The 119,253-nt window shown below is 38.7% G+C and overlaps 5 protein-coding genes across 11 annotated transcripts in view; 2 read left to right on the top strand and 3 right to left on the bottom strand.

The window, feature by feature from the left end:
- Positions 1-10,606: 10,606 nt before the first annotated feature.
- On the bottom strand, positions 10,607-19,791 carry ppp2cb (protein phosphatase 2, catalytic subunit, beta isozyme). Its single transcript, XM_026273095.1, has 7 exons — positions 19,391-19,791; positions 14,838-15,047; positions 14,584-14,757; positions 14,337-14,426; positions 12,842-13,003; positions 12,636-12,754; positions 10,607-11,357 (listed from the first exon to the last, which is right to left on the bottom strand). Exons 1-7 carry the CDS (start codon positions 19,490-19,492, stop codon positions 11,285-11,287), a joined length of 930 nt encoding a protein of 309 aa, XP_026128880.1. The 5' UTR covers positions 19,493-19,791; the 3' UTR covers positions 10,607-11,284.
- A 220-nt stretch (positions 19,792-20,011) lies between these two features.
- tex15 (testis expressed 15, meiosis and synapsis associated) lies at positions 20,012-41,419 on the bottom strand. 2 transcript variants are annotated; one of them, XM_026273090.1, is made up of 9 exons: positions 41,312-41,419; positions 30,544-30,688; positions 30,232-30,397; positions 29,705-29,939; positions 29,455-29,598; positions 29,199-29,361; positions 24,007-29,042; positions 21,235-21,281; positions 20,012-21,112 (listed from the first exon to the last, which is right to left on the bottom strand). In XM_026273090.1, exons 2-9 carry the CDS (start codon positions 30,662-30,664, stop codon positions 20,494-20,496), a joined length of 6,531 nt encoding a protein of 2,176 aa, XP_026128875.1. In that variant the 5' UTR covers positions 30,665-30,688; positions 41,312-41,419; the 3' UTR covers positions 20,012-20,493. The 2 variants fall into 2 exon arrangements, with proteins under 2 accessions (XP_026128875.1, XP_026128874.1); XM_026273089.1 differs by lacking the exon at positions 41,312-41,419 and adding an exon at positions 31,814-31,970.
- purg (purine-rich element binding protein G) lies at positions 33,758-39,025 on the bottom strand. The gene has a single exon (XM_026273093.1). The coding sequence runs from the start codon at positions 38,480-38,482 to the stop codon at positions 37,529-37,531; it is 954 nt and encodes a 317-aa protein (XP_026128878.1). The 5' UTR covers positions 38,483-39,025; the 3' UTR covers positions 33,758-37,528.
- Positions 40,798-90,193, top strand: wrn (WRN RecQ like helicase). Of its 2 annotated transcripts, XM_026273091.1 has the most exons (36): positions 40,798-41,024; positions 41,183-41,254; positions 42,298-42,416; positions 45,367-45,512; positions 45,593-45,741; positions 50,038-50,187; positions 51,812-51,854; positions 52,019-52,127; positions 52,722-52,995; positions 53,067-53,141; positions 53,415-53,538; positions 62,805-62,880; positions 63,010-63,077; positions 63,262-63,370; positions 64,729-64,797; positions 66,809-66,891; positions 66,982-67,088; positions 67,209-67,396; positions 68,097-68,271; positions 68,354-68,535; positions 68,630-68,731; positions 69,770-69,862; positions 69,942-70,071; positions 70,488-70,658; positions 74,124-74,218; positions 74,806-74,866; positions 74,994-75,058; positions 75,227-75,308; positions 75,414-75,526; positions 78,926-79,040; positions 82,346-82,477; positions 82,992-83,154; positions 84,493-84,629; positions 85,388-85,507; positions 86,424-86,543; positions 89,129-90,193. In XM_026273091.1, exons 2-36 carry the CDS (start codon positions 41,204-41,206, stop codon positions 89,240-89,242), a joined length of 4,110 nt encoding a protein of 1,369 aa, XP_026128876.1. In that variant the 5' UTR covers positions 40,798-41,024; positions 41,183-41,203; the 3' UTR covers positions 89,243-90,193. The 2 variants fall into 2 exon arrangements, with proteins under 2 accessions (XP_026128876.1, XP_026128877.1); XM_026273092.1 differs by lacking the exon at positions 40,798-41,024 and having other exon boundaries at positions 41,039-41,254.
- Positions 90,194-92,730: 2,537 nt separating this feature from the next.
- nrg1 (neuregulin 1) overlaps positions 92,731-119,253 on the top strand; it is a 101,553-nt gene continuing 75,030 nt past the window's right edge. For 3 of the 5 annotated variants that reach the window (XM_026273083.1, XM_026273079.1, XM_026273081.1), the window contains exon 1: positions 92,731-93,283. In XM_026273083.1, the coding sequence (XP_026128868.1) occupies positions 92,818-93,283 (466 nt within the window). In that variant the 5' untranslated portion in view covers positions 92,731-92,817. The remainder of the gene's footprint in view (positions 93,284-119,253) is intronic. The other 2 variants (XM_026273080.1, XM_026273082.1) reach the window with 1 other exon arrangement.

Here is a 119,253-nt window from a genome sequence, read left to right as displayed (position 1 = left end):
CTGAGAATTAACTGACCTCTGTGACGGGAGGCAGCCAGCAGACGGTCGGTTTAGCCAGTCTGTCTGCTTCCTGACCTGGGCCCCAGTTAGTCAAGTATAAACACTAAGACTATTTGCCATATTTCTAGACAGAAGAGTGGCGCCACCCCAGGAGGGATGAAGACCATATGGTCATACTTCCTGGTTCTGGTAAGAACTCTTGCTGCTGCATTTTGGACTAGCTGTAGTTTGTATACTAAGTGTGCAGAACAACCACCCAATAAAGCATTACAACAATCTAACCTTGAAGTCATAAATGCATGGATTAACATTTCTGCATTTGACGTTTGAGAGCATAGGCTGAAATGTAGTTATATTTTTGAGATGGAAAAATGCAGTTTTAGAAATGCTAGAAATGCGGCTTTCTAAAGAAAGATTGCTATCAAATAACACACTTATAGCTTCCTAACTGATGATGAAGAATTGACAGAGCAGCCATCAAGTCTTAGACCGTGTTCTAGGTTATTACAAGCAGAGATTTTAGGTCATATAATTCACACCTCAGTTTTTTCAGAATTTAGCAGTAAGAAATTACTCGTCATCCAGTTTTTTATATTGACTATGTATTCCATTCGTTTTTCAAATTGGTGTGTTTCAACGGGCTGCGAAGAAATATAGAGCTGAGTATCATCAGCATAAAAGTGAAAGCTAACACCAAGTTTCCTGATAATATCTCCCAAGGGTTACATGTAAAGCGTGAAGAGTAGCAGCCCTAGTACTGAGCCTTGAGGTACTCCATACTGCACTTGTGATCGATATGATACATCTTCATTCACTGCTACGAATTGATGGCGGTCATATAAGTACGATTTAAACCATGCTAATGCACTTCCATTAATGCCATGAAAGTATTCTAGTCTATGCAAAAGAATGTTGTGGTCAATTGCAGGCGCAGCACATAAGATCCAATAAAACTAATAGAGAGATACAACCACGATCAGATGATAAGAGCGGGTAATTTGTAACTCTAAGTAGAGCAGTCTCAGTACTATGATACAGTCTAAATCCTGACTGGAAATCCTCACAGATACCATTTTTCTCTAAGAAGGAATATAATTAGGAGGATACTACCTTTTCTAGTATCTTGAACAGAAAAGGGAGATTCGAGATTGGTCTATAATTAACTAGTTCTTTGGGGTCAAGTTGTGGTTTATTGATGAGAGGCTTAATAACAGCCAGTTTGAAGGTTTTGGGGACATATCCTAATGACAATGAGGAATTAATAATAGTCAGAAGATGATCTATGACTTCTGGAAGCACCTCTTTTAGGAGCTTTGATGGAATAGTGTCTAACATACATGTTGTTGGTTTAGATGATTTAACAAGTTTATACAATTCTTCCTCTCCTATAGTAGAGAATGAGTGTAACTGTTCCTCAGGGGATCTATAGTGCACTGTCTGATGCGATACTGTAGCTGATGGCTGAATGGTCACAATTTTATCTCCTATAGTATTGATTTAAGAAGTAAAGTAGTTCATAAAGTCATTACTGCTGTGATGTTGGGAAATGTCAACACTTTTTGAGGCTTTATTTTTCGTTAATTTAGCCACTGTATTGAATAAATACCTGGGGTTATGTTTGTTTTCTTCTAAAAGAGAAGAAAAGTAATCGGATCTAGCAGTTTTTAATGCTTTTCTGTATGATAGTTCACTTTCCTGCCAAGCAATATGAAATACCTCTAGTTTTTTTTTTCCTCCAGCTGCACTATATTTTCTGGGCTGCTGTCTTTAGGGTGCGAGTATGCTCATTATACTATGGTGTCAGACTGTTTTCCTTAACCCTCCTTAAGCGTAAAGGAGCAACTGTATTTAAAATGCTAGAAAAGAGAGAGTCCATAGTTTTTTTTTACATCATCAATTTGTTCTGATTTTTTGAATATGCTAAGGAATTTGGACACATCAGGAAAATTTGGTGGAAGTGATGGTTCTTCCATACCTGTAACAAGAAGGAGAGTTTACAATTTTGGCTATATGAAGTTTGCACAAAACTAAATAATGATCTGAGATATCATCATTTGGCTGCATAATTTCAACACCATCAATATCAATTCCATGTCACGGTATTAAATCTAGAGTATGATTTTGACAATGAATATGTCCTGAGATGTGTTGTCTAACACCAATAGAGTTCAGAATGTCTATAAATGCTGATCCCAATGCATCTTTTTCATTATCAACATGAATATTAAAATCACCAACTATTAAAACTTTATCTGCAGCCAGAACTAACTCGGATGTAAAATCAGCAAACTCTTTAATAAAGTCTGTATGGTGCCCTGGTGGCCTGTATACAGTAGCCAGTACAAACATCACAAGGGAATTATCATTAACATTTGTTTCTCTGGATAACGTTATATGAAGCACCATTACTTCAAATGAGTTACTCTTGAAGCCTGACCTCTGAGAAATCCTGAAAACATTGTTATAAATTGAAGCAACGCCTCCCCCTTTGGCTTTTGGACGAGGCTCATGTTTATAAAAGTAATCTTGGGGGGTGGACTCATTAAATTAATGTAATCATCAGGTTTTAGCCAGGTTTCTGTCAAACAGAGCACATCTAGATTATGATCAGTGATCATAATATTTACGAAAAAAGTGCTCTCATAGAAAGGGATCTGATATTCATTTGTTTAACTGTATTGCATCTGTTTTTATTTGTTGAACCTCAAATAAATTGTTACTCTTACATTGGTTTGGACGTTTTTTGTATTTTCTAGTTCAGGGAACAGACACAGTCTCTATAGTGTGATATCTAGGTGAAAGAGTCTCTATGTGCTGAGAATTAACTGACCTCTGTGACGTGAGGCAACAACAGAAAGTGATAGTAAGATAAAGACTAGAAGGTACATTTCCTGAAGAAAATGTGAGTGGTGCTTGCAGTGGCAAAACTCGCCCCTCTGTTGCTAAGGTGTGGTTGCTAGGGTACCCTGGGTGGTTGCTAAGGCGGTTGCTAGGGTCCCCTTGATGGTTGCTAAGGCCGTTGCTAGGGTACCCAGGGTGGTTGCTAGGGTGTTGCTATGTGGTTACTAGGGTACCCGGGGTGGTTTCTAAGTCGGTTGCTATGGTCCCCATGATGGTTGCTAGGGCCGTTGCTAGGGTACTCAGGGTTGTTGCTAGGGTAATTGGGGTGGTTGCTAGGGTGTTGCTATGTGGTTGCTAGGGTACCCGGGGTGGTTGCTAGGGCGGTTGCTAGGGTCCCCATGATGGTTGCTAGGGCCGTTGCTAAGGTACCCAGCGTGGTTGCTAGGGTAATTGGGGCGGTTGCTAGGGTGTTGCTATGTGGTTGCTAGGGTACCCGGGGTGGTTGCTAGGGCAGTTGCTATGGTAACCTGGGTGGTTGCTAGGCAGTTGCTACGGTACTTGGGGTGGTTGCTAAGGTGTTGCTAGGCGGTTGCTAAGGTGTTTTGGCTGGTTGCTAGGCAGTTGCTATGGTCTCCTGGGTGGTTGCTAGGATGTTACTAGCTGGTTGGTAGTTGTCACAGATGGTCACTATGTAGTTATTATAGAGTTCTTAGCCCATTTGAGCACCTAGCTAATCACTATTAGCATGTAGCTAATCACTGCTAGCATGACTAGCATGTTGGAAGTCCAGTGTGCTAGCATGAGTCAAAAAATCCAACCGCCATGTCTGTACGATGTTCTGATGCAGAGATATAGGTCGTGCAAAACGGTTGCTAGGGTACTCCATTTGGTTGCTATGGAGTGGCTTGGCAGCTGCCAATGGTGATACTCCAAAGGCTGCTCGCCAATATAAACCAACCCCCGAGCCTCTACGATGTTCTGATGCAGAGATATAGATCTTGCAAAACGGTTGCTAGGGTACTGTGTTTGGTTGCTAGGGAGTGGCCTGGCAGCTGCCAATGATGATACTCCAATGGTCACTTGCTAATATAAACCAACCCCCATGCTTCTATGTCTTTTAGATGTTAAGATATCTCTCTATACTTTGGGTTGCTAGGTAGCTCTTAATGGTTGCTAGGGCGTGGCTAGGTTGTCTTGAAGGAGATACATGATTGGCCGTTTGCTGCCCGAGTCAAACGAGCCCACCCTCATGTTTCTATGACACTTCTATCCAAAGTTATTCATTTGATCTTTTTCAATGGAAGTCTATGGGGCTTGTTGCTATGGTGCTCTATATGGTTGCTAGGGCGTGGCTTGATAGCTTTATAATGATCATGAGAGTCTGATTGGTTGCCTGATTCAAATGAGCCCACCCCCTTGTCTCTATGACACTCTAATCCAGAGTTATGTTCAATGCAAAATCCCTATGTAATTTCCCATAGTAGCCCTCCCTATACTTTGTATTAGGGGCAAATTTGGGGGGCTCTTGCGCCCCAGGGGTACAACTTATACCCCAATGCGGGATATGTTCTTGCACAGCCTGTTAGCCTCTCCAAATGTGGTGATTCACATGTTTCTGCGAAATTCTCTCTCAGAGCTACGATCCGTCAAAGTTGCCCGCAATGCATTGTCTATGGGATTTTTCGCCCGATTTCTCGCCCGGTGTACGAACATCGTACGCCCGATCGCTTATAAAAGTCATAGCACACCATTCCCGTATAGGCCGCACGATTTGACGCCTGTTTCGTTGGTCTGTGACGAAAACTGCGGGACTAGTTACGCGCCGAAATTTGTACGGAAGAAGTAAGAATAATAACTAGAAGGTACATTTCCTGAAGAAAATGTGAGTGGTGCTTGCAGTGGCAAAACTCGCCCCTCTGTTGCTAAGGTGTGGTTGCTAGAGTACCCGGGGTGGTTGCTAGGGTCCCTATGATGGTTGCTAGGGCCGTTGCTAGGGTACCCAGGGTGGTTGCTAGGGTAATCGGGGTGGTTGCTAGGGTGTTGCTATGTGGTTGCTAGGGTACCCGGGGTGGTTGTTAGGGCGGTTGCTAGCGTCCCCATGATGGTTGCTAGGGCCGATGCTAGGGTACTCAGGGTGGTTGCTAGGGTAATCGGGGTGGTTGCTAGGGTGTTGCTATGTGGTTGCTAGGGTACCCGGGGTGGTTGCTAGGGCGGTTGCTAGGGTCCCCATGATGGTTGCTAGGGCCGTTGCTAAGGTACCCAGGGTGGTTGCTAGGGTAATTGGGGCGGTTGCTAGGGTGTTGCTATGTGGTTGCTAGGGTACCCGGGGTGGTTGCTAGGGCGGTTGCTATGGTAACCTGGGTGGTTGCTAGGCAGTTGCTACGGTACTTGGGGTGGTTGCTAAGGTGTTGCTAGGCGGTTGCTAGGGTGTTTTGGCTGGTTGCTAGGCAGTTGCTATGGACTCCTGGGTGGTTGCTATGATGTTACTAGGTGGTTGGTAGTTGTCACAGATGGTCACTATGTAGTTATTATAGAGTTCTTAGCCCATTTGAGCACTTAGCTAATCACTATTAGCATGTAGCTAATCACTGCTAGCATTACTAGCATGTTGGAAGTCCAGTGTGCTAGCATGAGTCAAAAAATCCAACCGCCATGTCTGTACGATGTTCTGATTCAGAGATATAGGTCGTGCAAAACGGTTGCTAGGGTACTCCGTTTGGTTGCTATGGAGTGGCTTGGCAGCTGCCAATGGTGATACTCCAAAGGCTGCTCGCCAATATAAACCAACCCCCGAGCCTCTACGATGTTCTGATGCAGAGATATAGATCTTGCAAAACGGTTGCTAGGGTACTGTGTTTGGTTGCTAGGGAGTGGCCTGGCAGCTGCCAATGATGATACTCCAATGGTTGCTTGCTAATATAAACCAACCCCCATGCTTCTATGTCTTTCAGATGTTAAGATATCTCTCTATACTTTGGGTTGCTAGGTAGCTCTTAATGGTTGCTAGGGCGTGGCTAGGTTGTCTTGAAGGAGATACATGATTGGCCGTTTGCTGCCCGAGTCAAACGAGCCCACCCTCTTGTTTCTATGACGCTTCTATCCAAAGTTATTCATTTTATCATTTTCAATGGAAGTCTATGGAACTTGTTGCTATGGTGCTCTATATGGTTGCTAGGGCGTGGCTTGATAACTTCATAGTGATCCTGAGAGACTGATTGGTTGCCTGATTCAAATGAGCCCACCCCCTTGTCTCTATGACACTATAATCCAGAGTTATGTTCAATGCAAAATCCCTATGTAATTTCCCATAGAAGCCCTCCCTATACTTTGTATTAGGGGCAAATTTGGGGGTCTCTTGCGCCCCAGGGGTACAACTTATACCCCAATGCGGGGTATGTTCTCACACAGCCTGATAGCCTCTCCAAATGTGGTGATTTACGTGTTTCTGCGTAATTCTCTCTCGGAGCTACGATCCGTCAAAGTTGGCCGCAATGCATTGTCTATGGGATTTTTCGCCCGTTTTTTCGCCCGGTGTGCGAACATCGTACGCCCGATCGCTTATAAAAGTCATAGCACACCATTCCCGATTAGGGCGCACGATTTGACGCCTGTTTCGTTGGTCTGTGACGAAAACTGCGGGACTAGTTACGCGCCGAAATTTGTACGGATCTATAAGAATAATAATAATAAGTATGTGAGATAGTAATAGTGATGCCTTGCCTCCGGCAAGCACCACTAATAAGTATGTGAGATAATAATAGTGATGCTTTGCCTCCGGCAAGCACCACTAATTATAGAGAAAAAACAGCTATACACGGAGCCTAGATTGAATATATTTGGTCAAAATCCCATGTTATAAAAGATGAATTTTTATTCACACACAAGATAATATTCACAATACTGGATATACAAGAGTTAACAGATTTGACTACAACTAGGGGTGCTAATGAGGGACAAACAAATGAGAGGAATCAACTACTAATGAATACTAATGAATAAAGTATGGGCACGTGAGGGAGAAAACACCACAAACATTCCTGTGACAGTGACAGTTTTTATTTTATTTAAGAAAACAAGCAGTAAATGAATAAAGTGCAAGTCTAAAAAGGGACAAGTTTTTTAAATAATAGATTTAGAATAGAAAGTGCTTGTGTTAGAGGGTCAAAGAAAGATGGAAGAGATTGTCAAGAGATTTTTATTCGAAAAGCTATTGGTAGCCAGTACAAATTGATAAATAGAGGTGTGACGTGTATTCTTTTCAGCTCATTAAAAATGAATCTTGCTGCCGAGTTATGGATTAATTGTAAATGTTTGATAGAACTGGCTGGAAGACCTGCCAATAGAGCATTGCAATAGTCCAGACTGGACAGAACAAGAGCTTGAACAAGGCTGTTATGCAGCATTTTCTGAAAGAAAGGGCCTGATCTTCTTAATGTTGAATAAAGCAAATCTACAGAACCAGACAGTTTTAGCAATGTGGTCTGAGAAAGTTGGCTGATCATCAATCATAAGTCCAAGGTTTCTGCCTGTTTTTGAAGGATTTATGGTTGATGTGCCTAACTTGATGGTGAAATTTTGATGAAACAATGGGTTTGCTGGAACCACAAGCAGTTCTGTCTTGGCAGGGTTGAGTTGAAGGTGATGGTCTTTCTTCCAGTTAGAAATGTCTGTTAGACAAGCTGAGATGCAAATGATACAAGATCCTTAGTTACAAATGACCTGCTCTTATCATCTGATCATGGTTGTATCTCTCTATTAACCACAGCATTCTCTTGAATAAACTTTGCTGACAGCCATCAATTTGTTGCAGTGAATGAAGAGGTATCATATCGATCAGTATGTGCAGTATGGAGTACCACAAGGCTCAGTACTAGGGCCATTACTTTTCATGCTTTACATGTTACCCTTGGGAGATATCATTGAAGCACGGTGTTAGCTTTCACTGTTATGCTGATGATACTCAACTCTATATTTCTTCAAGCCCGGCGAAACATACCAATTTGAAAAATTTACGGAATGCATAGTCGACATAAAACCTGGATAAGGAGTAATTTCTACCTTTTAAATTCTGGAAAAAGAGGTTTTTATTATGGAACCTAAAAACTCTGCATGTAATAAACTAGAACGCTGTCTAAGACTTCATAATTCAAATTCAGATTCTGTGGCAGCAACAAACTTCCACATGCACCACACCAAATGCACAATAATGAGTAAGGGAGTATTTGCTCCTTATTTTCTGAAAATGCTGACAACAGATGTGGGTGATGAGAAGTTCAGTCTCATTTTGGATGAGTCGAATGATGTTAGTGTCTCGAAATACCTGGGTGTGTTTAGTGTTAAAAAATAACACTTTTATCCTAATTTTTTGAGTTGCTTGAATTGGAGAAGAGGTGATACAAAATCAATAGCAAAGGCAATAGTTGAGTTTCTCGAACAATTTAACCTCAAAAAGGAGAATCTTCAGGGTATTGGCACTGGTAAAGCCTCTGTGATGACTGTGGTGCACAACGGAGTCCACAAGATTTTAAAAGAATAATGTACTTTGCCCAATTTGATACTCATTCACTGTGTGTGCAGCACCGAAATAAACCAACCCTAGATGTGTTGAATACTTAATAAGGGAAAACCAAAACCTTTTTTTATTTCCCCTAAACAGCGAGAGGCATACAAAGCATTTGTATGCCACCATTCATTTTGGTCAGAAACCCTTGCAGATCACCAAAGTGTGTGCCACATGTTAGCTATCGATTGAGCCTGCAGTAACTTGTATATTCGACCAATGGGAAGAAACTCCACTTTGAGTTGACCAAGACCAGTGAGCATTGCTACATGGCGGATGTGCTCCATGCCATGTACATGGATAAGACCAAATGTGCTTACCTTACATTCTTAATAATCAATCCTGTCTGAAGTACAAGTTGCAGTGAAGTCATTTGAGGGTGAACATACAGATCCTGGCAATCTGGTTCACCTCTTATCATCAGTTTGCAGCAGAGTAGTTATCCTATGGCAAAGATTGATGTCCTCAGAGATGACATCACTGAATTCAATGATGAACTGCCTTTAACTGTCATTTTGCATTATTGACACACTGTTTTCCTAATGAATGTTATTCAGTTGCTTTGACGCAATGTATTTTGTTTAAAGCGCTATATAAATAAAGGTGACTTGACTTGACTTGAAGGATGTCATTGATGGTCATCTCAGTCCAGCACCAAATTTTGGGTACCTTTTTGAAAGCACAATGTGCCAACTCAAGTCTTGCTCTAGAGGATGAAAAGGTCTTTCAGAGATGATGCATCAATAATGTTGTTGTTCTAAGCAAGGAGCTGCAAGCAAGGCTCCAAGACAATCTTGAAATCTTATGAAACATTGCTCTGTTCAGTGTTAAGGAAACAATGAAGCACAATAAATGCAACTCAAAAAAATGATAAATGTACCTGATCTACTGGGGTACTAGCCCCAGACAAATTACAAAATTGTTTCCCAATGAAGAATCATCATAAAATACCATTGAGTTTTAAAGGGAAGTGTATAACTACACAGACACTTCCGGATCAAAACCATTCGAAGAACTGTGCAAAGCTGCACTTACTGAACCCTCTTTGCCACACTCAAATGCAGAGGTTGAATAGCTGTTCAGCCAAATAAGTGTGGTCAAGTCAAAGTTTAGAAATAGACTGTCACTACACACTCTTGACTCCATATTCCTTGTGGGTTATGGACTGAAGCTGGCTAGTGAGTGATACTTGTTACCAGCATAAACTACCAAATGACAGTGTATAACAGTTTGGCACCAGTGCAGCATACAGTTTTAAAGCCATTGCATCCACTTTTGCTTATACCAGCTCATTGACAGAGCAGCTGGACAGTGAAGATGATTTGCTTGCTAATTTATGTATCATCAAAGAATTTAGTTTCCGGAACTAGTGGAATCAATGACAGTGTACACTATATTGTGAATGAAAGTGCCAGAGTAATCACTGAACAGCTAACCAGACAAAAACACCATCCTAAGAGACACATATCACATTCAAGTTAAAATGCTAGCTACATTTGTTTGATATATTTGTTAATTTACTGATACCTTGTTATTAACATGTAATTGTTGTTCATTTAGGTAGCATATTAATTATGAATACAGTGCTTTAATTGTTGATTTCACAACTTAAAAAGAAAACAGACATAAACCGTGATTGTTCAAAAGAGTGTAACTGTTCAATATATTAGCAATTCTTAATAAAAAAAAATCATATTTTTGCTGAGGTGGCCAGAAATATTGAGAAAACTGTGTTCTTTGTATATTACACAAATATACAGTTTTGCGTTGCAAATACGTCACGTCATCATTTAGCAATAAATCGTTCGGCCTTTAGCAACTTCATCTGAAAGTTAGTTGGCAACAGTGCTACAGCGATTGATTGCATGCACTGAGACGGGAGATGCACGTATCAACTCGTCTAAGTTGAAGTTAGAACATTTGAAAGTGGAATTTGGAAAAACGTTTGCGTTTTCTTTTAACGTTAGCATCAATGGCCGTCACTCATTTGGAACAAACCCTCTAAAACAGCCCGCAATCCAAAAAATCAGTCACTGGCATAACACAAATGAATTGGTTTTGTTTATCTTCAGAATACAAATATTTGGGACCGTCTATGAATGAATTAAATCTTTGAAGACACAGAGTGTAGTTACAACTTGTATCAGCAGGGGATTGTGCTAACCAGTCAAACCTTGAAAAACAAACAAAAGCACAACTAGTGTGTAGTTTTTGAGTAGCTTGTGATTAAAAGTTTATTAGTTCAGATACACCAAAGAAGAGGCTATCACTTATTGACAAATACACAGAAGACCGGTAACACAAAAGAAAAGAGAAGGGGAAGATTAGACAAAGAGGGACAATCAGATAAAGTCCATATACACGTGTGTGTGTGTGTGTGTGTGTGTGTACACTCCCAGAATGGAAGAGGCACGTCCTTCAGTTACAACATTCCTTCCCAATAGTTTTTTTTTCTTTTTCGGGTGAAGATACGGAAAGGAAGTCAGCTTGTGCACTTGTATAAAATGTTACAGTTTTTGACATGCCTGGCATTGCCAACTTAAAGGACTTTTTTAATATCCAGTGATACTGTGAGAGAGAAAGCTAGTCACTTATGTTTTTCTTTTTACAATTGAAGAACAAAGGGAACATCTCTATTCATTGTATACAGCAGGCAATTTGCACTATAGGCTAAAACGAGACACTTTGTAGCAGTACTGAGACAGAGCGATCGGATTTGGGCATTTAATGCTTGTATGGCACATTTTGGTCCGTGTTAGTGTTGCGGTGTCATAATATTTCCCCCATCATATATACACATTGGGTGAACAGATGTATAGACGTTTGGATTTGTCATCATTTTCCGCTTGCTTCAGAGCTCTTTCATGGCAGGCCAGTGCTCGCTTATAGGAAATAGTCAGGGGTGCGGCGGGTGACGTGAGGTTCTCCACGTCGAGGAGCTGGATCAAACTGAAGGCTGGGGAAAAGAAGAAAAGCTGCTTAAATGCACAGCTCACCATTCAATTGACTTTCTTTCAAAGGACTTCAATAAGAAATATTTTGCATAAGGCAATGAAGCACTCAGAATCTTTGCACTTGGACATCTTAAGGGCAATCAAGCACATTTTACCCCACAGTTCTCACAGCTGTTTGGAGTTTTTTTTTTTTTATTCCCACTGTTTTTAATGGTGACTGTCATTAGTTTTATTACTGTAAGAGTAATTTATTCTGTCTCTTATCCAGGTTTAATATGCAGTGGGACATTTATGGGTTGATTTTGCCTATGATTTTCGTAATGTGGAGAACGTGGAAGGAATCGTGGAAACCAATCATAAAAATGGAATTTACTAATGTAATTAACACAGAAAAGACACAGAATTTGAAAAGTTTTGGAGTTATCAAAATTATTTCAGTATAAAGATCAAATTACAATATGGACTAGTGTTTGTGTATGCCATATAAATATCAATCCGGCACGTTATGTGATGTGATGTGAATTTATGGCGCAGATATGTGGTTTCAACTTCAAAGGAACCCATCAAAATAAAAGTGTTTTAATTTGAAGAAACCATGACAGAAATATTACTTTATGTAATGATAGTACTACTACTATTGATAAAACAATTAAAACATTATTTTTTAAAAGGAATATTTACCAGAAAATTTACCAAAAAAAGTGTAAACACACAACAGTATTTCTGGGGGGATTATAATAATAATAAATAAATGTTTTGCTTTATTATGCTTTTGACTTAATATTTAATAAAATATTACTTTTCTGAAACAAATGTTTCATTAAAATAGAATCCAGAAAATTAAATGCATTTGGTACAAATAAAACTGAATTTGAGAAAAACTTCATAGGACGTTCAAATTTTAATTTTTGTTCAACGTTTAAACTTCTCTTTAATATCGTAAGTTTCATGATTTCATTTAATTAGACATGCCTTTTGATTTTGACTTCAGAGGGCCCAACTGAAGTGTCCAAAACAAGTGCATTCATGTACATCTTTCAAGTGTTATTCTGTGGGCAATTACACACTTGACTTTAAAATTAAAGACTGTTTGCATTGCAGGTAGCAATAAAATATTTTGGGGTTAGTAATGCCAAAAATATCAAGTAAAAACTTTATAGTCTAAGAAATAGGCTTCATTTGTATTCTCAAAGAGAGCCAAATTAAATATAAAAGTATTTGAAATCACATTTTATATGTCAGGACATATTTAAAAAATTATCATAAGATGTGCAACTTACAATGAATATTTAAGAGTATCATCCAGTTCCATAATGGCTGCCTGATTTCCACAGCGATAGCAGTAGTTTGGCGCACTGAAGATAGTGACAACGTTCCTATCATGACACCAGTTGTATCCCTGGGGGGGAAAAAAGTAGTTTTATTTGCTCTGATTATGAGCTTTATACTTCTGAAGGGCTGTGAAGAACTGGACGGTGGATCTCACCTCCATGACCAGCTGATGAGCGCGGGACACCAGCGTGAGGCCGTTAGCGTGGTTGAAGGTCTCAGAAATGTCCTGTCCAAACGTGTAACCAGCTCCTCGTGGAGAGATTCCCCAGCCACCGCGATCATCAGGGTCTGACCACAGAAGGTCACACATGGGTCCCTGAAACACACACAGATGTGCAGCCATTCTCCATAAACGAGCCAAATATTTAATATAGATGCCACACATCTTAAACCATTTAAATACTCAACATTTACAAGCATAGCTGTTATCTTGGTTATATAAGGAGCTAATAAAAGATGAGGAGATAAAGTCTGGCTTAAAACCCATGAATCTGATCTTGATAAGGGCAAACGAAAGCCCATAATGCACTGCAGGTCATGGTGAACAAGTGTGAGAAAGCACAGACACTATTTAAACGGAACAGAGATGACATCATGATGAACTGCCTTTAACTATCATTTTGCATTACTGACACACTGTTTTCCTAATGAATGTTGTTCAGTTGCTTTGACGCAATGTATTTTGTATAAAGTGCTATATAAATAAAGGTGACTTGAGAACACACATCCTTAGCAGTCGCTCCGCATGCCATAAGCACTTCAGAACTTAAGTAAATATAACATGTCCAGTATTTCTAAAAGTTGGTTCAAATCAGAACTTGCAATGCTATAGGTCAATTTATTTAGAGCATTTTTCACATCCAGCAAATTAGCCAAAGGGGTTCGCAAAATGGTATGATTTGATTGGACATTCAACTGGATTCATTCAGAAAGAAAGTTTCTCACAGAGAAACAGAGGAAATCGAGGCTGGGGACATTAATAGGGACACGCAGAACAATTAGAAAACCTTTCTTTAATTAGTGCTGTCAATGTTGCACCAGTCATATATATCAGATATATCAGAACTGGATGGTTTTTGCTCCAAATACCCAATTGGCAACCAGGCCTTTTCTTTCTTTTTTTTTCATCTGATCTGTTACAGGCTTAAACTCAAACAGCATTGCAATCATTTTCCAAAATGCCATTTGTGGAAATAAGTTAACAAATTCAAGAAACACTGACGATGGACACAGAGGAGCATATACTGTAGCAGCAGAAAAAGCTTACCGCTCACAATGAGCGCAAGAAAATGGATAAAAATCCTTCATATTGAATTGGTGGTGGGGACACTGACTGTAAAGTTTATGTGGTTTTTAATTTCATCTGGTCTCGGTGTAATGCATATTTAAAGTGTTTTTTATAAGTGCTGTGCTACTTTTTTTTTTAAAAACCGCAATCAAGAAAATACTGCTGTTCTAATATTGCTGCTGTTCCATAAGTGTCACCTGCTCTCAGAGAGTGAATTTGCTGACCCTCAAGATATTTTTTAAAACACTCAAAACTAGATTAGGATTTTACTCCACAGTAATATTAGAATACAATTTTTTAAATAATTTTTAAGCCACTAGACCCTACTGGTAGCGTGGACGCGATCTGTAGCTGTACTGACCTCATGTGGCACCTCCTGCAGACGATCCAGTGCACGAATGTGATCCAGCGTGTCTATGGATGGAGAGAGGCCACCGTGCAGACAGAAGATCTGACACCCAGAGAGCAACATGAGTTATTAACAGCCATCAGCAGCTGTCAGAGGATTTCAAGACTCTATTGATAATAACTTGATATTTGTGAGAGGAGTTAAAACTCCTCTGGTATTATTCTTATGCATTTCCCAGAAGAGAAGTCATATTCCTCACCTGCCCATCCACTAGAGCTGTGAGGGGTAGGTAGTCAAAGAGGTCTGTGAAATATTTCCAGACGTTTGCGTTGCCGTATTTTCTCAAGCACTCGTCATAAAAGCCATACACCTGTGTGATCTGTCTGCTTTCATGGTTTCCCCGCAATATCGTGATGCGTTCTGGATAGCGAACCTACAAATGAAGCAGACAAATCAACTGTTAAAATTTGTGAAAAGTTTGTAAGACCGCTGTAGTGAATTTAGTAAGCATACCTTTAGAGCAACAAGAAGTGACACTGTTTCCACTGAGTAATATCCTCTGTCTACATAGTCGCCCATAAACAAGTAGTTAGTGTCAGGTGACTTCCCTCCAATTCTGAAGAGCTCCATTAGGTCATGAAACTGGCCGTGCACATCTCCACACACTGTGACCGGACAGCGCACCTCCTGCACATTGGACTCTTTAGTGAGAATCTCTTTAGCCTGTGGGAGTAAGAACAGGACAGTGTATCAGGCACAGGTTAATGTTTGAAAGCAGAAAAATATCTGATGTTTCAAAATCCCAATCAGGGGTGTGTGTTTCCTAAAAGCATCTTTAGCCAATCATGGTTGTAAGATCTGTTACTACCAATAACAAAACACCCACGCTGCATTTTAATTTTTAAATGAAGCTCATTTTATTCAACAAAATATAATCCTTCAGTCGGTTTTGATATAATGACGAGTAATCACAATAACCCTAACTCTGGACACTGCTATAAGTCAGATTGCCGTAGTGCTAAAAATAAAAGATTTCACACATATTACACAGCCTGCGAGTGATGACATCATGGAGCATACTGTCAGACCTACACACACATTTCATGAGGAAGGTTAATGTGCACATTAAAATCAGCCCAGAGGTTTCGTTTTAATTGAATGCGTTTCTACTTTCACATTTAAATGACTTGTTGCACTTATGAATGAGATCTGGCATTAATTCTAGTCAGGTAAAATGTGATTCTGCTTTCAAAAGCGGGCTGTGTTGCCCTGCCATTAGCTGAAGCGGTTTGTGAACAAGCCTCTGCTGCTCCGCATCAACGCTAAGCTGCCAGCCTGCCTCTAAATCGACCTAATCTGCAGCACAATCAGCTGATGCTAACTAATGAATAAATGCCAAAAAAGGCAGATTAATCAGTCGACCTCTAGATCAAAACCCACATATAGCACCTCAATACCATGTAATATATAACTATACGGTTTCTAGATATTGGAATAAAAATTGTTCTTATTTAGTATAAATGCACAAAAGGACTCCAGGCTCATTCTTCCCAATTGTCGCTTTTTTGCGACTTTCTCAGTTGGTCACACAAGCACATAATTAGGTCACAGTTTTAATTTTTTGCTACAACATGGGATTTTATCAAGAAATGCTGACAAACTTTCATTATAGACCATAGTTACACGGTAACCAAAGTGTTCAACTTTCAACCCGTTCATTTTCATCATTATTTGTTATTCAGATTTTGTCAATGTGAATTGTTCTTGTGCTGTGTTACAATATGTAAAATAAAATTCATGCGTTTTCACTTTCTAATTTGCAATCCTGGTGTCACCTTTTACAGGAAAATATAATTGTCTGTTTTGCTTATATCTATAAACCTTTCACTTTTTAAGACTAAAACAAAAGATGGATTCATTGTCATTCTTAATTAAGAAGCACAACAACAATTTTTAATTAACAATTTTCTTTTCACAAGAATACCAGCATGTTAATCTTCTCTGGTTTAAGTGGTAGGGTTTTACTTTAGCTTGAAAACCAAAACTTCCTTCTGCCACAATTTCATAATATTTGCATAATTTTTGCAGCATGCTGGCATTTTTACTCCACAACTGACATGTGACTTCAATACGTCAAGTCACCTTTATTTATATAGCACTTTTAACAACACAGATTGTGTCAAAGCAGCTTTACAGTAATAATATAGGACTACAGTCTGTCAATAATGCAAAAGGACAACAATAAACAGTCAACTTTCGGTTAAAGGCAGTTCATCACTGAATTCTGTCCATTTTCACACTTTATTAGAAGTGTTTGATCAAGCAATCACACCCACTGTCTGAACAATTCCTCAACTCACGGGTCTTGTGTGCTTTTTTTGTGTGAAAAGAGGTCCGCTTTACTAATAGACCAGGCCAGCACTCAAACTAACATCAGAAACGGCTGATAATATGAGCCACTAAAGCTAGAACACACTAAAAAAGCTCAGGGTAACAGAAGCAGGTTTTAAACACGAAATATTAAAAGAAGCCAGAGCGCTCATCAGATAGTCATGCATGTCTCTGTATCGCTGTGAAATCAAATCAATATCTGCTGAGAGAACAACCCACACCAGTATGGAGCCCGAATTAGTGTGTTTCCATGGAGACATCTCTATTTAAACACTGTTTTACTCTTACCTCTTTTTGACTGTGTGCAGGAATACACAGATTTAGGCCAGTACAGATCAAGTGCATATAAGGGACGGGCATTGCAATCACGGGGTCTGCTCGAGTACTCCGTACTTAGGGGTGGGGGGCTATTTTTGCTCCATGTGTATACTTGGTAAAGGCTTCATGTTTTGTTATATGAATACTTACCGGCCAACCCAAAGAAGAAAAAAATGCCTCTGCTCTTTCTGAAGTGATATATGGGTAGAATGTCAAACGTCAGCATGGCAAGTTGTGACAGTTATGAGAAACACCTTTAGATTGAGCAACATCACCCAGTTTTGTGTGGTATTGCTCTTAACCACAGATCAAAACACACACAAAAACTGAGTAACTCACTGTCAAGAAAGCAGAGTGATGAGCGGTCAACGGTTTTGGTTCATCATACAACAAATTAGGGATGTCACAATTCTCATTATAATACTGAACTGTTCGCTGTGTCATACATGGTTCAGTATGTGCTTGTGAATTGCGGTTTTACATTTAAATAATTGTGTGTTATATTTCTCTCAGAATTGACTGTGTGTGTCAGTGAGTTCACGTGCTGATACAAGAAAATCCCTCCCATTACGTCCTGCATTTGAAAAAGCAATGCACACCGAGCCTATTCCCTTGTAATGATTTTCTCTAAGAAGTGTTTTTAAATCTTTTGAAAGAGAAAACAACTTTTTACTTATCAGTCCAGAGTTAGAAATAACTTCCTTTTGTGATTTGATGTGGCTTCTTATCACAGAATGAGGCGCTAAATATAGCCTATACTGTAATAAAGGCTATGTCTATTAAAAATGGCTTACAAATATACTTAACCAATATGAAAATACCCAAAATGGCTTAAACGCATAAACCATTAAGTGTTTATTGTTCAAAATCAAAATTGTACTGTTCAAAATGTTTAACATTATATGTTAGCATGTTAGGGATTTCCTGGAACGTCATAAATATATTTATATATAAATATATAATACATTTTAAGTAGACATAATAACTCAAGCTTTTCCAGTGTTGATAGGTTAACAGTAGTTTTTTGTTGTTAATTTGCTGAAAAAAAAATTCTGCTGTCAAGCCATCAGAACTGAACTAGAAACCGTGGTTAAAAAGATAAGGTATGTTATCGAACAGTGGGCTAGCTGTATTTGTTGCATCGCTACAAAAAAATGATTATTTTTGTTAAATGGCAACAATCCGTTATGCCAGAGGATTAGATGTAGCAGAATAACGAAAAATAATAAATTTGCATTTTAATGACTGTGACATCAAATTTTAATATGCAAATAATTGTATAAAAGCAATAAGGCTTTTGCTACCTCACATAGACTGCAGTTACTTGCTGTGCCCTGTTAATTCACAACAGTTCTGCCTCGTGTCTTTCTCAATGCTTAAGCAAAAACCAGCTTCACCTCAGACACAGTGAAACACTCCTGATAAAGCCTGACCACATTTAATATCATCCACAGAGAATTATGCCATATTGATTGCATGCATTTCACCAGACACACTCTGGTGTTTGAGCTACAGGAAGGTACCTTTACCAAAATTGGTGCAGAGAACCATGGATTTTCACTGGCATTGGTACCAAATACTGAAATTTTGGTACTCTGACAACACTAATCTTTATGTTGACTGAAATATTGCACTTTTTCATTTCTTCGATTTTTTTTATTAATGAAAATCTATTGGATCTTTCAAACTAGAGCACTGTTTGATGTCTGAGTCTATATCTATGATGTCACGATGACATCAGACAGCCATGATGTCATCTAGTGAGGGAAGGTCTGTATCATTTGTAAACACAGCTAGATGTAGTGACTGTTTTAAAGTAAATAGAAAGAAGTTGCTGGAGGTTACAATTTAACCACACAGTCAGTCTACAACTCTACAAATTCCAAGTCTACACACTATAAAAAAAAAACAAATCTATGCAACAGATTACAGATACTGATGAATAAGGTACAAAAAAACACAGCCAACTCTAACCTGTCTATATAACGTTAGATTAACAACAATGATCACTAGTACCCTGACGTGTGTTGGCTGTGGTGTTGGAAACACACGGAAATCATAAAATGGACAGACTTTGGTAGAATTTTATGATTAAATATAATAATAAAATATAATAATAAAACCCTTCGCACTTATATTTTGCCATAATATAGAATAAACTTTTTTTAAAATAATAATGCATACGTTTGAATCCACATCTGATTCATGTCCAAAGAACCGTCATGGATTTTAAATATGCTAACGATTTACACATATTATTTCTTGCAATGACGTCAAGTGTAACAAGAGTATCGTTTATGTTTATAAATTGATAAATGTGACCTAATGATTAGTTATAAACCTGACAGGTCCTTTACCTTCTCACAGAGCGTTCTCACTTGGTTCTCGGTCAGCTGTTTGCACTCATTCAGCTGTTCGACCCATTGGTCTAATTCTTTGGTGAACGTTTTATCATCCATCACCGGCGCGTTCCTGCGGTAATTGTCGCCGATTCTCCGGTAATTAAAAGAGCACTGCGCTGGGCCGACGCCAAACACAACCACCAAACACCGCCGTTAAACTCGGATATCAGCTCATTAAACACGAAACGTCGTGTCACGGGTGTTTTTCATCTATACTTAATGGTGACTGATAGATGTCTTTTGATGGTATCCGCGGTCTGTAGTTCGTGAATTTTCCGTTGGCTCGTTGAGCTTCCGACCTTCCTCATAAACGCGCTGCTGTGTAATGGCCGCTGCGCTCTCCGCCCGTGACGTCATAGGAACGGAACGCTCCTGAGCGCTCTTCGCGAGGTGCTGCCCCCTGCGGGCCGGAAGACCACTAACAACTCACAAATGATTTCTATGGATGTGTGCAATGGTCTTGCATCTTTTCATTGTTAATAAATGAAGATCATTCTATAAGCTGTACACTTGAATCAGTTATTCTGTGCATGCAGTGTACAACCAGTCAGTCAGAAACACAAGACATCACGTGCACACAACTGATTTAGGACGTTTTACACCAAATCATTTATTTATTGATATTAACTTGTAGAAAACAAATTCAATTGCAATAAATACTAAAATAAAGTAACTGAACATCAAGTCATTGTATAAAACATTGTTATTTACAGTAAATGGAAGGTTTTATCAGAAAATGTATGTTATATCATATATACATTTACTTCACATTAAAGTACATTTGCTTAAAAGCACCAACTACATTTATGAATCAGTTTTAAGATGTTAAACTAGTTCTGTGATATAATTCAGCTGTATTCACTGCCCAATGCCCTGGGAGTGTGTGTGAGTGTGTGTGTGTGTGTGTGCGTGTGTGTGTGTGTGTTTATAATGTGTGTGAGCACAAATTCCGAATATGGGTCACCATAGTTGGCCACACATCACTTCACTTAACTTCATTTCACTAAATAAAACTGACTCACATGTGATTCCATTTCATAGCTCATAGTACATTAGCCCTAAATGGTGTTAGGGTAATATCTAGTATTAGGGTGAATGGCTGCATTGGAGTCTGTGGTGTATGTTTGTCCATTCAGAAGGAAGTAGGGGTAATGAATTGCTGTAATGGCGCTGGGCATAGGGACATGTGTCAAAGCCTGAACCGAGAGAGGCGTAGGGATCAAATTTGCATCCGAAGGGCAATTTGGTAAACTATAAGGTTGTGTCATGGATAAATTGAAATGGTTTACTTGTTCTTGTGAGAGCACAGGACAATGTGGTGCAAGACGTGAGACACAAGAATCTCCTCGTAAAGTTGCTTGGGGAGCAGAGACTGAAGGCTGTTGAGGTCTTTGTATGTCTGCTAAAGATCTCCTGTCATCAGAATGTGATGAAGTCGCCCATCTATTAGACAAATGAAGAGAATTAGCATGAGATGTGGAAGGTGAAGGGGGGAGGTTAGGTGGGAAGTTCGAGGCATTCCAGTCAGCAGCAGTGCTTCCAACCATTCCCCAATGCCCCGGATCCACTCCGTGAGGAAGAGCGTAGTAAGGGGTCGGGATCTCAACACGGCTTGAAGAAGTTGATTGGAAAGGGGATTTCACACCATTGCATTGCGTTAGGGGTGAAAGAGATGGCCTGAAGATGTTGGAGAACATTCATTACCCACACATTTTAGGATTTTAAAAAATGCTCTCAAAACTAATGCATTAGAGACTGATTCTTTTATTCTTAAATTCAATTGTAAAAGTGTCTCCTACCTCCTTTTAGCCATTTTATAAGCCACATCCTTATCAGCCTTTACACTCTAGAGAATAAAACAAACAAACAAGCATTTAGAAAGATACACAATGTTTTTCTTTGCAATCAAATGGAATAAAAACATCTATCTCATTCAGTTCTAACACCATTAAAGTCAGATGTGAAATGTGACTTTCCATGTGAAAGAGAATTTACAGTGAGGAAAACTGTAGTTTATGCATTAGTAACTGATTATTGGATTGTAAAACATGGGTGTTGTAGTTAATGTAAGTAGCCATACAAAATGAGTGTTTGCTGTGCATTATAGCATTATAAAGAAAAGCAAGTTTTATTTAAAAGTTATCAATAAAGTTAACCCTTTCATGTTAACATGTTGACTTTTAATCTTCACACAATGTACAAATACCTGTCAACATGTGGGTACCAAAATCAATATATGGGGTCTCTGAATTTCTCACACAGAACAACCTCCTCGACAGCAACCAGTCTGGTTTCAGAGTGGGCATTCAGCCAAGACTGTCTTTCTCTCAGTTGTTGAAGCCGTAAGACTGGCTAGAGCGGATTTCAAATCTTCATTACCTATCTTGCTTTATCTGTCTGCTACTTTTGACACTGTTAACCACCAGATCCTCCTGTCAACCCTACTGGCAAAGGGCATCTCAGGAACTGCACTCGAGTGATTTGAGTCTTACCTCTCAGATAGGTCCTTCAAGGTATCTTGGAGAGGTGAGGTGTTTAAGTGGAAACATCTATCTACTGGGGTGCCTCAGGGCTCAGTTCTTGGACCTCTTCTCTTCTCTTCTCTGTCTACATGGCATCACTAAGTTCTGTCATTCAGAAACATGACTTTTTATATCACTGGTATGTTGATGACACTCTACCTCTCATTCCATCCTGATGATCCAACAATAGCTGCTCGCATCTCAGCTTGTCTAACAGACATTTATAAACGGATGAAGGCCATCACCTTCAACTCAAAACAGAACTGCTTGTGGTTCCATCAAACCAATCATTTCATCACAATTTCACCATCCAGTTAGGAATATCAACCATATTTCCTTCCAAAACAGCCAGAAACCCTGGAGTTATGATTGATGATAAGCTGACTTTCTCTGACCACACTGCTAAAACTGTCCGGTCCTGCAGAATTGCTTTATTCAACATCAAGAAAATCAGGCGCTTTCTTTCTAAACATGCTTCGGATCTCCTTGTTCAAGCTCTTGTTCTGTCCAGACTTGAAAATTGCAGTGCTCTCTTGGCAGGACTTCCAGTCAGTTTTTATTAAACCTTTAGAATTAATCCAGAACTGGGCAGCAAAATACATTTTTAATGAGTCAAATAGAATGCACGTCACACCTCTGTTTATCAATTTGCACTGGTTACCAATACCTGCTCACATAAAATTTGAAGCATTAATGTTTGCCTACAAAACCACCACTTGTTCTGCACCCCTTTAACAAAATTAATTACTTACCCTCTAAAAGCATGTGTTCTGCAAGCGAACATTGCTTTATTGGTGTCATCCACTTTCAAAGACTTTTAAATTAAATGTTCCCTCCCGGTGAAATGACCTGCCCAACTCAATCCGAGCAGCTGAGTCCTTAGCCATCTTCAAGAATCAGCTAAAGAAACTATTCATTCTTCCACTCTCTTAAAAACAATATCTTCCTTGGTTTGACCCTCTAACTCTGGCTCTTTCTATTCTAAATCTGTTATTAAAAAACTTGTCCCTTTTAGACTTGCACTCTATTCATTTACTGCTTGTTGTCTTAAACTATCACTGTCACAGGACTGTTTGTGGTGTTTTCTCCCTCATGTGCCCATATTTGGTCATTCCTGTTCTTGTTGTATCATTATTAGTTGATTCTCCTCATTTGTCTATCTCTCATTAGCACCCCTAGTTATAGTCAAGTCTGTTCATTCTGGTATATCTGGTATTGTGAATGTTACCGTGTGTGTGTGTGTGTGTGTGTGTGTGTGCGCGCGTGCGTGTGTGCGTGCGATTAAATGTTTTGGAATTATTAAAGTGTGTTTGAACTTATTCATCTTCATCATCCTGCTTCTACCCACACACTGTATCGTGAAAACACTAGCTTTTCTAAACTTTTTTTGTTTTTCTTTATTTTTTATGCAATTAACAAAAGCAAAATATGCCTCTAACACTAGCTTGCTCTATTCTATTTGTTTTCTTTTATATATTATATAATAAAAAAGTTAACTTGCTATGTATACTAAGTAAACCTAACTGAGACTTGTTATAGTTACACATGATTTTTAAAACATTTTATTATTGCTTCCATTGTTCGCATTTGTAAGTCGCTTTAGATAAAAACATCGGCTAAATGACTAAATATAAATGTGACTATATGTATACTAAATCTAAGAGTAAACTGTTAGGTTAGGTGTAGGGTTAGTTTAATAAGTTGACATATACTTGCAAAGTTTCTCGTAGTCAGTATCTTGTATGTATGGACTCATCAAAATAAAGTGTTAGAAGATATTATGCAGACAATCTACTAAAAGTCTAATGACTGCAAGTTGACATAGTTGCAAAGTTACTAACTGTTAGTAGAATGTCTAAAGTGGACCCCAGTGTAACTGGTGTTTTTTCAAGGAAAACTCTTAATAGTGTTAATAGTGAATGAGTGTTCCTTATTCTAAATGATTAACAAATATTTAAAGGGGATGAAAGCGGGATAAAATATAAAATAAGGGACAATCCCTGGATAAACAGGAGGGTTGACAGGTATGTATACAAACCAAAATCTTACCTGTGCAACACTGGGTTGAGAGGACGTCCATAACTGTGAACTCTTGCGTTTCCGAGCAGCATCACTCTTTTTTTTCGTTGAAATCTCTGCTCCATTTATGGATGGAGGGGGCTGTTCCACTTTGTTTACAAGTGTAACACCTGACTCCGTCACCCCAAAAATAATCTGCGGGTTTGAATTCTTATATGTCTTGAGAACTTCATTTGGTGCACCGTGATTCATGTCTTGCCATACTAGAACCTTAGAGGCATCATAAAGAAGGTGCTCGATTCCAAACCATGACACTTTGCTAATCATATCTTTGCATGACTTCATGAAAAGAGCTTTTTCTTGGAGATATCTGCATGTGATGGAAAGATGCTCTGCTTTGCCCACATCAAATGTCCCTGGCAACTGATCCGAAGGTGTCTCCACAAAAGTCATTATCACTTTGTGTATCTTTTCCAGTCTTTCCAAACTGTCTCCTAAATTGATCATTGCAGACATTGGTACAGATAAAAAGAAGCTTTTAATGTCATGGGCATTTCTGAGTGCAGCCTCAGCCTCAAGGATCTCACGCTTACTTTTCAGATACATGTAGTAAGATGCATCAGGGGCTGCATTGAGCTGTTGGTGCAAGGAGAATACCGCACTGTAGTATTCTTGCAGTTTACTGTAGCCCTCTTGTGCCAAGATCTTTTGAAAAGAAGCAAACAATGATGACTGCTGCTGAAAGCCAACCTCCCCTTTGTACAGTTCTCCATAAAGAGAAGGGTCATACCATAGCAAACTCCTAAACGTGGGTTTACCGCTCAGAAAGTTGATTTTGTTTTCTACAAACTGCCAAGCTTCCATCATCATCTGCAACTCCAAGTATGAATTCACAGCTTCATATTTCAGGTCTACTTGTGCAGGCGGATGGTCCAAATATTGCTCTAAGATGAGACACCTTGAGACAAACGATTGATTGAATGACACTTGCTGATCTTGTTCAAAACTTAAAATAAAATGCTGCAACATGCTTTTGCATTTAGACTGCAAAGATCCAAGTTCGGTTAATGAGACTGTCTGGTCTGCTTTTTTAAGAGTGTTCGAAATGTCACTGATGCTGTATTTATTGTCAGCGAATGTACTGCTCACATTGCCGTCATCAATGATATTTACAGTGTTCAAAGATGGATTCTCTTGACTCTGTCGTTCGTATATACTATTCAGATTCACAGAGGAATTTTGTTGGCCTGTTGTGTGCTTTCTTTGCATCTGTAACTGGGCATTAAAGGTGTTATTGATGGAGATTTCTGGGAAAACAGCGCTCCGGTCATTCACCGGGGGCAAAGGGTGTGGACTATTACCTTTGACGGTGTCTATAGCACTGGTACTGTCAGGACTGACACTAGGTACTGAGCTCCTCCTTGATCTTTGCTTACTGGTTCGTTTGGTTTGAGAAGATCGTCTGCCTCTCTTAGGTTCAACAGGAACTAATAGGCAAACATCACTTCCATGTCGAGCATGTTCCCTTCGAAGAACCTTCCTAGCTTGAACAGGGGCTTCGGTGTATTCACTTGAATTGTTTTTTTTAACAGTTTCACCCCCATGAGACATCAGGCAAGGAACGTTCACCATACAGTACTGGCTTTTTTCATACAATTGCTGCTTATGTGCAGTGCTGTCAAGCGTTATCCACATCACTGGCCTTTCTTTAAGATCTTCATTCACTGACTCTTGTTTCTTGACAGTGGACTCAAATTTGGTCAAATAATCTCTCAGTTTAGAAATGAGCTGGGTTTCTGGTGAGTTTACCTCATCGGTTTTATTTTGGTCTGGCCTTGATAAATTACAGTCGTCTCTGATTGTCGGAGTACTTTGTGATTTGTCAGAACCGAGCAAACTGGTGTTGCTGTTCTTCTTTGTGCGTTTTGAGGAAATCTCACACTGGACACTCAAAGCTGGCTCATCGACAGTAAGATCTACAATATTATTAGATGAACAGTTCAAAGCTTCTGACCTACACTGCTCTGAATCTAATGTTGTGTATCCAAATGCTTCAGAATCAGTACTCCAAACACTGCGGACATTTGATGTGTTGGTAAACATTTTGAGACATGATTGGTTCATATGTGGGATATATGCAGACATGAGTTCTGTTTCTTCAAAACACCGTACATTTGGAGTATTTTTCATATTTGCATTTTGCTCACTACATTTTATAGTTTCTGTCTCAGCAGTAGCATTGATAGCATCCATCAACTTGGCTTCTGGAGTCACGTTTGACCTGAGCTCAGTTTTATGAGTTGTGTTGCTTGCAGGCACATCACTGTGTGTTTCTGATGCCTTACAATCAGCATCTACTTTGTCATCCACTCTAAATTTAAATGTGAATTGCTCCTTTCTTAACGGATTCAGTCCAGTCTCTGATGTCACAATTGGTAACATTTTCTCCTCTTCGCACTCTTTACGCCCTTGCTTTTTGCTACTGCATGTGATCAAGGACATTTGGCTTTGATTGGAGATGTTTTCAGTTGTCTTCACTTGTTCTCCTTTATCCACTATTACTGGCATTAGATATGGAGTAAAATGTGTGGTAGCATTCTCAGTGCAGACTGAATCATTTTTATAGAGATCTTCAGTAGGATTTATTGGCTCCTCTATCAGTTTGGTCTCAGGAAGAGTGGCAGTAGCCTCCTGAGAAGCCTGAACATGTAATGATTTTCCATCATCAGATGTGTGAGATATTCTTAAATTAGAGTCTGGATCTTGATCTTCATGTCCAGTAAAGACTATTTCAGACTGACTGTTTGAAGAGTCTGGTGTTGCTTTGCTGTTTAATGTTTCATCAGCTGACACAGTTGCTCTGCTAAGATTCCTCTTTGCTTTCCAGAAGGATGTCTTCTTGACATATTTGCTCCTCTTTAAAGAGTGACGTAGTGATAGAAATGTATGCTGTTTTTTGAGGCATGACTTCTTATAACCCGGCCTGCTCAAGTGGTTGCATTTTACATACAGTTTCGATTTACTGTACCTCTGAGCTAGTAGTTGTATTAGTTCAGCATTGCAAGTTGCAGTTTCTCTGTGTCCTCTGCTTCTGCTTTGAATCATTTTGTTGTTTCTTTCAATCAATTTCTTTTGAAGGCCTTTGATTTTTGAAAATCGCTCAGAGAGAGAAAGCACTCCTGTAGTATGTTCAGACGTTTTGCTGGATTTTAGAGTAACTTTGATGTTTAGGTTTGTTTCAGCTTCGCTGTGATCTTTGCTTTCATTTTTTAGCTTGGAAATATTGTCCGCAGGTCCGCTCATATCTTTGTCTGTACTTGAGGAAAAAACATGCTTTTCAAACATGCTTGGCAATAGTCGATCAAGTTGAATTCTTTTGTACAATTCGCAGTGAGTACTGTCATCCCGCTTTACTGTTTCCATATCAAGCTCTGGAGATGAGTCTTCACAACATTTTATCCATCTAAAAGTACCCATCTCTTGAACATCGCTGCCAGTTTTCCCATCCTCTTTTTGCTTTACTGTCATGGGAGGACTGAGGTCACTGTTGTCTGATGGTCCACAGCTAGAGACTTCAACACAGCTTGCAATATCCATGACTGTGTTATCCATGACTGTGTTATCCATGACGTTGTTATCCATGACTGTGTTATCCATGACTGTGTTATCCATGACGTTGTTATCCATGACTGTGTTATCCATGACGCTGTTTGCATACATAAGGCTTGATCCAGTGCTGAGCTTTTCAACTAAGTTATCACCTGGAGTAGACTGATCCTCTACTGCTCTTCTGGAGAGCTCACTTTCACGTTCTATGCTGTGATTAAGCTTTGCTTCATTAGAGGGACAACTTAAAGGACTTGGGTGCCTGAGATCAAGATGTACACTTTGTGTCTCAGTTTTCTCCCCTGTGAGGTTTAGGTTCGATGATGTCAGCACCAATGACTGCTCTGAGAGTTTATCTGGAGAGTGAACCAGACATCTATCAGGATGGTCCTGCTTAGTCTCTGGTGCTTGATCCTGTCCCTTTTCTGGCAACATTACTGCACTAGATTCTGCATGATTTACAAGACTGGTCTCATGAATGGGTGTTGTGCTACATTTACCCCTGTTATCTGACAAACTTGCAGCATTATGACTTCTTGTTTGGCACACATAGGACTGATCGTGCTTGTACGTGTCGTCTTTTGTCTGTAGAATGTGATTTTCTTTGGGCTCTATTTGAGAAACGATGGACTTCTTCTTTGTCTCATCAACATTTTGAAAGATCAATCCGTTTTTATACTTATGATAATAACCTTCATAAAAATGTATACGGTCAGCTAATTCTTGCTTTTGCTCTGCTGACATGTTTTCTTGTGACCATATTTTTAGATGCCTCTCTTCCTCATTCATTCTAAAGTAGGCAGCATATTTTTGGAATTTCATTTTGAATAACTTCATTGAAGGCAATGTCAGGGTATGCGAACATTGGTCAATCCTTGAGGTTTCTGTTTGAGTGTCCTTCTTTGTTGGCTCTTTTGAATCACACTTATTTCCAGCAAATCCATAATTGTCCTCTTGGTTTTTACCAGTTGGTTGGCATTCCTTATTATCACACCCAGATCCGGCGTATGCTACCTTGGCCTCTGAGTGGTTGGTCTGTTTATATCCTTCCTTTCTAGACAGACGAGGATCACTAACCAAGCGTGAAGAATACACCAAGCTAGAAATTTTGTCCAGTGGACTTTGAGGTACTATGTCCCATGTATTGTCATTGTTTGCAATCCTCTTTTTGTGATTACTCAGGAATAATTTCTTTCCCAGCAAGCTTTGAGAAATGGCAGTGTTATCCATAACTGGCCCTGAACTGCTGGAAGCTGCTTCCTCACTGGCAGCAATCCAGTGCTGTTTTGGGTTGAATGACTGAGTGTTTTTAATATCGCTCTTTTGAAATGGAGCTTCTACTTCTGGTTTCTGAGGTGTATAATGAGGTGTCTCACAGCAGCCCGACATACCAAAGTGATTGAACTTAATGGTGGCAGTGCTTCCTTTTCTCTCTGGCAAATGACATGCCTTAAAACGGTCTGTTGTATTTTTCAGGGATAAAATATACAAATACATTATTGATTAAAGACTGCGACATACATTTCTTCATATGAATTGTGAAAAGTGCTACAGAAATAAACTTGATAATGATGGGCATGCTTGAAGTGCTAATAAAAAGGTTTGTGTTATCTCACCATGCACTTGGCCAACAGGTAGCGCTGAAGCGGAGAGTGCTAGGTTTGTAGGCACAGTCAGAATGGCACTGCTAGAAGGAACAAATGAAACTACAGCATATGGCAAACACTGTCTGGGTCTTTCAGTGAGTTCCTGCTTCTCGTTAAAGTCAAACAGAAAAACCTAGAAGGACAAAGTTTTTTTTAAGAAGACTACTGTTGGTTATCCAGGCTATTTGATCAGATAATTGGCTATTCTGAGATTAAATCAACTCACAGAGGAGCCCAGAACTTGCTGGTGAAGAGTGTCTCGATAAGACACTGCATCTTTACACATGTGACAGTCAAAGCTTACAGTGGGATCCTGCGTTTTGTTCCAGTCCAAGCTTGGAGCGGATTTTTTCACCTTTCCATAAAGAACCTGAAACCCCAAAACATAACAATGTTCTGTACTTACTGTCATTCCATTGATAAATGTCGTTCCATAATGTTTTGACTGTATAAGACTTAGGAAACATTCAACAAACCTTGAAAATTACAACTTTTGTCAAACTTAATACGTTGGTATTAGATTTCAGAGCCACGTCGACATGCCTAAAGAGATATACTCCGTGTGATGGCTTTCCCAAGGCATACTGGACAGTGCTGCCAACCTGTAGACCGTGCCGATAAATCTGGGCTGCCATTTGATCCGATGAAGCTAAAAAACAGAATCTTTCTTCCATTTCTCTCCCATGTCTTCCTTTGGCTCGCATCTCTGCCCTGAAGACGAGCGGTCACAGATACAACAGGTAAAATAAGTATTGAACACGTTACCCTTTTTCTCAATAAATATATTTCTAAAGATGCTGTTGACTTGAAAATTTTACCAGAATTTGGTAACAACCCAAGTAATCCATACATTCAAAGAAAACAAAACAAATAAGTTCAGAAATTAAGTTATGTGTAATAAATTAGTTTATTGTGGAAAATTTATTTTAATTTCTGAATTTCTGAGTTGCCACAAGAGCAAAGCCTTTTCACATGAAAATGTAACATCAGGCCAGCATGTTACCTTTTTTCTAAGAACTTTTTAAGGAGTTCCTCATTGTGCACTAAACAAACATCTTTCCAGACCCATGCATTAGCTCGGTCCTCTCTAGTGTCCAGCATGGCATCTCTCAGTTTTGTCTGAATGAGATTGTAGTCACGGCTTTCCTCTGAACAACGCTCCAACAGGTCTGACCAAAAAGAAGTCAAAAAGCACCTGATCAATTTAGCAGTTGCTCTGGATTATAACGTATCATAAAACAGTTTGGATGTTTTAGCACTCCATCACAAATGTAATTTTTTTTTTTTTTTTGCTTTTGAGAAAATCTAGTGAAACCTTCTCCAGAGGTCCGCTTCTTCCTGGGTATGGTGAAGTTCTTCAGTGCCAGGGTTCCTGTTAATGTTGACTGGTGTGATCTGGAGCCCTCTACTGTCCCCTCACGCTGTCTTTTCTCCATACTTGTTTACAACTGATATTCACTCTGACAAAGAAAAAAAAACACCTTCCATTATTCTAACATGTAAAATAATGTGTACATTTTGTCTGATGACTATTTGCTCAGCAGATATTCCCAAGACTATTATAAACTGTCACCCGCTTTACAAGTGGCATGCAAACAGTTGCAAACAATTTGCTCTTTCACTGCATACAGTTGGTTGTATAGATTTCAATGACCATATAGACTTAAGTGAAAGTGACATACAGCCAAGTATGGTGACCGATACTCAGAATTCATGCTCTGCATTTAACCCATCCAAAGTGCACACACACACACACACACACACACACAGCCATTTATGCTGTGGTGCTCAGGGAGCAGTTGGGGGTTCGGTGCCTCGCTCAAAGGCACCTCAGTCATGGTATTGCTGGCCCGAGACTCGAACCCACAACCTTAGGGTTAGGAGTAAAACTCTCTAACCACTAGGCCACGACTTCCCCATCATCACCAAATGTTAAGGCAGCGAGAGCTTCACTCTTGTCCAGAATATATTTCTGCTGTAGTGCTCACATTTATTAACTTATGCTTAAATATTGTTAAACCTGGTCAGCTCTTTATTTGTACAATTTACCATGTGACTGTATGACAACACAACAGAACTGAATTTTTTAAAACAAACTTTTAAACACATTAATAAGATGCTATTTGGTACAAGGGGTGCTATAGAAATCTTTACTGAAAAAAGAAAGAAAGAAATGCATCTTGGAAAATAATCACATTGCAACAGCAAGCGTCGACACACAGCATTAAATGTAAACGTCGACACAGGTATTAAGGCTTTCACGTGTATAAAAATAAACATCCTTCAAAAGTGGTCAGTTCAGTGTTACTAAACTTGTGGTTTAGGGAACATTGCTATAATTCAACATTGACAATCACATGACTTCTAGTGAAAGATTTGGCTAAAGCTGTATGTTAGTAGTATTAAAATACATGCTTGGTATGTTTCACATGACCACACGACAGTGAAAACACTGCTTTGTATACATGTGAAATGTTTATATAAGTTAAATCACATCTACAGCACAACTGAGCAAACAAGCAAACATCAGCACACTGAAAGAAATAATCGCTTCAACTTGTAAGATCAAAATTGTTGGTACTTACCATCATGTAAAATGGCAGTTGAGCATGTATGACATGATCTAAAATGTCTTAGCAGGGAACTGTGCGAAGTTTGTCACTTCAGTTTGAGGAACATCAAGTGAGACATACCAAAAAGGAAATCGCTTGACCTCAAACTCTGAACAGCAAAGGCACAGGAAATTACCTAGTACTGTTACTAACACCACGGGTTCTTCTTTACTCCAACCACCAATGAGCCTCGAAACATACCACCCACATAGAGAAGACATGAGAACATTTGGATGAACATTTTGTTTTAAAATATATATATTTGAAATGTTAGTTGTTTTACTTGTTATATGGGTTAAAGCTTTGACGCAGGGCTTTATATGAGAAAACACTTCATTAGAAAAAGTGAACACATTGCTTTACAATGTATAAACATTCTAGATTACACTTAAATCTGAATAAAATGGTTGTTAATTAATTTATTTTTTGGTACGAAACTATTTAATTACACTATTTCCAATGAAAAACATATGTGTATTGTATTGTTTCAGACTGAAGGTCTTTGGATCATTCATGCGATTAATAGTACTTTGAAAGGGTGCACAAACTGACCATCATTCTCAGGAAGAGAAGCTTCTATTTTCAGCTTTTACACCCATCTTCACACCCTCATATGAAGCTGCTTCCTTTTTTTTCTTTTTCCTTCTTGCGAATGATTCAGATCTCTGACAAAAGTTCTTAAAACACTCAAAACATCCTATGTATGTTGCCCTGTAAAACTGCTGAAAATTATGATTTTCTGCAACTACACTCTTAAAAATAAAGGTGCTTAAAATGTTCTTCACAGCGATGCACAGAAGAACCATTTAGTAAAAGGTTCTTTAAAGAACCATCTCTTTCTTGTCTTTTTATAATCTGAAGAACCTTATTTCATCACAAATAACTTTTTGTGAAACAGAAAGGTTCTTCGGATGTTAACGGATCGTGAAGCACCTTTATTTTTAAGAGTGTATGTGATTAAATAACCAGTATTTCTGAAAGAAAAGACCAGAGACATTAAGATCAAGCAGCTATAAGAAACCATGGCTCAGCGCTTGAACTCAAATGACCACGAGCCAGAGGGATATTTCTTCTTGACATGTGGAGATTCAGTATGCACATATCTAGCTCAAAAAGTAACAGATGCTTAGGTCTTGAAGCAGCTGGGATAGTGCAGCTATTGGAGCACTAATTTAAAAACATTCACATTTCTATGCCAAAATACCATACAAATGACTACCAAAAATAAGTTGTGAACTCACTTTAATGTGGGAAAAGATAAAAACAGTCAATAATAGACTAACTAATAGTATTAGCCAATGATATTTGAAGAGTTGATCAAAAGACACGTTCTAAACATAAAAAAGTTGTACTTTATTAGATTGTCTGTGGAACTTTTACACACAAATATTGGGTAACTGTAAATAAGGATCACACATTTCAGCATGTACTCTGGTGAGGATTTCCTTCATCAGACGTCTACCGGTTCAATCTCTCACCCACTAGTTTTATAATGTCTGTGTTATTGACCGTAAAGACTGATAATCAGCTATGGTGGATTGGCTGCTCCCTGATTGCATGTCTGACATAGTTTTTGCAGCTTCAACATGAGCAAACGCACCTTTCTTATGTCATCCTGCTCAAAGCAACCTTCAGTGGAAAATGATGCCAGACTTGTATTCAGGGAGCATCCCCACACGACTGCACAGACACAAGTGTGCATGATTTACAGTTACGCAAAACTACTCGCGTTGAGAAAGGGCATCTTGTCGTCAATCTCGAGACTGAAAAGCCTCGGGTTTGCTCTACTGTTTCCAATGTCATTCACCAAACATGCAGCTAGGGTCCAGTTCAGCACCTTTATATGTTCTCATATAGCACCATTTTTTCATATATATTTGAAGTTTGTCAGGACCCTACTGTTAGCATGCACGAAAGTCAAGTTTAAAACTTCATATGTCATCAGATATGTATCCTACATATTTCAACCTTTTAAAAACATTACAAGGCAAACCAGGAATATTCATACTGTACCATACATGTTAAACAGAAACTAATACAGTACTCACATGAACAGAAAGTGCTACTAGACAGAACCATTTCTTTCTTGTTTTTGATTCGTATAATATGCAAAGGCTCTACAGGAGGACACACTACATTACATTATCTAATACACCAAAACATTGTTTTAAATTTGCCATCTTTTAAAATCATTTAACAAACACTGACACGTCTTAAATCCAACTGCAGATGGTCAACACAAAGATAAAAAGGGACAACTCAAGAAAGTTTGTAAACAACCTTTCTTTTTTCTATTTTGAGAACATCACATTACCCACACCACTATCAAGAACATATACAGAAGTGTATGCATCTCTGCTGTTATATTTAGATTTATGAACGGAAATATTTTTATATTTTGCTTTGTTATTATTCATTTTATTCTTTGTCGCATTCAAAACACCTTTTTCCCGGTTCTTTTTTTTTTTTTACATCATGCGTACAAAATGTTACATTTTAGAGATGAAGGCAAACTACGTTGGAACGACAATTCATAACCCTAAAGTCAATCATTACAACCACAGTGTAATGATTTTAAGGCCTATGGGTTGAAATCTGTGACTTCAGTTATGCATAACAGTCCAATTTCATGAATTCAAGTGTTTAGAGTAACTCTGATATACCTGCAATATAATTGCATTTTGAGATGGCCTTATAAATTGACATAGCTGTTTCCTCTAACACTACAGGAAAATAGACATCCATCTTCCCAAATAATTCCTTTAGAATTAAATATGCTGTTTCATCAGGGCGATAAATTGTGTACACTAGCAATATTTGTATACCACCTATACACAAAGCGAGAAAAACATCATACGAACACTGCTCTCTTCTGGTCATGCATTGCACATACACATATAACAAGCATACTTCTACTCATTTCTGTTGGAAACAAACCTGTACTCAGAATTTTAAAGTGCACATGGTTCATTAATTTTGCTCCAGCTTTACACGCTTACTGCTTTATAGGTAAAAGAGGACAACCAGATTCTGCCATTTAAAGGTAACTCCCTAAATATTCTCATGCCCCGGTAGAAAAAAAGGATTCTACCTTTTTCAAACGTCCTACTTTATAAATATGGGAAATCTGCATACTAGGCATTATGACCCAACGTTAGTACATACTGCATCCTCTAGCAGCCCTTATTGTAAGAAATCTGTGTGCAGACAATACAATCACAGATGACATGACATATTGCAACCAAATCTGATCGAAAAGAACCAAGAAGTGCAGAGAGAAAACACATGAATGCACTTCTGAAAGGCTGAGGTGTTGGTTTGGGAGCACGGCATGGGGCTCTCTTTGCAGTGGTGATGCAGATGAAGCAGCTCAAAGTGCTGTTTGAATAAAGTGCTTCCTGTAGGAGGTGTCTGTTATAGATCAGCATCTTAACACTAACCCACAGAATGTACCCATAATTCAGTTATATTCTTCTAAAACATAAATACTCTCTCACACACGGAGAAGTGCTGAAACGAATTGCTTTTCCCGTCAGCTGGACAATAATTACAGTACAAATAAACACAAGCTAACTCAAGTCAGGCCTAAATACTCATTAGTTGTGCTTTAACAAGAAAACAACTCCTTAGATGCATGTATGTCAATGCCTCTAAATGCTACAACCCCAGGAAAAAAAAGTTTTAACAAATGCAACTAGTCAACACATGCGGTGTTTACATAGTAGTACACTACTGCTTATATTTTATTTGAATGAAACTCAGTATGCAAAATGCATACTGTGCATAGCACGCCCAATTTCAGTGTAGATTTTAAAACTGTATGCCATAAACCATTTACCACAATCCAATGAACTGGGTGTGAAGGACACCTGGGGATGCTGCAAATGGCTTGTTAGCTTTCTCACATTTTCTCACACATTATTTAAAAACGAATGATTACATCTTAGTTATATAGCAGAATGTGTGTATGATCATACGTAGTTTAAAACAGCTATTGTTTTGATAGGAATAATGTCAAATGCATTTAGACATTTTAGGTCTGTGTAAATCCAGTGTGACAATTCTTTTCAACATTTCACGCAAGACGACATCACCCTGCAAGCCAAGCTAAACTAAATTCTGTTCTCTTTAAACGAGCCTATCTGTTTGCTCTGCTTTTGCACAGTTCTCGTTTAAACCCACGGACAGGGGAAAATGTAATATTGCACACCTATCAAGAGTGATTTAGCATTTGTCTTGTCAGAGATATTTAGATCACTAAATCCTAATATTAAAGCCACTTTTAAAACTTAAAATGAAAAAAAAAATAAAGCTAATCTTAGAACAGTGTCTGTTCATTTGTGCTAAAACATGGGCACACATTATCATATATTTGATGCTTTAGTCTGATGATACACTGGGCAACTTCTGAGCAATGTTACCAGGCAAATTTGGATTATGTTGGCATCACGGGTGCAACCAGGTCTAACCAGTCTTAAATATCCAAATATACATTTATTACCCATTCTCAATGGGAAAGTGTCCAAGCAACACTGCTCAAAAAAAGTTGCCTAGTAAAATTACTCAAAAGATGGACCCGTATATCATCAGCCTTATAGATCCAGCAGCATCATCAGTTTAGGCATTTTCATATTTAAATAATTCATCCAAATAATGTAAATATTAATACAGTTTTTGGTTTCTAATTTCAAATGGGGTACATTGTATTTGTGCAATGGCAAAAATGTTGCAGTTCCCTTGAACATTGAAATGAAAAAAAGAGAGAAAAGCTTCACTTTGGACCATCAAAATACTCTGCACTCATGTGCAGTGCATCTCTGATATAATATAAGTGCTGGTTACACTTTATTTGATAGTCCACTTTAGACATTCTACTAAATAAAACTAACTCTGCAACTACATGTCAACTAATTCTCATTAATTTGCAACTACATGTCTAGACTGTAGATTGTTAGGGTTAGAATAATTTGACATATACTTGCAAAGTTCAGTATGTTGTGCACCCATCAAAACACAACGGTAAAAGTGTCCAAGCAATGTTGCTAAAAAAAAGTTGTCCCGTCTATTAGCCTTAGAAGATATTAAGCAGACAGTCTAATAATACTCTAATGACTACTAATTGACATTTAGTTTCCAAGATATTTACTGTTAGGCTGATGATAGACAGGGAAACTTTGAGCAAAGTTGCTTGGCTACTTTCCCATTGAGAACGGGTAACACATTTCTCTCTGGATACTTTAAATCATAGGCCCTGTCTCATCTGGATGCCATATGATTAAGCCAGCACTATTGCTCAACAAGTTGCCCCATGTATTATCAGCCTTAGTAGAATGTCTAAAGTGGACTATATCAAAATAAAGTGTTACCTAAGTGCTTGATAAGACCTTGATTATCTGATTCCCAGCTTTGAGAAATTGCACAGCAGCCCCATACACGTTAAGCCTGTGAAGAAGCATTGGAGACAAAACAGAATCCTAATGCACGCGCTCACACACACACACACACACACACACAAACGCGCACACACACACACACACACACACACTGTCTAGATTTAAATCGACAGTGGTGTGTATGAACGGGACGGGCTGCACGGTAAAGTGTAAGGTGAGTACAGCAGGAGGCTCGAGGTACAACTAACACCAGAAGCATCATCATCATCATCATCATCCGAAGCAGCAGCGTGCGTCAATCCTCCTGCTCCTCCGCGTCCGTCCTCTTCTCTTTATGACAGGTGAAGATGTGCCGCATCTCCTCCTCGTACCGCATGAAGTTCTCGCCGAAGCGGGCCCAGGCTTTCAGCGGGACGGTGATAGTGTTCCGGTAGGGCTGCCGGACCTCGCTGATCTTCAGGAAAACGCCGAAGCGGTTCGAACCCACGTCGAAGTAAAAGCGCTTGTTGTCGACGCGGAACGACGCAGCCTCGGGCAGCTCGGGCGACGCGTCGTGGTTCCGCGCGCAGGGCTCGTCGTCGCCGTATTCGTCGATTAACTGCGACAGCGCGTCTCTGAACTCGATCAGGCCCTGCGCCGGCAGCACGATGGTCTGCTCGATGCCCTGGCCGTAGTACCCCATGCCCCCGTGACCGCGGTTGACGGTCTGCCGGATGCGCAGGAACCGTCCGCGCTGGTTCTCCTTCAGGTCCAGGTAGTATTTCCTGTTGTCCCGCTCGATGAACTCGCTCTTCAGCACGCGATGCGTCTGCTCCTCGGACGCGGCCGAGCCGCTGGGGGACGCCGCCGGATCCGCTGCTCTCCGGCGGGGCTCCGGTGCGCGTCCCTGGCCGTTGCTCTGCCCCTGCGGCGCCTGGCACACTCGGAGCCCGATGTGCGCGTAATAATCAATGAAGTCCCCCAGGCAGTAGCGCAGATCGGGCGCCATGGACATGGAGAGGGTGAGCTTGCTCTTGCGGATGTTGTCGTGCCGGCCTCGACCGATCCACACCTCGGCGATCTTCAGGAAGCGGCCACGGGTGCTCTGCTTCACGTCCAGGTAGAAGCGCTTCTTCTGGATGTCCACGCGCTTAGACGCAAGCTCCTGTATGTCTGACGCTTTGCCGCTCGCGTACTGCTGCGAGTATCCTGATGTCATCCTGCCTCTGCCTCCGTCCGTGCCCCTTCGGTGACTATCGGCCATAATCATTCACGGCGCTTCATCGCTTCGCTCGGTATTATTCCGCTAATCGAGCACCGGCGAGTCTCCTCGACTGACCTGGAAACGGCAGGAGCGGCTCATCGACTTCCTTTGTCCTGATGAAAGGTCAAGCGTAGCGCGGAGGCACGTACCGTATGCACCATGTTTTAAAAGCTCATGTTTTTCGCCTCGCCATCCATCTGACACATATTCCTGAAGTGAGCGTGTGAGCGAGAGATAGACAGCGGATCTGCTGTAGTGCGAATGAACTCAATGACCCATCCCCCTCCTCCCAGCACACTGGCACAGATCGCTCGCGCACTACAGTACGCACTGCGCTGCGCACAGATAAGTATGTAGTATATCAGTATTCCAGAATGACACACTACTTCATATAAAAGGTAATGCACTTGACGTCACCGTGAGCTGGAGTGAGTGCAGCTCCGCCCACTGATCCTGCGTCCTAATGTGCATACTATCCATGATAAATTATATGCGATAGTAGTAATTTTCAGTACTATTTAGGACAGAGAGGGTAGAAAAATAGAAGGGAATTTATTCCTTTATCTGAAGTAGTGTGTCATTCTGGAGTACTGACTGCATACTTATCTGTGGGCAGCGCGGTGCGTACTGTAGTGCGCAAGTGATCTGTGCCAGTGTGCTGGAAGGAGGGGGATGGGTCATTGAGTTCATTCACAAATTATATTATATATTTTTTTAAATTAAGCACACTTTTTGTGGGGAGTTATTCCATAATATTTAGTTTTTATATGTGTAAAAATTTAAAACGTACTGATTAGCATTTGGTGGAGTTTCGTGACATCAGTGTTTTTTGGGTGTTACTGTTATTCCATGTCATAATTTTTTTCAGTAGTGACAAAAGGGTATACATAATCCTTTATTTTGAGGGAATGTGTTGTGGTCACTACCAAAACATTACTGTCACTAGCTCACTACTGAAAATGTGCTGTCACAGTCGAAACATGGGATGTTTTGTCAAAAATTATAAAAAAGTATATTGAATTATCAGCTAGTGTTTAGTTAAATGTATATTCAAACTAATGAATCCTTAACTTTGGAATTAGTATGATCAGCTTTATGCCTTTTACAAAGAAAGATGGAATTCAAAATAGAAAAAAATCACATAAATCAAACTTAAAATATTGTTAAAATTGTTATTGATTTACCTCTAAAAACGTTTTAATAAAATAGCAAAAAATACAAGTACAAGGTAAATGTTTAATAGGTTAGTATAGCCCTTATTAATTTATAAATTATTGTTTTGGTAGTGAGACATTTGGGGAGAGGAAAAATATTCCAAAACTTTCTGAAAATACATCATGAGAATTAACTACACAATTGCTATAATTGTATAGGCCTACTTTAGATATTATACAATTTACACACTTACAAAATTTGTGGAAAAAGACATTTTGATTATTTTGAAAAGATTTGAAGGTATGAAAGTTTCCAACTTTTAACTTGGGATGCTGGAGCGAGGAAAAAACCCTGGACGGATGGCCACAGGGATATGATGGTTATCATATTGTCATTGTTCATTTATTTTATTTCAAAACATGAACATAAACATTTTAAATCTTTTTGTTTATGTATTCTGAGAGAGTTATACTCTTGTAATTGAAATGTGCAAACTCAAAATGCATTATGATATGTCTTATTTAATTGTAATGAACTTATAAGTGAACACATAAATATAGCAAATAAAACAAATACATATACTCACCCACAGAATCTCTTACAAACATTCAAAAATAATAATATATGTATAGACCTTCGCATTTTCTATCCATTTTTCATTGGTGGTTAAAGTGGAAAAATCGCTGGTACTCTCTTGTGCACCAGCTGTCATATGCAAATTATTATTATTACTAATATCAAATGTGACCCTGGAGCACAAAATCAGTCATAATATGTCATAATGGATATATTTTTAGCAATAGCCAACAATACATTTTATCGGTCAAAATTATTGATTTAATTAGGATAATAAATAAAAGTCCAAAAAAGGATCCAAATGTAAAAAAACAACAACAACAACAACAAAAACGTTTAGATATTGCTGTTATCACTTCTAGCACTGTCTTGCATTGTCACTAAAACAACAACTAATGAACAATTATTCGTATTGTGCCACAATACTGGTTCCATAACGACACTGTTCACATAGATGATTTACTTTAGGTGTTACACCACTCATATTAAACAACTGAATAACGCGCTTATGATAACACTCCCTCAGTAGTAGCCTAGTGTGTGTCGCATTTGAACACAGCCAGCTTGTTTTTTTCGCTCCAGTCCCACAGGTGGCGCTGCTCGGCGTGTCACGGACGAACACAGCGCGGGAGAGTTTGGCTGAAGTAACTGGAAATGTTGTTTAGAAATAGGCCTATACATTATTATTCAACACGTATAGACAGACAGTGTGCTATTAAAGCTTTTAGATGAATATGAAGTGCTGAATGAAATACACCGAGAGACAGCGCGACATTCATTTTAGGGTGAACGGTTAACGCGTGCTTTGTGCGTCATCGTAAGTAACGTAACTTATTCGCACGTAAAAAGTGATATAAATATTATTTAAGTTATACGCAAAGTTATACGTCACGCTCGGAAACAGACATAACTGTTTTAAACTAAAGTTCGTTTTACCATTTACTCGTACTAGCTTTGTGCTGTTTTATTGTTAAGGACGGATGAAAGGAAGCTATAATGGGTGACAGGACTCTACCTGAATGGATGAACAAACCTCAAGAAGAACATGTGAGAGAAGTCAACAATATAAACACACAACACGACACACACAACACACAAACTGACCTGTTAGCTTGAAGCCTGTTCTTTTTACTTCTTTTGTGCACGTCTTCTTCATTGGCAAGTTATGTGCAGGAGGAAATGCTCTCTTCTACCTGTGCCTTCACTAATGTGTATGTTTTCCATTGGTTGAGAGAAGGTAAAAGCAACTTATTTGCATTATTTACTGAGACACCTGCAGCACTATGCTCGTATTCAAATAAAACCAAAGCACTGTTTGCAGGTCAACAGTCAAGAAATACTGGTTTAATGCTGGTCTACTTATACAGGGTCATTTAATCACATTATTTTATAAAGGCATTCTATAAGATGAAATGTTGTGCTCCAAATGTACTAAGTTTCATTAAACGCAAGTCTAATCAAAAGCTTTTATGATGTTGGACGCAACTAGTCTATAATGTGACCAGGATTCTGTTTCATCAAACAAGTTTATCAAGAAACCAGGCTTATTTGAGTTATTCTGACTTATTTAGAACCAACTCAGGCTAACTGAAATAAGCCTGGCTTTCTTGGTAAACGTGTTTGATGAAACAGGCCCCTGTACAGTTTGCATGTTATGATGCTTTCATTGTATAGATAAAGTTTGTTTCCTGGCATTGAGGCATGCTGTACTCTGGATATGATATTTGCATGCCACCACTTCTACAAAAATACGCAAACTTTCATTCTTGTTTGTCTTTTTTAAAAATGTTCGCGTTTTTGATATTCCTAATAGCTGGTTTGAAGAGAAAAACTGCGTGGTTAAGCAATTTAAAGTAGAGAGGAAATAACTTATTTGTCTAAGCTGAAAAACAGACAGAGCCGAGTGCACCTGTATGAAAAGCACCTGGCAGCTCTCCATATTTTTATGATTTTGTGTGTTTCTATGTGCATCATGTATCTTTAGTGGCAGTGCTGCCGTGAACATCAATGCTTTAGTTGTTATGTGCTTTGAATTCTCTTACAGTTTTGCTTTAAATATTCCTCAGATTTTGTACTATGTGTTTTCTCAGACACTAGGACCCTATAAAAAGAGCATTCTGGAGGATGATCTTCCTTATCTGGAATTTGGTGGCACAGTCATATACAGCCAAGAAAAACATGACTGCTCATTTCTATCAGAAGATTTAAGGTAAAATATCTGGCTGAATCTCTTAAAAGCATGCTTAGGTAATTCCCCCAAAACCCATTGAAGACAGTTCAGAATTTTGTACTGGGACTTAAGAAAATAAAATAACAATTATGATAATTTCAGGTACTCTACAAATGATTTCTCCTTGTTTTTTTAGAAAATAATTATTGGTCCAGTGCACAACAAACAGTGTTCAGAATCAAAAGAGAGTTCTTGTTCAATGGTACATCTGCAATGATGATTTATACTGCTGTTCATAAAAAGTAATTGAAGAAGGCTGTTATAGTGCAAGATATGCTACTCACTTTCTCAGATGGTATCTTTTTTCATACACTTCTCAAAACAACATGACATTGTTTTTTGTACTTCCTATCCATGAACTTGGATTAGCTAGTTAGTATGCTGATCAGAGTCAACCATGACTATCTAACCATGACTTAGCAAGGAGCTTGCAGTTTTATGTTTTATCCTCCGATGTCGAAAGAGGGCACTATGGAGCCACTAAATTATGGAGCAAGTGGGAAGATTATATGCAAGGTTTGCTCTCAAAAGCACTGCGTTTGCTCAAAATAACTGAAATGTAGATTTTCCCCATCTGCCTCATATCCATGCAAAGATTTTGGGGGAGCCTTGAAATATACTCTCATTGTTTATCATGTTTTTTTGTGTTGTGTTCACTTTAGTGTTTCATCTGAAATTCTCTATTGTAATGCAAAAAAAAAAAGTATTTGGAAAAGTCAATGAGATTTCTACTGTGAATATTCTTTTTTTACTTAGTTTTAGGGCTGTGCAAAAAATCGAATGTGATTTTCATGCACATCTCATCAGTAAAGACGCTCCTGTAATCAGAAGTATATCTCCAGCACGTGCATTCAGATCAGTGTTGCCAGGTTTTCACAACAAATCCTGCCCAGTTGCTTCTCAAAACTAGTCCAAAACTAGCCCAATCGCGTTTCCATAAGGTTTCCCGATAAAAAATAGCTTCCCGGGGTTAAAATATACGTTCTTTAGCAGGGTTGCCTTGGTAAAATTCACATTTTAGGGGCTAAATATCACGTTATTTGTATTGGGGTCACTTTGACACGCGGACATGAAAAACAACCACAGACTTGGCAACACTGGTTGGCATTTACTACACCGAGCTGTAATTCACTGACAATCTACACAACATCGATGTTAAAATCGCAGGCGATTCTTTGTTTATTTTGAAAGCGATTTTGTGTCAGTTGTCGGACTAGTTTTAAGAAGCAACTGGGCAGGATTTGTTGTGAAAACCTGGCAACACTGATCTGAATGCACGTGCTGGAGATATACTTCTGATTACAGGAGCGTCTTTACTGCTCCCATGAGAGATTTGGCATGACATGCAGTGGCACCGTCTCAGTCTCTGTCCGGCACGGGTGAAATAATTATAATGCTTTAGGTGAGGTAAAATTCATATTTCTCCATTAAATAACTAATACATTAATTTTAAGAAGTTTCTGTGAAACATAATTTCACAAACAGCGTGAATGAATCTCTGCACGCTCTCTTTCTTAACTTGTAGCTCTATCTTAACTTAATATATAAAAATCTAAAAGTAAATGCAGAAGTAAAAATAATTGAATATTTTATGAAACGCTCTATTACTGTACTGTTTAAATAAGAATCACAATGTTGAAAGGGCATTTTAAGTAACAGTGTTTGGATTTAAAATCCAAATAATGGATAAATGTTGTTTGTTGTAAGCAGCCGTGGATCAGGAGTAGACTCCAGTGTGAAAGCACAGTCCGTGCTGCTTCTGTCCCACATATGGACTACATACATACTGCAAACAGAGTGTGTGTGAACCTCAGGCTTGCCCTGTGTAAAGCTATTGTGCAGCAATAACACGATTGTAAAATCAAAATACAGTGCATGATCAAACATTTAAAGGGTTAGTTCACCCGAAAAGGAAAATTATGTAATTAATGACTCACCCTCATGTCGTTCCAAACCCGTAGGACCTCAGTTTATGTTCAGAACACAGTTTAAGATATTTTAGATGTAGTCCGAGAGCTCTCAGTCACTCCATTGAAGCTGTGTGTACGGTCTACTGTCCATGTCCAGAAAGATAAGAAAAACATCATCAAAGTAGACCATGTGACATCAGAGGGTCAGTTAGAATATGTTGAAGCATCGAAAATACATTTTGGTCCAAAAATAGCAAAATCTATGACTTTATTCAGCATTGTCTTCTCTTCCGGGTCTGTTGTGAGAGAGAGTTCAAATCAAAGCAGTCTGGATATCCGGTTCACAAAGCAACGGAACAGCATTAAATAGGAAAGTACTGTGTCAATAAAGCAAAACAGCAGTTCATAATTCAAAAAGAGAAGAACCAAGTGGTGTCTGTTGTCCAGCAACCGCCAGAGGAGAGGGACATGAGGACCTATTTAAAGGACACAACAAAAAACAATACAAGACCGCTGGAATGGTTGCAAAAGAATGAGGAGAGATACCCAAAGCTGTCCAGAGCTGCAAAAAGGATCCACAGCATCCCATCTACCTCACCATCGTGGCCTAATGGTTAGAGGGTTGGACTCCCAATCGAAAGGTTGTGAGTTCGAGTCTCGGGCCGGCAGGAATTGTGGGTGGGGGGAATGCATGTACAGTGCTCTCTCCACCTTCAATACCACGACTTAAGTGCCCTTGAGCAAGGCATCGAACCCCCAACTGCTCCCCGGGCGCCGCAGCATAAATGATGAACACTGCTCCGGGTGTGTGCACACAGTGTGTGTGTGTGTGTTCACTGCTCTGTGTGTGTGCACTTCGGATGTGTTAAATGCAGAGCACGAATTCTGAGTATGGGTCACCATACTTGGCTGAATGTCACTTCACTACACCATCAGGAAGGATTTTCTCCAAGGCTGGATTTATCATCAATAACCTTCCCAATCTCTCCTTCTATTTGTCTTTTGTGTGTCTCCTCCAGATCTAGTTTGGCGTCAGGTTCAGCGGTGGGATTTGATCTGGAATGGCCGCCCAGCTTCACCAAAGGGAAGACAAAGAAAGTAGCTGTAGTGCAGCTGTGTGCATCAGAAGAGAAATGCTATCTGTTTCACATCTCCTCCATGTCAGGTGGGCTCAGGTAGAAGCTCCCTTACATTGCTTGGTATTATTTTGTTATCTGCTCATATACTCTATGTCTTATGTTTCAGGGTTTCCTCCTGGGCTAAAAATGCTTTTGGAGGATGAAAATATCAAGAAAGTTGGAGTGGGAATTGAGGGTGACAAGTGGAAGTTATTATCTGATTATGACATCAAATTGAAGAGCATTGTTGAGCTGTCTGATCTGGCAAACGAGACGGTATGCTCTCTTAGTATTCATAGACATATTATGTGATGCAATCTAGGAAAATCCACCACATTGTGAAAGGTTACCGTTTATAGGTTTTTGATGCTATGCGAAAGCTGGGTTCGTGCAATTTTCCAAAACAGTTTTTATTTAAGTTAAAAAATGGTTATCTGATTTACCATGATTTTCAGGAACAGAATTTGGAGGAAAAAAAGGCCTCGTGTAGTGAAGCAATGCATTTAAAAAATATATACTGTATATATCCATATTCAAAATGTAACTATCACTTTAATGTAGCTATGTATAAATATATACATACATACACACACACACAAGTACCGTAATCCCTCAAATAAAAACAGGGGCCTTTATTTACCTGAACTGCAGAAGGTAACGGGCTTTTATTTGAAGCAGGCCTTTATTTCTAATTCAATCTGTTTGATAAGTAATTGTTTTAAATAAACCATTTTATGCGATGCACTCTGTGTCAGTCACACATGCGCAGTATCTTTAGCTCAGATGTGTCCGACAGAAACGGTTCTCGGTTCAGTGTACTGGTAACCCGAAAACCGATGCAACTGGTTTTTGACTAGAGAATGAGAAACGCTCCGGCGTGTACGTTCGTTATCTGGCTCTGCTGAATATCCACACAAGTGTTCCCCCGGCCTTTAAAACAGGCCTTTAATTGTCTGTGTTGTCCACTATTTGAGGCCCGGCGTTTATTTGACTACCAGTTTTTATTTGAGGGATTAAGGTATATATATATATATACAGTACAGATCAAAAGTTTGGACACACCTTCTCATTCAAAGAGTTTTCTTTATTTTCATGACTATGAAAATTGTAGATTCACACTGAAGGCATCAAAACTATGAATTAACACATGTGTAATTATCTATGGAATTATATACATAACAAAAAAGTGTGAAACAACTGAAAATGTCATATTCTAGGTTCTTCAAAGTAGCCACCTTGTGCTTTGATTACTGCTTTGCACACTCTTGTCATTCTCTTGATGAGCTTCAAGAGGTAGTCACCTGAAATGGTCTTCCAACAGTCTTGAAGGAGTTCCCTGAGAGATGCTTAGCACTTGTTGGCCCTTTTTCCTTCTGTCTGCGGTCCAGCTCACCCCTAAACCATCTCGATTGGGTTCAGGTCCGGTGACTGTGGAGGCCAGGTCATCTGCAGCACCCCATCAACTCTTCTTCTTGGTCAAATAGTCTTTACACAGCCTGGAGGTGTGTTTGGGGTCATTGTCCTGATGAAAAATAAATGATGGTCCAACTAAACGCAAACCGGATGGAATAGCATTTCGCTGCAAGATGCTGTGGTAGCCATGCTGGTTCAATATGCCTTCAATTTTGAATAAATCCCCAACAGTGTCAGCAGCAAAGCACCCCCGCACCATCACACCTCCTCCTCCATGCTTCACAGTGGGAACCAGGCGTGTAGAGTCCATCCGTTCACCTTTTCTGCGTCGCACAAAGACACGGTGGTTGGAACCAAAGATCTCAAATTTGGACTCATCAGACCAAAGCACAGATTTCCACTGATCTAATGTCCATTCCTTGTGTTCTTTAGCCCACACAAGTCTCTTCTGCTTGTTGCCTTTCTTTAGCAGTTGTTTCCTAGCAGATATTCTACCATGAAGGCCTGATTCACACAGTCTTCTCTTAACAGTTGTTCTAGAGATGTGTCTGCTGCTAGAACTGTGTCTGTCATTGACCTGGTCTCTAATCTGAGCTGCTGTTAACCTGTGATTTCTGAGGCTGGTGACTCGGATCAACTTATCCTCCGCAGCAGAGGTGACTCTTGGTCTTCCTTTCCTGGGGCGGTCTGCATGTGAGCCAGTTTCTTTGTAGCGCTTGATGGTTTTTGTGACTGCACTTGGGGACACTTTCAAAGTTTTCCTAATTTTTCGGACTGACTGACCTTCATTTCTTAAAGTAATGATGGCCACTCGTTTTCCTGTACTTAGCTGCTTTTTCTTGCCATAATACAAATTCTAACAGTCTATTCAATCGGACTATCAGCTGTGTATCCACCTGACTTCTGCACAACACAACTGATGATCCCAACCCCATTTATAAGGAAAGAAATCACACTTATGGGCTAGGTGCACAAGATAGCGCCGGTGAGCATCAGCGACGCGAGTGTGTGCATACTTATTTCCGGTCCTGCGACGCTCGCATTTACTATAAGGGAAACTTACATACGAAACTTGGCTAGATGTATATAATTAATGTTTTTCAAATTTAACAGCTGATAGTGGTATATCACAGACACGAGGAAACATCCTCCCTAAATTTTTGCGTACCTTGGAAATTAATCAAGATATAACGTGGAGATTGCTTTATTCTTCTGTTGATTATGCGGATCAGCGTCGGCTTCAGGTTAATCGGTCCACAGGGATTTCTTCTTTCAAACACAAACCACTCAAATATGCAATACTTTACTTTTTCGGAGAGCTGATTTTGTTCTTACTGTTATCTATAGGATCATAAGGTATCTGACTGTCAAAAGAGACCGATAATTCTGATAAAGTATGTATGTTTTATTAACTTTATTTGATAACAGTTAATAACTGTGTACAATTTAACGTAATGCTATGGTAGGTTTGCATTCATGTGTGTTTTTATCAATGTTTATCTGTATTGTAAAATATCTGCAGCAGAAATAATTTTGTCTAAGCAGCGCATGTATTTTGTTACGAATTCTTCAGATAAAACAAATATTAAAATTAGTCGTGTTAGTATTTTTACAGCCCGTTTTTTTCATTTCAAAATGTTTGATGCAAAGTTGACTGTCAAATAATAAAATATGTTGTAAAATGATGATGAAACAAACTAATGTATGTGCACAATTGAGAAATGTGAAGATAAATCACAGCCCATGTCTCACAAGGTGAGCATTTCATTAAACAAACAGATAATAATAAATGTAATACAAACATTTTCGAGAAAGAAGTAATTTTTACATTTACATAATTGGTAAGGTAAAAATAAATTATGTATCTGTGTGTACACACCATGAGTTCAATTTTCATTTCGTGAACAGTAGGGAACATTAGTGTATTTAATTCATTCACCAGACCCAAACATACACAGTTTTAAATGCTCTGGCTCAGTTTTCATGTATAGAATAGTAATAATAGCAGTGTAAATCTTATTTGCATATGAAGTGATATTATAAATCCTGTAAACATATATAGAAGGTAATGTTTGGATTTCTCCGGTTCTCTGAACTGGCGATTAGCACAACCGGCGGAAATATCTACGCACACACTCGCAAGACCGGAAATCCAAGATGGCAGTAATCAAAGCAAAAGATTGCTACTTTGAAGAACCTAGAATATGACATATTTTCAGTTGTTTCACACTTTTTTGTTATGTATATAATTCCATATATAATTCCACACGTGTTAATTCATAGTTTTGATGCCTTCAGTGTGAATCTACAATTTTCATAGTCCTGAAAATAAAGAAAACTCTTTGAAAGAGAAGGTGTGTCCAAACGTTTGGTCTGTACTGTATATATAATATATATGAGGAGCGAGCGTTTGCTTCTGCAATGGTTGCCAGATTGCATAAAATAAGCAAAACACCAGGAATAAAATGTATCTATGTAACAGCGAAGCTCTGATTCTGGGATTGAACTCTTGATTTCTGGCACTGCACTCATGAGAGCTTGCGTAGTAGAGCAGTCCGCAGTAACATGATCTGATTTTAAATGTTCAACGCGTTCTTTTTGGAAAGTATGCTTGAAGTATATTTTTTATATTTGATATTAATGATATTGACATTTTTTACATGGTTAAAAAAAAACAATATAAATACTGTTCATTTTCTTGCACAGACAGATGGTTTTGTGTCTTCACACTTTAGTATCATCACAAATCGCTGGGTTTAATTTGGTTTTGTTTGTGTATGTTTTATAATTCTCAAAGCTGTGATTCATCTCCAGTTACATCATGTGACTGAAAGACTGCAAAGGTTTTAGTTAAAAATCTCTGTTTGTGTTCTCTACATAAACGTATGTGAATTTAATAATTGAACTGAATAATTTTCAGATCAAATGACCAATTACTTTCTTGAAGCTTTGTCAAAGAAAATAAATAGTCCATTACTGTGTAAAAAAGGACAGACATGAAAGTAGTACTGGAGGAGCACTCTAATGTACAATATTTCCACTGAAAACAGTTGATGCTAGGAAATATCTGCAGCTGACTAAACTTGACCACAGTAATTCTGAAGATTCATTTCGATTGTAATTGAGATAAGTTGATGCTTATTTGTTCATTTTATTCAGCTGAGATGTGGAGAGAAGTGGAGTTTGGACGGTCTAGTGAAGCACTTGTTGAAGAAGCAGCTCTTCAAAGACAAACATGTGCGCTGTAGTCACTGGGACGACTATGATCTGACAGAAGACCAGAAGAGATATGCTGCCACAGACGCTTACGTGAGTCGATATTAACAGTTGCAGTTAAAGTACAGTAAATGGGTAAAACTGTGTTGTGATGAACTAAATGCCGGCGATATATATATCTCTCAAATCGATTAATTGCGATTTATCACATCCAAAATAAAAGTTTGTGTTTACATAATATAAGTGTGTTCTGTGTATATTTATATATATATAGACACACATACATTGTGTTAAAAGTTTACATAGACAGAATCAGTGATGCTCCAGAAGGAAAAGCAGTGCATTAAGAGCCGGTGGAGGGGGTTGGGGGAATGGAAAACAGAATGAAGATGTGTACATTTTTCTTTATTTTTTTTTCTATTTTGTTCATTTAGTACTGCCCTTCAGAAGGTACAGAAAATACTTAAAGCTTTACCAGAAAACAAAATAAGTTAAATTTACACTGTTTTACATTTAAACTGAAAAGTCTTGGCAATAGACATGGGCCGGTATGAGATTTTGACTGTATGATAACCTTCAGCAAAAATATCACTGTTTCACGGTATAACGGGAATTGTTGTTACCGCTCTGAATTTATTTTTAAATGACACAATATATTTTGCTTTTGAGTAACAGAATACAGAACATTAGAAACGGTACTATTTGCTTATTTTTTCCTTTGATTTGTTTCCTAAAAATAAAAAAAAGACTGACACCTTTATTTAACCTAAATCTGCAATTATAGTTAATTTTAATTATATAATTCAAATACAGATAATTTCATATAATTTAGTTACATAATATTCATACACATAATTTGATTAAATAATAACCTAATTTGAAGCAAAAACAATATTTTTGTGTTTTGCTTTGGTACCGAGAACCATGGATTTTTGCTGGTATTGGTACCGAATACTGAAATTTTGGTACCTTAAAAACACTAGGCCCATGCCTACTTGGCAGTGTGTGTACGCAACCACCCTATAATGATAAAAATTAAACCAATGTTTTTTAATGAATATGGATATGTTATGACTGATCTATATATGACTGGATCGTTCACTCATTGTGTTCTAAACTGTAATTTTGCAAATAGCCTTTCCTAATAATGTGCTAGTTAGCAAGTTTCACAATAAAAAAAAGGCTAAAGTTTACAGTCTCTCAGAGAAGTGCTCGTCAACCCACAGAAGAGAGAGAGCTGTTTTACACTACCATTGAGAAATTTTAACCAAAGGAAATTATATCAACTTGTGGAAAAGGGTCATCCGATACCCCTTTAATGCATGTTTTTTCCTTCGAGCGTCAGTAAGCATTTGAACCTGTAATAGTTGCATAAGAGTCCCTCAGTTGTCCTCATTCTGAAAAGATGGATCTCAAAAGCATGCAGTCATTGTTTGAAAGGGTTAAAATAGACAAAATGCTGGAAAACCAAAGAATTTGTGGGACCTGAAGGATTTTTCTGAAGAACAGCAGGCAGTTTAACTGTGCGGACAAACCAGAGACTTATGAACAACCATCACTAAACTAAAAAACAGTTAACAACACAGTGTTAAGAATCAAGGGGGATCTAAACTTTTGACTTAAACTGTATGTATATATGAATATAATATTATTTTATCGATATGATATGTATTATGTACATCTTGATGTTAATACAAATCTTTTATTTCCCTAACAGGCTGGATTGCTCATTTATCAGAGTCTACAGGAATTGACGTCTGGTGAGATCAGGTGTTTTCTTGTTAGAATAGCTGTGCTATTCTGATGTGCTTACATGTAATGATGGTCAAATAATGTTTTGACTGTTTTTTTCTGCTCAAGATATGTAATATTTGTGTATCCACGTGTGTTTCTGTACACTTGTTCTGGGTTCATTTTCCTGCAGGCTGCTCAGGAACCTCAGCTCTCGCTCTGAAACAGAGAGTTTGTCAGATTGCTCGTGATCTTCACAATCTCTCTGATAATCTTCCTGAAGAGCTTGACTGCGTGAGCAGGTCAGTGCCTTTTATTTTCTCGGAGGTCCAGTGATAATGTTAGGATTGGGATTGTATTTACTCTTATCGTTAGTTGAATATAGAGGTCGACCAATGTAATTTGACAACAATTGTCTCAAAAAAGCGTAATGCTTTATCAGTATGTGGGACAGGAGACGAGGCTGTTTTTGTTTTTTTTATGGATGTAATTGGAGGAGAGGCTTCACTATGCTGAACAAACAGCTTTTTAGAGGAAACATCATTCATCATTTAATGAATCAGACAGTAATAGAATTTAATTTTGTCACATTATATGGGTATGATTAGGAAAGGCACGTGTCAAATAAGTGTATAATCATGTTTGGTTTTTGATTAAAGTGTGCTCCATGTACATCACATATAGCATTGGTCTCTCTTTTGATAGTGTCATTTTCAGTTAGCAAACTTAATTTTTAACAGACCACATTTTGTTGTGTCTCTAATTTCACATGATATGACCCCTGTTTAAAATATAGAGGCGAGCACAAAAGAAAAAATACTTAATTCTCCCGGTGTATGATTGTTATTTATATCATAGGAGTTATGATGTTCACATGATTTGTATGATTTTTGTAGTGCTGCGAGACTAGTGGATGATCTGTCTCAGACCGTTGCATCTCTAAGATGCGTTTTGTCGAATGGCAGCAAACCATTTGATCCGTCAGTTGAAGAAGCTAAGACTAAGCCACAGAACCAAGACCAGAACCATAGTCAGTCTGAGGAAAAAGCTGGCGGGCACATGGAGAGAGAGTGTGTGATGTCTCTGGACATCTCTGAGTATGAGCTGCAGACGCTGGAGCAGCAGGCCAGACAGGAGCAGCTGGAGGAAGAGTGCATCTTAGCTTTCCAGGTGACTGCTGCATTCAGCTCCTCTGTCCTTGATCAGTATGATGATTACTGATGTGTTATGATTTCCTTCAGACTCAGCAGGCATCAGCCCCCAACAACTCTACTGACATGGAGAGTGATGAAGATTTTGATGATGAAATGATGAAGGTAAAACACAGGTCATGTTATGTTTTCAGGTGATAGCTGCAGAGTGATCGTTCATAAAAACCATTCAGTCAACCCTGTGTCTTTGAGGCTGTTATTAAATCAAAATGTCTGTAAATAGCAAAGGAAATTCCAAAAAAGCTCATCTTGAAACACTTGAGAATTAGATAAATGATGGCACTTTTTTTCAGAAAACTCAAGATTTACTCTTAATGCCTACTTGTTCCCAAGAGCAAATCTTTACTCTTGCTGTGTTTCTCTTCTGTCGTTTGCCAGTGTGCTGCTGACATAGAAAGATTAAATGGTAAACAAGATCAACATGAGAAACAGGAGCTTGTCCAACGGTCTGGTGCTGAAGATGATGATGAGGATGTTGAGGAAGATGAGGAAGAGGGGTTTGGTAAATTTACTGTCTTTGATCCTTGAACATAAACAGCCTTCCCAGATTTCTATAGTTATATATTTTATTGTCATGTAATCTTTGACTAAAGACGTGTCATGTTCAGCTTGAATATTCTTCCTGTTATATATTTATATAACTTAAATAGCATTCAAGTTGAACAAGACGAATCTTCTGCAGTATATAAACTCACTGTAATATAAAAGCTGCCCAGACAACGGAGCTATATTAAGAGTGCTGTCTTTGCAGCTCTGTCCAGAGCCCTGTTGTCCTGGGCAGATTTCATATCACAGAGTCTAAACATTATTGAGGAATATTTTAATGAAAGTTTTGCCACTTTCAGTTTTATACAAGCATTAATACAGCTGTAAAATAAAAAATATAATAAATACAATTAATTAAGCTTTGGACTTAAATATAAAGGATAAATTAAATTCTCAAGAACACAATAACACAATATAATTGGTTTGATGGCTCAGCCGGACTGAAAAGACTTAATTTATCTAATCAACCTAGATACATTTACATACATTTATTCATTTAGCTGACACTTTTATCCAAAGCGACTTACAATTGCTATATATGTCAGAGGTCGCACGCCTCTGGAGCAACTAGAGGTTAAGTGTCTTGCTCAGGGACACACTGGTGTCAGCCAGTGGATTGGAACCCAGGTCGAACCCGACCAATGGCATGCATCTTATCCACTGCGCCATCACCGCCCCTAGGTCTAATTCAAATGTAAACATTTAAAAACTGAAACGATGGGTTACTTAACGTAATCCCGGGTTCTTTGATAACAGAGTGAGGTGTTTCACTATGGGAATCGCTTTGGGTGTGACCAACTACGGAAGCTTCTATGCCACCAAGTCTGTCTTTGACAGACAGGTCGACCTGAGATCAGGCTCCGCCCCCACTTATATTACATAGGTAAACCCATACGAAGTCATTAAGAAAGATTTCTTCCCGTTTCTATGCAAGGAGGGAAGTGTTGGTGAAACACCTCACTCTGTTATCAAAGAACCCGGGATTACGTTATGTAACCCATCGTTCATTTTTCTTACTTCGCTTGGTGTTTCACTATGGGAGATATAGACCACTCCCGGATTGCAACGTACGCTATACCAATCATATGGGACTTGACGTGCTGGCCCCTAACACTGCATGAGCTAAGGGTGGCTCAGACACATTCAGTCTATAAAATCGCACAAAAGTGTGTGGTGTGGCCCAGCTTGCTGCAGCACAGATCTCCTGGACCGAAACGCCCCTAAGTAAGGCCCATGATGTCCCCATGCCCCTAGTGGAGTGGCCCTTAAGCCCTCGGGAGGTTGGGAAGCTCTGCATTCATATGCTAAGGAAATAGCTTCTACAATCCAGTGGGACAGTCGCTGACGTGACAATGGCTTCCCCTTGTGAGGAGTAGCCCATGACACAAACAGCTGGTCATTTTTCCTGAAACCTGCTGTCCTTTCTATGTACACAAAAAAAGTGCCCGTACAGGACACAAGGTATTCAACCTCCTCTCCTCCGGAGAAGAGAACGGAGGAGGGTGAAAAGCTGCAAGATCTGTAGTTTGACATCTACTTTAGGTACGAAAGCAGGGTTAGGGCGAAAGGAAACCCTTGTAAACCCTGTAGAAAACTGCAGACAAGACGGGCTGACCGACAGTGCCTGTAAGTCTCTCACCCTCTTAGCTGACACCAGCGCTAACAGTAGTGCTGTCTTAAGAGAGAGAAACTTTAACCCTATAGCTTCCAATGGCTCAAAAGGATGTTGAGAAAGGGCCTCTAAGACTGTAAACAAATCCCACAATGGGACCATTCGCCTGGCCCCTGGCCTCTTACGTCGTGCCCCATTCATAAATCGACTTATTAAAGGGTGCTGACCTGCTGTCTTCTCACCAAAACCCACATGACAAGCAGATATAGTCGCTAAGTATACCTTTATCGTAGAAAAAGCTTTCCCTTTATCTAGCAGATCCTGCAGGAAACATAATATGTCCCTCACTGAACATTGAAAAGGGACAATATGACTCAGTCCACACCATTCTTCAAAGACTCGCCATTTATTACTATACAGTGAACGAGTGGAAGAGGCTCTTGCACTCTGTATAGTGTGTACGACCGATGGGGGCAGGCCTGCTGCAATTAAATTCCACCTCTCACGGGCCAGGCCCAGAGAGCTATCCTGTCTGGGTGAGGATTGTAGAGGGGGGAAATGCATACAGCAGGACATTTGGCCATGTGTGGGCTAAAGCATCCACACCCAATGGTGCATTTCCGTCTGCCAGAGAGAAGTACAGAGGACCTTGGGCGTTTTCCTGCGAGGCGCAGAGATCTACGACCGCCTGGCTATATCTCTGCCATATCTGCTTCACCACCTGGGGATGAAGCTTCCACTCTCCGTACATCTCCGGGGATTTCCTCTGGACAATAAGTCTGCCCCCCTGTTCAATATCCCTGGAACATGGGTTGCCCTGATGGATAAAAGCCTTAAGTCGCACCACACAATCAGCTCTCTTGCCAGCTGGTGCAGCTTAAGAGAGCGTGTGCCTCCCTGTCGGTTGATATAAGCAACCACTGTGGAATTACCTGTTTTCACTAAAACATGCCGACCCCTGATGAAGCTCAGAAAATGTTTCAGCGCTAGAAACACTGCCAACAATTCCAAGTAATTTATGTGTTTGTGAATTAGCTGAGGGGGCCAAACGCTGTTCACAGCTCTGCCCATCAGAGTCGCTCCCCAGCCTTTTAATGATGCGTCCGTCATCATAGTGACTCTCGACGACACTGCCCCCAAGGGAATCCCCGATCTGAGGGTCGCGGGGCTTTTCCAATGTCTGAGCGCTCTGATGCACGCATAAGTCACTCTCACCTGTCAGTTGAGATGACACCGAGAACACAGACGCAGATGCGCGACCCAGCGCTGAAAATCTCTAATTATTAGTAGTCCCAGCCGTACTACAGATATCACTGAAGCCATTAAACTCAGCATTAGTAGGCACAGTCTGAATGGGACAATTTTCCCCGTCTGAAAACGGGAGAGACACTGAGTGAATGACTCGATCCTCCTCTCTGTCAGAGTGACTAGATAAGAGAGGGAGTTTATACTGAGTCACAGATATTCTGCGTGCTGAACTGGCTCTAAGCGGCTCTTTTCCATGTTTATTCTGAATCCCAAGCTGTCGAGATGCAATAACACCATGTCTGCGTCCTTGATAGCTTGCTCTTTCGACGAGGCGCATATCAGATAATCGTCTATGTACGACAGTATTCTTATCCCCTTGTTTCTCAATGGGAAAAGTGCTGCTTCCACACATTTGCTGAATACTCTTGGTGCTAGACACAGACCAAAGGGCATTGTCTGAAATTCGTAAGCAGTGCCTCGAAATGCAAACCTGAGATACTTCCTGTGAGACGGGTAAACATCTATGTGAAAATACGTGTCTGACAGATCGATCGTCACAAACCAGTCGTTCTGGCGGATGGATCGACAAAGTGTTTTGTGTGTCAACATTTTGAATGAATATTTCCATAGGTGCTTTTTTAACACACAGAAATCTAGAATTGGACGCAGAGATATGCTCCCCTTCTTTGGGACCACAAAGTAACGGGAATAAAAAACCTGACAGCTCACTTCCTTTGGCACTACTCTGATGGCTCGTTTTTCTAAAAGAGTGTCTATCTCGGCCGTCAGGATGCGAGATGATTCTCCCTCGGCCACTGAGGCTATTATGCCATTGAATCTGGGTGGTTTCATGGCAAATTGAAGCCTGTATCCCCGTGAAATCGTGTTTACAACCCACAGATGAGCTGCGCATGCGCACCAACTGAGTATGCGAGCCGAGAGAGGTCCCCTTTATCAGAATCAGAATCAGAAAGAGCTTTATTGCCAAGTATGCTTACGCATACAAGGAATTTGTTTTAGTGACATAAGCTTCCAGTACACAGAGACAACAACACATAGAAAAAAAAAAAAAAAAAGATTTACAAATTGGCAAATAAATAAGTGTATAAACAATTGTGCTATAAATGATAATGGAATAGGATTGCGTGAGATGCAGGAATGTTCTAGGATGGAGGGTTAACAAATAAATATAAGGATATTGCACGTTTTAAGCATAAGTAGAGAACATTTAACTGTTCATGAGGTAGATTGCCTGGGGGAAGAAACTGTTCTTGTGCCTTGCTGTTCTGGTGTTTGCGGCTCTGAGGCGCCGGCCAGATGGCAAAAGTTCAAAGATGGGGTGACTTGGATGTGAGGGATCCAGAGTGATTTTCTGAGCCCTTTTCCTCACTCTGGATGTATACAGTTCTTGAAGGGTGGGCAGGGGAGCACCAATAATCCTTTCAGCTGCCCGAACAGTTCTCTGTAGTCTTCTGATGTCTGATTTTGTTGCTGAACCAAACCAGACAGTTATTGAAGTACAGAGGACAGACTCAATGATGGCCGAGTAGAACTGTTTTAGCAGCTCCTGTGGCAGGTTAAACTTCCTCAGCTGGCGAAGGAAATACAACCTTTGCTGGGCCTTTTTAACAATGGAGTCAATGTGATTGTCCCACTTCAGGTCCTGAGAGATGGTGGTTCCCAGGAATCTGAATGACTCCACTGCAGTCACAGTGCTGTTCATGATGGTGAGTGGGAAAAGTGCAGGGTTCTCCTAAAGTCCACAATCATCTCCACTGTTTTGAGCATGTTTAGCTCCAGGTTGCTAAGACTGCACCAGACAGCCAGCTGCTCAACCTCTTGTCTGTAAGCAGACTCATCACCGTCCTGGATGAGGCCGATGACTGTAGTGTCATCTGCAAACTTTAGGAGCTTGACAGAGGGGTCTTTAGAGGTGCAGTCGTTGGTGTACAGGGAGAAGAGCAGAGGGGAGAGAACACATCCCTGAGGGGCACCAGTGTTGGTGGAGCAGCTGTTTGATGTGTATTTCCCCAGTCTCACTAACTGTTGCTTATCTGTCAGAAAGCTGGTGATCCACTGACAGATAGAGCTAGGAACAGAGAGCTGGGTCAGTTTGGTCTGAAGGGCTGTTGGGATGATGGTGTTGAATGCCGAACTAAAGTCCACAAATAGGATCCTCACATAAGTCCCTGTTTTGTCCAGATGTTGCAGGATGAAGTGCAATCCCATGTTGATTGCATCATCCACGGACCTGTTTGCTCGGTAAGCAAACTGGAGGGGGTCCAGTAAGGGTCCAGTGATGTCCTTCAGATAAGCCAGATCCAGTTTTTCAAACGACTTCATGACGACAGACGTTAGAGCCACAGGTCTGTAGTCGTTAGGTTCTGCTATTTTGGGTTTCTTTGGGATGGGGATGATGGTGGAGCGTTTGAAGCAGGAAGGCACTTCACACAACTCCAGGGATCTGTTGAAGATCTGTGAAAAGATGGGGGCCAGCTGGTCAGCACAGATTTTCAGACCGGCTGGGGTAACACCATCTGGGCCTGGTGCTTTTCTTCTTTTGTTCTTATTGAAGACCTGGCGCACATCATCTTCACAGATTTGTAGAGCAGGAGGTGTGGAGGATGTGTTAATGGTTGTGTAGGGAGATGGTCAGAATGGGTGATGGGGGTTTCAAATCTGCAATAAAACTCATTCAGGTCGTTAGCAAGTCGTTGGTTAGCCTCAGTGCAAGGGGATGGTGTCTTGTAGTTTGTGATGGCTCTTAGACCTCTCCACACTGAAGTTGAGTCGTTGGAAGTAAACTGGTCTTCCAACTTTTTAGCGTAGGTCTTTTTAGCCGCTTTGACCTCTTTGTTCAGTGTGTTCCTGGCCTGATTGTACAAGACCCTGTCCCCATTTCTGTAGGCATCCTCTTTGGCCTGACGAAGATGTCTGAGTTTTACTGTAAACCATGGCTTATCATTGTTGAATGTTAAATAAGTCCTGGTAGGAATGCATATATCCTCACAGAAACTAATATAGGATGTTACGGTCTCTGTGAGTTCGTCCAGATCGGTGGTAGCAGCTTCAAAAACACTCCAATCAGTGAGGTCAAAATAAGATTGTAAATCCTGCTCTGTTTCGCTGGTTCATCTCTTCACAGTCCTTACTACAGGCTTAGCAGATTTAAGTTTTTGCTTGTAGGACGATATAAGATGAACCAGACAGTGATCAGAACGTCCCAAAGCTGCTCGTGGAACAGAGTGATATGCATCCTTTATTGTGGTGTAACAGTGATCCAATATATTACTCTTGTGGGACATGTAACATGCTGTCTGTATTTTGGCAGTTCACGGGAGAGATTGGCTTTGTTAAAGTCCCCAAGAATGATTAAAACAGAGTCCGGGTGTTGTTGTTCTGTGTCTGTGATCTGATCAGCAAGTTTCTGTAAAGCTGAGCTCACATGCGCTTGCGGAGGGATGTAAACACTGACCAGAATGAAGGAGTGAAACTCCCGCGGCGAATAGAACGGCTTGCAGTTGACAAACTGCATTTCTAGATCAGGACAGCACATCTTCTTTAACACAGTTACATCTGTACACCACCGTTCATTGATGTAAAAGCATGTCCCGCTGCCGCGTGATTTCCCAGTTGATTCTGATTCGCGATCCGCTCTAAACAGCTGAAAGTCCGTGCGCGCGCTCCCTCCGGCGGAGAGGCTAGGGATACACATCTCAATGCTTGGATTTTTTTGCAATCTATCACCCTCGGCTGTCTGCCTGGCTGCGATAGTGAAACATTTATTGTGTTTAATGAGTTGGGGAGCACGTCGCCCTCAGTCTGTGGCCTGGATGCGATAATGCATTTTCTATTAAACATTCCCCTGAACTGATGGGCGTTTGAAAACCCAGTGTAAGTGCTTGGTGACACTGGAGAATGTCTTTAACATGATTGCTTATAGTTGGAGCCCATACTGAACTGAGAACAACAGGGCTGGACCCCCTCTTTCTCTTTGCGGGCGGAGAGAGAAGTGACGGGGAACATTCGCGTGTCAGGTCGCACGCTTTTTCTGGAATGGGTCCGGAGCCATCAGATCTCAGACGATAGCCAGATTGCTGTACGCTGGGAGGCGGACTCACACTCCTAGCTCCCGTCTGCCTTCCTCTCGTCGCAGCGGCTGCTGCAAAACCTTGCCGTGCTGGCTGAGAGGGTGGTCGCGGTGTTTGCTTGCACGGTAAACAGAGGTTAAAAGCCTCGTCCTCCTGTTTCCTGAGGGTGCTGGTTTCTCTCATTTTCTCGAGATTTTCCGAAAAGGCCCTTAGTTGGGTCGAACGCAGCATCCATCACCTCAGCTTTTTGAGCGTCACTTAAACCAGACAGGTTCAGCCATAACGCTCTCTCACCCGAAACGGCCAAGCCCATAACACGCCACAGCCCTGAACCGCGCCACGAGAAGAGCGGAGAATTAGGTCGTTTACCACACATATCTCGTCCCAGAGAGCTGGGTTCGGCACTCCCGTATCTAGTTGTCGCCCCATCTCCTCCAAAATCTCCGTCTGGTACGCTGACAGTCAAGTCACCGCGTTCAGCAAGCACACTGACTGTGCCGCATACTTGTACATCATCTGATAGACGGACGCGGTCAGACGCTCCATCTTGTTCGGCAGCGAAATTTGGGAAGAGATATCGTCTGAGATCTGATCCCTTGGTCGGGAGCTTGCTCTTAAAGGGGCTACCCCAATGGCGGGACATCTCCTTCATGCACGGCGGGTAGGAGTTGTCTTGTTGTGGTTTGAGCAGGCGGTAGCCTTTTGCCATCATAAAGGTCCCTCTCTGCTCCTTCTGAATCCTGGCCCGCGGGCCACGCTAGGCCCAGTTTGGCTCTGGCCTGAGAGCCAGTGTCAATCACGCTAGGAGGTCTAGACTGCTGGACAGGGAAGAGAGAGTTGTCTTCCTCCTCCTCTTTGTCCATGTCCAAGTCGAGGAGATCAGAGTTAGCATCGCCCTCTGCGTCCTCGTCTCCCGGCTCCTCCTCCTCGTGTGCGAGAAGGCTATCGAACAGAGGAGGCATTTCGGCTTCCATCATCTCAGCCCAGCTCGTCGTGGTAGCTCGCTGATGATCGTTAGCCTTAGTTTTCGCGATGGCTCCGGCCAGACATGGGTCCTGCTGGCTAGCCACCGCCACTCTCAGCCTTCTCTCCAAAATTTTAACCGGCAATGACGCACAGTGAACGCACGTTTGTGGGTCCGCAAGCGACGTTTGAGTGTGCTTAGCACCCATGCACACGATGCACATGGGATGGGGATCCCTGCCCGAGACGGTTGCTCCACATGATGATGGACAACGGGCGGGGGTAATGACTGTCGACATGATGGCTGGAGAGAGAAGGAGTGATTCGAATACTCGTCACAACACGTTAGTCTGATTGATGGTTCACAGGGTAGTTAGCCCTTTTCGCGTCTCGCCCTGACGCGTAAAAACTACGGTGGCTTGACACCACTGAAAATCCTATCGTCGTGATAACACGTGATATTCTGAACAGAATAGCTCGCCTTGACGCGGACACTATTCTGTGTGACACTCAACACAGTCCCAATCCAATCCACTGATGTCGCGTTCGGTAGCGTACTCTAATGACGGCCCGCCTGTTGAACAGTTAAGCGAAATCAGCAAAAAGGTCGGACGTGCTGAGAGAGCTTGTAGTCCCTCACGGGAAGAAAGCGAGAATGACTTCGTAGGGGTATTTTGACTCTACAAAAATAACAGCTCGTTCCACATACGTCATTATGTCATTTCTAAGTGATCACTACACATGCGCAGTGCTTTGCAGTTCTTTTTCTAACTTCGCTCGGTGTTTCACTATGGGAATCGCTTTGGGCGTGACCAACTACAGAAGCTCCTATGCCACCACGTCTGTCTTTGACAGACAGGTCGACCTGAGATCAGGCTCCGCCCCCACTTATATTACTCAGGTCGACCTGTCTGTCAAAGACAGACGTGGTGGCATAGGAGCTTCTGTAGTTGGTCACGCCCAAAGCGATTCCCATAGTGAAACACCGAGCGAAGTTAGAAAAAGAACTGCAAAGCACTGCGCATGTGTAGTGATCACTTAGAAATGACATAATGACGTATGTGGAACGAGCTGTTATTTTTGTAGAGTCAAGTGTCATAAATGACTATCACTTATAAATTCTCCTTCCACCCTTTGTATGTGAAATGGAGCAGAACAGCGTCCAATCAGTCTTCACTTTATACTCTGTTTAAACAATGCTAAAGTCAGGTTTCTTTTTATGCTTTATCGGTGCGTAAACTGTCTTGTTTAATATTCATTAGCAGCGATTTTGAATTTCAAAACTTGCTTTCTTTTTTCTCTGTTAAGATTCAAGCATCCCACAACCTGTTCCTGAACAAATTAAATCTCTAAAAATGTACTTTGGACATCACAGCTTTAAACCGTAAGTTTTGAAGTAGTATTGGTGTGTCTTTTAATGTGTTATTGTTTAGGATTGTAAATAAGCGTGTGTGGAGCTGTTGTTATTGCCGTTTTTCATGTGATCTGTCACATGATGCTCATGTTTTTTCAGGGTTCAGTGGAAAGTGATTCACTCTGTTCTCACGGAGAGGAGAGATAATCTTGTTGTCATGGCAACTGGTATACCTTTCTTGATCATTGAAGTTGAGATATTTTCTAAACGATCTTAAGTCGTAATAGTCATTTTCTGTCCAGCTCTAACCTGATATATGTAATAATGAGGCATGAATATATGAAGAAAACTGCTATACAAGTACATTTGACTTGATTAGTGTGTGTTCTAAATGAATGGCTGTGTTGGCAGGTTATGGGAAGAGTTTGTGTTTCCAGTTTCCTCCAGTGTACTGCAAGAACGTCAGTGTGGTCATTTCCCCTCTCATCGCTCTCATGGAGGACCAGGTGCTTCACCTACAGTATGTCACAGTTCTTTAACTTCACGTCACATCGTTTTTTCTATATCATATGTGTGTTTTCTGTAAAATCACGATGCACAGTTTTATCACGATTCTTTGTCATGTTGGTTTTACCATTTTGCAAGTTGTCTGAGCAGAACGGATAAATTATTTTCCCTATTTAAAAAACTAAACCTTACAAGGTAACAAAATATGAAATAAAAAACTATGGCGGATATAAGAGGGTGAAGAGGAAAAAATCTGTCATTATTTTATCTTTGTTATTTAAATATAAGAACAAAGATACACATTACAAATACACATAATCAATGGCCGTGCTACAGGTGTACATGCTTAGTAAAAGAGCACATCAGAACAGCTTGTGAATTAAATCTTTAACGAGCAGAATTTTAACCTGTTAAATGTCACCCCGTCCCGTATACAGGACGCCTACGTTGACTATACTATATTACAATCAAATCTAATCTAATCTTGACAAACTATATATCGTTGGAAAGGTCTAAGACTCCCAAATATATATTTTACCAATATTTTTTGTTAAAAATTATGTAGAAAAAGTAATAGATTAATTTATGACAAGAGTGCACCCTCAGAAGTCTACATTACAAAAGGAGTTTTGTTTAAAAAAGACTTCCTTGTTGCCTTTTTCTCTATCACTTTTTAGAAATCATCAGAAGTTATATATCACTTGAAAACATAAAATCTCACAATTCATACTTTAAAACCCATTTTAAAATCAGACATTGCATTACCATGTAAATGGTACATCAAAATCATGTTACAAAATATTTTCAGTCATGTATTATAAAAATGTAGGTTTGTATCATGCACATTCAAGTCTATCTTCAAAAACGTGAGTGACAGTTAACAGGTTAAAGCACATGCAAATAAAGTACTTTTGTGATTGTGAATAAGTAGTGTGCCATGTACACTAAATCCGAAATGTTTGGGTTTTTTAATTGGTTTCGTATTCGTCATTCTTTCCTATCAAAATGCTTGCTACGGATGAGAAAAAGCAGAAAATCAAAACTTACTGATGAAAGTTTCAGAGGTAGTGTGTAAACGTGATTGACACAACGTGAGGTCGTATACATTTTTTACGTGCAAAAATATTGGACCTCAGCTCTACTGCTGAGTTAAAATTGGATGTGAATGTGCGCTTTAACTGCAACTTAAACGTTCAAACGTTGCTAAGATCTGGATGCAGGCTGATGTAGTGCATCGTCAGCCTGCATCTGAGTGGTCTACATAATACAACATTTAACATATATTTCAAAAAGAAGATATCATATGGCAGAACATTGTGTGTTTGTAAATGAGCCTAAATGATTTATCTTTCATTCGTGTTTGTGTTGCAGAATGTCAAACATTCCTGCTTGTTTTCTTGGATCTGCTCAGACTCAGAACCTGTATGAAGAAGTGAAGAGGTGAGGGGCTAGCTGGTATGCAGTACTTTCGGGAGCTTTGGGGTGTCCTGTGCTGTTACATGCTACAATCTGTCTAATAAAGAATGATTCATAATGTTGAAAAAATATATATTAAACAAGAAAAACCATGCAAACAGCTTTTAATTATCTGCTTTTACATATAAATTTATCTCAAATTTAGTTTTGTTCTGATAAATGTAAGCATGCATTCACATATAAACACTGGTCAACGCACATACATGGAGTGCATGAAATACATCTCAACTGTGCTTGCTCGACACGTGAAAACCAATGAAGGTTGTTCTCGCACATAAAGCAAGTGTGGTTGAGCTTCCATGCTCTATAAATGTGTTTTGTCAGTGATAAATCTGCTCTTCACGTGAAGCAGTTGTGTCTCCTCAGGAGACCTGCATTAAACTTGCTGTATTCATATGGATTAGATTCATGATGTTTTTGAGAACTTGAAAGGTCAACGTTTTGATGGAATGGACTTTAAATAGAGGGACTTAAACATACATTTTTGTTTCAAAGGTGAACATATTGGTTTGGACCCACAAAATTAATTCCTTGTTGAACTATTTTTTCAATCTTAGAGATGCTGTGGAGTGATCTGGAGAGAGCCATTTACTAGTATTAGTGTTTCGCGTTGTGGTCATTTTTCAAATCGTCATATTGCCAGCCTGTGAGATCGCGGATTCACAATATAATCATGCATTCATGCATGTGTGGGGACAAGAGGAAGACTCTCTGTAATTAACATAGGCTATGTTCCCAATTTGAAGTTGATATCACAACAATAGCTGTTCCTGGGAGAATTATTGTTACCAAATATGGAACCTTTCCAATTTTCAAGATTACAAAAAGATTAGATTTTCTCTCTCTATGTGTTTTATGTAAGTCTGTATATATGTAATTATATTTAGATTTATACCTTAAAAAGGTGACATATCCAGAGACAGAAACATATTGAGACAGATTACAAAATAATTTAAGCATTTAAACAGACAAGAGTAGTTTCAGTTCAGAAGATCCATCTAAAGATGCAAATTTAATTTAAGCACAAAACTGGAAAATTGCATAGAACATTTGTGAATGAAGCTCCATAAAACAAGTCAAAGAGAGCAAAAACTTCTCTTCCTGATAAACTGGCACTAAATGTCTCTAAGAAAACTAGAAAAAGCCACTGAATATAATATTTTTTTCATATATACTGTAATTAGTGATCGACCGATATTGTTTTTTTATTACCAAAACCAATTATACCAATGATACCAATTATTTGCATGTTTATGTGCTGGTAACAATATGTAGAACTGATACATATTTACTGTTATAAGGTTTTTCCTCTTTTCAGTAATCTTTTTTTTTTTGTGGAAAATTTGTCTTTCATGTTAAATTTAATAAATATCAACTTCATTTTAAACTACCGTTATAGTAGGTTTATAAGCTGTTTAATAGAGTGAGGAATAATTCACTGGATAATTTTAATTCACGGAATTATATTCTCATGAATATTGGAATATAACAAACAAAACATCATATTTTATTCCATTTCTCAACTGGAATGTTATATCAAAATTATTAATAATGTTTTGTCCTTCTAGATTATGAAATGCTTGCTGACAGCGCGGTTTATCTGTGCAGTTACACAGAACTATACTCAAACTGTGATCACTCGCGGCAATAATAATTTCCATAGTGCTGCATTTATTTAGATGTTTATTAGCAAAATAATGGTTATATAGTAAATGTTAATATAATTTAGAGTAAACAAGTGAATTTTGTTAAAAGTTACATGCTGTGGCCGTGCTGGAGCATTTCCTGAGCATCAACCACTTCAGCGCACTGTGAACAGCAATATGAAAGCGGCTTCATGAGACTGATGATATATCCAGTGCTTTTTTTTCTACATGCGCTCATTCTTGTCTGCATATTAATTCAGGCAAAGATGGAAGCAGCTAGTGACGTGTGTTTAGCTACTGACATTATTGCCCTGTTCTCTTTTCTTCAGGGGTCATTTTAGGGTGGTGTACATGACGCCTGAATTCTGCTCTGGGAATATCCCTCTGCTGGCGCTGCTCGACAGGACTGTTGGTAAATCAAACAGGAAGAAGTAAAATGCCATTTGAATAAATGTAATCCTTCATTTTAAATGAGGAACATCTCCACTGTGTGTGTTTGTAGGTTTATCACTGGTTGCGGTAGACGAGGCTCATTGCATTTCTCAGTGGGGTCATGATTTCAGAAGTGCGTATCGAGACCTAGGGAAACTCAAGAAGAATCTTCCTGGTGTAAGCCATATTTTCTTTTGAAATCTACTTTGTGTCATTATAAGGTTACAGACTGATATCACTGAAAGATGTTTTTGATCATTTTATAGTGCGATTCTTAACATTTGATTGTTTAATCAGGTGCCTATTTTGGCACTCACGGCTACTGCGAGTCCGTCTATCCGTGAGGACATCGTTAAGAGCCTTCATCTGACCAACCCCCTGGTCACCTGCACCTCCTTCGACCGACCAAACCTCTACCTGGATGTCAATCGCAAGTCTGGGGACGTTATCCAAGACCTCAAACAATTTCTCATCAAAAAAAAAGGGTAGGTCATGTTGATTCTTATAGTAACTTGGAATATCCTTTGTGTTTTAAGTATTTTGCACGAGAAATGTTTGAAGATTGTGTAATGCAGTGGTTTTTAACCAGATGACCAGAACCCAGTAGCGCACAGTAAGACAATAAGTTGGAGAAAAAAACATATCTAAAAGAACAGAGTTAAAATCATATTTATTAATTTACTCCCAGAACATTTGCCTTTAAAATTTTCAGTACCACGATTCTCACAATCTTGGAAAATCTGCATAGGGGATTTTGTGTGATGTCTAGAAAATGTTTAGTAATGCATACAATATTTTTTAGTTGTGAAAACCCCAACAATATTTTGACTAGATATTTCCATTTGTGAGTAAAAAGTATAGTTTTTTTTTTTTTTTGAATCCCATTAATCACAAACAAATTGAAAGTAATATATGTACTAATGAACAATGAAGAACATTCAATGATTGAAACTTTTGGAATTACTTTATTTTAATTATCTATAAAAATATATATATTATTTTAATGTATTGACAGATTTCAATGCCCACTCAGAAAATGTGATTTTGACAAGCAAATTACACGAAACAACAATTTAATCCAAAATCTAAAATATGCCGTAGTATCGCTCATTGTACTTATTTTGCCAAGGTCATATGTTACAGTATTTACATTTTTGTTGTAAGTATAGAAGTTTTGTTTTATAGGGGTGGTTTTGAGCTTGAAGGCTCAGCTATTGTGTACTGTCCATCAAAGAAAGAGGCGGAGCGTGTGACAGCGGCGCTGTGCAAGCTGGACATACCATGTGGAGTTTATCACGCGGGTCTGAGCATCAAACGGAGGAGAGAGACCCAGCATCAGTTCATGAGGGATGAGATTCAGGTGAATTCCACTTAAAGTCTCACAGCAGAAACATATTTTTTCAGTATGTTACAGTGTTGTTTCTTCATGGTTTTGTCGGCAGTGTGTGGTGGCCACTGTGGCATTTGGGATGGGCATTAATAAATCTGATATCAGGAAGGTCATCCATTACGGAGCTCCCAAAGATATGGAGTCATACTATCAGGAGATCGGGAGGGCCGGTAGAGACGGGCTGCCCAGCGCCTGTCACGTCCTATGGACGCCTGGAGATATGGCCCTAAATAGGTGACAACTCCTCCTCATTTTGTTAACTAGTTCAACTAACAAAACTTTTTTCTGTTGGAATTCTTAAAATATATCTTCTTTGTGATTTCATTAGATTCATTCTCAACCAATCCAAAAGTGAGCACTTTAGAGATAACAAAATGTACATGATGGCAAAAATGGAAAAGTACTTGAATTCAACCAAATGCCGCCGAAAGTAAGTGAATTTAACTTTCTAATCTGTCCAGAATATGTCAACTTGACCCAAAGAAAGAAATAAACTTGTTCTGTCAAAGTTTTTGTTTAAATAATATATGTGTGTGTGGGGTGTGTATTTATTATGTATATATAAATACACCCGCATGCATGTATATATTTAAGGAAAATATGTTGTTTTTATATTAAATATATTAGGGATGCAAAGATACCATTTTTTCAGAACCGATCCGATCAGATACCGAAAATTCTAATATCTGCCGATACCGATCCAATCCGATACCAGTGCAGTTTTTTTTTTTTAAATCAATGTATAATTTCTATACTTCTCTGTGTTGAATTGATCACCACTTTTGTGTGTGTTAAATCATATCTACTACATATGCACAACTTAATTTTAATGGGAAAAAAACAACTAAAAAAATATATAATCATAATCTACAGCAAAAATGCTATTTTAACTAGGTTAGTGGATAATTCAGCAGCAAAAGATAGATAGAGATAGATTCTAGAAAAATCTAATAATTGGGTGCACAATAATTTTAACAAATTTAGTAAAATATTTTATTTACAAAAAAGTGAGTAAGTTTTAAATCTGGTAAAATGTTACACATTGATCTTTGTATTGTTATAAAATGCATGCATGAAAAAACAAGTTTATACATTTATATGGAAATCTAAAAGATGTTTATTTGAAATGTATAATACAGTAATAAAGGCAGCAACATATGATAGATAGGACAGAACAAAAAATACTATTAATAATCTTTGATTGTGCAGAAATGTATTATAATACTAAAGGTGCCAGAGCTCTTATGCGCATCCCGTGTGCAGAATGATGAGCTTAAAACAACACTGAGGCTGCCTAGCCTGTCATAATATTATCATGAATTATTAAAACGTTTTTATTTATTTTGATTTTTGGCATGAAATGTGACAGTTTTTACCTTTAGAAACACTTGCATTTGCACCAACTTTGATTAGACATGACTTTCTTCATATTGTAATTTTTTAATAATATTTTATTATTGGATCTTAGGTTGATTTTGTGTCATTTTGAAGACAAGCGTCTGAGGAAAGTGACGTCTGGAATTATGGGTAGCAGTAGTTGTTGTGATAACTGCAGGTCAGGGTGAGTAAGTCTGCTTTCTGTGTGTCTTCAAACAGTTGTAATAGTTCCTGAAGGATGACTTATTTTGGTGTGGTTTCAGTGTAAACCGAGAGGATCCAGATGTAGTCCTGCAGGACTTTGGCTTGTGTGCGTATCAGCTGATGAAGGCCATCAGTGCTATGGATGAGAGGTTCGGGATCACAACGCCCATCCTCTTCCTGCGGGGCTCAGTACGTCAAACAGAAAGCTGTTTTAACACCCAGTAATGTACAAAACTAAACACTGCTTTGACTGAGTCATAAAGACCTGGGGCCTCATTTATAACTGTTGTCTATGCTCAAAACCTGTCCTAAAAGAGGGGCGTATGCCACTTCTTACACAAAAGGTGGGATTTATAAAAACAAAACTTAATGGGAAGATTGGTCCATTGCATGGTTTGACTAGGTCCAGTAATAACATCTTACTGTACAACTGCAGGAACCAAAGGTTTAGAAAAACATATGTATATTGATGTATATTAAAAGATCATAGATGAAAGATTATTGATTCATCTAAAGAAGTCTTGAATGAAGGCTTTCATTTTTTTAAAATAATCTTTTACATGCAAGTTAGAGCTTTACAAATGCATTTCTCATCTCTCTTTTAGACCTCTCAGCGGGTTTCAGATCGCTTTCGGAAGCACCCTCTCTTTGGTGTTGGCAGGGATACCTCAGAAACTTGGTGGAAAGCTCTCAGTCGAGAACTTATTGCTGAAAAATATCTGATGGAAACCATGGGCCAAAGCAAATTCTGCACCCTTTGTAAACTCTCACCCAAGGTACTGGCTAAAGATTAGTAATGAACCATTAAATGAAGAATGTTTCAAGTAGAGTCTTTATAGAAGGAGAAAGGAGAAAACCCCTGCATTCCTCCCCAAATAATTATTATTATTGTTTATCCGTCACTCCTATCTTCTTTCTCTGCTAATGTCTCCTCTGCTAAAATGACATACTACCATAACAAAGTTAACAATTCATCTAACTCTTGCATGCTTTTTAAAACATTTTCCTCACTTCTTTGTCCTCCTCCTCCCCCTCCTGCTTCATCTCTAATTGCTGACGACTTTGCAACGTTTTTCATTAATAAAATTAAACACATTAGTGCACAATTTTCCACACCACAATCAGTCAAGCTCATATCACCAGCAAACTTACACTCATTTACATCCGTCTCTTCACTCTGAGGCAGAAGTCTCAAAACTCATCCTTTCTAATCACCCTACAACTTGCCCGCTTGATCCTATTCCATCTTATCTCCTTCAAGCCATTTCTCCTGCAGTTGTACCTGCACTCACTCACATCATCAACACTTCCCTCCACACTGGTGTTTTTCCCTCATCATTTAGACAGGCACGTATAACTCCACTCCTTAAGAAACCCAACCTCAGCCCATCTCTTTTAGAGAACTACAGACCAGTTTCCCTTCTTCCTTTTATTGCAAAAACACTTGAATGAGCTGTGTTCAAACAAGTCTCTACATTTCTCACACACAACAATCTCCTTGACAGCAACCAATTTGGCTTCAGAAGTGGACATTCTACTGAGCGGCCTTGCTCTCAGTTGTTGAAGCTCTAAGATTGGCAAGGGCAGAATCCAAATCTTCAGTACTTATCCTGCTTGATCTGTCCGCTGCTTTTGACACGGTTAACCACCAGATCCTCCTATCAACCCTACTGACAAATGGCATCTCAGGAACCACACTTCAATGGTTTGAGTCCTAGCTATCAGATAGGTCCTTCAAAGTATCTTGGAGAAGTGAGGTGTCCAAGTCTCAACATCTAACCACTGGGGTACCTCAGGGCTCAGTTCTTGGACCACTTCTCTTCTCTGTCCACATGGCATAATTAGGTTCTGTCATTGAGAAACATGGCTTTTCATATCACTGCCATGCTGATGACACTCAACTCTACCTCTCATTCCATCCTGATGATCCGACGGTAGCTATTCGCATCTCAGCTTGTCTAACAGACATTTCTTCCTTGATGATGGACCATCACCTTCAACTCAACCTTGCCAAGACAGAACTGCTTGTGATTCCAGCAAACCCATCGTTCCATCACAATTTCCCCATCAAGTTAGGCACATCAACCATAACTCCTTCATAAACAGCTAGAAGCCTTGGAGTTATGATTGATGATCAGCTGAATTTCTCAGACCACAGTGTTAAAACTGTCCGATCCTGCAGATTTGCTTTATTCAACATCAAGAAGATCAAGCCCTTTCTTTTGGATCATGCTGCACAACTCCTTGTTCAAGCTCTTGTTCTGTCCAGGCTGGACTATTGCAATGCCCTCTTGGCAGGTCTTCCAGCCAGTTCTATCAAACCTTTACAATTAATTCAGAACGCGGCAGCAAGATTAATTTTTAATGAGCCAAAAAGAATACACGTCACACTTCTGTTTATCAATTTGCACTGGCTTCCAATAGCTGCTCGCATAAAATTCAAGGCATTGATGTTTGCCTACAAAACTACCACTGGCTCTGCACCCAGTTACCTAAATATATTACTTCAGACTTATGTGCCTCTAGAAGCTTGCGTTCTGCAAGTAAACGTCGCTTGATTGTGCCATCCCAAAGAAGCACAAAGTCACTTTTACGGACTTTTAAATTAAATGTTCCCTTCTGGTGGAATGAACTCCCCAACTCAATCCGAGCAGCTGAGTCCTTAGCCATCTTCAAGAATCGGCTTAAAACCCATCTCTTCCATCTTTATTTGACCCTCTAACTTTAACACTCACTATTCTAATTCTATTCTTTAAAAAATCTGTAAATAATTCAGCTGATGGGACCCTCCCTTTCTATTAAGTTTGTTGTGTGTGTCTCTGTGAATGGTGTAGTTTCATCTGGTATATAAGTCTGAGAGCTTTATGTGCCTGAGGTCAATAGAAATATTACCAAATGTTAGAATTAGTCAAGTCACCTTTATTTATATAACGCTTTTAACAATATAGATTGTAACAAAGCAACTGAACAGCATTAAATAGGAAAATAGTGTGTCAATAAAGCAAAAAGGCAGTTCATCATTGAATTCAGTGACATCATCATCCAGCTCAGTTCAGTTTAATTAGTATCAGTGCAATCAAGTCAATGATATCGCTGTAGATGAAATGACCCCAACTAAGCAAGCCAGAGGCGACAGCAGCAAGGAACCGAAACTCCATCGGTGACAGAATGGAGAAAAAAACCTTGGGAGAAACCAGGCTCAGTTGGGGGTCAGTTCTCCTCTGACCAGACGAAACCAGTAGTTCAATTCCAGGCTGCAGCAAAGTCAGATTGTGCAGAAGAATCATCTGTTTCCTGTGGTCTTGTCCTGGTGCTCCTCTGAGACAAGGTCTTTACAGGGGATCTGTATCTGGGGCTCTAGTTGTCCTGGTCTCCGCTGTCTTTCAGGGATGTAGAGGTCCTTTCTAGGTGCTGATCCACCATCTGGTCCGGATATGTAGTGGATCCGGGTGACTGCAGTGACCCTCTGATCTGGATACAGACTGGATCTGGTGGCTACGGTGACCTCAGAATAAGAGAGTAACAGACTTATATTAGCGTAGATGCCATTCTTCTAATGATGTGGCAAGTACATCAGGTGTTATGGGAAGTGTTCCCGGTAGAGTGTAGAGTGTAATGACATTTATGTATTGTTAATACAGCAAATAGCACTAGTCAACCAAAGGAATGTAACATGGCAAAAATGAATGCACTTTTGGAAGTTGAATGTAAGGGAAGCGTCATTTTGGAATTTCTGTGGTTTAATGTGATATTGTTGTTCATGTTCTTGTGCATTATGAAATGTTATTTTATTGCTGTAATTCATTTATAGCGTGACCTGTTGAACTTATGTTGGAAGTGATGACTGATGGATGTATTTTTAGTCTAGTGCCTGTACATAAGATTAGTATTGACCAAGTTCAGATGCTATCATATGTGAATCAACTATGTTGAGTATTTCATCAGTTTCAATAGGAAAAATAACTTTTATATTCATTCAATTGATTTATTGCATTTTGAGAAAAGTATCATGGATTTATAGCATTTTGGGAATTAAAAAAACAAAAACAAATTATAATCTTTGAAAATCAATATCTGGATTTTATGTTTTTAATATTATTACAACCTAAAGATGGTTTTCATCTTGCCACATTCTTGGTAAAGAAAACATATTTTACACTAATTAATCCAAATGGATTTATTGTGTTTTGGAACCAAAGTCTTCATATATTAATCAACAACATTGTAAATGTTTCACTCAGGGCAGATCATGGCTGAGTAAAGCTGAAGATGAGAGGCACAGACGACTCCTCCTGCAGCCCAACAGAGATCTGTTCAGCAGAGACTGTGTACCGCGGTAAGGCACTCACATCTTACCATCAGTGCACTTTGTAGTTTAGGACACATTGTGTCCCTTTGGCAAACCTGAGCCACCAGTCAAATTCAATGTTTATGAAAGGCTGTTAACATGGACAGAATTGGTTATTTTGTAATATATTAAGAGCAGAGATCAGACTGCATTATGTTTATACCTGTCATTTTTCCTTTTCATCTCTTTTTATGATCAAATATGTTTATCAGTGGTGTGATGAGAGCACTAAAACCTTTGTGGTACTGGTTTTCTTTTGAGTAGACTGTCTTCCTGTAGCTACACCTTGTGTCATGAAGTGCTTTGCATTATGTTATTTTCCTGCTGCTGCACAGATTCCAGTGCATTCATTCTAATACTCAAAAAAATTTTAACAAACATGTAGCTATTTTTTCTTCTGTGATTTTTGCATTTTGTTTGCCTTTTCCCTAATATACCTAATGCAGCATTGTGAAAGTTGTCCTTTTGTGACATTGCAGAATAGTAGGGACCGGACATTTTCCTGCCATGCAAAACACAATGGCACATAGATCTCTGAATGCATTTTTATTGTATTTCTGATAATGTCCTTGCAGGAAAAAAGCAGATCCAGCTCTTGAGTCTACTGCTTCTTACCTGAAGTCAGATTCCACTTGGGTCAGTATCTTCCATTAATAAAATCATTTTATTTATTTTTTTAAATCCTTTTAACTTATAGTAAAAAAAAAAAAAAAAATGAAATTACTGTAAAGTTTTACTGCAGCCATCTCTTGTTTAATTTCAGAGGGCAAAGGTCAGTTCTGGAGTTGACAACCATCAGATTGTGAAGAAAGCAGATTTACCATCCAGGTATGAATCATGCATTAATATTATGAACTGACTTTTTGACTTTGGCTTTGTTTGCTTATGGTTTGTGTGTTTCATTCAGAGATTTTCACCACGAAATTTCAAAATGTTGTAGGTTAGAGTTACATCTGTCTGTTTGTGTGAAAAATTACATTTAATATTTGTATACAGATCAGCTGTTAGGTCAACCCAGATTCACACGAATGTCAGAGCCCAGACTCCAGCGGTTTCTGCTAGAGAGATCCAGCTACAGGTACTGAATATTAAACACTCATGTTTCTCGTTTTGTAAAAGCAACTGGGTGATTTCTGAAGGATGCAGAGCACTGTTTTTCTAACTGTCAGCCTTACTTTTACAGTCTGAGCTGTATGGTGAGCTGGTTTCTGAACGCCAGAAGTTAGCTGGTCTCAGAGACATCCCACCAGCTCTACTGGCTACCAATAAAATACTCCTGGATATGGCAAAATCAAGGTAATGTTGGCCTTTGGGTGGTGTAGAATAGTGTAGTCCTCCAAAAAGAGCATTTCCTTTAACTTTGAAGATAGAGTTGCAAAATCCATTAATTCCTGTGAAAATATGTGCAATTGAGAGTTTTGATTGACCAGTAGAAATCTGCTTTATACATGGCTACGTTATTGACAATACACTACAGACTTTTTAGCCACATAATCTTACCCTGATTTCACTAATGTGACTGCACTATAGAAGAAAGATAATGACAAATGTCTTTGAAACAAAAAAGAACTCTTGAACATCTTGAATTTCACTAATAAAATAATGCAGTTTTATTAACAGTGTTTGCATTTTAATGACTTGTATTATGAGGGCTTGCATGTTTAGGGGCTGATATTTAACATAGCTAGTTATTTAAACTTTGATTATTTCAGTTCAAAACAATTCACACATTCTCATCAGCGGCTGTTGATGAAGACCAAAGTCGTTTATTCACAAAAACTGATCTGCGGAAACGGAGCAAACGGTAGAAGTTATGATTATTGGGGCCAGTATATGTGGAAAAATTTATTGTGTCAGATATTTTTAATTCAGCACCATCGTTGTTACTCGTTTCTCAGCCTATATGTCAGCAGCTTTCTCCAACATCTCAGAATACACTTTATTGATGAGGCAAACTTTATACAGGCAAGCAAATGAGGTCAGAAGATCACAACACGCTACATTTTCTGGTAACACTTTAGAATAAGGTTCCAGTAGTTAATGTTAATGAACTACTTTAGTAACTTAACTACTTCTTTAACTGAGCAAGAACAATCCTTCTACAGCATTTATTAATCTTAGTTAATTCAAAATCTCAACAATTACGAATGCATTATTTAAATCAAAAGTTGTGCTTGTTAACATTAGTTAATGCACTGTAAATTAACATGAACTAACAATGAATAACTTACCTTCATTAACATGAACAAATATTAATAAATACAGTAATAAGTGTATTGTTCATGTTAATTCAATGAAAGTTTATTCGTATAGCACTTTTTATGATACAAATCATTGCAAAGCAACTTTACAGATAATTACGTTTCTACAATATTTAGTAGTAGTTTATCAGTGGTGACTGTCAGTTTATGTGCATATGTCCAAAATTAATGTAAATAAAGATGTAGTCAATCAGACGATGAACACTCTTAACAGCAATTATTAATACGTATAATAATACATTAACATTAACTAATGGAACCTTATTCTAATGTTTTACCCATTTTCCTTATGTTTTTTCTATCGCCATTAGTTTTAGGTTTGATATTCACCAGGTATTGCTTTCCCTTGCCACTGATTTGTAGAATCAGATATATCAAATACAAATAATACAAATATATCACTATTAGTTTTATAGTTTTACAATATGCAACCACTTAATATTGATGTAAAATTCAAGACTGCCTACACATACTGTAGCTGCAAATTTAAAGTGCTTTAGCACAAGCGATGCCCTTGGGACAGTCTGACTGGATTAAAATCTAACATATAATAACGATAATTATCAAACATGTCGAAAATAAAACGGGCACTGTTGGTTTAAATTCGTGGCGTATGTGCGGTTGAACAAGATGATTTGCCGATCCAAGTTGACCATTCAGAAGATAAAACCCACATATTATGTATATAAATAGTCTATGTAGTAATTTTAGTTAATCATACAGCTCTATTTTTTATTTGTTATTCTGAATTGTGCTAAATTTTCTGTTCAGCTTTATGAATGAATATACCGGTTGTATTTCTGGCAAAACGACTAAAAATGTAGAAATAACCTTCTTGCCTTGAGTTATCAAGTACAGAAAGTCCATATATGTCCATATATATCCAAGGTCATATTCTACATCGGTTTAAATGTAGTCTACATAGTTTGCATCATCAATAAAGTGTATTCTGAGATCTGAGGTCAAATGACTAGTTGCGCAAATCCGCGATCATTATCAGCATTTATTTGCGCAGCTAGTCAGTTAACAACGACTCTGTGTAGTAACAGCTGCTCGATGTGAAATCACGCACCTGATGGAATTTACCGCTGATTAGAGAACCGGCTTTACTGACGAGATGCTCATTAATTATCGCACGATATTTATCACGCACCCCTACTTTAAGGGTTAATTCACCCAAAAATAAAAACACCTTCAAGGCATCCTAGGTCAAGTCAATTCACCTTTATTTATATAGCGCTTTGAACAAAAAGGAAAAGCAACTGAAAAGCATTAATTAGGAAAACATATTTTCAATAATGCAAAATTACAGTTAAAGGGAGTTCATCATTGAATTCAGTGATGTCATCATCTAAGTTCAGTTTAAATAGTGTCTGTGCAATCATTTACAATCAAGTCAATGATATTGCTGTAGATGAAGTGACCCCAAACTAAGCAAGCCAGAGGCGACAGCGGCAAGGAACCGAAACTCCATCGGTGACAGAATGGAGAAAAAAAACCTTGGGAGAAACCAGGCTCAGTTGGGGGTCAGTTCTCCTCTGACCAGACGAAACCAGTAGTTCAATTCCAGGCTGCAGCAAAGTCAGATTGTGCAGAAGAATACCGGTTTACCTAATTAATGCAGCCTAAAAATCCTTTAACGGATTTGGATATTAAAAGCATATTAGTATGTTATGTGTATGCCAGGTTAAAGAGATGGGTCTTTAATCTAGATTTAAACTGCAAGAGTGTGTCTGCCTCCCGAACAATGTTAGGTAGGTTATTCCAGAGTTTAGGTGCAAAATAGGAAAAGGATCTGCCGCCCGCAGTTGATTTTGATATTCTAGGTATTATCAAATTGCCTGAGTTTTGAGAACGTACCGGACGTAGAGGAGTATAATGTAACAATAGCTCATTCAAATACTGAGGTGCTAAACCATTCAGGGCTTTATAAGTAATAAGCAAGATTTAAAAATCTATACAATGTTTGATAGGGAGCCAGTGCAGTGCAGAGCCTAGGTGTGTATGACTTTCTTCTTTCAGACGAATCCAGTCTGAGTTATATTAAAAATTGTCTTTGCTATTCCAAGCTTTATCATTGCAGTCAGTGGGTGTTGCAGTTGAACAGTCCACAAGGCGTCAGATAAATCCAGCGCATTCATAATAAATGTGCCTCACACCTCTCTGTGGGGTGAATATTTTTTGTCAGAAAAATATCCATATTTCAAATGTAATAAACACTTTCCTCTCACTTCCATTATTTGTCATGCGTGGAAGCCTTTCAGTTTTTGTTTCAAAGACAATTGTCATTATTTTTCTTCCATACTGCACCTTAATTATTGAAAAAGCCCACTATGTACTGATGCTTAATGTTAAATGTAGAGTGTTTAAGTAGACATGACATTTTGTTAGTGGTCATGTTTTGAAGTTTTTAATGTTTATATTTCTTTGGCAGGCCATGCTCAATATCCAGCTTGAAACAAGTGGATGGTGTTTCCGAAGCCAAAGCAGCCATGTTAACACCTCTGATTGATGTCATCCTCACATTCTGTCAGACACACAGCTTACAGGTACTGCTAAACAGTCTATATTGTACTCTACGTTTTACTACAATATGTTTACCAAGTCTGCATTATTTGAAGCATTTTATTATTTACATTTTACATTTACATTATCATTTAGCAGATGCTTTTATTCAAATGGAAGCAGTTAAAATCAACAAAAGAGCATGTTGTTATTTGTTGCAAATTAATGCCTTAATGCAAAAATAATGATTGTTCACTAGGGATGGATACCGAGAACCGGTATTTTTTTTGACCGGGTATGTAATTGGGTCGATACTGGATGTACCGATAAGCTTCAGGACAAACGATACTGCTATCAATACTTGCGTTGTTTTATCTCCGTATACTTCAATGTTAATGACAAATTAGAAGCTGCAGCTTGTCATTTTTCTTCACTGAATGGTGTAGCTGTGGTTTGTGTGAAGTGCGTGTGATATGCAGCGCATGTGCTGTGTGTGTGTGTGTGTGCAATCAGTCAGTCATCGCGGCAAGAGTGAAACATTTGAAAGTGTGGGCTCTCATTACAAAACTAAGCGATAGCAGTGTTAGATGCGATATATACAGTAGAGTAATAGTTAACGAAGTAGCCAACACTAGTAATATAATGAAACATTTACTAACAAAACATATCTACCTCAAGCAATGCGCTATATTATGTCTCGCGACTCCAGCTCCGGCTGAAACTCGTGAGACACATTCAAATGTTGAAGATACAGTTACGCTCACGAGACTTATTCGCAATCACAAAAGTATTTTATTTCCACGTGCTGTAAAGCCTTGCTGGTTAAACGTTTCATTTGCGTGATGTTGTCACATGTGCATGTGTAAACAGCAGCTTATTACTTATTATTCGTCTGATTCCACTAATACTGTCAAAACCACACAAGATTAACATATAAGCACAGTTAATGTCTAAAGTGAATGTAAAAAGTTGAGAGAAAACAGATGCATGCACCTCTTAAAGGGAAAGTACTTCACATTCTACCACTTGTCATTGAAGGGACAGTTCACCCAAAAATATAAATTTCCATCATTATTTACTCAGTCATGTTGTACCAAACGGCTTTAATAGTAGGGGAATAAAATGAGTCACTGGGGACCAGCAACTGTTTAGTTTCCCACATTCTTCAAAGTATCTTTTGATGTTCAACAGAAGAAATAAACTCATTCAGTTTTAAAACAACTTGAATGAGTAAATGATGACACAATTTTAATTTTTGGGTGAACCACTCCTTTAATGCTAATAAAATAAAACACAGAGAAAAATAACTTGCTGTTCTTGACTGAAGAACTTAAAGGGGGGGTGAAATGCTCGTTTTCACTCAATATCCTGTTAATCTTGAGTACCTATAGAGTAGTACTACATCATTCATAACTCCAAAAAGTCTTTAGTTTTATTATATTCATAAGAGAAAGATAGTCTGTACCGATTTTTTCCGAAAAACACGAGCGCCTAGAGGTGTGACGTGTGGGCGGAGCTAAAGAATCACGAGCGCCAGTAGGCTTTTGCTTTGAGAGCGTTTGGAAGCTGTGACATTACTCAGAGCCTTTGAAAAACATATTTAACGGCTCTGACATTACCTTGAGGAAAAAAAACATCATCCAAAACAAACCATGGCTAACAGTCAGATTCAGCGTTTATATATGATCCAGAATCAGATCCCGAGGCTGAAACTGAACGAGAGCAGCAGCAGCAACGACTCGCTCCGAGCGGGGCTCGAACCCGGGTCTCCGATGGGAGGCGGACGCACTGACAAGGAGGCAGAGATATTTGAAGCAGTTTTACTCACCGCCTGCGGTTCCAACACACGATCGTGACCCTTTTTCGTTGGGATTGCATCATCCTTAAGAAATAAACGATGTGCAAATCCGGCGTCAAACTGGGCCTTGTTTGTAAAACAAGCATCTTCGAAATGCAGGGAACAAACAAAAACACTTGCACAACTCCGTTGATGCTCTGTAAAATTAAACTCCATCCACTGGTCCCTTAATGCGGTTTTTTCTTTGGTAATCTGTGCAGGGTTGTCTTGCCCTGGCAACCAAAAACACACTTCTTTTTTTACTTTTCGCGACGCTCTCGCTCTGATCAGTGAAGTCTGTTGTGCTCTCAGTGCTCTGCTATACGGGAGCGCGCGCTCTTCCGGCAGAAGTGCCTCAGGACCCATATAAGGAAATTCAGCTCCATCTAACGTCACACAGAGCCATACTCGAAAAAAACTTTCCGAAACTTGTGACAAACCGGAAGGATTATTTTGGGAACAAAAATACTCCTTCAAACGTACAACTTAATTTTTGAAACTTTGTCCATGTTTAGCATGGGAATCCAACTCTTTAACAGTGTAAAAAACTCAGTATGCATCAAATAGCATTTCACCCCCCCCCCCCCCCCCCCTTTAAATATGGTTGATAAAGTTCAGCATTAATAAAATAACTTTTTCAAATATTAACAACTTTTTACTTCAAATTTTTTTTTTTTTGCACCAAATAGTATCGATAACAGTATCGATACATATCGGTATTGATAAGCAGTATCATTATCGATTAAAATGTAAACGATGAGGCATACTTTATACTGTACTACTGCTACATAAAGCTCTGTGCGATCGCCTGAATATGAGCTGCTGTGAAAACATCTCAAACACAGCTCGTTTTTTCCAGACCTGTTTCCAGAATTAAATACTGCAGGTGCTTCAGAATGTGTGCTCTAGACTCAATTCACATACATTTTCACATATATTTTTGTCCCATCCATTGCTCTTTTGAGTGTCAAACCCGCATAAATATGCGGATGTCATTCCCAAAACTTTACAGCATGTATGTGGCCGAAAATAAAGTTTTATTCTAATTCTAAATGGATTATATATAGCCTAGAAAGCACACAGAGCACTGCCTTTATATTCACTAAAAAGCTGTCTCTCGTCGTCTTCACAATCTCGTTAAGTCTTGTAGGTTTTGCCAGATCAGTTATGCCAATATGATAGTGAATAGATATTATCTCAAGTTTTTATGTGGGTGCTTAGCCATTCTTAAGCATGCACAGGATCGGTGACAATGTTCACAGCATGCAAAAATATAATTAAAACCGGCTGAAATGTTTTGAAATCACTTTTGGTTCCTACTTGATTGAAAAAATCCAGTATTTCACCCTGCCTGTGTCAATTTCTGTCAGTTACAGATTATAGAGAATGAAACTTGAAATTTTAATTCACATAACCATTATATAGTGAGGCTCAATGGCCCAGGGCTCATGGGCTGATACTGTTCAGTATGAAGTGTTATACTTCCTGCTAATGAGTTGTTGTGTGAATTAGGTGGATGATTCCTCCAGCTCTGTTCCACCTGTCCAAACAGAGTCTAGCCGTGAGTTCAGTTCTGTGGGTCAGTCTCTACCGTACAGTGTCTCTGTCACATACAGACTGTTTCAGATGGAGCACAAGAGCATGGTATGAAATACTCACTCCCAATAATCTCAATGCTTTCTTATATGCAATTATGTAGTATGTAGAATTTCTCCATCAGTAGTTAAAACATAGCAAAATAAAGTCGTCTGATAATGTTTAAAAGAAATGTTACAGCAATGCTCAACAATTGGGGTTGACAGATGTTAATTTCATAGATGTGTGTAGCATCAGACTTATATTTGGTGTTTTTTATTTTATTTGTTAAATAGGACAATATTAAACGGACAGGAATCAATGGGAGGGAAGATCTTTTGAAGATGTTTTTGAAGACCTGACATTGGAACATTGCTAAAAAATCCTATTTTAAAATAGTTTAGAAGCTTTTTGTGTGTATGCTTAATTGCATCATCAACAATAGCAATGTTACAATCTCATGCCTGTTACACCTCTTGGTATTTTTCATATAAACAAAAATTGATCCTGATGTCATGAAGCCAGTATATTGTGATGCCGAAGCAGCAGTTATGTGATGTGGATGTACGTGTTTCTTGTGTAGAGACAGGTATCAGATGCTCGCAGTCTGCCCATGGCAGTGGTGGAGTCTCATCTGTTGCAGGCTCAGAAGATGGGCTGTGCTGTGGACACAGACAGAGCTGGACTCTCAGCCTCCATCTATAACACCATCAGAAAAAGCATCGCCTCTCCTCCAGTCAGCTCAGGTTAAACGCATTTCACAAGACAAACCTCTACATTGCGAGTAAATCACTCGCATATGCGACTACATGATGTCTAATATTAGCCAATGTCTAATAAATTCTCAGATTTTACTCGCCAGTGTGTGAGTTGGAGGCTAAGTATAAGTGTAGCACAGATATATTTTCACTCGCGAACACTCTCTGACCGAGGGCTTCAGACTTTCACTCTCCGTCAGGCCATCTGTGTTTTTTTTTAGTTCATCTGAATGGATACGCAGTGCACCTGTAATTACTGTACTGTAAACTCTAGTGTGAAGGTGCACAAATCACTGTCACTTTCTCTCACACACAGAGTGAGAGAGAATTGAAGCAATACATTTAAACAATATTATTTGTTGTATTTTCCTGTCAAAATAACGGCGTTCCTATGGAGGTCTTCAGCTTTTAACAACAGACGGGTTTTCCGGTAGTGGGTGGTGTTAATGTGCTAACAGCAATCTCATTGGCTGGCGCTCACCTATTTTGCGTCCCTTTTTTGATTTCAGCAAATCAGTTCAAGTGAACGCACAAAACCTGATTAATATTCATAATATTCAGTCCAGCAGCTCATTAATCCTTAGTAATCCTTAGTGTGTTTTATAGTTCTTATTAGTAGAATTCTTATCATTATTATCTTATCATTATTTTTGTAAGTTTTTTCCCAAAGTTATTATAAAATTATTATTATTATAATTTTTTTTACAGAAACGCTGAATGACCAAAAAAGCACCACCACCAGTCCAGTTTAAAAGTTCAGTTAAAATGACTAATATGCATTCAAACATGGTTATCAACTTTACTTCTCATAACTAAAGTTATATTATTAAATAATACTTGATTATAATATAGCTTGACTGAACGATGTTAATACTGTACTTTCAGATGTTTAAAAAACTAATGTGGAAAGATTTGTTTTTCTAGAGCACTATTTGGTTCCCAAGAGTGATTTTGTTCAAAATCTACTACTGAATTTATTTTAATGAATTATAGGTTACACTTTATTTTTAGATGTCGTTGATACAGTGTAATTATAGTTAAGTAATAAGTAATATTAATTATCTGCACTTAGTTACTATATAGGGTTTGGTTTAGTGTTACTTGCATATAACAATGCATTATTACTTGTAATTATAATAGCAAGTACATGTAACGTGTAACAAGGAAACCTTAAAATAAAGTGTTACTGAATGATAGAATTAATACAGTGGTTTAGGTTTAGTTGCTTGTAATTATGCATAATTTAGATACTGACTTTTACTATAGTAAGTACACATAACAAGTACACACCATCACTTGTATTATTTCTTTTTTATTCCTGAACAGATCTGAGTGATTTTAAGGCGATCCGGTCACGTGTCCCTGAAGATGTCAGTAACTTCCTGCTAAGGCTGGCACTTTATGAACTCCAGAGAGAAGCTTCATCCACAGCACATCATGAGATCTCCTGGATCGAGCCGCTGGTGTGTTTCACTCCTCACACTTTGAACACTTTTTATTTGGCTGAGATGCACCAGTAGAGGTCAGCACAGTGCTGTCACATGAAATGATTTTTCAAAGTGTGCGATTCATGAAAAATACTAACGTTTACTACCTCTCCCATTAATGTCAGGAAAAGGAAATGAGTGTTATTTTAGAAACTAGAAACTTGAAACATCAGCATCGACAGCTGTTGTCTGACATGAATTATATAATTTTAATAACACTGAATTTCAAAACCTGAGTGTATACGACCATATGCATAGTAAAGAGATCACTGATGTAAACCCAGATATCGTGGACCAGTCCTGTCTCAGTGAATTTAAACAGGGAGGACACAAAAATCAGATATGGTCAAAAGATTGGAGTGTCAGTGCAGCCTTCGTTGAGCTCTTGGACACTTCAGGAGACTAAGACTTAGACGTAACATCTGCTGTGTCTTTCAGACTGATTAATGCAGACCTACTCTATTTTTCTTAGCCATCATCCCTGCATCTCCAGATGTGGGGATCATCCGCTTTGTGTCCATGGCTTTGGGAGCTGTAGTATATTCTTGTCTCACTGAAGCCTTTACTAGATTTTGATTGTTTTACTGCTGATTTCTTATAAATAAAAAAAAATGGTGGATGTTTTAGCCAGTATCTGCTTCCGTGTTTGTGTAGGTCACGTTACCAGGTGCGTGAGTTCCTGAGATACCCGTGTGCAGGGATCAAATGCTAACAGATGTGTTTCATCACTGTAGGATAAATCAGCGCCTGCAGACAGATCTGCTGTTAAACGTGTGATTGGAGAGTCACAGCTTGAGGCAGACATCATGGACACAAGTGAAGATGAGCTCTTCATCAGTATTCCCATGCCACAGGTGACTCATATCTGTCCGTCTCAGAATGACAATTACACACCGAGTTTATCTGCATATGTGCACACATTATTTCTGAAATGGGTGCATGTGCGGACAGGCTTGTGATGCATCACTAATTCTGAGCTCTAGTCTACCTTCTGCACACTGAAAAATGTAGGGGGGAAAAAAGTAGAATTTACCTTTAAAATCTTTGTAGAAGTTTGAGTAATTTTTATTTAGTCAAAGCTTACTCGGCAACACTTTGATTTGACTTAATATAGCACCATGCTTTTAAAGTGAATGTGACTTAGAAACATCCAAGTAAATAATACAATAGATAGCATTTAGACACCATGTATAGATAATTAGTAATGTGGCACTCGTCTGAACACAGATACTTTAATACTTGGTACACAGTACACAATGTAATATTCTGTGGTTCATTTTTGAGTATAAATGTGTCATGTAACAAACTCTCAAGCTACTAAACCCAACAACAAAAGCAATGATAAAACAGTGTAAGTACAGCTGAAAAAACTCTACCTTATTAATTATTCATGCCTCAGTGCAAGTTGAGTATGTTTTACTAATTGTTATAACATCTACGTTTAGGCTTTAACTTTTACAAGCTTGAATTGAGAACCAAGGATAGAATTTACTTATTATTATTATTATTATTATAATTATTATTTATATACTTTTTCCATAAAGAAATTACATGCTTTTCTGTAGTATTTACTTCACCACAGAATAATTTTATCAGTGGACAGAATTTTATTAAATTGTCTGGTCTGTGCTGGGATCAACATATGAAGTATGTGATAATGCATGTATACTTTGTGCAATAAATGTTCATACGCTGTCTGTTGTTTATTTCCTGACTTTGGCTCTAAAGGATGATCAGTGTTGTGTGTTGTGTTCCTCTCGTTGTGTACAGGATTCCTGTCTGAAGTCATGTGACCCTGTTCCTCAGAGCACTGGAATGGATCTGGCCTCCTGGAACCAGGATAAACTGGATAAAGACACGCAAGATCTCTTCAGCGATTCACCTGTAAAGGTATGATGTGTTCTTGCTGAGCCTATAAAACTGGACTGATGAGTAATGTACTCAAACACATAATTCAAAGAATAATACACTACTGTTCAAAGTTTGGAGTTAGTTTGTTAGTATTTGTTGCAATCTTTTCTATTAAAAATAATAATGGTGGACAGAGGTTTGTGAATGCTGATGCTTAGCCTAAATAATTTGATTGGGAGCATCCCCTCCTGTGACCTATTATTTGTGTCTGTATGTGAATGCAGAGCCAGTGAACATTGGACTTTAATAATAATAAAAAAAACTGCTTTAACATGCGATAACATAATTGTCGGTGCTAATCAATGCATGTGTTAATGCGATAATAACATGCTAACTTGCCCAGCCCTAGTTATTTTAAATGGTAATATTTCACAAAATTATAGATTTAACTGTATTTTTGATAAAATAAAGGCACTTTTGCTGAGCAGAGGAAACAGATTAAAACCTTTTGAATGGGAGTTATGGTAATAGACATCGTGCATATGAAAGAAATGTAAATGTGAATTAGTAGTAAAAATAGTAGAATTATCAGAAATGTAACTCTTGATCTTTATTAGTGTTCAGTACTTTCTGAACACTGTGCAAGTATCATTGTGACACATGGTTCAACTGTTTTCGATTAATGTGACACCTTCAGACACAGCTAATCACTTGATGTAAACAAGGAGATTTTCAGGCTGTAATCTGAATCCCGACCCTTGGTTTAGATGTAACCCTGTCTGCTCGAACGATTGAACATCAGACGGCCTCCCCTGAAGTGATGAGCGCTGTGCGCTGCTTTAGTGTGAGCCAACTGTCTTTAACCTCCGCTTGACCTTTGACACGGGCTATTACCCGATACCTCCCCTTGTAAGCACAAAGCCATTAAGGTCATAAGGTTGTGACCTGTGTCACTGCGCTTCACGTCTGATCTCCAGGAGGTGTGACAGGGAGTTGTTTTTATGGTCAAGATTGTTCTCCGTTTCTAAAAAACAATAGAGAAAGAAGTGAAATTAAAGTATAAATATTATTAACACAAAGTAATAACTGCTTTTTATAAAGACTAATGTATTATAATGTTGTGTTTCCAGTTTTTTCCAGTAATTTCCTGCCGTAACTGTCTAGCGTGCATCTCTCTGACCTGTTAATGTGGAGATTAATGGTGATAGAAGCTTTTTTGAGAAGCACGTCCATCATGGCGCTTTTTGTCCTGCAGTGACACTAGCCTGTAGATCAATATGAGATCATTAGGGCATCTCTAAACACCCTCCTCCTGATGTTCCCTTGCCCACTCTGAGACGCACAAATGATTTAGCATGAAGACCGAACAGATTGCTGACAGGCAGATAAGAAGAGCTGGCTGGGAGGAAACAGAGTTTGGAGGGATGCAGAAAAGGCTTAAGATGAATTGTGATGGACGTTAATCCGATGGTGGGCAGTGCGGGGTTTTCCTCTGTTGATGCAGCTGTCTGCGTCATGTAAAACTGCACACTCAGGATATTCCCAGTGATGTGGCTTTAAGCCAGCACTAGTTGGTCTAGAAGCATCAGTCCTGAACTGTCTGGACAGTTGAAGTACTATGCCATTTGGATGAAATTCACATGAAATCAAAATTACTTAAAGAAAAAACTGTGGTTTTGAAAGAATGTACTCATAAGTAGGGCTGTGGATCATTTAAACTTGTCGCACATACACAGCCTGTCTCGTAGTATGGGTGAGACTTGATGCACGTGTGCAACCTGTCGACTCGCACCTGGCTCCGCTTTTAAAACGAGTGTAAATTCAGTCTAACTGCTTTGCTAATTTCACTTGAACGAAATGAAACATTCAGCACATTTTCCACTCGTTCTTAAAATGCCAAATACTTAAAAATGAATAAATCAGCCTATGTAACCTATGTAATACTTTAATAATTTACTAAAGTAATACAGTTCTTTATTTACACAAAATAATCTTTCCTGTGAAATTCAGTAATTAAGTAAATTCTGTGAAAGTAGTAATACAATTATAATATTCCCTGCTAAAAAAACTAAACAAAAGATCAGTTGAATCCTTCTCAAAACACAATACAAAATTTCATTGATTTAAGTTTATAATGGGAATTATATTAGCTTCAATGTAAACTATAACAGTTTCTACTGGTATTTGATGGATTCTATTGGTGGGATGTAATCTGACAGATGGGAAACAATAGAACAACATTAATTCCTGTAGGAATAATGCCCAAAACACACTACAAAAAGTAATTTTGTAATTGTTTTAATGGAAACCATAATTTCTGTGATGGTTTCATTTTTGTTTTTTTCAGGGATTAAGGGATCTAGAATATGATCATGCAGAATAAGGCATTAATATGTGCTTTATAAGTAGTATGCATGCTAATAAGCAGTTAGTTATTAGTGAGAATTGGTCCCCAAACTACGGTTTATTTTTATCTCTCGTCTTATGAAATGGTCAGTGGAGGAGACTGAAAATGTGCTAAATATTTGCTAACAAGGTCTTGCTGATATGTCAGCTTTCTCAAAAACAATCCCATCATGTATTTTGAGTAAATCTAACTACAGGCTGAATCTGTTTGTCCACAGATTGAGAGTCAGCCTACGAAGAGAAAACTGCCTGATTGGGCTGAAGGACCGAGCACTTCAGTGCCTGCTACGACTGAGAAGAAAACCAAAAAGAAGAAAGGACTTTTCATTTGATACTTATTAGGCTGTGTACTGTACATTTGGATATGTTGTACAAGATTTAAAACAATGTATTTCTGTTGATGGTCCCAAATACAGATATGACCTAATTCTAGGAGAATGTCTTTTTATTTTTCTGTATTTGTTCTCAAGGCTCCTGTTGGCAGCAGCTTGTGGTCTGCCGCCAGATTGAACTCCTTTAGGTATTTTTCAGATTTCTTACCGTCTCACACACTAGTTAGGGACCTTTCTCGATGTGCACGTATCATGTTTCTGCTTTCGTGAGTGGCCTGGAGCTTTACACTATCCTGACTTCCACCTGTCTTAATGGAAACACTGCTCCCAGAATCCTGTGCAACTCCCAGACCTCAAAAGTAGGTCCTTTCTGAAGCATGGGGGGACTTTCTTGGATTAGTTCATTCCTGAGTGTAAAAATATTAAATAATTGACCCGAGATTATATGATTTTGATAGTTCAGAATGTTTATTGCCTAGGAACAAATTCTTTAATATGTAAAAAAAATAATAATTAATACAGTATTGATGCAATTTCAGTTGATTGTTTGTGTTCACAGTGACACAGAGATTTTTATTTGACTTGTGCTATATGTTTATATTACTTCTTCTTGCTGTAACTGAGTGCAACACATTCACAGAGCAGTATTTGTGTGTCAGTCCTAAAGTTCATATTGTTATTGTGCTAAATACCCACAATAACAACAGAGCCTTAAAGCATGCCAGATTTCTGTCCCCATTCTCTGTAATCATCATCTCCCCAAAACCTGTCCCATGTTGTCTTCTGCTGAGCACTTCATCTCTGAGTCTACCTCTGTCCAGCTTTAGTTGTGCCACAATGAAGCACAACTGAATCATTTTGAGTCTGTAGCCCTTACAGTGTAAATTATTGTTGTTTTTATATAAATGTAACAATAATAATCAAATAATTAAAGGTTTATATCTATCTGCATCTGAGTGTCATTAGTCATGATCCAACACAGATCTGAAGGATTTAATGTACACTAACATCTCATACATACTAAAAGGTTCATTACAGACAAAACTACAAACTTTCCTACAAACTGCAAAGGATTTCTTAGTGCTCTTGCTCTAATGTGATTATCTGAAGTCATATTATTTGTGCAGCACTTTTTAAAAAACAATCTTTCAAAGCAATTGAACAGAAAATCTGGATATATATAAATTTGCACATATATACTGTACTTTATTTACAGTGCTGTGAAAGTTTTTTTTCTTTTTTGCCCATTTTTTTGCATATTTCTTACACTTAAAATATTGAGATCATCAGACACATTTTAATAAAAAAAAAAATGTGCGAGTAAATACAAAATGCAGTTTTTAAATTTTGATATCATTTATTAGGGGAAAAAAGCTGTCCAAACCTGCCTGGCCCTATGTGAAAAATGAATTGTGTTTGCCCAAAAAACAGGAAGGGGAAAAAAACTGACGAAGAGCTGACGATAATATAGTTACATTTCCAATGCTGTTAACAATCAAGCCTTAATTTACTGTAGCTAACAGCATAAATGCAATGTAATGGCTCAGAATAAAAGCACCTGCCAAGTGTATAAATGTTAAAAATATACTGGTTGAGGGCACCTCTGAACATATCTTGTGAAAATGTGATCAGAAGTTATATACACTGCCTGTCAAAAAAGAGGCATGGTTTCAATCATGCTATGCATTTTTGCAACATTTATTTCCATCAAGGGTTGTGTTAATTTTTGGCCGTGAGCTTGTATAGACAATGGGAGAGTCGAACCACACTGTAAAGTCGACTCGAGCGCATCCTAAAGACTCAATAGGGTTAAGCTCAGGACAATTTATACATGAAAATGATTGCTCATCCTCACTGAACCACTATTTCACAGTATGGGTCCAATCAGTCTCATCATTGTAGTTCTGGAAAATGTACAAGGGTACATTACTAAGAAACAAAAAGCTACACAATCAGTTACAATTTAAACTGCTAAAAAAAAAATGATTTTGATACTAAGTTTTCTTGTTCTTAATAATAAATATTTCACATTATTTTAGAGGCAAGGCTATTCCTGCTCTGTATTAGGTTGACCAAATATCATGATACCAATTTCCCAAGCAAAATCTCAGTTGCATGGCCTTTTACCATTATACATGCTCTTTTATAATTTATCATGTGAAATTGTACACAAGGAGGGTGCAGATAAACTTAAAGTATGTGCAGTGCGTTTTAAAAAGCTTTTAGTTCTGACATCAAGTCAGCATTTTTGGGAACTCACTGGGCAGAGCCATTAGAAGTACACAGAAGGTAATTTTGGATCCGACGAGCTTGGCCACATCCAAATACGTGTTCCAGCTGAATATAGAGGAGTCAGGGGCTACTTGTCAAGCAGGGAAGCTGTCTCAAGGTTTTGTACATCAGTAAATAAGGTTTCGAGTCAAGTGTCCAGTTACGCAAATAGCAGTTTTCTCTTCCACATTCATAATTTTTCTAAAATTCAATATCTTCATAATTTTTTGTATAAATAAATACTGACAACTTTTGACAAGAGCTGCCATAAGAAATAAATAATAAAAATAACATTCGAAGTGAAAGGTGCTACATTTAAACTTTTCTGAAATCTTGAGTATTTTTTGTGTGAGTGTTTATGTTATAAGCTGTGTTCTAAGTAGTTTACACAATTACGTATTTTAAATTAATTACAGTTACTGAGAAAATTGTTTTAATTAAATGAGTTTCTTATGAAAATGTTACAAAGAAGATTACATCTGAATTTTTCACACACATACTGATTTAATTGACTTCTTTCACAAATTTTTTCAACTGCTCTAAAACAGCACAAAAGTTTGTGTTGGCTGTGCTTTGACATTATTATTATTATTATTATTATTATTATGTATAATATAAATTCAAGTGAAGAAGGACTGTTGAGCACTTCTGTAAGGTTAAGTCAGCCAGCTTTACACATTTGAAAATGATTAACAATTGAGAACACTAGACATTTAGAAAAATAGGTTAAAAAATTTAAACAGTTGCATTATTTGAATAAAGTAATTGAAATAGTTATACTACTTGGTCTATTACATTGTAAACAGGGTAACTTGTAATCTGTAACCTGCATTTCCAAAGTAACCTTCCCAACACTGCTTATAGCCTACACTTTTACTTTAATTTTGGTTTCTGTTGACCAACAATAGTTAAACAAACAAAACAAAAACAATTAATGTTGCCTTTGACATTTTGTTGTTGTTTTAAAAGCTACTGCCCAAAAAACTTTAAATAGCTTATAGTTAGAGTTTAACATTATGTATAAGATTACTTTTAAGAGTTTTGAGTGTAAAATCTAGTTTTGACTTTCATATTTATCATAGTTTCAAATCCCTTCCCACTTAATTGAACAAAATATGGATTGTGTCGGTAATTCCACCCACGACGCGACACCCGTCCTCCGTCGCGTCGCGTCGCGGTGGGAATCTTACCCCGCCTCCTGTAATACGATCAGCTGAGGAGCCAACAGAAGCCACGCTCCTCTCGGTTCATTTCTACAGCTCAACTTTAATTCATCTAGCGGAACGCAAGAAACGCGCCGGAGGATGCGTGCGATTCCGTCGGGACGCGGTTCTCTCTCGGTCTCCGCTCTCTGTACAGCGGCCGTGTGTTTGTCCCTGTGGACGCGTGTGGTCCGGAGCGGGAGCCTCGCTTGCTCTCCGCCCGCGGCGTCGGTACAGGAGCTGGCTCGTCGCGCGGGGGTCGTGTTTGAGGGGAAGCTCCAGGAGGACGCGCGGAACGGGACCGAGTCTCCGGTGAACGCGTCGCATCAGGTGCGCGTCAGGGTGCAACAGGTGTGGCAGGTGAAGGCGGGAGGGCTCCTCAAGGACTCTGTGGTGTCTCTCGTCTGGTTTGAAGGTGGCAGATGTTTCCAGCTCAGCACCGGGATCCGGTATGTGTTCTTTATGGAAGCCACAAACGACACGTCGGTGTTCACGGCAGTGTTCCCGCCGGTGGAGACCAAGCGCACCGTGAGGAAGGATGTGATCCAGGTGCTCTGCCAGGACTGCGGTAAGACTAGACCTGTTCATCATGTGTTCATATCCACGCGTGAGCCGATTCAGTGACACAGCACAGAACTAAATTAAAACTTTTGTTTTGTTTGCTTTGTCTTCTGTTGAGCTTGGTGCTAAAGTGGAGCTCAGGTAAAAGTACGGTGATGCTGTCAGATGGTAATGTTATAGAAGGCAACTTGGCTGAATGATGCTATTTACACCACACTCAAATATTCTTTAAAGAATGCATTGGTTATGTCATTGCATTTAGTGGTAGACCTCCATTACACCATGCATTTGAACTTTTTCAATCTGATGTTCAAAAGACTTGTATCCTCTGAAGATCTCTACTCTATGTCAGGCAGACACAATGTTTTATTAAAACTAGTATGAACAGCTTGAAAGGACCATCATAGATGGATGGACGCAACAGTGATTTAATTTTTTTTGGCTTACTTAATGCTAAATAATTATTAAAAAGCTGGACTGTCATTGACTTAAATCTGTGTTTTTGGCAGCATTTCCGCATAGATTAATGCCACCAATGTCATCACCAGATTCTGTTGGATTACATAAATTCCTGCTCAACCTTGTTGCCTCTGCATTAAAAGCTAACCCTAATAATTTCAGCTAGAGACATTCCAGGATACTTTTGGCTTGATGGACTCCTACATGAAGGGTTCACTTTAATTAGCTCTGAATTATCTCACATCACGTAATGTTTGTAAAACCTTTGTGCACATTTTGGATTTAATGAGTATGAGACCAACAGTATATCAGCATGTCTGCGAAAGGTTGGTGTTAGAAAACTGAGCATGTATTTTGGCTTTGTGATTGAGCTGCCTTTGTTTGAATTTGGCATCAGTTTGTAGTCGCAAGATGAAATCCTCCAGTTCCAAGTATTGCTTCATCCACTGTATGCAGCAGTAATGCTGTAAGAAGCTTTGAGATGTTCATGAGCTCAATGTTGCTTTGTGTTTTCTCACTCATAAATAGTAAAATAGATTAAATAACTTGTAAAGCTTGAGTTTGCCTTGAGTGTTCCAGCAGAGTTGGACGTTACACTTGCACACAGATGCCTGTCGAGTGTGTTTCATTACCACTTGTGCTGGGTTTGTTGCCATCTGATGAGGTTAGTGAAGATCGTTCTTGTTCCAGTCCTTCAGTGAATGCTCTTCTCTCCTCATGACCTGAGATATCTGTCCTTTTTGTGCTTTGGCATTATGGGAATTTGATGTTGAGGTTTCTAAATAGATTGTGAACATCTAGTCAATTTTTGAATAAGAATAAACAGCTTGTCAAATTAATACATTTAACACATTACTAAAATTCACCATCTGTTTTGTTTGTGAGATTATTTCAGAGTGCGATCAAATATCACAACATACAGTACAGCTAGTGTAAGATATAAATGTTGCGATAATAATGAATAAAGCACAAGCAATTAATGTATAGTTAAATACTTAACCACATTTAAAGCACTTACTTCCAAAAAGATTTTCAATTTCTATAATAGCAAAGAAATGGATTGATTTTAAAGGCTTTGACTCCTAAGGGAACTACAAATTCCATCCTGGTGTCAGATAATAACGTTATTCATTTTCTTTATTGAAACTTATTGATTTACAATTCCCTGTAGGAGAAGGTATTACTGAATGAACCTTGGCTTTAGCAGAAACAAAGTGGAATATATGATGAAGACAGAAAAAAATGACCTTCTAGCACATTGTATTGAAGTTTAAAATAGCTGATGCTGTTGGATTTTTATAAATCGATAGATAGATAGATGCCAAGCATTACAGTTTTTTTTATTCATCTTTTAGTTTATTTTGTTTTATTGAATTGCATAAACTTTTGAGTGTGTATTAAAGATAATTTCTTTGTAGGACAGCACACGAGCTGGATCTGTGGCAGATGAGTATGAGCTGACGTTAAGTCAGGGCACGTATCTCAGAAGGGTTACAGAGATAGCCCAGTCATAATCCTCTGTCCTTTCACAGATTATCCCATAATCCCATCTTTATTCTGCATTCAAATGGCCCACATTCAACATGAGCTCCTTGAAAACCAAAAGTGTGACACCCTGCAGTTTTATGGTGTTGCTTACTATCTTATTACAATTGTGAGTGTAGTGTTATTTTGCTATTTCGATGGGATAAATTTGTATAAGAATACAAAACAAAGTAAACTGGGTCTGTATTTGTGTTATGGCTTCAGTAATGCCACCTACAGTTGCTTTAACAAAATGTAAAAATTAATTAAATGTAAATTGTAAATTTAATTGCAACATTCAGAACAAATGTAATTAGCCTATTATTTTACTAGAAATGCTGCTCTGTAGTTTAATTAATGTAGTGCATTGCAGAAGTCCACTGACCTGCAGATTTCAGCTCTGATCAATCTCACCTGAACAAGCTAATCACAGTCTCCAGGATTACAACATTACAGGCAGGTAGAGTTAAAGTTAAATACTAGTCTGAAGCTAAGTTTATACTTTTGCCTAGCACCTCAACTTGACTGTCCACTCACTGTGCACGCGATTCGGAGGCATTTCTAATCGACATGTTCGCTGATGTAACTATTTTCTGAAATGACAGGGCAGTGGTTCCCAACCATGCTTCTGGAGCCCCCAACACTCTCCTTAATCAAGCACACCTGATCCAGGTCACCAGCTATTTAGTACTACTGAAATGGGTGGTGTCAGACAAAGGAGACGTAACATGCAGTGTTGGGCTCCAGGAACAAGTTGGGAACCACTGCAATAGATAAGAGCAGTGGGTCTCAATTCCAGTCCTGTGACTCCTTGCTCTTCATAATTTGCATGTCTGTCTTAACACACCTGATTCAGATCACCAGCACGTTAGAAGCGATCTGGATGCATGAACTTAATTGACAGGGTCCCTACACAGTGTTCATTGCTCCCTATTCTCTGAGCATGGGAAATCTGCTGAAGTTTACTTCACTTGAGAACATTTATTATATTCCTTTGCCTGTTTCAAGTGTAAGCAGAAACGCACTGTTTTCGTGCATGTATTTTTAAATGCAAATGAGCTGCTGCTCCCCACCCCCTTTTCCTGAATAGGGCTGTGACTTTACAGCTCATGTCTCATATCTCTACCAAAAACAAATGTTTGGTTTTGATTGTCATATTTATCACACTGAAATCATGCATTTTAAACCATATTAGTTTAAACTTCTACGTTTTTCTGAGTGCACACATCCGATGCACGTGCACAGAAAGCAACTGCACAAGTACTACAACATACTGATTTGAGTTTAAATATTTTACTAGCTCTTTAAGCACTATGCTTCCACAAAGATAAACAGTCCCTAAAAAACTGTTAAGCCCAGATCTATGGCATAATGTATAGACATATGACTAATTATACAGTCAAGTCACCTTTATTTATATAGTACTTTAAACGAAATACATTGTGTCAAAGCAACTGACCAGCATTAATTAGGAAAACATTGTGTCAATAATGCAGAATGATAGTTAAAGGAAGCTCATCATTGAATTCAGTGATGTCATCTCTGTTCAGTTAAATAGTGTCTGTGCATTTATTTGCAATCAAGAAATCCATGATCTCGCTGTAGATGAAGTGACCCCAACTAAGAAAGCCAGAGGCGACAGCGGCAAGGAACCGAAACTCCATCGGTGACAGAATGGAGAAAAAAAACCTTGGGAGAAACCAGGCTCAGTTGGGGGGCAGTTCTCCTCTGACCAGACAAAACCAGTAGTTCAATTCCAGGTTGCAGAAGAATCATCTGTTTCCTGTGGTCTTGTCCTGGTGCTCCTCTGAGACAAGGTCTTTAGGTCTGGGGCTCTAGTTGTCCTGGTCTCCACTGTCTTTCAGGGCAGTAGAGGTCCTTTCTAGGTGCTGATCCACCATCTGGTCTGAATACGTACTGGATCCGGGTGACTGCAGTGACCCTCTGATCTGGACACAGTGTAATTACCTAATTAATACAGCCTAAAAATCCTTTTACGGATTTGGATATTAAAAGCATATTAGTATGTTATGTGTAAGCCAGGTTAAAGAGATGGGTCTTTATTCTAGATTTAAACTGCAAGAGTGTGTCTGCCTCCCGAACAATGTTAGGTAGGTTATTCCAGAGTTTAGGCGCCAAATAGGAAAAGGATCTGCCACCATTCAGGGCTTTATAAATAATAAGCAATATTTTTTAAATCTATACAATGTTTGATAGGGAGCCAGTGCAGTGTTGACAGGACCGGGCTAATATGGTCATACTTCCTGGTTCTAGTAAGAACTCTTGCTGCTGCATTTTGGACTAGCTGTAGTTTGTTTACTAAGCGTGCAGAACAACCACCCAATAAAGCATTACAATAATCTAACCTTGAGGTCATAAATGCATGGATTAACATTTCTGCATTTGACATTGAGAGCATCGCAGCCGTAATTTAGATATGTTTCTTAGATGGAAAAATTCAGTTTTACAAATGCTAGAAACGTGGCTTTCTAAGGAAAGATTGCCATCAAATAGCACACCTAGGTTCCTAACTGATGATGAAGAATTGTCAGAGCAACCATCAAGTCTTAGACAGTGTTCTAGGTTATTACAAGTAGAGTTTTTAGGTCCTATAATTAACACCTCTGTTTTTTCAGAATTTAGCAGTAAGAAATTACTCGTCATCCAGTTTTTTATATCGACTATGCATTCCATTTGTTTTTCAAATTGGTGTGTTTCACCGGACTGCGAAGAAATATAACAGTGAAAGCTAACACCATGTTTCTTGAAGATATCTCCCAAGGGTAACATATAAAGCGTGAAGAGTAGCGGCCCTAGTACTGAGCCTTGAGGTACTCCATACTGCACTTGTGATCGATATATCTTCATTCACTGCTACGAACTGATGGCGGTCATATAAGTACGATTTAAACCAGGCTAATGCACTTCCATTAATGCCATCAAAGTGTTCAAGTCTATGCAAAAGACTGTTGTGATCAATTGTGTCAAATGCAGCACTAAGATCCAATAAGACTAAAAGATAGATACAACCACGATCAGATGATAAGAGCAGGTCATTTGTAACTCTAAGGAGAGCAGTCTCAGTACTATGATACAGTCTAAATCCTGACTGGAAATACTCACATATACCATTTTTCTCTAAGAAAGAATATAATTGTGAGGATACCACCTTTTCTAGTCTCTTGGACAGAAAAGGGAGATTCGAGACTGGTCTATAATTAACTAGTTCTTTGGGGTCAAGTTGAGTTTTTTTATGAGAGGCTTAAAAACAGCCAGTTTGAAGGTTTTGGGGACATATCCTAATGACAATGAGGAATTAATAATAGTCAGAAGAGGATCTATGACTGGAAGCACCTCTTTTAGGAGCTTAGATGGTATAGGGTCTAACATACATGTTGTTGGTTTAGACGATTTAACAAGTTTATACAATTCTTCCTCTCCTATAGTAGAGAATGAGTGGAACTGTTCCTCAGGGGTCTATAGTGCACTGTCTGATGTGATAATGTAGCTGACGGCAGAATGGTTGCAATTTTATCTCTAATAATATTGATTTTAGAAGTAAAGTAGTTCATAAAGTCATTACTGCTGTGATTTTGGGAAATGTCAACACTTGTTGAGGTTTTATTTTTCGTTAATTCAGCCACTGTATTGAATAAATACCTGGGGTTATGTTTGTTTTCTTCTAAAAGAGAAGAAAAGTAATCGGATCTAGCAGTTTTTAATGCTTTTCAGTAGGATAGGTTGCTTTCCCGCCAAGCAATATGAAATACCTCTAGTTTTGTTTGTCTCCAGCTGCGCTCCATTTTTCGGGCTGCTCTCTTTAGGGTGTGAGTATGCTCAGTATACCATGGTGTCAAACTGTTTTCCTTAACCTTCCTTAAGCGTAAAGGAGCAACTGTATTTAAAATGCTAGAAAAGAGAGAGTCCATAGTTTCTGTTACATCATCAAGTTGTTCTGAGGTTTTGGATATGCTAAGGATTCGGATACATCAGGAAGATAACTTAAAAAGCAGTCTTTTGTGGTAGAAGTGATGGTTCTACCATACTTGTAACAAGAAGTAGAATTTACAATTTTGGCTATATGAAGTTTGCACAAAACTATATAATGATCTGAGATATCATTACTTGGCTGCATAATTTCAACACTATCAACATCAATTCCATGTGACAGTATTAAATCTAGAGTATTTTGACAATGAATAGGTCCTGAAACGTGTTGTCTAACACCAATAGTGTTCAGAATGTCTATAAATGCTGATCCCAATGCATCTTTTTCATTATCATCATGGATATTAAAATCGCCAACTAATAAAACTTTATCTGCAGCAAGAACTAACTCGGATGTAAAATCACCAAACTCTTTAATAAAGTCTGTATGGTGCCCTGGTGGCCTGTATACAGTAGCCAGTACAAACTTAACAGGGGATTTATCATTAACAGATATAGCACCTTAACCTGGAGTATACAGCATTTCACCACATAAATTAAGAAAAGGACACACAATGCTATTTAAAAAGAAAACATTTAGAAATTTGACACAAGTGTGTTTATTATCTTAATCTAATTGAAGATATTTTGAATGAAAACCTGGAGGTTTTTTTTAGTGTCCCATAGACTGCAAAGTACTGTAAGTTACACTGTCAAATTCCAGAAAAGTATGAATGACATCATCATCAACGTTAGCGCTGTTTTGGAGATTATGATCTGAACACAGCCAGTGTGCACTCTTCTGAGTCAGACGTGGCACAAGGTTGCGCTGTTTTCTTTCAAATCAAAGCGTAAATATACGTAAAAAATCTTATACTTGTGGCGCAGCTGATATAGAAGAACATACACTGCCTATACATTTATGTTTGATTCTCTGAGCATATGTTAACATTTAATGGAGAAACACAACATATTTTCAGATTATGGAAGTTTATTATCTCTTGCATTGTTAATAAGGTAATTATAGTGACTATATTGTGCCTACAGTATACAAATATCTGTTCTTATTGGGCTGAATAATAAAAACCTTTTAAAAGCATCCAATAAAAAGTACCAGACAAATAGTTTTATTTAATTACACTTGCATTTATGAAATTATTTATTGTATGGCTAGCTTATACATGACTGCATATGTAGTTGTGTAATATGTATATGGTATATTTAAAATAATTATCTAAATTTACAAAACTAAATATTGCAAAACCAATGCACACTCCAGCAAACACACTCTAAAAAAGTGGTTCTTTGGCTTGAAATCATAGGTGAACCATTTTAAGAGCTACATAGCACATGTATCTTTAAAGATGGTGCTATATAGCACCTTAACCACCCCAAGGAACTGCTGAAGAACCAATACAGGTTCTTTATAGGTGCTATATAGCACTTAAATTGGTTCCCCTATTATTACAAGCCAAAGAACCAATTAGTGGTGCTATATAGCACCTCAACTACCACAAAGAACCGCTGAAGAACCAACACGTTCATTAACTTTCACAACTTCCATTACAAGGTCATAAAAATAATAGTAATGTAATTTTTAATGGGGAAGTTTGTCTCAGACATTTGTTGTAACTTGTTACTCATTTGGCAAGTTGAATGGGAGTCATATGAGAAGGGAAGATATCTGCCTTTACTGCTGTATCCATTCCAAGTCATGCTTATGGTCCTGACAAATGCTGCATCCACATTTCTAAGATTTGTGGAGCTGCTGTTCTGGCCTGTGCTGAAAAATATGTGTCATCTGTCTTGATGATATCACCGTTTAGATGGAAATTTACAGAACAAACCTGAAGTCTCAATAAATCACTTCTGTGTTGTTGGTCTCCGTATAGAGGTTAATAAATGTTATTCCTCTGCTATGACAAATGGACAGCAATGGTCAGACGATTATTAGCATAGATTCCATTCTTTTAACGATGTAACAAGTACATTGTGTGATGGAAAGTGTTCCCAGTTTCTGTTGACCTTATTTATGCAGCCTAATAATTGAATAATTGAAATGTGTTAGTGTGTTATGTGTTAGCCAGGTTAAAGAGATGGGTTTTTAATCTAGATTTAAACTGACAGAGTGTGTCTGCCCCCCGAACAGTGTTAGGTAGGTTATTCTAGAGTTTGGAAACTAAACAGGAAAAGGATCTGCCACCTGAGTTGATTTTGATATTCTAGGTATTATCAAGTGTTTTGAGATCATAGTAGATATGAAGGACTATAATGCAATAAGAGCTCACTCAAATACTGAGGTGCTAAGCCATTCAGGGCTTTATAGGAATTCTAGCTAGAACTCTTGCTGCTGCATTTTGAATCAGCTAGAGTTTGTTTATTAAGCACACAGAGCAATCTCCCAATAAAGCATTGTAATAATCTTAACTAAATGTCATGAACGCATGATTTAACATTTCTGTTTCAATTCAATTCGTTTGCCATTGTGAGCATAGCGTGTACTTTAGATATATTTTTAGATGGATAAATGCAGTTTTAAAAATGCTAGAAATGTGGCTTTCGAAGGAAAGATTGCGATCAAGTAGCACACCTAGGTTCCTAACTGATGACAAAGAATTGACAGAGCAGCCATCAAGTGTCAGACAGTGTTCTAGGTTATTAAATGCGGAGGTTTTAGGTCAGATTATTTTTTGTCATCCAGTTTTTTATATTTACTATGCATTCCATTATTTTTATGTGTTGCATATGTTTTACCATATTTCCTGATGATATCTCTAAGGGTAAAATGTAAAGCATGAAATGTAATGGCCCTAGTACTGAGCCTTGAGGTACTATATAGTAGTAAAAAAAAAAAAAAGAGTACAAAATTAATCAGTCCGAATGAACAGTATTGACAAAGTACCTGGGTGTCCTTCTATGTCCAATGTCAAGTCACCTTTATTTATATATATATATATAGTACAGACCAAAAGTTAAGAGTTTTCTTTATTTTCATGACTATGAAAATTTTAGATTCACATGCGAAGTGTTCCCGGTTCCATTTTACCTAATTAATTCAGCCTAAAGATCCTTTAACGGATTTGGATATTAAAAGCATATTAGTATGTTATGTGTAAGCCAGGTTAAAGAGATGGGTCTTTAATCTAGATTTAAACTGCAAGAGTGTGTCTGCCTCCCGAACAATGTTAGGTAGGTTATTCCAGAGTTTAGGCGCCAAATAGGAAAAGGATCTGCCGCCCGCAGTTGATTTTTATATTCTAGGTATTATCAAATTGAGTTTTGAGAACGCAGCGGACGTAGAGGATTATAATGTATAAGGACCTCATTCAAATACTGAGGTGCTAAACCATTCAGGGCTTTATAAGTAATAAGCAATATTTTAAAATCTATACGATGTTTGATAGGGAGCCAGTGCAGTGTGGACAGGTCCGGGCTAATATGGTCATACTTCCTGGTTCTAGTAAGAACTCTTGCTGCTCCATTTTGGACTAGCTGTAGTTTGTTTACCAAGCGTGCAGAACAACCACCCAATAAAGCATTACAATAATCTAACCTTGAGGTCATGAACGCATTAATTAATGTCTCTGCATTTGACATTCAGAGCATAGGTCAGAGCAATCCCACATATATTACAATAATCATTAAATGCATAACCATATGAACAACTTGCATGTGTACAAGTAAAAAAAAAGTAATAAGATCCCGATGGGTGATCGCTGCTCTTCCAGTTTTGTGCTTCTATTCTGCGGTGAACACAAGAGCTGTCAATATGGCCAAATAAATCCAATCCAAGTGCGCTCCCGCTGTAAAGCAGTCCCCGACTGCTCTTAATCATCATCCCACCCATCGTACCTGAGATCCACTTTCTTTGGCTTTTGGCTTTCTTTGGTTATGACACTGATCCATGCCTAACACTGAATAGATTTCCTTATTTAAAAATATCAGATAAATTCACATTGAATGGTGAAATTGCTAAGAGCAGTTTACATTCAACACAAATTTGGCAATAAAGAATTGTCAAGAGAATACATCATGATAGCCACATAGATAAACACATTTTCCACCTTGTCTTAATTACAAATGACCTGCCTATATATAGACTAGATTTTTTGGTATAATCAGCCTCCACGGATTACAAAAGAAAACCAATCTGGCTGGAGGAAGAAGCGCTAAAGTTTGCTAAATTAGTCACATAGTGGAAACGTGTTATAAAAGGCAAGTTCAGGGTCTTAATAAATGCCATCACAAGCCCCTAATGGCAACCCCAACCACTTAAGAGATCTCTTATGCTGTCTTAAATAATTGGGAGAGTAAGAGTGATTCTTAGCTTTAAGAAATGTGATAACTTGCTTTTATGCATAAGTTTACAAGTAGGAGTAAATTTCATGAATTCTCAGGATTTAAGACTAAAATGGCACTTTGAGAAGCTTAATAAATACTGGCCCAGATAATTAAGGTCTTTAGGCTCTCTAGAAACTTCCAGACTAGTGCGTTGGAGCTGGAGCTAAACACTGCAGGACTTTGGCCCTCTAAGGAACAGGTCTGAACACCCCTGACCTTGAACAAGAGTGCCCAATCCTTACCTGGAGCGTTTCATCAACTGTTTTCAAAACGAAAGGCAGCATTTTTTTTCTTCTGTTTTTGCCCTAATTGACAGAAATATGTTAACGTGATGTGTGATTGACTGGATCTCCCAGTTCCTGTTTTTTCCAGGCATGCAGATTTGAGTGAGACATTCTTAAAATAGAGAACTTACCAAAAACATTTCTTCATCTCTGAATACATAGACATTCTTTCTGCAAATACATCTTTGTATACAGGGGCGGATCTACCAGGGTGGCATGGGGTGGCAAATGCCACCCTAAAAGAAAGTCTTGCCACCCCTGCTGCCACCCCAGTTGGCAACAACAAATTAAAAGTTATGGCCAATTTGAAAATTAACGAGCGCGAATCTCCAATGTCCGACTGCAGTGAATGCAGCAGCACGAGAGGACACCAGAGTTCAGTCACAGGAATTCAGTCACAAATGGAACTTGCTGTATGAAGCAGAACGTCACGGATATCGGCCATTTTTAATGAATAAATCAAAAATAGAGCTGTACATTTAATCAAATCTCGATATGGACTAGTGTCTGTGAATATTAAAGGTGTTCAGTATCCCTACACACGCAGAGTACGCAGTCTGCGTAGGGCACCAACTCCCAGAGGGGACACCATCTACTGTCTATGGGCACCATCCAGTTGCTCAAAAAAAAACAAAAAAACATCCACCATTCTCCCATCCGAGCTCGCGACCGCTCGCACCTATTGTTTTCATAATTGATGGATAAACATCTATGCCCGGGTAGAGGACATCAGCAATCCGGTGCAGAGAAAAGAAAACTAAAGAAAGTTATAATAAAAAAAAAAAAACATAAAGTTGGTTTGACGTTGGGCGTTTGAGAGTCTCAAATTTAGGGACCGTCTCTAAAGTTACATGCGATATTGGTATACACTTTTCTAACGTCAGTAGCATTTGAGGAGAATGACTTACAGTCATAAAAACAACTGTAATTGTTCATTTGGGTGTCAGCTATAATGCACAATTGAATTAAATGTTTGATATTTATTAAAATAAACTGTAAATCATATGTAAATTATGCTACTTTTTCACATGGGCTCAAACGCAAATTTGAACCTCAATACCATTTGGGGAGAAAGACTTGCAGTCATAAAACAATTGTAATGTGTTCATTTAGGTTCATTTTATACTTTTTTAATATATATTAAAATAAATTATAAATCATTCAGGTAAAAACAAGGTCCGTTTATCACTTTCAGGCACAATCCTGTGAATTTTTTTTTTTTTTTTCAGGTTCCCTTACGAAAATTACCCATGGTTTTAACAATAACACCACAAATCATCCTTAATATCTTTTTGATGTTGTTGTTTCTATAAAAACAGACCTAAGCCATTAATAAAAAGCCATAAAAAGACTTAAAATGCATTATATAAAAAAAACAATGAGGCAATAATTATTGGTTAATAATAACACTGTTAAAATACATAATGTAGGCAAATACAAAATAATCAATTTATGTACGTTATTACAAATGCCTGCAAAGGGAGCCAAATGCCTTGTAATTGCTGCTGTTACACTTACAGGACAATCAAATCCTTGTTTAGGCTACTGATCAAACATTTATTTCAAATATTCATTTAATCTTTCATTTTTGGCCACCTTGTTGCTATAGATGACACCGCCTTTATAATTTCTTCAACAAAAAACGTGCATATCACAACCGTTACAAAAATAAACCATGGTTTTATCATAGTAAAACTGCTTAGTTTCCTTTTGCATGATTTCTTTATGCTTGAGACTATAAAATAAATTAGAGTATAAAGTTATAAATAAAGTTATAGCCATAGGTAAATGTCGAGAGCTACAATTGTAATTTGAAAATAATACAATTTATTCATTTAGTTTTTTATTTGATTAAAGTTCTATTTTCACCCCTATAGTAGGCGTTTTTTTCATCATCATATTTGAGGAAGGGGGCACAACAATACAGTCCTGCTTAGGGCACCCATTTGGCCAGCAGCGGCCCTGAAGGTGTTGTTATGCACATCTCTGGAAATGTGTGCTCTACTACACACACACACACACACACGGAAGCACGCGTGGTGTTTTCAGCTCTTCACTATATTGACACATGATTTAGGCTACACATGTGCATGCAAGCACGCTATCAGAGGATTTCACCATTTCACTTGATAAAACTATCGTCATTCGTTAGTATCGTATTCACAGACTGACAGAAATGGCAGTTGTTTATGACAACCTGTCAAAATAACATTTCGGTATAACTACAGAAATCTAGTACTATTGCACAGTAGAGTATGCTATACTTCAAGTAGGTCTATTAGCTAATAATAATAGTTTATTTAAAAAACACAGAGACTCTGTCAACAACTCACCAAAATAAAAGTTTGGTCTAACTCAAAGAAATGATGTAAGAAATTGCACAGTAAAATATACTTAAAATATATATATATATATATATATATACTAAAATGTTATTTTAAAGGAATAACACACAGGTTTTAATAGATGGAGTTTTAATTTAAACTTGCCAAAACAATAACACCATATTTAAAAATATTTTTTTCTAAAAGTACATTTGTATTTGTGCCTATAATGTTTATTTATTTATTATTATTATTTCCAGCTAAGAAAACCTATGCCTCAGGGACCATATTCATATAACATCTAAGGTTAAATGTAGCTCTTGACTGGTTGAGTTAGATGATGATTAACACTAAACTGTAGAAAATCAGTTGAGTCTCCCCATCTGTAAATATCATTGGCTGTTAAAGTCTTGTGTTTCTTATAATAAATTGACATATTGATAACACTGAAGCTTTTATAATGCTCTTAATTACATGTGGATGCATACTGTATGCATTAGTGAGTGTGGTGGTGCTGATGGGGTATGGTCACTTATTCCTTATATGAACTTTTTAAATGCAAGACATTGATTGCATGAGATTAAGTTTGTAAATGATAGCATGTGCCCTTTTGTAGTGTGCACATATACTATTTATCATCAAACTGTGATAACTGTGACTAAATTTAGTATATATACGTCTGCCATATGTTGCCACCCCTCAAAAATTCCTGCCCCCTTCTCGCCACCCCATCAATATTTTTCTAGATTCGCCCCTGTTTGTATATATAATAAATATAGTATTGTAAAATGAATGAGAACGTTTCTTGGAGAATCTTCCTTGTGTGCTGATCTGCAGTTCTAGCCCCGATTAGAGCTGTTAGAAAGTCATGCTCTGCACACACCTGTCCTGCTCTGGCGTGTGCCCACTAAATACCTTCCTAAACACATTTCCTCAGCTGCTGAAGACAACTGCAGATCAGGCTTCCTCTCACTGCACCCACTTTACAGGATCATAAGAAGTCCATTGTTGGAGCAGTGTTCAAATTTCAGGGCTTTATGCTCTAAAACTCCTGTCATAAAAAGCCAAGACATTCAGCAGTTGATTTATCACAGATTCGTCTTGCCTGCAGTGAATTATGTTCTTTCTGATAGAGCTTTTGGCAAAATATATTTAAGAAAAAAATAAAAAAATAAACCTGGAGCAAGTGGAGAGAGGTTTGTTGTTCTTTTTTTCCGACGGTGAAGTTTTAGGCATTAGAGGCTTTTAGAAGAAATGGCATTATTTATCCTGGCTGGTGTTGCCACAGTAGGGTTTATCTAGCCTTGTCCCCCGGTCTTATGCACTCTTATGCAGTTTGTGTGACCCTGAATTGGGTAGAGTAGCCAAAAAATTACACAAGTACAATTACTCAAATGACCTTTAGCAGTTTTTTTCACTCTAAGAAAGGGGAATGTTTTGGCTTTGTTTATATTCATTGAAATGAGCATTGTTGTAGAGCGTCTTTTAAATTAAGGATGGAGAAGGTCTCCTCAGGTGATGAAAATAGATCAGCGATGAGCACATCACTACAGTAGAGTGTCACACTGCTAATAAACTGATGTATGTCCCTTATTTAGTTGATAATATTTACAATTTTCTGACAATTTTACACTAGCGGGACCCATAGATCTCACCCGTAAATCCACAGGCTAATCATAGTCTTAATTATAAACCAGTTTGCATACTATATATGAGCCTGTATGGATGTTAGATCAGTAATGATGTGTGTATGTTTGTCTGTGTATGTGACTGTGTGTGTTAGAGGAATAATTCAGGCATGTGTTGTGATCTGCTGGGATGGATAGTAGCAGCTGCCTCTTCATCTCCTCCAGACACAAACCACCATTGTATAAGTTTGCTCTCCCTTTCCAGTACATTCCTTCACTGTGGCCTAAACCAGCCTTTGATTCACTTGACTCATTCAGTATTCTAGATAGATTCAATATAAAAATCCAAACGCTTTAAATAAAGAGTGTAGAATTAAAGGCTGTCCTGTATTGCTTAGTAGAGGTGCCTGTGGTGCTCCTCACTGTATTTCACAGGCATCTAATTCTGGTGCTGTAGAAAACTGTTGATCTGGTTTTATGTTATTATGTATGTGTTCAGTCTCCAGGTGGCAGTGTTGCACAAAAATGCATTTAAACAGTGGACCTGGCTCCCTAGTTGCCCATATGTCTGTGTCAATCTCAGTTAGCAGCAGGGGTCAAAGTTTGGCTTCTGGTAGATGTTGCAAAGATACAGTTATGGGGGGAAAGCCTCTTTTGTATTAATGGTCAAAAGTATCTGTGTATGCTAAATATATGTTGCTAGTATTTCATTAAATTATAGTAAATAATAAATTTGGGTTAGTTTCCTTTTTACAGTGTAATTGTACATTTAAGTACTGAGTAATATTAATTAACTTCAGTTACTTACCATGTGGTTATGGTTGGGTTTAGGGGTTCTGTTTAGCATAACTTGCGTGACATTATGCATAATGTATTGTTATAATAATAGTAAGAACATGTGTAACAAGGACACCTTAAAATAAAGTGTTACCATAAGTTGTTTTCGGTTTGAATATATAATCAGTCCTAACATGACTGGTACATAAACTTAGTTTACATATGGAAGGAATTTGTCAAATGATAGGACATTATGTCCTGTGACAAATGCCAACATTTTAGATAATTACATTTCCATTTAATAATTGGGTCAATATCACTGTAGGGTGCCTTTTAGTATCCTGTACAAAATGTGTCCAAAATGTAAATATAATATAAATGTAAATAACAAAAATAAATTGAAATTTTAAAACAAGGGCCAAATAAAATATATTAGTAACACAAATAAAATAAATCTACTCACATAAAAATAATAAGTCTTTGTCTGTGCTCTTTCCATTTAAAATTAGAGGCTGGCAACCACTGCATTTTAATCAATGCAATTTATAAATGATTAATTCATTAATTCATTCATTCATTCATTGAGTCATGATCCAAACAAAGATGCCGCATACTTGCAACTTGAGCATTTTTTCAATCTAAATTCGACTTCATAATTTCAAAATTTTAAGCAAAAACTGAATAATTTGTCTTCAGGTTTGTGAAACTATACTTAAAAAAAAAACCTGCATGAAACAAACAGTAGACGAGCTGAATGAGATGCAGATTCACTCTCTGCCAGCAGGTGGCACTTAGTGTTTCCTTGGTTTCCGCTGTAAACAAAGCAGCGCTGCACTTATGAACTTTAATATGCATTATACAGAGGCAAGATTAAATGAAAAAAATCTATCTAAACATTTCTAAAGCCATTTTGACTATATGGGGGAGCTCAAATATCTGATTTCACAATAAGTTAATATAAATCCTATTATGATAAAGCTGTAAATAAGAATCTGAAAAGAAAGTAGCGTCAAATAAACATTTTAAAGTGCGTGAATAAATCCAACCACCCCTATAGATTTATGTTTCACTTTCCATAATCCGTGACCAACAGAGGAGCATCTTGGCGACAGGGATTTAAAACTTTAACAAGACTCGAAGTGACGCAGGCAGAGACTAGATTTTTTGGATCAGGTACGGTACAAGTCATTTAAAAATTTTTCATCTGGTTTATATATCTTGTTGGTATATTATTTACCTGATATATGACACATTTGGTTGAGTCAAGCACTTCTTTATAGTACTATGGTGATTATCTCTTCAGTGCACAGAGCAGGACAAACAATGCAGAATATTATTAACTATGACTGGGACTGGGACCATTACAATAAAACGCTGTGCATTTAAGAGTTTAGCTGCTGTTTCTGCACGTTGTTTTGCTGGAGGAACGCATGAACACAAAATGAGCCACGCAGATATAGATAACTATGCGTATTCTATATGAAATTATGAGTTTAATCCCTTTAATTAAAAACTTGCTATCATATGCATCACTCTACTGGTCATCTTCAGCGCACGCAGCTCAAAACAGAAATGCAGAACATGAATAACTACTGTCATATAGGCTAAAGTTATAATGAGAGCACTGTTGTAAAAAAAAAAGTCAATTGCTAGGGTTTCACTGATGTTTAGTGTTAATTATCTTTAAATCAAAACATAAAACATTATTTACCCCGTTTGTATCTGCGATGCCTTCCTTAGAGATTTTCCCTCTGTGTCAACATCAGTGATTATGGCTGTTGAATGTCTGACTTAACTCAATGTATTTTACCTCGCCCCTAAACATATGATTCGACTATCAGTCAAATATCGAAATATTCAGATTCGACTATGAAAATTGAGTCTGGGACACCCCTAGTTGACATACAGTAAATGTAATGCTGGCTCATTGTTTATCAAACTGTAGCAGTGAGTAGAGAAAAAGTGTCAAGGTTTTTTTTTTTTTTTTTTTTTTTTTTTTAATCAGTGTTGGGGAAACCACTTTTAAGTTAACTGAGGCTTGCCAATCTACAAGATACTTAAAATACTTAAATTAAAATTAATAATATGTTGATAATATGGATGTATGTATGTTTTTATAACAGCAGATGAATAGCAGAAACTCCTGAGTGATTCCTCTTATGAATTGGCGAGTACTTATGCACCCAATTCATGTTAACCTGTAGCTTTTTGACACTGGACATTACAGGAAGAGAACTGAGCTACGGTCACTCTACTGAAAAATGCAGTTACATTTAAACAATGTACAGATGCAGTAATCTTTGTGCTTTTGGTAATTGAATAATCTGGTGGTGGTTCTGCTGATTGCTCTTATAAGTACCTTAATTATTCTTTCTGATATCTCTTAGTGCTCTCGGGGCTGAAAAAAATACTGTATGTGTATATGTGATCAAATCAATCATTAGTAATCAAATTGAAAAGGCTCAATCACCTCAATCGATCCAATTAAACTCAATCCAGAATTTAAATCAATAATTAAACTTGTGGTAGCTCTGGTGACATTATCATGGTGGCATTCATCGGTTCTAAACACTGGGGGATGCACATGCAGAATTTTGTTTGTAATACATGTATTGTAATGTAATGTATACAAATATTTAGTGATGTTTGTCACTTTAAGTTAAGTTAATAGATTTTCTATAGATTTTGTCAACTCAAATCTGCTCAACTCAAATCTCCACTTCACCTAGGGTTGCTACCCATCCCTTAAAATACAGAATCGTCTCATATTTGAGAATAAAATAGTACGTCCCGTTTTGAATCAATACGGGGCGGGGTTTGTCCCATATTTTTGGAGTTGTCTTCAGTGCAGCATCTCATGCAAATCATCCCACCGGCATTCTGTGAAGACTCGTCCTATTCTGCCCCTGATTGGGTAAGACTCGATGCCATCGTTGGATTGATTGGTTTGTTTCAGGTTTACAGCCAATCAGAGTCAGAGGAGGGCGGGTCAATTTGTCGGCGAGTGTTCTCTGTTGCACACGTTGGCTTGTCAGATGTGCGACAGCATCAATCATCTCCTGACGCAGATAGTGTAATGACAGTTTTTTTTTTATTATTATCACCTCAAACATTTTCTGATTGATTACATTATATTTCATTGGTTGCCTATTTGTTAAGAAATAATGTTACACATTTTAATGAATCCTGTTATGGTATGATTTGTTGGTACCACTTTACAATAAGGTCCATTTATTAAACATTAGTTAATGTATTAACTAACATGAACTAACATTGAGTAAGTAATACATTTGTAACAGTATTTATTAATCTTTGTTAATGTTAGTAAATATTAATAAAGCTGTTCATTGTTTGTTCATGTAAGTTCATGGTTCATTTACTAACATTAACAAGATTTTAATAAAAATTTAATTTATACATTTAGCAGATGTTTTTATCCAAAGCGACTTACAGTGCATTCAGGCTATTAATTTTTACATATCATGTGTTCCCGGGGAATCGAACCCCCATCCTTGCTCTTGATAACACAGTGCTCTACCAATTGAGCTACAGGAACACTAAATAAATAAATACAATAATAAATAAAATAAATAAATAAACACTAATAATGTATTATTAAATGTGAAAATTAACATGAACAAACATGAACAATTGCTGTATAAGTGCAGTTAATTATTAGTTAATGTTAATTAATGTAGTTAACTAATGAACCTTATTTTAAAGTGTTACAGATTTGTTTATTACCGTTAAGGTGTACAGTCAGACAAAGCATTTTTTTTAAATAAGAGGGATATAGTTAATAATAAATATAATGCCTATGTAAAACAAATAAACAACTTAACTAATTTAAATGATTGCATTCTTCAGTTGGCTACTGTAGAATTAACAATAGACTATATTAAATAGATTAACTGTCACGCTGTCAGTCTCTGTTTTCCTGGGTGTTCCCTAGTGAGCTCACTTCTCCTTAGGCACTTCACCATAGGCACTATAATTCCTCTAGTCTGGTCCTGTCGTCACAGAAATTGCACTCCAGTTAATCGCACAGGTGCAGGAAATCTATTGTCATTAGTGTCCTTATAAATAGCTGTCCTTCCCTGTGGTTTGTATGGAGTCCTTACCCTTTGTGTGATATGTTCTCGTCTGGCGAGACTTACCCCTGCCTTCTTGTTACTTCGAGTTTCCGTTCCGTTTCATCCGGTTTCCTCTTTTGTTTTGTTTTTTGTTTTGTTTTGTCTCCCTGGACTGTTTATTTTGTATTACCCTTTTTGTTATTAAAAATCATACTTGCAATTGGATCTACCCTCTCCTCCTGTTCTCCTGTACACGATCGTCACAGAAGGACTCCATCAACCAAAGATCCAGCGGTATGTCTGCTACAACTTCCTCCCCAGCCAGCAAGCGGGAGAAAAATGGCTTTGAGGGCTCTCGCCTAGTGGTGTTCCGGGGGAACCAGGGGAGGTCGCTCTGGAGCAAACAGTCGCGAGGAGGTCCGGCAGCGATCTCCACTGTGGGCTCCCGTTGACCCGGGGGTTCGGTTGGGAGCCGCCATTTCCCCATTATGTCCCGAGAGGAGAGAGGAGACGCAAATCGGCCGAGCCAGCGCCGCTGTACCAGATGGCCGCCAGTCCTGTGCTGCTGCACAAAATGGCCGCCAACCCAGCGCCGCTGTGCGGCATGGCCGCCAACCCAGCACCACGAGGCAAGATGGCAGCCAGCACAGCGCCAAAGCACAGAGTGGCCACCAGTCCAGCGCCACAGTACAGGATGGCCGACAGCTCAGCACCAACACACAAGATGGCCACCAGTCCAGCGCCACAACACAAGATGGCTGCCAACCCAGCACCAAGGGGCAAGATGGATGGCTGCCAGCTCAGCGCCTACGCCCAAGAAGGCCGCCGACTCATTCTTGGACTATTTCTCCATGCTCTCCAAGATCCTAGAAATTCCCAAGACTGTTCACGTTACGGCTGCTGAGCCAGCGCCACAATCCAAGGTGGCCGTCCATCCAGCACCAAAGCACAAGATGGCTGCCAGCCCAGTGCCTCCGCACGAGATGGCTACTCACCCAGCGCCAATGCCCAAGTTGGCCACCGGTCCAGAGTCATGGCCCAAGATGGCTGCTTGCCCAACGTCGCTGCACAGGATTACCGTCACACCTGAACCTCTGGAGTCGATTCCGGTTCCAGTGGACCCTCCAGAGTCGAGTCAGGTTCCAGTGTACTCTCCAGAGTCCAGTCAGCTTCCTGTTGACCTTCTTGAGTCAAGTCAGGTGCCTGTTGACTTTCCAGAGTTGATTCAGTTCCCGGTTGACCCTCCTGAGTTGAGTCAGGTGTTCATGGACCCTCCGGAGTCAGGGTTAGTCACCATCGACCTTCCAGAGTCAGGGTTAGTTACCGTTGACCCTCCAGAATCAGGGCTAGTTCCTGCTGACCATCCAGAGTCGAGTCATGTTCCAGTTGTTCCTCCTGAATCAAGTCAGATTCCAGTTGATCCTCCTGAATCAAGTCAGATTCCTGTTGACCTTCTCAAGTCAAGTCAGGTGCCCATTGACACTCCAGAGTTGAGGCAGTTCCCGGTTGACCCTCCAGAGTCAAGTCAGGTGTTCATGGACCCTCCAAAGTCAGGGTTAGTCACCGTCGAACTTCCAGAGTCAGGGTTAGTTACTGTTGACCCTCCAGAGTCAGGACTAGTTCCTGTTGACCTTCCAGATTTGAGTCAAATTCCAGTTGACCTTCCAGATTTGAGTCAGGTCCCAGGGAACTCTCCAGAGTCGAGTCAGGTCCCAGGGAACTCTCCAGAGTCGAGTCAGGTCCCAGGGAACTCTCCAGAGTCGAGTCAGGTCCCAGGGAACTCTCCAGAGTCGAGTCAGGTTCCAGTGAACTCTCCAGAGTCAGGGCTAGTCACTGATGACCTTCCAGAGTCAGGACTAGGTACCATGGACTTTCCAGAGACAAGACTAGTCACCGGTGATCTTCGAGGACAGAGTCAAGTCACCGGGGATCTTCCAGGACTGAGTCAAGTCACCAGGGATCTTCAAGGACTGAGTCAAGTCACCGGGGATCCTCATGAACCCATACGGGTCACCGTTGGTCTTCGGGAGAGGTTCGTCCTCCCGTTGGTCGGACCACACGGATGTGATGGTCTTTCACTCCGCCCTGGGGGACTCCGGCCTCGACCACGAGGACGTGGTGGTCTTCCACTCCGCCCTAGGGGACTCCGGCCTCGACCACGAGGACGTGGTGGTCTTCCGCTCCGCCCTGGGGGACTCCGGCCTCGAACCACGAAGAGGTGGTGGTCTTCCGTTCCACCCTGGGGGGGCTTCTTCCGTGACCACATGGTGGTGACGGTCCACTGCTCCGCACGGGGGGCGGGGGGGGGACCACATGGACCCATGTTTTTGTTTTCTTTTGCTTTCTGTCTATCTCCTTCTTTGGACCTGGCCCTCCGTCCCTCCCCCTGATCCTCCGCCGGTCCACCACCCTCCTGGACTCCTTGTTTTGTGTTACACTTCTCCCGTCTCTGTCTTTCCATTTTACCTGGTTGTTCTGTCTTTGCCTGGAGTCCTTACCCTTTGAGTCAAGAGAGTCATGAGGCATTTATTTGTCATTTGCATAGTTAACACTGGGGAAAACTGGGCATTGAAATGCTTGTGACGAGGCTCAGACACACGGTGACAATAACAAGACATAAGACATAGACGTACATGGAGAGCACTGAGACTGAGTGACTACAGTGCCCTTAGACAGAAAGACATAGACAGAACAGTATATGCAAATAAGTGGAAGTAACAGGTACAATAAAGGTAATCAGTGTTTAGAATATATAGAGTACATAAGAAGTCCTGAGGTAGTATTATGATTACTGAGGTAGAACGGTGTCTAAAATGTCTTTGTAGTGTGACGTAGAGCTACATGTAGGAAAATTAAAGTGGCAGTGCAGATGCAATAAATAAACTTAAGAGCAGCACACATTCAGATGTATTCCTGAGTAGAGCAATGTCCAAAAGTCATTGTAGAGTGTCACAGAGAAACATTAAGGAGTATTTAAAAAAAAAAAAAAGTGGCAGTGCAAGGCAAGTACATTGAAGTAAACATAAGAGCAGCATGTATTCCGGTTTTTAGATGGAGGAAAGCTGATTGTTAAGTAGTTTTATGGCTTGAAGATAGAAGCTGTTCTTCAGTCTGGTTGTCCGTGAACGGATGGATCGGAAACGTCTGCCAGATGGCAGTGTGGCAAACAGGTGATGAGCAGGGTGAGTGCGGTCCCTGATGATGCTGCGAGCCTTTCTCAAGCAGCGAGTCTGATAGATGTCCTGTAAGGCTGGGAGTTTATGTCCAATGATGAGCTCTGCTGTTCTCACCACTCGCTGAAGAGCTTTGCGGTCCAAGGAAGAGCAGTTGCCGTACCATACAGTGATGCAGCTGGTCAGAATGCTCTATAGTGCAGCGGTGAAAGTTTGACATGATGTTAGAGGAGATGCCAAACCTCTTCAGTCTCCGCAGGAAGTAGACACGCTGACGGGCTGTTCTCACTATGGTCTCTGAGTGAAGGCTCCAGGAAAGATCCTCAGAGATGTTAATGCCAAGGAACTTGTAGCTCTTAACTGTCTCTACTATCTCTCCGTTGATGTGAATGGGAACGTGACCCTCTCTCTGTGACTTCCTGTAGTCCACAATCATCTCCTTGGTCTTGCTGACGTTTAGAGAGAGATTGTTATCAGCACACCATGTTGTGAGTGCATTAACCTCATCTCTGTAGGATGTTTCATCGCCATTAGTGATGAGTCCTAGGATAGTTGTATCATCAGCAAATTTGATGATGGTGTTGGAGCTATGTTTAGCAGAGCAGTCATAAGTGAACAGGGAGTACAAGAGAGGACTGAGTACACATCCCTGTGGGGCACCAGTGCTGAGTATTAGTGAGGAGAATGTGTGATTGCCAGTTCTGACCACCTGGGGTGTGCAATTCAGGAAGTCCAGGACCCAGTTACATAAGTGACTGTTAAGACCCAGATAACAGTCTGGTGATATGTTCTCGTCTCCGGAGACTTACCCCTGCCTTCCCGAGACTTACCCCTGCCTTTTCGTTCCTCCGAGTTTCCGTTCCGTTTCATCCGATTTCCTCTTTTGTTTTGTTTTGTTTGGTCTCCCTGGACTGTTTATTTTGTATTACCCTTATTGTTATTAAAAATCATACTTGCAATTGGACCTACCCTCTCCTCGTGTTTTCCTATACACGATCGTCACATTAACTTACCAATAATAATTTTAAAATATTGTGTTTTATATTAATTTAGAAATGTTTGTAGATCCGTTACAGTCCAGGTATCAAAATCACAGAATCCACTTTGATGTTTTAATTGAAAAAAATCAGTAAATGTTTGACATTTTTCTCCAAATTCAACCTCTGTATGCAAGGTTTTAGTTCCACTTTGCTCAGGAAAGTATGATCAGACCTCTATTCGATCAGATTGGGAGGTACTATGAAAGGCCTGTTAATGCCATGCACATTGACTCTGTAAGTTTCTCTCCCTCTGTTTGTGGCAGCTGTGGATGCATCTTGGGCACTTCATTCCCTGAAGTCTTTGCGTTTTTTGTTGTTAAATGAAGGCTGCGCAGCTGTAAGTGCACATTGAGCATTATCCCTGCCATGAAAACCATTGTTTGAGTTATTGTGTTGTTTTTTCTTTTGTCAGAAAGAACAATAGAAAATTTAAAAACAGCTGAAACGTGTACTACTATAAACAATTATATATGCTTATATTGAATTGCCAATACGCCTTGTTTTATACAATTAGTTTTTCTTCATAAAGGTTAGTTTATATATATATATATATATATCACTTACTGAAAAGTATTGGGCCTCAACTAAAATATCTGTTTAAGATCAGCACTCCTTGCATGTGTAATGTGCTGATGGACAGTTGATGGATGTCATCTTTATCTGCTCCTTAGTGCTTCCAGCAGAGGGCGCTGCCTTCTGTTACACTGAAAGGATAGGGTGGTGTAGAAATGATTTTGTACTTGTCAATTTTACAAACAATTGTAAAGAAATCCCAAGTAACACAATGAAGTTAGAGAGATTTTTTTTTTATGTAAAAAAAAAAAAAAAAAAAAAAACGGATTCAGTATTTTCTTGTTAAACATACTCTAGTAATCTTTATTTACATTTATTATATCACCATGTTTTTAGCAAATCAGTTTGTATTTGACATTAGTTTGACATTTAATTAGTTGTCCTGTTTAATTATATTTTTTTCCCCCATTAAATTAATATCATACATGTTTACCATGATTTACTGAAAACAGCCACTAAAATGTAATTCAGTGTGACAATCTTGTCAGGCATGTTTACCACAAGAATCAGTTTATGACATAATAAAAGACTAAATAGTTATACCCCAAATAGTACTTGCTTGTAATTTTACGTTTTCAAACCTTGCCACTATCCCATTTTGGCCATTTGTCAGCAATATATTTTACTCATGTATACTCTGTGTATGCAATTACATTTGTAAAAAAAAAAAAAAAAAAAAAATTAATGCGGACCTTTAAATGTCTTTGACCCTAATATACAATTAGCCTGTACATAATTCATAGAATAAATGTATCTTTACTCAGATTCTGTTTTTTCTGTCATTTAGTTATTTAACTAAATTGAATTTTAAATTGAATAGTTAATTCAGTAATATACATTATTGACACTTTTAAAAAATATATCAGAATCAGAACGAGCTTTGTCAAAGTATGCTTGCACATACAAGAAATACATTTTTGAAACATATGCATCCAGTACACAGAAACAACAACACACAGACAATAAAAAAAATTAAATGAGAAAAAAATACAGATATGAAAATATAAATAGACAAATATTGAAAAATAAATTGAAAAACAAATAAATTGTATGTACATTTGTGCTATAGATGATAGAATGGAATAGAATAAAATGATATGCAGGGATAGTACAGGATGCATAATGTGGGGAACATTTAACTGTTCATGAGGTAGATTGCCTGGGGGAAGAAATTGTTCTTGTGCCTGGCTGTCCTGGTATTTGCAGCTCTGAAATGCGTCTCCCGAATCTGAAAGTCTCCCACTTCAGGTCCTGAGAGATGGTGTTGCCCAGGAAGCTTAATGTCTCCACTGTTGTTGCAGTGCTTTCCATGATGGTGAGCGGAGGGAGTTCAGGGGCTTCATCCTGATGTCCACGATCATCTCCACTGTTTTGAGCATATTCAGCTCCAGGTTGTTATAACTGCACCAGACAGACAGCTCTTTAACCTCCTGTCTGTAAGCAGACTCCTAGATGTCCTTGATGAGACCAATGACAGTAGTGTCGTTTGCAAACTTTAGGAGCTTGACAGAGGGGTCTTTAGAAGTGCAGTTGTTGGTGTAGAGGGGAGAGGACGCAACCCTGAGGGGCATCAGTGCTGGTGGTGCAGCTGTTAGATGTGAATTTACCAGTTCTCACTAGGCTTTGCCTACAGTACAGACCAAAAGTTTGGAAATATTACTATTTTTAATGTTTTTGAAAGCAGTTTTTTCTGCTCATCAAGCCTGCATTTATTTGATCAAAAGTACAAAAAAAAATTAATATTGTGATATTACAATTTAAAATAACTGTACAGTTATTATACTTTAAATTATCATTTATTTCTGTGATGCAAAGCTGAATTTTTAAGATCATTATCACATGATCCTTTAGAAA

The sequence above is a fragment of the Carassius auratus genome, chromosome 10 (assembly GCF_003368295.1).
Source record: "Carassius auratus strain Wakin chromosome 10, ASM336829v1, whole genome shotgun sequence".
Lineage (NCBI taxonomy): Eukaryota > Metazoa > Chordata > Actinopteri > Cypriniformes > Cyprinidae > Carassius > Carassius auratus.
The sequence above is the reverse complement of the archived record's forward strand: the minus strand, read 5'-3'. Positions and strand labels throughout refer to the sequence as shown.

Bases quoted from the DNA above. Each gene is read 5' to 3' on its own strand.
- purg (XM_026273093.1), bottom strand. From the start codon at position 38,482: ATGATTATGGCCGATAGTCACCGAAGGGGCACGGACGGAGGCAGAGGC.
- wrn (XM_026273091.1), top strand. From the start codon at position 41,204: ATGGGTGACAGGACTCTACCTGAATGGATGAACAAACCTCAAGAAGAA. The intron at 68,536-68,629 runs GTGACAACTCCT...TGATTTCATTAG, and splicing joins GGAGATATGGCCCTAAATAG to ATTCATTCTCAACCAATCCA. The intron at 74,219-74,805 runs GTAAGGCACTCA...ATGTCCTTGCAG, and splicing joins AGCAGAGACTGTGTACCGCG to GAAAAAAGCAGATCCAGCTC.
- tex15 (XM_026273090.1), bottom strand. From the start codon at position 30,664: ATGGAGAAAAGACAGCGTGAGGGGACAGTAGAGGGCTCCAGATCACAC. The intron at 29,043-29,198 runs GTGAGATAACAC...AAAATACAACAG, and splicing joins ACCTGTTGGCCAAGTGCATG to ACCGTTTTAAGGCATGTCAT. The intron at 21,113-21,234 runs GTAGGAGACACT...CAACATCTTCAG, and splicing joins TATAAAATGGCTAAAAGGAG to GCCATCTCTTTCACCCCTAA.
- ppp2cb (XM_026273095.1), bottom strand. From the start codon at position 19,492: ATGGATGATAAAACGTTCACCAAAGAATTAGACCAATGGGTCGAACAG. The intron at 15,048-19,390 runs GTAAAGGACCTG...TTACTCCCACAG, and splicing joins TGAGAACGCTCTGTGAGAAG to GCTAAAGAGATTCTCACTAA. The intron at 13,004-14,336 runs GTCAGTACAGCT...TGTGTGTTTCAG, and splicing joins TGCAGGAGGTGCCACATGAG to GGACCCATGTGTGACCTTCT.